The 134,915-nt window shown below is 51.3% G+C and overlaps 9 protein-coding genes, 2 long non-coding RNA genes and 2 other non-coding genes across 65 annotated transcripts; 6 read left to right on the top strand and 7 right to left on the bottom strand.

Moving 5' to 3' along the window:
* The first annotated feature begins 6,815 nt into the window (after positions 1-6,815).
* Positions 6,816-14,493, top strand: CD27 (CD27 molecule). Of its 4 annotated transcripts, none has more exons than XM_086402337.1 (6): positions 6,816-7,453; positions 7,616-7,747; positions 10,328-10,480; positions 10,672-10,761; positions 11,399-11,512; positions 11,749-14,493. In XM_086402337.1, the coding sequence occupies exons 1-6, from the start codon at positions 7,318-7,320 to the stop codon at positions 11,871-11,873; spliced, it is 750 nt and encodes a 249-aa protein (XP_086258463.1). In that variant the 5' UTR covers positions 6,816-7,317; the 3' UTR covers positions 11,874-14,493. The 4 variants fall into 4 exon arrangements, with proteins under 4 accessions (XP_086258463.1, XP_086258462.1, XP_086258464.1 ...); XM_086402336.1 differs by having other exon boundaries at positions 6,882-7,453; positions 11,399-11,524; XM_086402338.1 differs by lacking the exon at positions 11,399-11,512 and having other exon boundaries at positions 6,900-7,453.
* Positions 14,494-14,653: 160 nt separating this feature from the next.
* On the top strand, positions 14,654-22,253 carry TAPBPL (TAP binding protein like). 7 transcript variants are annotated; one of them, XR_015164373.1, is made up of 8 exons: positions 14,654-15,176; positions 15,728-15,943; positions 16,094-16,366; positions 17,531-17,869; positions 19,053-19,355; positions 19,879-19,998; positions 20,865-20,954; positions 21,120-22,253. XR_015164373.1 is itself a non-coding variant. In XM_086402330.1 (7 exons), exons 1-7 carry the CDS (start codon positions 15,116-15,118, stop codon positions 21,161-21,163), a joined length of 1,326 nt encoding a protein of 441 aa, XP_086258456.1. In that variant the 5' UTR covers positions 14,654-15,115; the 3' UTR covers positions 21,164-22,253. The 7 variants fall into 7 exon arrangements, 4 of the variants coding, with proteins under 4 accessions (XP_086258456.1, XP_086258455.1, XP_086258458.1 ...); XR_015164372.1 differs by having other exon boundaries at positions 15,725-15,943; XR_015164374.1 differs by lacking the exon at positions 17,531-17,869 and having other exon boundaries at positions 15,725-15,943.
* Positions 22,192-29,349, bottom strand: VAMP1 (vesicle associated membrane protein 1). Of its 2 annotated transcripts, none has more exons than XM_086402341.1 (5): positions 28,993-29,349; positions 25,829-25,955; positions 25,484-25,642; positions 24,718-24,769; positions 22,192-24,315 (listed from the first exon to the last, which is right to left on the bottom strand). In XM_086402341.1, coding segments are annotated over exons 1-5 (357 nt in total). In that variant the 5' UTR covers positions 28,995-29,349; the 3' UTR covers positions 22,192-24,298. The 2 variants fall into 2 exon arrangements, with proteins under 2 accessions (XP_086258467.1, XP_086258466.1); XM_086402340.1 differs by having other exon boundaries at positions 22,192-22,776.
* Positions 29,350-40,224: 10,875 nt separating this feature from the next.
* MRPL51 (mitochondrial ribosomal protein L51) lies at positions 40,225-42,067 on the bottom strand. 2 transcript variants are annotated; one of them, XM_086402343.1, is made up of 3 exons: positions 41,703-42,067; positions 41,133-41,243; positions 40,225-40,712 (listed from the first exon to the last, which is right to left on the bottom strand). In XM_086402343.1, exons 2-3 carry the CDS (start codon positions 41,164-41,166, stop codon positions 40,516-40,518), a joined length of 231 nt encoding a protein of 76 aa, XP_086258469.1. In that variant the 5' UTR covers positions 41,167-41,243; positions 41,703-42,067; the 3' UTR covers positions 40,225-40,515. The 2 variants fall into 2 exon arrangements, with proteins under 2 accessions (XP_086258469.1, XP_086258468.1); XM_086402342.1 differs by lacking the exon at positions 41,703-42,067 and adding an exon at positions 41,324-41,547.
* A 102-nt stretch (positions 42,068-42,169) lies between these two features.
* On the top strand, positions 42,170-67,155 carry NCAPD2 (non-SMC condensin I complex subunit D2). Of its 8 annotated transcripts, XM_086402292.1 has the most exons (33): positions 42,170-42,406; positions 43,139-43,288; positions 48,666-48,935; positions 50,172-50,247; positions 50,528-50,586; positions 51,045-51,226; positions 51,612-51,754; positions 53,421-53,548; positions 53,620-53,743; positions 54,783-54,930; positions 55,903-56,100; positions 56,425-56,559; positions 56,654-56,741; positions 56,834-57,014; positions 57,467-57,591; positions 58,092-58,325; positions 58,622-58,796; positions 59,335-59,419; positions 61,019-61,152; positions 61,463-61,595; positions 61,688-61,772; positions 61,848-62,015; positions 62,612-62,781; positions 63,501-63,612; positions 63,686-63,809; positions 63,892-64,047; positions 64,375-64,552; positions 64,639-64,733; positions 65,220-65,300; positions 65,392-65,575; positions 66,223-66,349; positions 66,446-66,598; positions 66,813-67,155. In XM_086402292.1, the coding sequence occupies exons 6-33, from the start codon at positions 51,137-51,139 to the stop codon at positions 66,896-66,898; spliced, it is 3,840 nt and encodes a 1,279-aa protein (XP_086258418.1). In that variant the 5' UTR covers positions 42,170-42,406; positions 43,139-43,288; positions 48,666-48,935; positions 50,172-50,247; positions 50,528-50,586; positions 51,045-51,136; the 3' UTR covers positions 66,899-67,155. The 8 variants fall into 8 exon arrangements, 7 of the variants coding, with proteins under 7 accessions (XP_086258418.1, XP_086258414.1, XP_086258420.1 ...); XR_015164350.1 differs by lacking the exon at positions 48,666-48,935 and having other exon boundaries at positions 63,939-64,047; XM_086402288.1 differs by lacking the exon at positions 48,666-48,935.
* LOC147372903 (small nucleolar RNA U85) lies at positions 50,648-50,969 on the top strand. The gene has a single exon (XR_015164991.1). It is a non-coding gene; the product is annotated as a small nucleolar RNA U85 (small nucleolar RNA).
* Positions 58,976-69,367, bottom strand: LOC147372901 (uncharacterized). Its single transcript, XR_015164383.1, has 4 exons — positions 69,185-69,367; positions 62,634-62,932; positions 61,661-61,972; positions 58,976-60,087 (listed from the first exon to the last, which is right to left on the bottom strand). It is a non-coding gene; the product is annotated as an uncharacterized LOC147372901 (long non-coding RNA).
* Positions 69,368-69,717: 350 nt separating this feature from the next.
* Positions 69,718-73,989, top strand: GAPDH (glyceraldehyde-3-phosphate dehydrogenase). The gene is made up of 12 exons (XM_086402335.1): positions 69,718-69,770; positions 70,050-70,090; positions 71,876-71,975; positions 72,062-72,168; positions 72,287-72,377; positions 72,483-72,598; positions 72,691-72,772; positions 72,952-73,103; positions 73,190-73,268; positions 73,367-73,450; positions 73,536-73,633; positions 73,729-73,989. Exons 2-12 carry the CDS (start codon positions 70,068-70,070, stop codon positions 73,796-73,798), a joined length of 1,002 nt encoding a protein of 333 aa, XP_086258461.1. The 5' UTR covers positions 69,718-69,770; positions 70,050-70,067; the 3' UTR covers positions 73,799-73,989.
* Positions 73,990-74,758: 769 nt separating this feature from the next.
* IFFO1 (intermediate filament family orphan 1) lies at positions 74,759-86,911 on the bottom strand. 13 transcript variants are annotated; one of them, XR_015164370.1, is made up of 10 exons: positions 86,116-86,911; positions 82,820-82,911; positions 82,453-82,513; positions 82,264-82,359; positions 81,254-81,394; positions 79,880-80,034; positions 79,656-79,776; positions 79,275-79,370; positions 76,287-76,417; positions 74,759-75,831 (listed from the first exon to the last, which is right to left on the bottom strand). XR_015164370.1 is itself a non-coding variant. In XM_086402315.1 (9 exons), the coding sequence occupies exons 1-9, from the start codon at positions 86,886-86,888 to the stop codon at positions 75,727-75,729; spliced, it is 1,683 nt and encodes a 560-aa protein (XP_086258441.1). In that variant the 5' UTR covers positions 86,889-86,911; the 3' UTR covers positions 74,759-75,726. The 13 variants fall into 13 exon arrangements, 8 of the variants coding, with proteins under 8 accessions (XP_086258441.1, XP_086258444.1, XP_086258442.1 ...); XR_015164367.1 differs by lacking the exon at positions 82,820-82,911 and having other exon boundaries at positions 74,759-75,835; positions 79,880-81,033; XR_015164368.1 differs by lacking the exon at positions 82,820-82,911 and having other exon boundaries at positions 74,759-75,835; positions 79,275-79,367; positions 79,880-81,033.
* A 504-nt stretch (positions 86,912-87,415) lies between these two features.
* On the bottom strand, positions 87,416-96,242 carry NOP2 (NOP2 nucleolar protein). 5 transcript variants are annotated; one of them, XM_086402307.1, is made up of 16 exons: positions 96,123-96,242; positions 95,787-95,896; positions 94,333-94,378; positions 94,068-94,156; positions 93,647-93,879; positions 92,670-92,725; positions 92,386-92,546; positions 92,072-92,271; positions 91,836-91,925; positions 90,944-91,031; positions 90,726-90,866; positions 90,102-90,241; positions 89,887-89,976; positions 89,631-89,753; positions 89,298-89,526; positions 87,416-88,183 (listed from the first exon to the last, which is right to left on the bottom strand). In XM_086402307.1, the coding sequence occupies exons 2-16, from the start codon at positions 95,890-95,892 to the stop codon at positions 87,513-87,515; spliced, it is 2,463 nt and encodes an 820-aa protein (XP_086258433.1). In that variant the 5' UTR covers positions 95,893-95,896; positions 96,123-96,242; the 3' UTR covers positions 87,416-87,512. The 5 variants fall into 5 exon arrangements, with proteins under 5 accessions (XP_086258433.1, XP_086258431.1, XP_086258430.1 ...); XM_086402305.1 differs by having other exon boundaries at positions 95,787-95,930; positions 96,160-96,242; XM_086402304.1 differs by having other exon boundaries at positions 96,160-96,242.
* LOC147372897 (uncharacterized) lies at positions 96,171-100,993 on the top strand. Its single transcript, XR_015164382.1, has 2 exons — positions 96,171-96,608; positions 98,573-100,993. It is a non-coding gene; the product is annotated as an uncharacterized LOC147372897 (long non-coding RNA).
* CHD4 (chromodomain helicase DNA binding protein 4) lies at positions 97,089-131,587 on the bottom strand. Of its 19 annotated transcripts, none has more exons than XM_086402277.1 (40): positions 131,321-131,587; positions 125,518-125,695; positions 122,015-122,136; positions 121,602-121,796; positions 121,295-121,413; positions 120,929-121,170; positions 119,378-119,505; positions 118,977-119,112; positions 118,655-118,833; positions 118,256-118,495; positions 116,069-116,272; positions 115,761-115,966; positions 115,289-115,420; positions 115,113-115,209; positions 114,285-114,476; positions 113,600-113,800; positions 113,301-113,438; positions 112,735-112,856; positions 112,448-112,621; positions 111,973-112,114; positions 111,750-111,881; positions 111,543-111,660; positions 110,070-110,194; positions 109,494-109,731; positions 109,157-109,332; positions 105,800-105,980; positions 105,629-105,715; positions 105,449-105,537; positions 105,215-105,348; positions 104,744-104,888; positions 104,466-104,631; positions 104,110-104,207; positions 103,877-104,006; positions 103,552-103,623; positions 102,905-103,042; positions 102,559-102,667; positions 102,312-102,444; positions 98,784-98,982; positions 97,907-98,070; positions 97,089-97,723 (listed from the first exon to the last, which is right to left on the bottom strand). In XM_086402277.1, exons 2-40 carry the CDS (start codon positions 125,615-125,617, stop codon positions 97,706-97,708), a joined length of 5,721 nt encoding a protein of 1,906 aa, XP_086258403.1. In that variant the 5' UTR covers positions 125,618-125,695; positions 131,321-131,587; the 3' UTR covers positions 97,089-97,705. The 19 variants fall into 19 exon arrangements, with proteins under 19 accessions (XP_086258403.1, XP_086258399.1, XP_086258397.1 ...); XM_086402273.1 differs by having other exon boundaries at positions 98,787-98,982; positions 121,602-121,817; positions 131,321-131,580; XM_086402271.1 differs by lacking the exon at positions 131,321-131,587 and adding an exon at positions 126,533-126,589 and having other exon boundaries at positions 121,602-121,817.
* On the bottom strand, positions 104,289-104,426 carry LOC147372896 (small Cajal body-specific RNA 11). The gene has a single exon (XR_015164988.1).
* Positions 131,588-134,915: the final 3,328 nt, after the last annotated feature.

The raw sequence follows: 134,915 nt of genomic DNA, 5'->3' as shown, positions 1-134,915 counted from the left end.
GAAAGTATTCCATTGGGTGAATATTCTGTTAGGGGAATCTATCATTTATTAATCATTTATTATTCAAGTAAAACTCATTCATTATTCAATCACTTATAGACCGATGGGTTCTTTTCTTTTGCTTTTGCTATTACCCTTAGTAGTGCTTGAAAATTCTGGCATGTATCTGCTGGAGCATATGTACAAGAATCTTTAGTGCATTTAATTTCTGGTGGAATTGACAGATTTTACTGGTTTAATTTTCTATAAAGAGATACTATGAATATGTTCATATATGAATGCATATGAATATGAATACCTATGAATTTTCTGTAAAGAGATGCCATGAATACATTCACATGGCAGGCTACAATCCACAGGGTCGCAAAGAGTCGGACACGACTGAAGTGACTTAGCACACAGCACACATAAATATATTACTCTTATAATTAAATTTCAATTTAGAGAAAGAAAAGTAAAGAAAGAAACTGAGGTGCTTTCAAAGAGCAAAAAGGCAGAGAACAGTGTCTGTGAAATGGCCAGCAAAAAGGTTCAGGAAAAGTAGCTGGGCAGGTCTGCAGGCTGAGAGTACCTGCCTATGAGAATTCAGTCCAGCATGTGCACAGAGCAGTACGTGCCGGCTCTGTAAGTGCTACGGTCAGCAGTGGGCCGGGGTTCAGGACACCTGTATGACCTCCTGTCTCTGCCACAAAGAACTAGTCATCCTGCCTCTTTGGGCCCATGGTTCTGAGGTCTGTAACATAAGGGGATGGACACACAGGATTAGAAACCTCCTTCAACTTCCCTGGTGATCCAGCAATTGAGAGTCCAAACTTCCTTCCACTGCAGGGGGTGTGGGTTGGATCCTTGGTGGGGGAATTAAGATCCCACATCCCATGCAGCCAAAAAAGGAAAAGAAAAAGAAACCTCCCTTCCAGCTATGCTAGTCTGGGAGCCTGAGCAGGTTGGAACATTAAGGTAGCTCTCTTGTGCTCACGCTTAGTCGTATCCAATTCTTTGCGACCCCATGGACTGTGGCCCCCCATGCTCTGTCCATAGGATTTCCCAGGCAAGAATACTGGAGTGGGTTGCCATTTCCTACCCTAAGGGATCGAACCCACATCTCCTGTGTCTCCTGCATTGGCAGGCAGACTTTTTACCACTGAGCCATCGGAGAAGGTTGGAGTAGTAAGACAGGGGCTCATCTCTAGTGGTTCTAAGTAGAAGTTAGAAGGAATGGGCCTGGGGTCCTGATGAAAGGACTCTGCCTCCCCAGGATCTAAAACAGGATAAAGACAAGGCTTGAGCCCAGCCTTAGTGGGGTTAGGAAGATCCCCGGGAGAAGGGAACGGCTACCCACTCCAGTATTCTGGCCCAGAGAATTCCATAGACTGTATAGTCCTGCTGCTAAGTCACTTCAGTCGTGTCCGACTCTGTGCGACCCCATAGACGGCAGCCCACTAGGCTCCTCTGTCCCTGGGATTCTCCAGGCAAGAATACTGGAGTGGGTTGCCATTTCCTTCTCCAATGCATGAAAGTGAAAAGTGAAAATGAAGTCTCTCAGTCGTCCCCGACTCTTAGTGACACCTAGGACTGGAACCTAACAGGCTCCTCGGTCCATGGGATTTTCCAGGCAAGAGTACTGGAGTGGGGTGCCATTGCCTTCTCCGCTGTATAGTCCATGGGGGTGGCAAAGAGTTGGACATAACTGAGCCAGTTTCACTTTTAGAAGCCATGTGGTGGTAACCGTTTAACAGTAGCTCTCGATTTGTAGCATTTTCTGACTTATGTGGTTGTGAGTACTCCCACTGCAGCCAATTTCAAGCTACTAACGCGTAACCAGCTCACAAGATTCTTGACAATTTAACAATCAGGCTTTGACTGGACAGTGCTGGCTGGCTGCAGCACATCACTGAGAGGTGAACTGGCCGTGAGAGGTAAAGGCTCAGATGACACACCGCAGGCCAGGAGTGGGAAATGAAGGCAAGCTACTGACAAGACTCACCGTGCTACTAGACTCAGTGAAAGTTTGGGGAAGTCACAGAGCTGCCTAGACTGGTGTGTATACAGTCATCACTCATTTGGGTGGGCAAGAGAAATCAGGAAACGCCAGGGTGCAGGAGCCCACAGGGAGGGGAAGTGGCCCCTACCTCCTTGTAACATCACTTTTTTGCATAACAAGAGCCATCTGAGTGTACCACGTGGAGCACATATACCACTCCGAGTAGCTGGCTCATCCACTGAGTCCTCGTCTATTTCATGCTTCTTCAGTTCATTCCCAGGTCAAAGGGCTGTTCTCTCAATCCCGTGTCTTGAGACTCGCAGCCTCAAACACCAAGAAAGGAAGGGAAGGAATGAACACTTCTTGAGTGCACAAAGTGCGCAAGGCATTTCATTCATATGCTGCTGTCCTCAGTCACTCAGTTGTGTCCAGCTCTTTGGGACCCCATGGACTATAGCCCACCAGGCTCTGTCATGTAATTTTCCTGGCAAGAATACTGGAGCAGGTTGCCATTTCCTACTCCAGGAGATCTTCCCAACTCAGGGATTGAACCCACATCTCCTGAACCTCCTGCATTGCAGGTGGATTCTTTATCACTGCACCACCTGGGAAGGCCCTTTCATTCACGTTGTTAAGATTAATTCTCCCAACATGACATTATCACCAAGCAGATGCAGACTCAGTTCAGAGAGGTTCTGGGACTCGCCTGAGATGATCCAAGTAGTAATGACAGAGATGCTTTTAGACCACAAGTCTGAGATTCTAAAAGACATACTTGCTCCACTTATCCTGGGATCCTCCTGTCAAGGTGGGTATGGAGGGTCCCAGACAGTGACACATTTTCTTTTCTTGGGCTCCAGAATCACTGCAGATGTTGACTGTAGCCAAGAAATTAAAAGACGCTTGCTCCTTGGAAGGAAAGCTATGACAAGCCTAGACAGCGTGTTAAAAAGCAGAGACACCACCTTGTCAACAAAGGTTCGTATAGTCAAAGCTATGGTTTTTCCAGTAGCCATGTATGGCTTTGAGAGTTGGACTATAAGGAAAGCTGAGCACCGAAGAATTGAAGCTTTTGAACTGTGGTGTTGGAGAAGACTCTTGAGAGTCCCTTGGACTGCAAGGAGATCAAACCAGTCAATCCTAAAGGAAATCAACCCTGAATATACATTGGAAGGACTGATGCTAAAGCTGAACCTCCAATACTTTGGCCACCTGATGAGAAGAGCCGACTCATTGGAAAAGATCCTGATGCTGGGAAAGATTGAAGGCACAAGGAGAAGTGGGTGGCAGAGGATGAGATGGTTAGATAGTATCACCGACTCAATGGACCTGAATCTGAGCAAACTCTGGAGATGGTAGAGGACAGAGGAGCCTGGTGTGCTACAGTCCATTGGGTCGAAAAGAGTCAGACATGACTCAGCCACTGAACAACAACAACTAGTCCACCTGCTGCTGCTAAGTCGCTTCAGTCGTGTCCGACTCTGTACGACCCCATAGACGGCAGCCCACCAGGCTCCCCTGTCCCTGGGATTCTCCAGGCAAGAACACTGGAGTGGGTTGCCATTTCCTTCTCCAATGCATGAAAGTGAAAAGTGAAAGTGAAGTCGCTCAGTCGTGTCCGACTCTTAGCGACCCCATGGACTGCAGCCCACCAGGCTCCTCTGTCCATGGGATTTTCCAGGCGAGAGTACTGGAGTGGGGTGCCATTGCTTTCTCCATCTAGTAAATCTCAAACAAATGCCAGAGGATCTGTATGCTGTTGTTTTCTGTGGCTGCTGGAACATATTACCTCAAACTCAGCAGCTGAAAAGAATGCAAGTTTTACTATCAGAGTTCTGAAGGTCGAAAGCCAGAAATGGATATCACTTGGCTAAAACCGAAGTGTCACAGGCTGTTTCTTTCTGGAGGCTCCGGGGGAGACTCTGTTCCCTTGTTTTTTTGTTTTGTTTTTCCTTTCCTTTTTTATTATTTATTTATTTGGCTGAGTCAGGTCTTTGTTGTGGCACTAGGGCTCAGTAGTTGCCCTACGCAGTCTTAGTCGTCCCCAGCCATGTGGGATACGGGATCTTAGTTCCCAGACCAGGGATCAAACCTGCATCCCCTGAATGATAAGGCAGATTTTTAACCACTGGGCCACCAGGGAAGTCCCACCTTTCTCTTTCTAGTTTCTAGAGGCTTCTCACATTCAAAAGCCAGAATATCCAAATGCAATTTTAATTGTACCCTCACGAGATCTAAAGATTCAGAAAAGCTTTAGACCTAACAGCCTTCTGCTTTTAAGTGGTTTGGAGGAAAATCCAAGATGGGCCTGTGTCCCCCATCCAGGGCCTGTGGCAGGGCAAGGTACGGGAACACCCAGGAGCAGAGAGGCAGGAACAAGGCTTCAGCTGAAAGAGGAAGCAGAAGCAGAGGTGACCTTCCCATCCAACCCACAGGAATCCTTGCAAGTCCATGGCACTGTTCTTCCCTCTCTAAGCGGGACCTGTCCTCACCAGAAGACACCAGAAGACACGAGGTGTCCTGTCTAGGGATATGGAGCAAGGGGAACCTCAGTTGATGCCAGGCCTCTGCCCCTGCTCCAGATTACCTTCCCCAGAGTGATGAGAGTCATCAGAGGTGAAGGACTTCTGTCTCTGGAGATCCAAGAACAGGAAGGACCTTTCTGGGAAAAGATCACGCGTCTCGGTGCCAGCTGAGGAATGGGGAGAAGCTGAATCCCCAAAGAGAAAGTGGTGGTGGAGGACTCGATGGGGAGAAGTCAGCAGGCTGCACCCACAGGTGAGTGGAGAACAGGAAAGACTGTCCGGTCCAGAGCAAGATCCAGGACAGGCGAGGCCCACTGGAAGTTGGTGCAAATAGCACAAAAGGCAGACGAAGTCATTCCATTCGTCCAGAGGAGCCAGGGCCAGAAATCTGACTCCTGGCCAGGAGTTCTCCAGCAGAGCCGGGCAGACTCTGCTCCTGCCTCCCCGTCGCTCCATGCCACACCCAGAGAGTGAAGAGTAGAGGAAGAGACAGGCCTTGGCTCAGAGAAAAGAGGCCTCCTGTGGGGGAGCCCAGGGTCTAGTGGAGACGGGTAGTTCTCAGCATCCTCAATTCCCTCTTTGGAAAGTTTCTCCTTAAAGGTCCCCGGCTCCTCCTCATTCTTCTCCTCGTTCTCCATCCCTACATCTCTCTCTGAGGCTGCCTTAAAGTTTAAGACCAACAGGGGGGCTTCCATGGTGGCTCAGTGGTAAGGAATCCGCCTGCCAAGGCAGAAGACCAGGGTTCAATCCCAGGCCCGGGAAGATCCCACATGCTGGGAAGCAGCTAAGCCCGGGCATTACAACTACTGAAGCCTCAATGGCCCAGAGTCCGTGCTCTGCAACGGGAGAAACCCTCTCAATGAGAAACCCTCGCCCCACAACTAGAGAGCGGCCCCCTCTCGCCACAACCAGAGAAAAGCCAGAGCAGCAATGAAAACCCAGCACAGCCAAAAATAAATAACAAATAAATAAATATTAAAAAAAAAAAAGACCAACGGGGAAGGGAATTCCCTAGTAGTCCAGTAGTTAGGGGGCTTCCCAGGTGGCACTAGTGGTAAAGAACAGTAAGATATGCGGGTTCGACCCCTGGGTCAGGAGGATCCCCTAGAGGAGAGCATGGCAACCCACTCCAGTATCCTTGCCTGGAGAATCCCCGTAGACAGAGGAGCCTGGCTGGCTACAGTCCACTTGACATAACTGAAGAGTTGGATATGACTGAGGCAATTAGCAGGCACGCCAGTGGTTAGGACTCCTTATTTTCAGTGCTGAGGCCCCAGGTTTCAATCCCTGATCTCAGAACTAAGATCTGGCAAGCCATGCAGGAAAAAAAAACCACCAACAGTGAAGATACAGACCATCATCTGGGAATGCAGGTACTGGTGGCAGCAGAATCCTCAGATCCCCAGGGCTCTCTGAGGGGGGGGATTTCAGGCACTTGGTTGGATATAGCCAACGGGATGGTTTTGCACAAGCAACTCTTCAGATCACACCCCTGTGTGGCTTCCCACTCGAGAGGACCCTCCTGAAGAGTAGAGGAGGTTGGGGAAAGGCAGGAGGATGGAAAAAATGAAGAGAAAGGAAACCGAAGAGTGAGACAGAGAACAGATCTGACAGAGGAGCCCACAGGGGTGTGAGGTTTCATGAGCAGAATGGAAACAATGCAAAGACCCTGAGTGAAAAAAATAGCCTGGAGAAACAAGGCTATGACCAATGTGCTCCTGGGACTCAAAGAGAGGAAAGTTCCACTGTTTCTGACATCCCCAAATCAGTCTTCCCAGGAGAGCCACAGATACAGGGGAAACAGGGAACAGCCTTTAATCCCAAGTGCCCTAAGCTGGGCGAGCAGACACTCAGGTGCTCCAGGACCAAGGGCAGACACAGCCGGTGGTGGGAGGAGAGGATGCAGATGGTAGAAGGGGTGGGAGGCCTGGCAGGAAGGTTAAGTGACCATGCGTGAGCTCCTGGCACACAGCCCAACACGGCCCAGACACAGGTTCAAGTCTCTTGTGTGCAATTCTGAACAATCCCAAAGCAAACTCTTTTGGCTGTAAAACCAGACGTCAGTTGACTCGAGGCTGGTTATAGTCGTTATTCATCCACCGAAACAGTGCATAGTCTGGGGACAGGAACGTTGTGCTGGGTGGTGAGTGATGCCCCAGCCACGTGAATTTATCTGTCGTATGGGGCTGGTTTCTTCCCCAAATCTGAAAAATTCTGAGCGTTATCTGACCTCCCTGCCCCCCAAGAGTTTCAGAGGACAGCGTGCACACCTGTACTCAGTTCTGGTTTCCCTTCTCTATAAACTGATGACATCTGTGTAGGAAGCAACATTGGGGAGGCGTGGGGACACGCAGCTGTGAACAGGGGGCAAAGGTGGGCATTTCTGTGTATAGATGTGTGAATACGGGAAGCAGATCCCTGTGAACATCCAACACCTGGTAACAGTGGCAAGCAGAGACAATTCAGTTCGGAAGAGAGACAGAGACCACGAGAGGCTGGGCATCGGGGCATCTTCGAAGAGAGCAGGTCTTCTGACAGAGCCGGCCCCACACCCAGCACCCAGCACAGGAAAGGGGGAGGGGTGGCAGTGACTGCCTGAGCGAAAAACAGCTACGAGAGAGCTTCAACTGCATCAAAGGTCAGCCTGCCACCAACTCGGGACGACTCTGAGAAGACCTGCCCTGGAGGTGCTAAGAAGAGACACCAGCACCCAGCTGGGAAGGTGCCAGCTGCCCCCAACCCTGCCGCCCCACCCCGAGGCTCGCAGTCAGCAGCTGGGGTGCAGGAAGAGCTACACCCAGGGCAGGAGTCATGGCCCGGCTACCTCCCTGCTGGCTGTGGGTTCTGGGGACCCTGGCGGGGCTCTCGGCAACCCCAGGCCCCAAGAGTTGTCCGGAGAAGCACTACTGGGCTCAGGGAGGATGGTGTTGTCAGATGTGTGAACCAGGTAAGAGGGGGCCTTGCCAGGGGCCAGCTGCTTGGGGAGAGACAAGACCAGGCCTGGGACCGGAGGGAAGCGGGGAGGAATGCTGCAGAGGCCAAGAGGCAGCCCTTGGAGAGGGCGGGGGAGTGGTTTTCTGGGGCCTTGACCCTGGCACTCTGCTCACAGGAACGTTCTTGGTGAAGGACTGCGAGCAGCACGGAGAGGCAGCTCAATGCAATCCGTGTACACCGGGGGTCTCCTTCATGCCGGACCACCACAGCCGGCCCCACTGTGAGAGCTGCCGGCACTGTAACTCTGGTGAGGGGGGCAGCGTTTGGGGGAGCAGGGCAGAGAGCTGGTGTGGAGAAGCAAGAAGGTTGGGGCGGGGGGAGTCTGAGCTTCTGTGGCTTCAGTGGAGCCCATGGTGGGAACTGGGGTGCCCTGGGCAAGGCATGTTGATGTACAGGGAGCGCTGAGAAGAAGTGGTTCAGGGCAGGAGTGAGCAGAGTTTGACGGACTGATGAGGAGGGGTCTGTGACTACAATCAATGCAAAACAGGAAGCGGCTCTGGGACCCTAGATTTCAGATGAGCAACTCACCCCCGTTCCTACCCCCTCCCCAGCTGATGAATTGGTGGTGTTCTCAGAGGGCACATTTGTTCTGGAACTTGGAATACATCTTCCTAAGGACGTGACAATACAAGCTAGTGAACCACAACCTTTTTTTTTTTTCCCCTCCAAAAGCCAATGTAGGAAAGAGAATGTGTATGTGGCTTGACTTTTATTTTGTGATTTCATCATTTTTACAATTAAGAAATGAAATAGCAGCTGCGTTGTGAACACTGTCATGCTTTCCATTTTAGCTAGAATTTTTGAAATGACGTATGTGCCAGTGTACATAGATCGGGAGCTTGAAAGTGGTTCCTTTGAACAGACATTCTCCAGCAAGATACGCTTGCGGGCTATTTAACTCAAGTACGATATTACTTACCTGTAAATGCATTGAGTCCAGTTAGCTTTTTCAATACTGTATTCTTTAAAATAAATACAAGGTTTTGCCACTGCAAAACAGTCAAATGGCAACATCTGTAACACACAAGAGGTATTCCTCAGTCTACTTACACATAGGACTGTACATGGGTGTGTCTCTCTTCTGGGCCAAAACCCCCAGCAATATTGGGTTTTTGGTTTTTTTAGCCAAAGCCCCCCAACTCACTCGGCAGGCCCCACTGGAAGGCCTCTTCCCAGTACTGAGCCAGTCCAGCCCCCTTCACTACTCTCCAGCCCAGTGCAACCCACGATCTTCCTCTGTGAGGTTCAGCCCATAGAGCCCCAAAGCACCCAGGCAGGACTGGCTGCAGGACTCGGGAGCACTGGAAAGAAGTTGACTGGGTTTGGTCCTCTTGAACCTCAGTATTTCCATCTGTAAGATGGACGAGTGCCTGCAATCAGCATGGGATTCTGTGCACAGGTTATATACGGCGAAAAGAACTCCCAGGCTCCTGAAGGCTCCACTGAAAACAGTGGCACTTCACTGGCTTTTGACCAATCCCAGAGCCCTTTCTTTAACCCTTCCCATCCCTTTTGGCAGGTACCCTCCTGGATCTCCTTCACCTTTCGTACCCTTTCCCATATTTACCACCACCGTCCCCCCTTCCCCATCAATGCTCTCCCCTTGCAGATCCTTGTCCCGGCTGGCTCACAATTCCTAGTAAGCCACAAGGAAAGCAAGTTCTAGTAGCGACTACAAGTCAGAATTCAGAAAGGAGATGCCACAGGGCATAAAGATGAGAAGGAATAAGGATAAGAAGAAATTCACACCCTTTCCTGACCAAAGGCATGTGCTAAGGAAACTGTCAGGGTTGATGGAAGCCTTCAGCATCCTCAGACGTCCCTTTCTGTAGCCCTCTCTCGCCTGTGAGGGCTGCTTTCCCTGGGTTCCCATGAGTGCACTGCCCTAAGCAATGGCCCCCAGAGACTCCCACTCAGGCCTGGCCCACATCCGGGCTCCACCTTCCCCAGAATCACCCTTCTCTTCTTGCCCCCAACCACCTGGGAGCCCAGCCCACACAGCGCCCTTCCTACCCTCCTGCCCCAGGATCACTGATTGGCAGCCACTCAGCACCTGACCTCTATACGCGACCACAATCTCTATTTTAAAGGCAAAGGATGTCAGTACAGGTGAAAAACCTATCCGAGATCACAGCAGTTCCCACTTGCTAACAATTAACTACCCAAATGCCCGTTAACAGTAGAGGGATGGCTAGGTGTAGCCACACTATGGAAAACTATGCAACAGTGAGAATGAATGATTTGCAGTCACACTCAACACTGTGGATCAGTCTCACTAAGAGCTGAGTAAAAGCAGGCACAGACAAGCACAGGCACAGGGTTCCTTCCATGTACAGAGTTCAGAAACTGGCAAGACCAGCTCGTGGTGTTAACAGGTCCGGAAGTCAGTGGCTATTCTTGGTGGGAAGGATGTTAGCGACTAGAACCGCACGAGACTGGTCATCTTGTTTCTTAATCTGGTGCTAGTTACACCTGAGTCTGATTTGTCCCAGTTCTCATATGAGATGTTTGTGACCTGTATACCTCTCGGTAAGTATACTTCAGTAAGGAGTTACAAAAGCATCGGTGAGCGAGAGGGAAAATCATGCAAGCTGTTTCAACTTCTGAACCATGAAGCTTCTAGAAGGTTCGAGGTATTCTTGAATAACGATAACACTACTGGCAAAGACACTGGGTGACGGTGGAGGAGGGGCAGGCCTGGGTGGAATGGGGCAGGGAGGCAGGGATGGGAAGGGTAGCACATCCCTAGAGGTGGGCCTGGGATGGGGCTGGAGCGGGGATTAAGCCAGTGGATCCTGTGTGTTCCCTCCCCCTCTTCCGTCACCAGGTCTTCTCATTCAAAACTGCACCCTCACGGCTAACTCAGAGTGTGCCTGCCCCGAGGGCCAGCAGTGCAGGGACAAGGACTGTATGGAGTGTGATGGTCCAGCCCAGGCCCCAGGCCCACACCCACAACCCTCCCACTTACCTTATGCTGAAGGTAAATTCCAGGAAACCCATGGTCTGATCACACCCCAACCAGCATCCCCTCTCCTATACCCAGCCCCACATAAGCTGCCTCCTGTCACCCTGTGTCCACCTTCCCATCTCCCCCAGGGCCTCTCAGGCCTTCAGTCTTGCCTTGTGCCCTCCGGGGCCCGTGGCTGCTACCCAACTCGTCTGCTTTTCCAGAGATTGCAGAGTCCAGGACAGACCGGCACACTCAAACTCTGGCCAACTCCAGGTGGCTGCCGGCCCCAACCCTCTCAACCCACTGGTCACGTGAGTTTTCTCCCTACTCCCCACCCCAAGAGAGGAGGAGAATGCATGCAGGAGGGTTCACAAGGGAAATGGAAAGTTGCTCAGTCCCGTCCAACTCTTTGTGGCCCCATGGACTGTAGCCCACCAGGCTCCTCTGTCCACGGAATTCTCCAGGCAAGAATACTGGAGTGGGGAGCCGTTCCTTTCTCCAGGGGATCTTCCCAACCCAGGGATCAAACCTAGGTCTCCCACACTGCAGACAGATTCTTTATCATCTGAGCCCGCAGGGAAGCCCCCCAAAGGGAAGCCAGCCACAAAGCTCCTAGGAGCAGGGGTAAGAAGAGGAAGAAAAGACTTCCCTGGAAGTTGAGTGGTAAAGAATCCTCACTTCCAATACAGGGGACTCGGGCCCGATCCCTAGTGGGGGAACTAAAATTCCACATGCCACGGAGCAACAAAGACCCAACATAGCCAAAAATAAATGAAAAGAAGAAACAGAAGCAGAGTCCAGAGATTAGGAAAGGACATGGTCCAATGGTGGGGGTAGGGGAAGAAGGCGGGGAAGGCGAGAGAAGCGGGCAGGAGGGCTTGGCTGAGGGCGATCAAGGGCTAGGCCCTCCCCCAAGCCCCCTTGTGACCCCTGCCCACCCCATCACAGCCCAAAGGTCCCTGTGCAGCGCGAACTGCATCCGCATCTTTGTGCTCCTCTCTGGAATGTTTCTTGCTTTCACCATAGTCGGAGCCCTGTTCCTCCATCAACAAAGAAAATTAAGTAAGAGATTAAGTAAGAGACAAAATACAGGTCCTGCACCCCACCCCACCTCACCATCTTGGCTTTGCCACCCAATCTGGAACCTCTGGGCCTCTCCAGCTCCATCTTTACCAGCCTGTCGCCTCTCTTCCCCTCTACTATGCTGGGGCCCTCCTGACAGCCCGCCTTCACTCACCCCTTCTCCCTTCACCCCTCCTCTACCACGGGCCAACAACTCCTCTGATTCTCCTCTGCAGACGCAGGAGAAAGTCCAGTGGCACCCGCTGAGCCTTGTCCTTACACCTGTCCCAGCGAGGAAGAGGGCAGTGCCATCCCCATTCAGGAGGATTACCGAAAACCAGAGCCTACTTCCTACTTCTGAGCCAGTGCTCCTCGGAGAAGGCCATCACTGCAATCAAGTCCTAGCCTCCACCTCACCCCACTGGCCATCCAAGGAGATCAAGAGAGGGCACCTTGAATTTCAGCACCACCCTCTCATTGGGACCCTTTCCCGTGTGCAGACTTGAGAAACTATTTTTGCTCAGTCGCTAAGTCATGTCCGATTCCTTGTGACCCCACCGACTGCAGCACATCAGGCTCTCCTGTCCTTCACTATCTCCTGGAGTTTGCTCAATTCATGTCCATTGAGTCGGTGATGCTATCTAACCATCTCATCCTCTGTCACCCCCTTCTCCTCCTACCCTCAATTTTTCCCAGCATCAGGATCTTTTCCAGTGAGTCGGCTCTTCACATCAAGAGGCCAAAATATTGGAGCTTCTGCATCAGTCCTTCCAATGAATATTCAGGGTTGATTTCCTTTAGGACTGACTGGTTTGATCTCCTTGCTGTCCAAGGGACTCTCAAGAGTCTTCTCTAGCATCACAATTCAAAAGCATCAATTCTTCAGTGCTCAACCTTCTTTATAGTCCAACTCTCAAAACTGTACATGACTATTGGAAAAACCATAGCTCTGACTATACAGAATTTTGTTGACAAAGTGATATCTCTGCTTTTTAATACGATGTCTAGATTTGTCACTGTTTGCTGTTGTCCCTAATGGCTCAGATGGTAAAGAGTCTGCCTGCAGTGTGAGAGACTCAGGTTTGATCGCTGGGTCAGGAAGATCCCCTGGAGAAGGGAATGGCAACCCACTCCTGTATTCTTGCCTGGAGAATTCCATGGACAGAGGAGCCTGGTGAGGTACAGTCCATGGGGTCACAAACAGTGGGACACAACAGAGTGACTAACACTTTCACAATTTCACTTTCACTTTTCTTCTGAGAAGCAAGCATCTTTTAATTTCATGGCTGCAGTCACCGTTCACAAAGATTTTGGAGCCCAAGAAAATAAAATCTGCTACTGTTTCCATTTTTTCTCCCATCTATTTGCCATGAAGTGATAGGACCAGATGCCATGATCTTTGTTTTTTGAATGCTGAGTTTTAAGCCAGCTTTTTCACTCTCCTTTGTCACCTTCATCAAGAGGCTCTTTAGTTCCTCTTCATTTTCTGCCATTAGGGTGTTATCATGTGCATATCTGTGGTTGTTGATATTTCTCTTGGTGATCTTGATTCCAGCTTGTGATTCATCCAGCCTGGCACTTCACATGATGTACTCTGCATAGAAGTTAAATAAGCAGGGTGACAATATACAGCCTTGATGTACTCCTTTCCCAACTTTGAACCAGCCCATTGTTCTATGTTCAATTCCAACTGCTACTGTTGTCTAACTTCCTGACCTGCATACATATTTCTCAGGAGACAGGTAAGGCATTCCATCTCTTTAAGAATTTTCCACAGCTTGTTGTAATCCACAAAGTCAAAGGCTTTAGCATAGTCAATGAAGCAGAAGTAGATGCTTTTCTGGAATTCCCTTGCTTTTTTTCTATGATCCAACAGATGTTGGCAATTTGTTATTTGGTTCCTCTGCCTTTTCTAAATCCAGCTTATATATCTGGAAGTTCTTGGTTCACATACTGCTGAAACCTTGCTTGAAGGATTTTGAGCATTGCCTTGCTAGCATGTGAAATGAGTACAATTGTACAGTAGTATGAACATTCTTTGGCATTGTCTTTCTTTGAGACTGGAGTTAAACTGACATTTTCTAGTCCTGTGGCCATTGCTAAGTTTTTCAAATCTTCTGGCATATTGAGTGCAGCACTTTAACAGCATCATCTTTTTAGGCATTTAAACTGCTCAGCTGGAGTTCCATCGCCTCCCCCCTAGTTTTTGCTCGTACTAATGCTTACTAAGGCCCACTTGACTTCACACTCCAGGATGTGTGGCTCTAGGTGAGTGACCACATCATTGTGGTTATCCAGGTCCTTAAGACCTTTTCAGTACAGTTCTTTTGTGTATTCTTGCCACCTCTTCTTAATCACTTCTGCTTCTATTAGGCCTATACCATTTCTGTCCTTTATTTTGCCCATCTTTGCATGAAATGTTCCCTTGTTATCTCCAATTTTCTTGAACAGATCTCTAGTCTTTCCCATTCTATAGTTTTCCTCTATTTTTTCGCATTGTTCACTTACGGCTTTCTTATCTCTCCTTGCTATTCTCTGGAACTCTGCATTCAAGAGGGACAAGTCGTGGGTCCAGACAGGGGAGGTCAGCTGCAGCCCTGAGCTGCAAGAGGGCTGGGGCTCCAGGCAGAAAGCATTCCACCTCCCTAAGGCCCACGTGCTGTATCTTTGGTCCAGCTGCTGCTGCTGCTGCTGCTAAGGCGCTTCAGTCGCGTCCGACTCTGTGCGACCCCAAAGATAGAAGCCCAGCATATTCCCCTGTCCCTGGGATCCTCCAGGCAAGAACACTGGAGTGGGTTGCCATTTCCTTCTCCAGTGCATGAAAGTGGAAAGTGAAAGGGAAGTCGCTCAGTCGTGTCCGACTCTTCGCGACCCCATGGACTGCAGCCTACCAGGCTCCTCTGTCCATGGAATTTTCCAGGCAAGAGTACTGGAGTGGGGTGCCATTGCAGAAACCTGGCGAAATAAAGCTACAAAACACAGTGTGCATAGCTCTCCGGCTCTGAACTCAGGCTCCCGACACAGGCCACGCCCACTTCCCGCGCAGACCCGCCCAACCTGCGAGCGGACCCGCCCACCCTGAGCGCAGGCCACGCCCACCCCACGATCTGAGGGCGGAGCTTTCTTCGGCGCAGACGCGCTGGGGCCCCCGGGGGTAGTGGCGGGGCTGGCAGGTGAAGGGAAGTGGGAGAAGGTCCCAGCTACTGGGGAGCCTTCGTCTGTCATCAGTCCCTTCCTTCCTCCAATCTGCCTCCGTTCCCGTACTCTGTCTACACTTTCTTGGGGCTGATCGGAAACAAAAGGGCAAAGGGGCGCACGCAGCAGAGTCAGGTCCTGAAATCACCAGGGGATTTCTTTTGCGGGCGAGAAGGTGAAAAGGAAGAATAGTGACCAGACTCTGGCTCCAACGGCTTCAGCCAGCGGCTAAGGCAGCCGTGATAACGCTTTCTCAAAGTGAAAGCGAAAGCCAAGTAGACGGAGAAGACTGACGGCGCCAGGCGGCCGACCAGGCAGGGGTGTTTGAAGCCCCTTCTCCAGCCGACCCCTGGCCAGCGGGAGGACTGAAGAAGGGCGGCGGGGGAGGAGGGCCCGAGAGCAGCCCCCATGGGCGCCGAGGGGTGGTGCCTACTGCTCTGCTTGGCTTTCTCCGGGGCGGCGAACGTCGGTGAGTCGGGTGGACAGGCTGGTAGGGTGCGTTGGGCTCAAGAAGCATCAGGTAGTCACCCTCACCGAGGTCCCAGAGAGAGTAAGGGGCCGGGGATGGCTTCCAAGCGCCCTCTAAGCCCAACAGGTGGAAGGTTCCGCGGCTAGTAACGGTGAGAACCAATTTTGCTCGGAGGGAGGCTGAGAACTCAGTGGAAAGGGCCAAACCAAGGAACTAGGGGCCTTCTCGGTTATACCGCAAAAGCAACAGACCCTGGGGACTAACTGGGAAGTTGAGAGGCTGTTAACGTCCAACAACCAGGCTCGTCTTCTCTCCCAATGCAGCTTTGCTCATTCATTTCCTTTTGCTGAGAATTCCTTTAACGGAAGAGAGAGCTTTTCATGGATTGTTGGAAATAAGAGTTTCATAAATCTGGTTCAGGGTAAAACAGGAAAGGAGTTAGGGATCAAGAAGATTAACCCTTGATGACTTGGCAGTTTCGGGCAGGGAGTAAATATAGGAGTAACTTTCTGGGCAACAGGGTGCTCACACCAGCCTGTTCCCTGCAGCAGAAAGGCAATGGCAGGCGGTGGACGTGGTCCTGGACTGCTTCCTGATGGAAGAAGGTGGGCACCATGGAGGGTTCGCCAGCAGTGAGAACATGGTGAAGGCCGTGCTGGTGCTGAGGCAGGTACCAGTGCCGGACGATGGCTCCCTGGAAGGCCTCACGGACTTCCAAGTGGATACACTGACCAAGGACAACTCACTCATTACTTTCGAGGCCTCAGGTACAAGCCCTCCACCCTGTGCCCCAGTCCTTCTGGGCTCCCTCCAGTTCCTGAGTCTGGTTCCCAAGTAGGCTCACCCACACCGGCTTCCCATCAGCCCAGGTATTCTCTACCCAGCTCCATATCTGTGCTGCCCTCTTCTCTCCACAGTGAACCTGGTACAGATTCCCCAGGCCGAGGCCCTGCTCCACGCTGACTGCAGTGGGAAGGAGGTGACCTGTGAGATCTCCCGCTATTTCCTCCAGGCCAGGCCAGAGGCCACTGTGGAGATGGCAGCCTGGTTCATCACCAACGTGCAGGTATCTGGAGAGGGACCAGGTGTCTCCATGGTGATGAAGACTCTTGAGGATGCTGAGAATGAGACTGTCTTGCATCCCACGCTGAAACTGCCCCTGAGCCCCCAGGGGACTGTGCGGACTGCAGGTGAGAAAACGAAAAGCAGCAGAAAGTTTTGATTTTTTTTAAAGGGGTAGAGATAGGGGAATAGTAGGAGAAAGGAGGGGACAAGACCACCTCCATGCACATTGGTCATCTCAGGGGGTTCCCAAGGCCTCAGTCTGTTCTTCCCAAAGACCCCAAAGGGGGATGATTTTCACCTAGTCGGGTGACCTGAGGACATAAGACATGTGATGCTCTATCCACTTGTGCTGTCCACAGCTGCCTTAGTGAGCTGAGTACTAGTTTCTCCCAGGGAGCAGCTAGCCTGATCTAGTGCTTCAAGATGAGAGTGGAACACAGGCCCACAGAATTTGTTCATTATCTCTCTCTTTTAATTTATTTATTTGGCTGTGCCAGGTCTTAGTTGCAGCATGTAGGATCTAGTTCCCTAACCAGGGATCGAACCCAGACCTCCTGCATTGGGAGTGTGGAGTCTTACCCACTGGACCACCAGGGAAGTCCCCCTGGATGTTTCTGAATCCTGGCTGCTATCTTGTAGATGTCCCACCACTTGGATTTGTCTTTTTTTTCATTAGACTGAAGTTCAGCATGTTTGGCTCAGATTTCACCACTGTGTGCTTTTTTAAACTCTGACTTCTTTAGTCTTCTCGTCAGCCTTGCCCTAAGCACATGAACATGGCAACACTGAGTGGCTTGCCCTAGGTCACAGAGCCAGTAAGTGGAAGAACCAGGCTTCCCAAAGCTTTGCTGGCTGTTCCAGGAGTTCCTTCATACCTGAGGGTCCGCGGTAACCCATACTTTCGTATGTGTAATTTGTCTGGTCCATAACTTTCATCAGATTGTGCAGGGGGTACAAAATGGTGAAGAGTACCATGTGTGTGTGGTGTCTCTCAACACGCCCCAGGCGTGCTACAGCTCAGGGGTCAGGTGGCCTCAAGGAGGGAGCAGCCCACAATCACCCCTCTTTCTCCCCGGTGGCTCAGATGGTAAAGAATCCACCTGCAATGCAGGAGACCAGGGTTTGATTCCTGGGTCAGGAAGATCCCCCGGAGAAGGGAATGGCAACCTACTCCAGTATTCTTGCCTGGAGAATCCCATGGACAGAGGAGTCTGGCAGGCTCATAGTCCATGGGGTTGCAAAGAGTCGGACACGACTAAGTGACTAACACTTTTCACTTTCTCCCACAGTGGAGTTCCAGGTGACCACACAGACACCATCCCTGAATTTCCTGCTGGGGTCCACAGCCTCCCTACACTGTGGTTACTCCGTGGCACCTGGCTTAGACGTTACCAGCGTGGAGTGGCGGCTGCAGCATAAGGGCAGTGGCCGGCTGGTATACCACTGGACCATGGGGCAGGGGCAGGTCAAGCGGGAGGGTGCCACCCTGGAGCCTGAGCAGCTGCTCACAGCTGGAGATGCCTCCCTCACGCTACCCAGCCTCACTCTACAGGATGAGGGGGTCTACATCTGCCAGATCACCACCTCCCTGTTCCGAGCTCAACAGGTCATCCAGCTCTACATCCAAGGTGAGGCCAGGGTCAGTGACCCTGCAGAGAGGAAAAGGAATATGCCTATGAGAGTGTTTTCCGGAATGGGATCAAACACAAAGGCACTTTGCTGAGAGGCAGACTGCAGTCCCACAACCTGACTGCCTTCTCTGTCCTAGAAGCACGGATGGCATCAGATTGAGTTTCCCATCAGGCTCTCAGAGAATTCCATTCAGTTTCCCATCAGGCTCTAGGATAATTCCACTGACAAATGTCCTGGCCAAGACCCTGCTGCCCTGCCCCAGCTGGCTATCTCCGGTCACCCCAGTCCTTCTGGACCACGTTCTAAGGAGGAGCAGCAGCAAACCAAGGAGGGGCTGTGGGAACGGTCCTGATGGGAAGAATTGTTTTTTTTTAATTTATTTTTTAAATTTTGTTTCTTTTATTTATCACTGATGGCTGTGCTGGGTCCCTGGACTTCCCTCTAGTTGCCCTCCACAGGTCTGTCTTTGTGGTGGCTTCTCTTGTTGCAGAGCCCAGGCTCCAGGGCATGCGAGTCCAGTAGTAGCAGCTTGTGGCTCAGAAGTTGTGGTTCCCAGGCTCTAGAGCACAAGCTCACTAGTTGTGGCTCATGGGCTTAGTTGCTTCGTGGCACGGGGGATCTTTCCAAACTAGAAATCGAACCCGTGTCTCCTGCATTGGCAGGTGGATTCTTTACCACTGACCCACCAGAGAGGGCCCCCGCCCCGCACCGGGAGGACTGTTTCAAAGCTTCCCTTTGTAGCTCAGCTGGTAAAGAATCCACCTTCAACACAAGAGCCCCCAGCTCGATTCCTGGTTCGGGAAGATCTGCTAGAGAAGGGATAGGCTATTCACTTCAATATTCTGGCCTGGAGAATTCCATGGACTGTATAGTCCATGGAGTTGCAAAGAGTCGGACACGACTGAGCAACTTTCTTACGTCACCTTACACGAGTGTTTAAAATCACTGGCTGATGGTGATGTTAAGAAGCAAGCCAACCTCTAGTTGGTTTTGCTGTTGTTTTTCAGTGACCTGTGGGAATCATGCCCCTTTATGTCCTGCCTCCAGGATGCACCCCACACCTCACTGAGTAGAAACCCTCCACCCCCACAACCTGCTATCATGCTCAGCAGAAGGCTCCAGGCTCCTCTGCTGTCCTGGTGATCCCTGTGGGATTTGATCGCTCCTCCTTTCTTCCAGCTTCCCCCAAAGTACGACTGAGCTTGCTGAACACAGCCCCACCAGCCACCCTCATCTGCAATGTTGCTGGCTACTACCCCCTGGATGTGTCTGTGACCTGGACCCGGGAGGAACAGGGTGGCTCCCCAGCCCCTGTCTCTGGCGCCTCCCTCTCCAGCCTCCGGCAGAGCCCAGCTGGCACCTACAGTATCTCTTCCTCCCTGACGGCGGAGCCTGGCTCTGCGGGAGCCACTTACACCTGCCAGGTCACCCACGTCTCCCTGGAGGAACCCCTGGGGGTCCATGCCTGGGTTGCCCCACCAGGTATGGGAGTGCCCTACTTTCCCCACCTCTACACCTGGGCTCAGGGCTCCTGTCCTCCGACCTAGTTCTGCTTCCTACGGTCTCAGCTGCTGCTTTCCCAAGGTGGGGGCCTTCAGAGGTCCGACTACATGTTCCCCGAATCTTTTATTATCCCCTGGGTCCTGGGGTACCAGGCACTGCTGAGAGCTGGAGACCAGGGCTGAGCAGTTCCTCATCCTGCCCTCAAGGAGCTGGAGGGACAGACTAGGCCATCAGGGCAGATGACCCACCCAGGGGGTAGGGGGAGGCCTGCGAGGCTCAGAGGGCCAGGAACACCAGGACAGAAGGAACGCACGTGTGACAGCCTCATTATAGAATAGCCTGAAAGAACCGGGGGAGCCGCATGGCTAGGGGCAAGGGTGTGGGGGGAAGGGGGCTGTGGTCACGAAGCTTGAGCGGTGCTTGTATTTATTCAGGACTGAGCCAGCCCTGCACTGAGCACTCAGATGTGGGCCAGCACACATTCTCACACCTTCCATTTTAGAGATGAGTAACGGACTACAGTCCAGAGGATCGCAAAGAGTCGGACACAACTAAAGCGACATAGCGCACAGACGCAACGGCACTTACAGATGTCCAGTCAAGGTTGTCTGCCTAGAAAATGGTAAAACGGAAAACGTGAACAATAGGTCGCCTGATTTCTCTACAGCTTTAACCCCCCTGCTGCTATTGGTGGGCAAATAACAGGCCTCCAGCTGAACTTTATCCTGAGGCCACAGAATGTCATCAAAAGGTCTTTTTTGTTTTTAATGTTTGGGGGATATTGAAAAGTTTATTTTTTGAACATTGATACTTTTATTTTTTAACTAGAGGAAAATTGCTTTACAATGTTGCATGGAAAAGTCTTATGCCATGCAGAGTTTGCAACTTGAAATGCATTACTTGGTGGCTTGCGAGGCCATAAGCTTCCCTAAAGTTTATGGGATTTTGCCTCAGCTTACATCACTCCCCAGTTATTTACAAAATTGCAGTTTAACTGTCAGCAACTTTGTTTAGTTGCTCAGTCCTGTCCGACTCTTTTGCGACCCCACGGAGTACAGCACACCAGGCTTCCCTGTCCATCACCAACTCCCGGAGCTTGCTCAAACTCAATGTCCATTGAGTCGGTGATGCCATCCAGCCATCTCATCCTCGGTCGCCCCCCTTCTCCTCCTGCCCTCAATCTTTCCCAGCATCAGGGTCAACTGCTAATCTAAACTAAATCTCTCTTGTAAGACAGTTTGGAAAACTGTTGTCACAAAGTGGGAAGAGGTGGAGGATTGTGTGGAGTAACAGGCGGACAACCACCCCCAGCAGGTCCCAGCACCCCATGTGCCTGGTCCCTGGCTGAGGGCAGAGGAGCAGCTGATTGGAGCTCCTCGGCCAGGCACATACACACACACACAGCGCGCTCTCCTTCCTGCGTGCACACGCTGTGGGCGAGGGTTCAGGAGGATTCTTGCCACTGATTTCCCTCCACGCCTCTGTCAGTTGCAGAGCAGAAGTCAGCCCTGGGAGTCCTTCTGGCCAGCATCCTCTTCGTCCTGACCTTGCTGTTCCTGGGGCTGCAGAGACGCCAAGGTAAGAAAGCGCCTGGACACCATGGGTTCTATCCCTGACCGCCCTCACTTAGAGATCAGATGCTCTGAACACCGCCACGCCCAGACCAGGAATAAAGCCAGCCCAGTCCCAGCTCTTGGGGTTACCCCATTGACAGCAACCTTGTTCCCTCCTGTTTCCTCCTAGCTACCTCACCAAGGTCTCCCAAAACCTCAAGGCACTCTGGGTAGCCGCTCTCCTGCCTTAAATGTAAGAGATTCACATTCTCCCAGAAGGACTCTGAGCCGAATCCCAGACTCCAAAAGGCCCCAAGAAAGCTAAAAAGAAGGCATGGATCACTGACTCTGGATTTCTACAGGCCCCTGCCCTCCTTCATTGCACGCCCTGGGCCGATATACCAAGGGAGAGAGCGTGGAGAGGTGGCAGGGTGGCAAGAAGGCAGAGGTCTGGGTGCAGCTTGAGACCTGAGCCAGCTTGGAGGTGGAGGTGTGGGGCTGGAAAAGATGCCAGAAAAAAAAATTCAGAAAGGAGCAGGGGAAGGACAGTGGGACAGGGTGGGAACTGGACGAACACACAGTCACCGAACTATGTCCAAATAAAAGCGCCGAGTGTCCTCGGAAGCAAAGCTTCTCCACTTCCCTCTTTCCCCACTCGGGGCCCCGCCTCCCAGCCTTGCTACTCTACCTGCCAAGTGTCCGAGATGTGAAACAGAGACCCTCAGAGGTGGCCCCCAGGGCCCCGTCTCAGCTGCTCTGTGTAACCCTGAGCTGTGGTTAAGCTCCTGCCCCTTTGGATGGCTGCTGGACATTTTAGGACTCTACATGCCCCTCACCCCCTCAGCTGCAGGGGAGAGATTGCTCCTTTTAGTCATTTCTCAAACGGGTCTGGTCAGTACACTGGACTTGACAGCAGACGGCTGTGCGTGAGGGTCGTGGGGAGCAGAGCGTCTGGCCCAGGACCTAGGGGGAGATGGCGGCAGCTGTCTGAGAAGACCTGCAGGTGTCTGTCGGTGAGACACCACTCAGCTTCCTGCCACGGGTTCCTGTCACTCACACCTGGAAGAGCCGCCGGGTGGCATCAGGCATGAAGGCTGAGAGCGGAGACCACGTCCCCTGCCAACACCCAGACCTTTCATCTCGAGGGTGATGGCACATGTCAGCCATCCTTCTGGCCCAAAGCACCGTGGGAAGGGAACCAAAGAGAAACACCACCCTCCACCCCGCCGAGGTCACTCCAGCCCAAACAACAGCCGACTCGCTTTAGTGGTAGGAAGCTGTATTTTTTGGCCTTTGTTCAGAATACAGGAAATTGGTGAATACATGCCTTTGGTGGAAGTACATCTGTTATTATTCCGTACATGGAGGAGTGGGGTTAGGAAAAAAGACAGAGAGGCGATGACAGACACACAGCGGAGACCCCACACCGACTCATTGCAAACCGAGGAGGGGCTTTGGGGCCTCAGCTTCATGTGGCCGCCGAGCCCTGGGCTCAGTTGCATATGTGCTTATGCACATGGGTGTGGGGTGCGGGGGTGAGGACAGCGAAGACACAAAAGAGGGGACAGGCGGGGTGAGAAGGAGCATAGAAGGGCTGCGTCCCCAGAAGCACTGAGCCAACTACCTCTGGGACAGACGGGGCAGAACCCAGAAGTGATTTCCTGTGATGGGGCGGCCCAGGAGGGCGGGTTTGCTCCAGGCTTGGGACACATCGAGGCCAGTGGTGGTTCTTCTCCAGCGGTGACCCCCTGCATCAGGCAAGGGGAGCCCAGGGGAGAGTGGAGGCCTTCGAGGGGGGCCGTGAGGAGGGCACATTGACTGCCTTCGTCCAGCTCTTCCGTCCCACCCTGGGGCAGGACGAGGGGAAGGGGGGTCGGGGCGGAGGGAGAGGCAGGAGGGTTGTGCGTCGTGAAATGCTACTGCATGGAGGGCCAGCCAGCCCAGCCTGGCCCCCTGCCGCCTCCCGCTGGCTGGACGGGACGCATGAGGGGACCAGGTGGGCCCTCCGCCCCTCACACCCGGTCTGGCCCACTCGATGCCCTTTCCTGAGCCCAGCCCCAGCCCCTGAGACAGGCCGAGCAACCCCGTCCTCGGGTCCCACTGTCTGTGCCACAAACCACACAGAGAAGTGGGGAGCGGAGGAGGCAGCGCGGAGTCCAGGTGCACAGGGTGCTCTGGGATGGGAACGAACTGCAGCAAGAACAGAGGCCACTCTGGGTGGGGAGGCCCCGAGGCGGCACAGGACCCACAAGCAGGCCTGTCTGTTGACATCCACCTCAACCCCGGGGCTGGGTCGCTGCAGGCACTGGGCTCCCTCAGCACTCAGAGCACGGCCGGGCCCCCCTTTTCTTTAGCAAGTTCACTGGGGGAGTATAGGGGGGTAAGGACTCCCCAAGGGTCCAGGGCTTCTCACCTCCAGCCCCTCATCCTCCTCCATCAACAGGAAGGAGCAACAGGAACCTCAGAACGAGAGGGTGAGAAGTGACTTCCTCCAGGCTTGTTATTTTTCGAGTTAGGCCCTGGACTTGCTGTGTCTCTATAACCCACAGGCATCCTCTCTTTATCTATGCCAGTAAAATTCAGTGAGTCTCAAACTCTGGCTAAATGAAATTATTTGATGCCCTCATGAACAACACAGAATGGTGTAGAAAACATGGACGAGCGCCCCATCCAGATATGAGCTGGCGGAACTGCTTCTAGGATGGGAACGGGAGTCCTGGCATTTTTTCGCTATGAATATGTGTCCTCCAGGTCGCTGGAGGACAAAGTAAAAGGTGGTAAGATCCCTGAAGACAGAAAATCTTAAGACTAACGGATGGGACATCCCTCTGCAAAACAGGCTTGACTTTCTTAAGGCATCCTGCACCAGGCCCAGGCTGGACTGCAGACCCGGTCCAGGCTCCCCTGCAAGGCCTGGCCCAGGAGAAGGACTCCAGGTGAGGGACATTCTCCCAGCTGTCCCCAGCCTGCTCCTGCCAGCGGCCTGGCCTGGCTTTTCCAGGCAACACCACGAGCATAAGCCTCTTCTCCTCCCCCTAGTCCTGGCCCTTTCTTGGGCAGGTCACCTCAGCTCCACCCCTTCCTAGGCCCTCTGCCTCCAACCCTTTGGGGGAACTTGAGAGAGCGTGAGAGGGGAGGAAGGAGATGCCCGCTGTTGTTTACCAGGCAGTTACCTCAAGACTGCACCATGAGCAGCATTTCCGGTGTCACGGGACCAAGTGCAAATGAAAGCAACAAAGGAGGAGTGGGCGATGGCGAAGCGGGGCTGGGATGGAGGAAGGCAGATGGGGGAGTGCCAGGGAGAGACGGAGGGAGAGAGGGACATGAGTTCAGACGGCCGGGGGGAACAGGGACGGGGGTGGCATGTTCTCAAGCAAAAAAGTAGACTGGACACAGGAATCGGGAGGTCCCAGATGGCAAAGAGAGAGACGGGAGACAAGAGGGCACATGACATCAGGTTACTAGACACCAGGGGTGGCCGCAGGTGTCCCACCCCCACGGGCACCCTCCACCCATGCCTGTGACAAAAGAGCACAGCCCCACCTCCTCAGAACCAGGAGGGACCACCGTCCCCCACAGTCCTGCAGAGGGAAGGCGTGTCCATCCAGGAAGCCCCTCCTGCCCTCCCGCACCCAATGATGACCCTCCCCGCCGCCCTGGCAGCGATCTGATCTCCGTACCTCAGTCAGAGCAGCCCCACTCCCCAGGCAGGCAGGCAGGCAGGGCTGGGAGGAGACTCCGGGACCTTCCCACCTCTTCACCCCACCAGCAACCTCAGCGATACTTACTTACAATAACTACCACGATGATGGCGCAGATGGCTCCCAGCATGATCATCATCTGGGGGAACATGGACAAAGAGTGAGCCCTTGGGTTTGGGGAAGGAGGGAAGGAGGCCCGGGCTGGGGACATGAGCGCAGCACTGCCCCAGTCCTGGGGAACAGTGGGAGAAGCCACACAGCCCCCAGGATAGCTGGAAGCCTTCCAACCCCACCCTGTGCACCACCCCACTACCCCATCAGATAGTAACCCCTCCACCACAGCTGGAACTTCTCGAAAACATCAGAGCATCTGCAGCCTTCTCCTTTTCCCCTCTTCCTGTAGCCTGGAGGCTTTCAAAGGAACACCAGAGGAGACGCCAACTTTGAACCTTTAGTCATCAGGCTCATTGTTCATCATAAAGTGTTCAGCTCATTCCCCAAGAGCTGCAGGTGTTTAAATATGTATCTACCCCAGCCATTGTGTCGACATTGGTGTGTCTTCGGAAGGGTTTGCAGGGGTCCTCCAGGAAAAAGCAGCTTGACTAACCCCTCCAAACTCCTTAAGGTCTCCAGGGCCCCCAGTGAGTGGTTCTGAGTGCTCTAGCGTACCCTGGTGGCTAGCTTGGGTAATGCAGCTTAAGAAAGCGGCGATCCAGATTTCCTCTCAAGAGAGGTGCCAGCAGAGGATGTGGAACCATTCCACATTCCACAGAGAATGTGGAACCTAAGGGTTTTCCTGCCTCCTGTGCGTTGAGACCCAGGAAAATAACAGGGAGGGGACAGGAACACTCACCTTGCAGTTTTTCCACCAGTACTTCCTCTTTAGCTTGGCAGCGCTGCTCTCAAATTGTGATGCACCCGCCTGCAGAGCGTCGGCTCGGTCATCCAGCTCTGACAGCTTCTGGTCCCTCTCCAGGACCTTGTCCACGTTTACACGCATGATGTCCACCACCTGAGCAGGGCATGGGAACACAGAGCGGCTAAGCTCCCCCAGAGCTGGGGAGAGCACCCCGAGGCTGCCCTGCCTAACTCTACAGGGTGCCCTGCCTCCCAGAGCCGTTAGCTGCCCCTCTACATAAAGAGAAGTTTCCAGACTCCCATGATTTGGAAACCCTCGGAGAAAAAGCTATCCACCTACCTCCTCCACTTGTGCCTGGGTCTGCTGTAGTCGTCTGTTACTGGTCATATTAGGAGGAGGGCCAGGGGGACCCCCACCTGGGGCAGCCCCTTCTGCCCCTTCAGTGGGTGGCTGAGCTGGAGCAGACCTTTGGGGAGAAGGGCACAGAGTGCGTGAGACAAGAAAGGAATCCCGTGCATTCTCGCCCCGCAGCACCAAGGTGGTGGCAATAATAAGGTTATTCGCAAACAGCAGGGGTCTAGCTCCTTGGCAATGCCAAGTGGGGAGATACAATACAGACGCAAGGCAAAAAAACAAAAGATCTTGCAACTGATGGGGCCCAGCGACACCCTGGGTGGAGGGTGGAGTCAAGAGCTCTCGTCTGGGCTGTCCTCTGACCCAAACTCAAACGCATACTCTGGCACGACGGCTACAGGGACAAATGGGCCAGCCGTATCCTGACTGTCATTTCTCTGCCTCCCAGAAGTCAACCTGGAAAACTCCAATCCAGGTTAGGAGAATTATACGCAAAAAAACTAAACCTTCAGGACAAGCTTTGGAGAAGGAAATGGCAACCCACTCCAGTAGCCTTGCCTGGAAAATTCCATGGACAGAGGAGCCTGGTGGGCTACAGTCCATGGGGTCGCAAAGAGTCAGACATGACTGAGTGACGGAGCAAGCACTCAGGACAAGCGTACAGATTAACAGCTCTTTTTTTTTTTTTTTTGCAAAGGCTGAATATAAAAATAAAGGCCAAGCAGACAGTCTCTGCTGAAGGGGAGTCAGTTATTGGTATTTTTCACGTAGTGATTATAGTGTGTCGTGGCCACTGTAGGACGACTTGGAGAATCACCAAAGGCCTCTGAAGTTGGAGTGAGTCAGAACTGTTTGCTTGCTTCATTTTTTGGCAGAGAAGGTTGGGGGTTCACTTAGATAGAAGCGGGGCCCAAACCAATTGTGTTAATTGTGAGACTGTTCCAAGAGCCTAGGCAGAAAACAAAAATACTGGACACAGTCTTCAATATATAGGCATCAGGGACATTCTGTCCCTTCTTGTTCTAGATTTGGCATCAAGTCTAGGAGACTCTCCTAGTTCTTTATGTCCCAAAGAGAAATCTTGGTTTACACTGAATATATACAGACCATTCTCTTTCTCCCTTAGCCTTAGGGTGGGGGAATAATCTAGCATGAAAAAAGTGTTAGTCACTCAGTTGTGTCCAACTCTTTGCAACCCCATGGATTGTAGCCCTCCAGGCTTCTCTCTCCATGGGATTTCCCAGGCAAGAATACTGGAATGGGTTGCCATTCCTTTCTCCAGGGAATCTTCCCAAATCAGGGATCGAACCCAGGTCCCCTGCATTGCAGGCAGATTCTTTACCATCTGAGCCACCAAGGAAGCCCCATCAAGCATGGAGTCCTCCAAATAAATCCCTCTCCATGTCTCCCAACACATGGAAGCTAAATTCATGCCCTAAAGAATTTTCAGAAGTCTAACCTGAGGCGTGAGCTATTCTCTGCCAAGGAAGAACTCACAGGTAGGAGAGAAATTGCTCAAATTTGATGGAGAAGAGAAATTATAAGAACTCCTCAAACAGAAGCAGAATCTCACAAAGCACACCTCATCAGAGCAGTCCAAGAGTAAATGTACTACGGATAAAACATCACAAAGTCGCCAAAAAGGAAAAGCTTCGACTATTCACAGTAGAACTAATACCCAGAAGTTCCTCCTCTCTACGTAAATTTCAGTCTAAAGAGACAGAGAATAACCCCTCAGAAAGGCTATTCTAGCAGATGACACCTGACTTATCCCAGTTAAAAGAATTGTTTTCCCATTTCCCTTTAAGGCACAAAAGAGGCAAAGTAAAGATACAGAGCTCTGGAAGCCACTAGACTCCTCTGCTACTACTGAGCTAAGCAATCTAATTCTCTGATGAAAGTGGAAAATTCAGTGAGTAGGAAGCAGCCGGTGTTTGGTCTTGGAAGTGGTCCAGGCTGGTGGCACCAATGACAAGATTAAGGTCAGAGACCTCGTGACACCCTTCTAGTCACCATGCTTTCCTCACCTCCTTCCTTCATCCCACATGGATGCTACTGGGAACCAGTCAGCGGAGAAGGCTCCCCCTGCCCAAAATGAAAACACAGAGCATCCTAGGGCTTGGCCAAAACACGTAAACTACCATATACAGCTAAAACTGTAGAAATCAAATACAAATAGTTAGAAAGCTTTGGAAGGGACCATTTCACTTACTACTTGTTGGGAGTTGGGAACACGCAGGAGTAACATATCCAAGGCTAGTTATAAGCCTTATGTAACATAAGTACATCTCCCCCCCCCCTTTTTTTTTGTCACCAAGAGAAGCAATATGAATACGTCTTGGACCAGGCCAGGACTCTGGGCAAGAACGGGAAGTTCCTCCACTTGTCTAGCTATAGTTCTCCCTTAGGATCTTGAGACAGGGATGACCATGACTAGATGACTAAATTGATTATTAGAGACTAAACCTAATGTGTTAAGGGAAGGTGGAGGTGCGGGAGTGGTCCTCAGCTCTATTTCTCTTCCAAATACTTGGCTAAGACTCACTGACAGGAAAGCACCTCCTCTATGGGTGGCCTTGGGATGAATGGCTGCTCGGAATTGCCTACCACTGCCCCTGGAGTCCTTGTGAGCTGCTCACCAGAGAACTGGCAGACAAGTTTCTGAAGCTTTGCTCACTACCAAGAGGGGGCTGCTCATCGCGATCGGGTTGAGGGGTGTACACAAGTGCAGACGCTGCAGAGCAACCCAAGCAGCTAACTGGCAGGTGCACCCATGACTGTCCTTCCAGAAGCCCTAAGTACCGCCTTGATCAGTGACAAGAAAGAGCCTGGAGCCCCTCTAGGGTGTCTCCACGCCCCACCTTCGCCGGAGACCCGACTGAGGAGTCCCGCAGGCGAGAGGAGAGGGGGCAGGGAATGTGGGACCCCCGCGCCCCGGCCGCGCCCGTGCGGTGCCGGCTGCGGCTGGTGCAGGAATGGGGTGCTGTCTCCCCTCCCGGGGGGGTGGCCCGGCCCGGGGGCGGCGCGCGGCGGTGGTTCCCCGCGCCGCCGCAGCTGCTGCAATGCGCCATTTTCGGTCCCGCAGAGTCCGGCGCTGGGGTGAGAGCTGGCAACAACGTGTCGCGCCCCCCACATCAGAGTCAACTCACATGTCACCGAGAGAAGAATGAGAGGACCGTTTCCTCTCTGGAGTCTGCGGCTAGACACCCGATCGGGAAACGCTGCGGTGAAGCCGCCCGCACCTCCGAGCTCCGCCTCTGGCTGCCCACCGGAGCTCTAACTGCGGTGGAACTTACTGCAGTTGCCGCGCCGGCCCCAGTCTTTATCAGTGCTGGCCACGCCCCCCAGATCAAGCTGACAACCCTGCAGCCCAATCCATGCCCAGAACGGGCGCTAGTCCCCGAAGCGAAGGCCGGACAAGGCCTAGAGTGCCCGCCCCTGAAAATTGGCCAATCACAGCTCTCTTCTCATTCTGACTCTGGAAAGGCGCTGCACCGAGACGATCTGACCAACTACAACTCTGGCTTGCTTATCTGTCTAACTAAGCGAAGGGGTTGGGTGGAACTCGGCGCCAACCCTCTGGAAAGGCGGCTCCAGTAGTTTGAATTGGACCTTTTTTTGGTGCCTCCCAGCCAATCGCTGAGCAGTTCCCCGCGTCTGGGCCCGCCCACGGCCCGTCTCCAGCCAATCACGCAGCTTTCTCCAACAGCAATGGGCGGGCCCCCGGCTCTCCCAAACCAGGACACCCGAGCCCTGGGAGCTGCGGGTGTTCGGCGATCTAGGCAGGGCCCAGGTACCCGCACCCTGCCGATCTCCACCTCATCTCCCTGCTTTTGACAGACAGCTCTGAGGAGGCTGAATCCATCAAGGCAAAGCCGCAGGCTCCCGGGGCCAAAGTAAATATCAGAGCTCCTGTCATCCGATTTACACAACCAACAAGCCCCTTCACGCAACGTAAATTTGACTCCCCCTTCCCTCTGCGCCTCCTATCCATCCCAGGTAGTTTACCACGTCGACTCAGTTACCCAAACCAGAGACCTGAAAACTATCTTAGATTTCCTTCCCGTTCATTTTCACCTGTCCTCTAACAATTCACCAAGTTCTCCTTCCTAGTATTTCAAGTATTCTCTTCCCTCGTCTCCCTGTCCCACTTCAGATTATTCTCTCATACCTGGATGCCATCAGTTGTAAAACTATTACTTTATGTCCCGATGAGTAAAAAGGTAACAAATAAACTGTGACATAATGCTTTCTTATCACTTCGATTTTTTATTTTATATTTATTGAAAGTGTAGGTTTCTATAGGTATAGGTTTTTATCATACTTCATTCCCATGGAAAAACATAAAAAGGAAAACAGAAAAGAGTAACACAGTAACAGTGTTCCTGAAATCTCACAGACAGCAAATTTTATGATTCATTTTTTTGACTCAGATGTGTATGATTTCCACACAATGTAGTCCTCTGTGCATGCCATCAAGGGCTTTGGTGATGCAGCATTTCTTAAAGGAATGTTCCTTTTCTGTCTCTGGAATTTTCTTCCAAGCCTCAGACACCTATTTGGCAAATTTTGATTCTTATGAGCCAGTATGACAAATACAGTATGACTGTTCTGGCTAATAGTTATAGTCAAACATCCCAATTTATATGTTCAAATGAAAAAAAAGTGCCAAGTGGCCTCTTAAAATTAATGAAATATAGTATCTTCCTGTTTCATCTTGCCCCTCAGTTATAACCATCCTCTAAGAAACCACCAGGGTGATCTACCCAAATGTCACAACCCTACTTAAAAACGTTAAACAATTAGAAACATAATGCATTGATCATATGTGTTTATTCCATCCCCCTTCTGAAACTACATCGAAATGAGAATTTGTAAAAATTGAAAACAAATTATAAACCCTTCAAGACAAATAGAATGGAAGGAATTGGTCCTGACAGCACGAATGGCTAAATATGCCCACCAGATTCATATGAGGTTGAACAACAACAAAAAAAAATACAGAGAGGTTCCAGTTTAGGCTTATTACAGATAAAGCTGCCATGAACATTCATGTGCAGATTTGTGCCATGCATCGTGCCAAGTCACGCCAGTTGTATCCAACTCTGTGACCCTATGGACTGTAGCCCGACAAGCTCCTCTGTCCACAGGATTCTCCAAGCAAGAATACTGGAGTGGATTGCCATGCCCTCCTCCAGTGGATCTTCCCAACCTAGGGATCAAACCTGAGTTTCTAATGTCTCCTGCATTGGTAGGCAGGTTCTTTACCACTAGTGCTGCCCATGTGCAGGTGTGCATGAACATAAATTTTCATTGCTCTGAGATAAATGCCCAAGAGTGCAACTGCTGGGTGGTAAAGTAAATACATGTTTAGTTTTGTAAGAAACTGCCAAACTGTTTTTCAGAATGGCTGTACCATTTTAGAATCCCACCAGCAACATATGAAGAATCCAGTTTTTCCACATCCTCATCAGCATTTTGGAGAAGTACTGGAGAAGGCAACCCACTCCAGTACTCTTGCCTGGAAAATCCCATGGGCGGAGGAGCCTGGTAGACTGCGGTCCATGGAGTCGCTAAGAGTCGGACACGACTGAGTGACTTCACTTTCACTTTTCACTTTCATGCATTGGAGAAGGAAATGGCAACCCCCTCCAGTGTTCTTGCCTGGAGAATCCCAGGGACGGGGGAGCCTGGCCGGCTGCCGTCTATGGGATCGCAAAGAGTCGGACACGACTGAAGCAACTTAGTAGCAGTAGCAAAGGCTAATGATGTTGAATATATCTTAATGTGTTCATTTGCCATCTTATATATCCTCTTTGTTGAAAGATCTATTCATGTCTTTTGCCTATTTTTTAATTGGGTTGTTTATTTTTTTGCCTTCGAGTTTTAAGAATTCTTTAAATATTCCAGATAAAGTACTTTGTCAACTAAATAGTTTCTCCCAGTCTCTCTTTTGTCTTTAAATCCCCTTAACTGGAACTTTCATAGAGTAAACATTTTCAATTTTGTTAAGATCCAATTTATGAACTTGTCCTTTAATGCATCACTTTCTGTGTCACACTTTGCCTAGCCCTAGAGTCTCATACTTTTCTCCTATTTTATTTTCCAAGAGTTAGATAATTTTGTTTCATAATCCATTTCGAGTTAATTGCTGTATGAGGTATGACATTTAGGTCAGGGTTCCTTTTTTTTTTCAATGGATGTCCAATTGCTCCAGGACAGTTTGTTGAAAAAGAAACCCTTCCTCCATTAAACTGCTTTTGCATCTTTGGCAAAAATCAGTTGGGCTGGGAATTCCTTGGCTGCCCTGTGGTTGGGATTCAGCACTTTCACTGCTGCAAGCTCAGACTCAATCCCTGGCTGGGGAAGAGCCCACAAGCCACGCAGAGCCACCAAAAAAGACAAAGGAAAACCAGCTGGGCGTATTTGTGAAGGTCTGTTTCTGGGTTTTCTATCTGGTTCCATTGATCTATGTGTCTGTCCTTCTGCCGATGACACACTGTCTTAATTATTGTAGCAACAGTAAGCCTTAACATCAAGTAGAGTTATTTCTCCCATTTTATTGTGCTTCTCCAAAGTTGGTTTAGCTATTCTAGATCCTTTGCCTAAAAGATCATTTTAAAAAGGCATTTATGTAAACTGGCAAGAAAGTAGACTATTTAAGGACCAAAAGACTAAGTGAACACTGGTGCCTGGAGAGATAACTGGGCACTGAAGCCTGTTTTGCCTTGAGGGCCTTTGCTTAAACGTTTAATTTAGGCATGGTGGCCTCATAGGGTGCCACTGTGGCATAGGAGACAGAACCCAGGGCCTCCGTAGAGTTGGAGATCTAATGGAAGGCCCTACCATAAAGTCAGAACCCCAAAGGACTATATCCTCACCTGAGAGTGAATTTAAAATATGCTAATATCTGAACTGCCCTTATGGGACTACATAGAAAATCTGCTCATCTGAAACCTAGGTAGCTACTAGAGAACTATTCTTTTTTCTTTTAAATATATGCAGACAGGGCTTCCCCGGTGGCTCACCAGTAAAGAATATATCTTCCAGTGCAGGAGACATGGGTTCCATCCCTAATCTGGGAAGATCCCACATGACACGGAGCAGCTACTCTTGTGTGCCACAACTACTGAGCCTGTGCTCTAGAGCCCGGGAACCGCAACTACGGAGCCCACGTGCCACAGCTGCTAAAGCCCAAGCACCCTAGAGCCCGTGCTCTGCAACAAGAGAAGCCACCACAGTGAGAAGCCAACACGCCGCAACTAGAGAGTAGCCCCCGCTTCCCACAACTAGAGAAAAAGCCCGTGCAGCAACAAAGACCCAGCACAGCCAAAAATAAATGATAAATAAAATTATCAAAAAACACAGTTATAAATATATGCAGACACTTTATAATCAATGCTGTGGTTTTTCTGTCTGAATTCCTTATTGGTCCTAAAAACAAAATAGCAAGAACTTAAAATATTTCCAGGTCGACAGTGCCACCAAGCACCGGCTGTAGCAACGCAAGTCCTCTCTCTGGATGAGCTTATCTTCAATCTAGGCCTTGGGGAATTTCCACAGATACAGTTCCAAGAAAAATAAATCATGGTCAAAAATTGGAAACAAATAAGGAACAAAGAACCAGAAGCAAGAGCCAACAAAGATGGAGACAGGAAGTAAGAAAATTAGAAAATCAAGCCAAATAGTTCAACATCTGATTAATAGGCCTTCTGCAAAGAGAAAACAGGATATGAGGGAGAAATACTACAAAAGAAATACAAGGAAAAAAAACCTGAATTGAACAAGTCTTTCTGGATTAAATAGTACACCATGTGCCTAGCATGGTGAAAGGAAAAGAATCAGGTCAAGATATAGCTTTGTGAAATCTCAGAATATTAGGGGAAAAGAGAAGATCCTAAAAGATTTCAAGAAGACAGAGAGAGGGAGAGGGACTTCCCTGGAGGTCCAGCGCATAAGAACCCACCTGCCAATGCAGGAGATTCGAGTTTGATTCCTCATCCCTCAGAGCAGCTAAGCTGGTGTGTTACCATTACTGAGCCTGAGCTCTGGAGCCTGTGCTCTGGAACAAGAGATGCCACTGAAGTGAGAAGCTGGAGCACCGAAACTAGAGAGAAGCCTGCCCAGCAACAGAGACCCAGCACAGCCAAAAATAAACAAATAATAAAAATTATTTTTAAAAGAAAAGCATAAGAATGCCTTGGGGAGACTCAAGGCTAGAGTTATGTGTTGAATTGCATCCTCCCCAAAATTCTTATGTGGAAGTCCTAACACTCAGATCTTAGAATGTGACCTTATTTGGACCCAGATTGTTGCAGAGATAATTAATTGAGATGAGGTCATATTGGTGTAAAATGGGCCCCTACTCCACTATGACTGCTGTCATAGAGTGGGAAAGCTTGGAGAGATATGCATGGGGAGAATGCCTTGTTCACATTCAGATAGTTACCTGTGTGTTATGTCTATAAGCCAAAGAACACCAGATACAGCCAACAAACCACTAGAGGCCAGGAGAGAGGCAGGGAATAGATTAACCCACACAACCCTGGTGATGCCTAGTCTCAAGACTTCTAGCCTTAGGAACTGCAAGTGGATACATTTCTGTTGTTTAAGCTCCAGCCTAATGGTACTTTGTATACAGCAATCCCAGAACACTCATACACCTGTCTTGAACTAGTACATGTGTTGGATTCCCAAAACAATCAACAAATTTTGTACTGTATCACATACACGTGATAAAAATACCAGAAGGGATTGATTTGTTATGAATACTGGTAAGTTTAAAAACCAACGGGAGTAAACAAATCCAAGTGTTTCTTAGACCATGAACCACCCTGAAGACAAAAATAGAACATTGTTTTTTCTGCGGGACCTTTAGGTACAGAAGGCAGAGATAATCCTACTCTTCAGTTTATGACACATGATCTCTATGTATGCATAAAAAGATTTTGGTTTTTTGTTCTCTTTTTCCTTATTCCCCTTCCCAGCCATAGACAGCATTATAAATTATCTGATATTTATAATTTTGTGTTTTTGCAAAATGGGTACTGTCTTCCATGTGTATATTTTTAATTTACATAAATGATGTCATGTTTTAAATCTCATTGTGTTTTTCCACTCAGCTGGAAGTTTTAAAGAGGAAAATTGAAAAAAAAATAAAAGAAGATTGTACAAATTGTATATGAGCAGTTTGCTCTTTCGTTCCGATTCTCACATCCATTTAATTTGTTCCCTCCTCTGTTCTTTCCTCCTTTCCTCCCTCCCTTTTTTTTTTTTGTATAACACTAACTAGGACCTTTAGTACTAAGTTAAAGTACAGCAGCAATAGAGGGCATTCTAGTCTTGTTGCTGATCATAAGGGAATTGTTTAGTCACTAAGTCATGTCTGACTCTTTGCAATTCCATTGATTGTAGCCTGCCAGGCTCCTCTGTCCATGGGATTCTCTAGGCAAGAACACTGGAGTGGGTTGCCATTTCCTCCTCCAGGGGGTCTTTCCAATCCAGGGAGGGAACCCTTGTCTCCTGCATTGCAGATGGGTTCGTTACCACTGAGCTACCTGGGAAGCCCACTCTTAAGGGAGTATATATCCACTCAATATCTGGCATGGATCTCCAGGATGTCACCTTTACCAAATTAAGGAAATGTCCATCCTTCTGTTCTTAGGGTTTTTAAAATTATAAATAGGAGCTGTATTACTTAACTTCCCTTTTCTATATCGACTAAGATCATCACAGAGAATTAAACCTTCATCTTTCAAAACAGGAAGCTAATAGACATCTAAAGCTGCTAAACCATGAAGAGCAGGAAGGCATTTTATTTCAAATTATGATGACAAATACCAGAATAGTTCAAAAAAGTAAAAGCATCTCATTCTGGGAAGCTAGTCTGGAAGATGGGTAAGGCAGGAGATTGCTGTTTTTGTCATATAACTTTCCTTTTTGATTAACAATATATGCATGTATTACTCTGGTATTTTTTTAAAGAAAGCTTAATTTAGCCAAAAAATGAAATAAGATTCATGTACCATATGAACCTACACATTTAGTATACAATCATACGATTTTTAGTATATTCATAAAGTTGTGCAGTTATCACTACTAATTCCGGAACACTTACATCAACCCAAAAAGAACCCGCATACCTGTTGGTAGTCATCTCCCATCCCTCACTCCTTACCTCATCCCCTGGCAACAACTCATCTACCTTTTGTCTCTTGTGATCTGCCTATTCTGAACACTTCACATAAATGGAACCATATAATATGTAGCCTTTATGACGTGCTTCTTTCATCTTTCAAGGTTCCTCCATGTTATAGCAGTACCTCATTTTTTTTTTAATAATTGTATCTATTTTCAGCTGTGCTGGGTCTTCACCCCTGCTTAGGCTTTTCTCTAATTGCAGTGATCAGGGGCTGCACTCTAGTTGCACACGGGCTTCTCACTGTGGAGCACGAGTTCCAGGCATGCAGGCTTCCGTAGCTGCAGCACATGGGCTCTAGAGCACCAGCACAGGAGTTGTGGTACCCAGGCTTAGTTGCTCCGCAGCAAGTGGGATCTTTTTGGCCCAGGGATCAAACCCATGTCCCCTACATTGGCAAGTGGATTCTTTACTAATGAGGGAAGCCCCCTCATTCATTTTTATAGCTGAGTAATATTTCATTATATGCATAGACCACACTTTGTTTATCCATTTGTCAGTTGATGGAGATTTGGGTTGTTTCCTTTCTGGCTATTCTGAATAATGTTGCTGTGAACATTTGTCAACAAGTTTTTGTGTGACTATGTTATCAGTTCTCCTGGGTGTATACCTAGGGGAAGAATTGCTGGGTCATATGGTAACTCTCTATGTAACTTTTTGTGGAAGTGCCAGTTTTCCTAAATGGTTGCACCATTTTACTAAAGGTTAAGTCTTAATGGTTCTTTTTTTTAAAATATATTTTATTTTTAAAAAGTATTCTTATTCATTTGACTGTGCCAGATCTTAGTTGCAGCACATGGGATCTAGTTTCCTGACCAGGGATTGAACCCCAGACCCCTGCATTGGGACTGTGGAGCTGCATTGGGAGCTAGTGGATCACCAGGGAAGTCCCCTTAATAGTTCTTTAGTCTTCATCATAATCTGACTCTGGCCTCCACCTCCTGCCCAATTTCTCCTTAGCTCTGCCAACAAATGCCGGTCACAGCTTTCCCGTATGTGCCAGGTTGTTTCTCACCTCTGACCTTTGTTTCAGTTTCATCTGCCTGGAAAGCAGGCTAACCTCCATACCGTATCTGTTAACTGCCTCCTCCAGAAAGCCTTCCCTGCCTTCATTCCTGCTCCCCTAGGATGAGGTAAGGGGCCCTCTTCTCTGTACCTATACAGTAGGTAATTAACATGCTTTAAATGCCATAACAGATTTTACAATTTTGCTTTTTCCCCCTCTGTTTTATTGAAGTCTAGTTGCTGTACATCAAAGTGATTCAGTTATACACATTCTTTTTTTTATATTCTTTTTCATTATGATTTATCCCAGGTTAGATATAGTTCCGTGTGCTATACAATAGGACCTTGTTGTTTATCCATCCTAAATGTGCTGAAGTGTAATAGTTTGCATCTACCATCCCCAAACTCCCAGTCATCCCTTTCCCTCCCTGTCTCCACCTGTAACTATGCTTCTTTGTCTACCTCCTGCACTAGGAGGAATTCTTTAAATGCAGTTGTTGTTTTTTTTTCCTTTGTATCCCTCGAACCTACTGGTCCCCTTCAATAAATGGCTGTTGAATGTGTGACTTCCAGATATTTACCAAGGGTCTACTAAGAGCCAGTATACAAAGAGACCAGATATGAGACTAGTACAGTGAACAAATGTGTGCAAGACAGTCCCTGCCCTGAATGGGGATGAGCCCTAGTCAGTGGGGAAGATGGACACTGCTGCTGCTGCTATGTTGCTTCAGTCGTGTCCGACTCTGTGCGACCCCATAGACGGCAGCCCACTAGGCTCCCCCGTCCCTGGGATTCTCCAGGCAAGAACACTGGAGTGGGTTGCCATTTCCTTCTCCAATGCATGAAAGTGAAAAGTGAAAGCGAAGTCACTCAGTCCTGTCCGACTCTTAGCGACCCCATGGACTGCAGCCCACCAGGCTCCTCCATCCATGGGATTTTCCAGGCAAGAGTACTGGAGTGGGGTGCCATTGCCTTCTCCAAAGATGGACACAGAGACATATAAAACAAGCAAGATCAAAAAGCAAACACGGGACTTCAGGGGCTTGGACACCTTAAAGTCTTCCCTTGTCTTCTCCCATTTTTCCAAAGCCCTACACAGGCTCCAGAGGACTCTCGTAGCATTTACACTTGCCAAACTGTGTTAAATATTTTATGTGCATAATTTCATTTATTCCTCACACAACCCTATGAGAAAAGTATTGCACTGCTCCTAATAGACAGACTAAAAAAAACTAAGTCTCATAGAAGTTAATTCCTTTGCCCAGGGCCACAGAGTGTTACAGCTTGAGTTTAAGCCCAGATCTGTCCAACCCCAAAGGCCATGTTCTTAATCAATAGTTTCTATACTATTTGCCCCTCCCCAAACTATACTATACTATACTATACTACTCATATCAACCTAAAACATCCTTCCAAGAAACATAAATAGCGCTTATAACCCACATAAAATATTTCTTTAAAAACAATACATCAAATACTTCCCTTATTTTATTTTGCAAATATTTACTGAGAGCCTCACACACTGGGCTTCCCTGGTGGCTCAGACAGTAAAGAATCTGCCTCTACTGCAGGAGACCCAGGTTTGATCCCTGGGATGGGAAGACTCCCCTGGAGAAGGTAATGGTTACCCACTCGTCTTCTTGCCTGGAAAATCCCATGGACAGAAGAACCTGGTGGGCTATGGTCCATGTGGTCAGAAAAATTTGAACACGACTGAGTGACTAACACTTTCACAATTTCTTTCACTTCACATACACTAGGCACAGATGACACTCAATTTAACCCTGATCAATACACAATTCTAGGAACTGTAGCATATTTTTCTCCTCTCAATTGAGTAATGTCAAACATTTAAGTTGATTTATAGCCGAGCAAGTTACCTAAAATACAAAAAAGCAGCTAGCGTCGTACTACGGTTCATTATAGCTAGACCTACCCAGCCATCTCCCAACAAATTGTGTTCCCTCATCACGTACCACCGACCACTCTTCCTCACTGGCAATGTTCTACTTCTTTCTCTGCTTACTAAAATCCATCCTTTTGTATGGGGCCACTCCTGATTAGGCCAAAAGCATTCTCTTATCTAGATTATTTATCACCCACGTCAGTGGTTTCCAAACACAGCTCATTAAAATAAACTGGCTGTTAAAATGAGAATGCCCTAAAATCAGCGGAGACATACTTTGACAAAGCAAAGGCCTAGAAACTATTGTGCATACAGGCTCAGTCACATCCAACTCTTTGAGACCCTGTGGACTAGAGCCCGCCAGGCTCCTTTATCTGTGGGACTTTTTAGGCAAGAATACTGAAGTGGGTTGCCATTTCCTATTCCAGGGATCTTCCTGACCCAGGGATCGAACTCCCATCTTCTGCGTCTCCTGCATTGGCAGGCAGATTCTTTATCACGGCACCAGCTGAGAAACAATCTAAACGTCCATCAAAACGGATGTGGTTAAATCATTACGGCATATAACATGAGGACAAAAAACTAAGTTACATTAAATGAAAACGTAACTTAATGTGCATGGAATCCAGCTTTTCAGAAAGAAGACAGGTAGGTAGATTGATAAGCCTGTATACGCACAGTATATATTAATATCCGGAAGGACTAAAAAGAACGTCATGCATGATTGCCTTGAAACAGAGCACACCAAAAAAACCCAGCTGTGAGAAAACTTTTCACCTTACTCTTCTGTAATTTTACAATTTTGAACTATCTCCCTATATAGATGGATATTTTAATTATTAAAAAAAAAACCCACAAAACCCAAAAAGACTCTTAAGACTCAGCTCAGTTCTAAAGATCACAATCTTTGGGGGCAGGGACTAGACTTTTTAAACTGTTAAACTATGCAGAGATTCTGATGATCAATAAGGCTTAGGAACCACTCATATGGTATTTAAGGCCTCATATATTAAAGTGTACATATGAGACTATAACTTTATACCCATAACTAGAAAAGCATGGAGGGAGAATATTTTATACTGTTTTTCCTAGAGTTCTTATCTCAGAAAAGGTACTCGATAAGTATTTTGACGACAATGGTGTAAAAGTATAATTATTTTTCTATGATATTCCATTCCAGTGCAGAAAGGTTTTTAAAAATATATTTAACATGGCATTATGGGACAATTTAAAATGACCACTTTCAATATATGAAGGGCCAAACATCAAAAGTGCCAACAATGATTTTTTTATTTTTCTAAACACCACAGGTATGGCTACACTGCAAGGGCAAGTGGTGAAGTCCAAAGGTAAAACTGTAAGACTTAGGGATGAGTTCCACTTCCTCCTTGCATGAATGAGTAAAACTAGCATCTAGAGGAAACTAAAGTTGTGGATAATGGATTACAAATGAGTCCTGCATTATCACTGAGAGCATTCAAATCCCCTTCCTCATAAGGAAAAGTACTTCTCCCTTCTCTCTGGTGATAGACATGCCTCTTCCACAGTTGCCAGCTTTTTCTTCTACCGGTGCTTCCCATGTCGATTAAAGCGTTTGTAGAGAAAGCTGATGCGTTTGTTCAGGTTGTGCAGGTCATCAATGAACATCCGATTTCCTACCATTCTCTTCTTTCGAATACAACGCTGCAGTTCATTCCCCTTCCAGCCTCGAAGCCACACGGGGCCCTTGATCAATTCTTTGGGGTGTTTTTCAAAGTTTCCTGTGTAATGTGACAGAAGGCATTAGTCCCAGTCGGAGAGAACCCAACCTCCACCAGCTAAGCCCTCACCAACAGCTGCATTTCCCCCAGCAGCACCTACAGACATGACAGTCAGGCTACAGTATAAAGAGCACAGATTCTGGAGCAAGACTGCTTGGGGTACAAATTCTGGCACTGCCACGTATTAGCTTTGTAAAAACTACCTAACCTCCCTGTGCCTGAAGTTCCTCACCTGCAAAGGAGAAAGGTTATGAGGATTAAATGTGTTAAATGCATGCAGGGGACACAGAAGAGTGCCAGGTAAACTGCCAGATAAGTGTTCTTACTATTCAACAAGGTACCATTCCCACACAGGTGAAAAAACAGTCGTTACAGCGTAACTGCCATTCTGAAATTCTGCACCATGGAGTCAAGTCTTACCCAGGATCCCGATATTGTCATATACCCCGAACATCGCCCTCTTCTGGTTCCAACGATCAATCACTTTGGGGGGCGGGAGGGTGACCCTTACATGGAACAATCTGGGAACACCTATGGATGGGAAAGAAAGAGAATGAATCTGAGCCGCTTACGAGAAGCAGCTCTCGGGGTGTCCTACATCAGCCACTTACCCAGAAAGAAACTTCTGCAGGCCAGCGGCACCATGCCCCATAAGCGCCTGCCTGCCACCCAAGAGAGGCTCCCTGCCATTGCTCTCGTCTCTCCCCTGCAAGACTGCACGAGCACTAGAGGGAGGGTTAGACGTGACCTTCCAGGAGATAACAGAACCTTCTCCGCTGGGGTCACGCGGGTACTAACTTCATGCAGCCATCTTGGATTTTACCCAGGTAGCGCTGGGCTCAAGGCCCGCCCCAACCCCACCTTTCCCAACCACAAGCCCCGCCCCGCCGCTTCCGTTCTGACCGCCGGAAGTTTTTAATGCGCTAGAAGAGCAGAAGGTGTCGTCTGCTTTAGGGAGTCCCAAAATGAACTTCAAGCAAGAAAATTCACCCGTTCTTATTTCCTTGGGCGTCCCTCAACTGAGGGAGATGAAGGTCCAGAACCTGGAGCCCAGAGCTTCCTTTTTCCGTGCCCCACAGAAGTTTTGCGCTATAGCTGTTTTTATTCCCCCTATTTGACCGGGGAGGAAATCTGAGGCTGACGGAGTAAAGTGAACTTCTGGACGTCACATAGCAGACGAGATGGCGGAAGCTGGACTAGAGCCTAAGCCTTCTAACTGTCGGCTTCTGTCCTCGGGGGTGACTGAATGGGTCACTGTCCCAGGGGCACGGCCACTGCTCAGCTAGGAACTCGACTCCTCCAGCAGGCACCGCGGAAAAAGAGGACTTTGTAGGGAAGAAGGCGGCCGCGAGTGCGGCGTGGGTGGGGGAGGGAGCTGGAATCTAAGTCCCGCCCTCCTTGGGCAGTCGGCTCCTGCGCTCTGATTGGTCGGTCTCTGCAGCGAGCGTCGCGATTGGGTCCCTTGCGGCCGTTGAGATTTGAACTCCACTTTTGTGGCTTTGCCCGCGCCGCGCGGGGCTCGGTGACGGGTGTTTTCCTCTGCCTGGCGTGTATTGCCCAGTTTCTCTCCCCGCGGGAGTGCTGCCTCGCATATTGGTGCATATTGTGCCCTCCGTGGGTTTTTTTTGTTTTTGTTTTTAATTCCAGCCCCACGACGCGAGTTGGAGGAACGGCGGGTGAAGCTCTCTTGTAAGGTGTGGTGGTCTGGGGGAGCGGGGAAGAGAGGCCGGGAAAATCTGGCATCCGGCAGTGAAATGCGGTATTAAGCTGTAGTAGATGTGTCCTTGTAGTACAACGTGGTGGAAACAGTCAGATCCGCAGTGGAATTTGAGCAAATCGCTTAACGTGCCTTAGTTTCAATTTCCTCATCTGTAAATGGAGCCAAATTACTATGGACTCCATGAAATGGGCATTTTGGAGACTTAGATCAGGTATGACGTTCGCGTAGCCTAATAGAACCTGGCACAGAGTAAACAGTAAATATTAATGATATGTCATTCTGGAGACAGGAAAGCCATCAGCTCACACTGGGTCACTCTGGTCTTAGATGAGACCTCTCTATATACTTAAGTTTTCTCATAAAAACAGAAATAAGAGTGCTAACTTAATGCATTGATATGCCACTTTACAGTTCTTTAAATATTTTAATATTCCTTGACTCCTTGTTTCCTGAGAGCAACTTTGTAATCAGAGATCAGTAATCCTGTTTTACAGATGAGGCCCAGGGGGTTAAGTGATGTGACCAAGTGTCAGAGTCACAATTAGAGTTCAGTTCTAGTCCAGGGTTAATCACATCCTTTAAGATAATGTTATTAGCTTGTTGCAAAACTAAAAAGCATGTATATTCAAGGAGAAGAGTAAAAGAAGCAGATTAAAAAGACAGCCTTTAGATGTAGACCCTGACTTATTTGCTGTTTGGCTTCCAGCCCTGTGAGCCATTGGGAGAAAGATGTCTCCCCAGGTATGGGAATTCCATCTGCCCTTATCCCCAGAGGAGTTGTTGAAAAGTGGAGGGGTGAATCAGTATGTCGTGCAAGAGGTACTGTCCATCAGACATCTTCCATCGTACCTTAAAGGTAAGACTCCATAGCTGCCACTGTGACTAGCCCTTCAGAACAACTGCCGGCATCTGATTCTATTTTCTGTCTGTTCCACTACACCACTAAGCTCCATGGGGGTGAGGGACATGTCTTTTCTGTTACTTTCTGTTTTCTGTGTAGTGTTGTGTTAAATGAAGAATATATTCATTAACCACTTTCTCTAAGGTACACAATAAACAGTTCTGGTGTATATGATTAGTCTTTGGGGAGATTTTAATTTTTGATGTTTACCTCTTACCATATGCCAGAATAGAGTCGTGGTGGTTTTAAGAATTATAGGAGAAGATGTCTTCTAAAATGTCTGAGACTTGACCTGACCTGTTTCAGGTAATAGTTTTTTAGAGTTTAGATCACATTTCCAGGAATGTCCAATGATGGAAAAAAGCATATGTGCACAGTAGCAATACTGTACAATATATGTATCGTTCAGTTACACACTGAAACCTATAGATGACCGCAGACAATTCCTGCAATTATCAACAAGACTCCATGCATAATGTCACTGTACTGCTTGGAAGTGTCTTGTATCAGTTAGATTGCTTTGGAGAGTTACAGAGAGTAGAGATTAAGTCTGTTATTGCCCACAGCAAGTAGGGTTCATTCATTATCAAGCAGCTTGATGATATAACTGCAGCTTGTCTCTTCTTGGCCTCCCCGTTACTGTTACCAGATCACGGCTCCTTGTTCTGATGAGCAGAGGTAGGGAAAGGGATTTTTCTATCTTTTATAACAATTGCATTGCTTTTGGCATTTAGAACCCTAAATATAAGTTCTTTAAATAACTCATGATCAGATCATTTAATTTATTCAAGCATTTACTGGTGATAATGCTGTTTGCCAGTAAGTGTTCTCTTCAACTGGGGATACAGTAGTAAACAGACAAGATGACAAAATTGTTTCTCTCACAGCTTTCAACAAGTAATAAATAAATTGTAAATGCCAAGGAGAAGAATTTTTAAATATAGAAAAAGAATACAGTGTGCATTATAGATTGGCATTTTATGTTGGATGATCAGAAAAGACTTGCTGATAGGAGACATTTAAGCAGAGACCTTACAAGTGAGGGCATTAACTATGCAGATTCCAAAGGAAGGGCAGACAGGAAAAGTCAGTCCTGAGGTGGAAAAATGACAGTGTGGTTGGAGGGGAATATGCTAGGAAAAAAGAGGTCAGGTGGAAAGTAATACAGATCATTCTAGAGTCTTGAACCTCAAAATGTGGTCTTCAGGAGCATTAGTATCATTAGTTAGGAGCTTATCATGATTTACGAGCTTATTAGAAATGCAGGAAAAAAACCCATCCCCAAACTGCTGAATCAGAAAATCCATTTCTTAAGAAGATCCTCAGATGGACATTTGGTGGCTCAGACATTAGGAATCTGCCTGCAATGCAAGAGACCCAGGTTCAATCCCTAGGTCAAGAAGATTGCCCTGGAGAAAAGAATGGCTACCCACTCCAATATTCTTGCCTGGAGAATTCCATGGACAAAGGAGCCTGGTGGACTGCAGTCCATAGCGTCACAAAGAGTGTCTACTATGTTGAGCAGAGACTGTAAGGGGCAAGGGAAGAAGCAGGGGCTAATTCAAAGGCTAATGAAATAATACCAGGGAGCTTGCTTGGGGTGATGGCAGCAGAGGTGATCATAAAAGGTTAGATTCTGAGTAAATTTTGAAAGTAGAGTCAACAGGATTGTTGATGGACTGGATTAGATTTACAGGGTTAGAAAAAGAAGAATCAAGGATGATTATAAGGCTGTTTGACTTGAGCACCTAGAAGAATGGAGTTGTCATCTACTGAGGTGGGGCAGTGTAGGAAAGGAGAAGGTTTAGACTGTTGGTTATATGATTATGGAGTTGAGGGGAGAGGTGCCAACTAATGATACATATTTGGGATTTAACATTTAACATATAGAGGGTGTTTAAAGCCATGAGATTCAGTTGAAGAAGAAAAGCATTTTCAGACATAAGACCTAAGACAGTCCAACATTTGAAGGCTGGAAAGATGAGAAGGAACCAATAAAAGAAATTAAGGGCCAGTCACTGAGGCAGAAAGTGAGCAAAGATGCTAAATGGAAGCTAAATTAAGAGACGTTTGAAAAGGGAAAGGAGAAATCAGCTGCACATTTAATCCTGGACTTAGCAACGTGGCACTTGCTGGTAACCTTGATGAACACTATTTCAGAATGGTAGGCTCAAAAGCCTGATTGGAATACATTTGTGAGAAAGTGGGATGAGAGAGGTAATTAGAGATGGTAGGTTTAGATAAGCCTTTCTGTTTGTGGGTTGTTTTTTTTTTTTTTTTTTTTTTTTGCTTTAAGGAGTAGCAGAGAAATAGGGTGTAGCTAGAGGGGCAAACAGAGTCAAGGGAGGATTTAGTATTTTTTTTTTTCAAGATGAGCAACATTACATGTGTTTATGCTGAATGTGGGGCCTCCTATGTGGTGCTAGTGGTAAAGAACCAACCTGCCTACACAGGAGGTATAAGAGACTTGGCTTCCATCCCTGGGCCAAGGAAGATCCCCTGGAGGAGGAAATGACAACCCACTCCAATATTCTTGCCTGGGAAATCGCATGGACAGAGAAGCCCAACAGGGTACAGTTCATGGGGTTGCAAAGAGTCGAACATGACTGGAGTGACTGAGCACACATGCGTGCCTGCCGAATGGGAATAATCCGAGAGGGGAGAGTTGATGATGCAGGAGGGAGAGGGAAGAAGGATTGTTGGAGAAGTATCCTTTAGGGGGTCAGAGAGTATGTGATGGGGGTGGGCGGGAGGAGATGGTTTTATTAGAGCAAGGACGGTTTATCCACGGCAGTGCAAGAGAAAGGAGAGCATGTGGACCAAGATGCAGATAGTGCCTGCTGATAAATACAGAGTTTGGCGAAGCTGGAGGCTCTCTTCTGTCTGATTCTATTTTGTTATGGGTGGAGAAAAGGTGTGAAATAATGCCTAGAAGAAAGCAGATAGGCCTGGGAACGTGTAAAAGGCTTACTAAGGGCCTACTTGAAGTCCTGAGATGAGAATAGTTGGCATGGTTGTATGTTTTTTCAAGCCACGTTTATAATTTTAAAAAAGCAGAACAGAGAAATGAATATGTGATATGACCTTGACAGTTGAAATAGTATGCATAGAAGATAAACTGAAAAAATTAGCCAGATGTTAGCAGTGTTTGTTTCTTTCTCATTTTCACTTTACTGTATTTTCAAGATTACAGAAGGAGGTTTGTAAGAATGGGAGATGGCTTACAAGTACTGAGTTAGATTGTGTGCCAAGTATTACCCTGACTGCTTCACATGGATTATCTCACTTAATCTTTACCAAAAAATTCTGAAAAGCCCTATGAGATACGATCTGTTATTATTCCCAATTTACAAAAGAAGAAACTGAGACTTGGTAAGCTAAGTAACTTAGTCTAGTAAATGTTCAAGCTGAATATAAATGTAAGCAGTGTGACTAGACTAGATCAGTGGGAGGTGTGAATGGAGAGAATCATTGAATGTAATAAAAAGTAGGTTAACAGGTAATCTTTGAAAGAATAGCTGTTAGATTCATCAATCTCAGAAACTAGGTTTCAGGGAATTGAGAAAGATTAGACAGATTTTAATGGGACATGAGAGCAAACTCAAATGAAAGGCATTGATTGTTTTTGTATTGTTTGTTTTAAAGAAGTGGGGGCCTGAGCATGTTGTCAGAGAGTGTTCCCTGGAAAGGATGAAATCAGAGGTGAGAGAAAGGAGATAAGACTTTGGCAAGGCAGTGAGAACAGCTTAGCGCTGGAACAGAAAATCTTTTCACTTGAGACTGAAACAAAGTGGGAAGGTGTTGGAGGAATGATTTGTTGACTGAGAGGCAGGATTACTTTGGGTCTCGTTCTTTGGGTAAAGTAGAAAACGGTCATCTACTGAAGGAAGAGAGGCAAAGGGTCAGAGAACGTATAAAGGGGAGGCTGTGCTGTGAGTATAGTGTACGGAGTCAGTAGGAGTTGGGGAAATAAAATAGTTTGTTAAACGTTGCAAAGGACCAGGTCATAGTTGGACAACATAACACTGTAATGTGATGAATCAGGTCAGCGAGCCAGCAGTGATAATGGAGTACAGGTTCAAGCTTTACTTTCCAGGCAGACCAACTTGGTGCCACAGAAAAGATTTTGACAGAATTCTTTCCCTCCCCACCCACAGAAAGAGCTGGATCTACAACTTGTTTCAAAAACTGACTCCATACAGGGGTAGCAAGGCTACCGGGTTTCCCCGGTGGCTGAGCAGTGAAGAATCCTTCTGCCAGTGCAGGAGACTCAGGTTCGATCCTTGGGTGGGGAAGACTCCCTGGAGAAGGAAATGGCAACCCATTCCAGTTTTCTTGCCTGGGAAATCCCATGAACAGGAACCTTGCGCGCTACAGTCCATGGGGTTGCAAAAGAGTCGGACACGATTGAGTAATTAAACAGCAACAGCAGCACTCTCATTACACGGGGCAGCAGCAGCAGTTGCAGTTCCCGGACAGCCACATAATCACAAGGGTAGACAGCCTGTACACTTGAAGCCGTCCTCTACCCAGATAGCCATTCTGCTTTTCACTTTGAGGAAGTATGCTGCTGCTGCTGCTGCTAAGTCGCTTCAGTCGTGTCCGACTCTGTCCGACCCCATGGATGGCAGCCTACCAGGCTCCCCCGTCCCTGGGATCCTCCAGGCAAGAACACTGGAGTGGGCTGCCATTTCCTTCCCCAATGCATGAAAGTGAAAGCAAAGTCGCTCAGTCGTCTACAACTCTTAGCGACCCCATGGACTGCAGCCCACCAGGCTCCTCCGTCCATGGGATTTTCCAGGCAAGAGTACTGGAGTAGGGTGCCATCGCCTTCTCCATTGAGGAAGTATAGCATTCAATAAATTACAAGAAATATTCACCACTTTATTGTAAAACAGGCTTTGTACTAGGTGGTTTTTGCCCCCAACTGTAGGCTGTTATAAGTGTTCTGAGCATGTTTAAGGTAGACTAGGCTAAGCTGTAGTATTCAGTAGGTTAGGTAGTATTAGATTTTTGACTTAACAATGTTTTCAATTTATAGCAGATTATTCCAAATGTAGGCCCATGGTAAATCAAAGCAGGTCTATGGAGGCAAATGAACCTAAGTGTATTGCAAATGTTTGAACACACTAAAGGACTAGAGAACTAAGTAACTAGGAAAGCCAGCATTTTGACTGTGAGCTGTATATGAAAGAGCTTTACACAATTAGCGTCAGGTAGTTAGTAAATTTTTTTTAAAGGGGTGTGGGTTAGCAGTTCTGAAACTGTTACATGTGTATACTAGGATTAAGCAAGTACATAAATGAACTTATGTTTTTAATATACACTACAGGTAAAAATGGCACCCCACTCCAGTCCTCTTGCCTGGAAAACCCCACGGATGGAGGAGCCTGGTGGGCTACAGTCCATGGGGGTCGCTAAGAGTCGGACACGACTGAGCAACTTCACTTTCACTTTTCACTTTCATGCATTGGAGAAGGAAATGGCAACCCACTCCAGTGTTCTTGCTTGGAGAATCCCAGGGATGGGGGAGCCTGGTGGGCTGCCGTCTTTGGGGTCGCACAGAGTTGGACACGACTGAAGCGACTTAGCAGCAGCAGAGGTAAAAATAGATACAGGAGTATGTCCATTTATACCTACACACATGTATGTCCTGCATTTTGCAGTCTGGGTGGAAGGAGCTCCTAGTGGTCAAGTACGGGACTGTCTGAACAACAAAAGAAAAAGTAATAGGAATGGATTAAAACAATAAACAAAACATTCATGAGCCCATTCTGACATACATAACTGAATACATAAATTATGTATCGAAGGGAAAGAAAAGCTCATACTTACAGTGGCATTCCCATTAGTGACTATATAAAAGGAATGATAGAGATAGGCAAACCACCATTTAATAAAAGTAATCTTTGTGTCAGGTAAGAGTCATCCCTTGTTGCTTAAATTAGGGGCAGAATGTAGTGAGAAACAGTATGTCTGCCTAGTTGCAAAGTATCTCCCTCCACAAGATACTTACTAGTTGCAAAGGGGAAAATAGTAACTTTGCAGTGGAGACACCTGGTGAACCCTACCGACTGATCAGTTAACATTGCCAGTAATAAGGCATCATGTCCTTCTGGGTATAATGGTTGAAGGACGCAGCCTTCCTTTCTCAGTGATCTAGCCAAAAGCACATGATCTCAACCTAATCATGAGAAACTAGCAGACAAACCCAGAGTGAGGAACATTCTATAGAATAACTGGCAAACAACACTTCAAGTGTCAAAGACAAAGATCAGAGGAAAGTAAGGAGGTGTGATGGCTAAATGCAATGTGGTGTCCTAGGTTGACTCCTGGCCTGGGAAAAGGATAGGATTAGAACAGCTGGCAAAACTCAAGCTCTACAGGTTAGTCATTAGCGTGCAGTTACTGTTCATTTTCTGGTTTAGAATAGATCCTTATAGTAATACAAGATGTTACCATTGTCTGGGTGAAGAATACAGGAACTCTACTGTTTTTACTACTTTTATCATTTCAGACTCTTAAAAAGATTCTGGGTTTGTATTCATTAGTAAGTTGGACAAGTCACAAAACTACTCTGACATTTAATTTCTTTTGCCACAAAATAGACACAGTACTATTTGCTTCATCTCGCTCAGAGATGGAGTAATAAAACTCAATTGTTTTGATAAAACAGGACAAAATGTCAGGTGTTACTTTAATAGATTACATTGAAATGAACTGTGTCCTTTAGTGATTCTACCAAGAAAATCAGTTAATTCCATTTTTTTCTGTCTTGAACAGAATTAACCAGAAATGCCTCTTCTTCTGTACTGATCAGTTTCTTTCACCTTTACAGCTTTTCAGACTGCCTTTCGAGCTCAGGGGCCTTTGGCCGTGCTGAAGCATTTTGATACCATCTACAGCATCCTGCAGTAAGTAACGTAGCTCCTCTGGTACTTTAAAAAGAATTGGTGGCTGCTTGCCCTAACTTTGCATGTTAGTCCGGAAATTCCATATTACAGTTCACTGATACTTGGTTCTGGGTGCTGATATTTCTTCTCATGAGCATTTACCCTAGCTCGCCACCGTATTTATTCAGACGAGTGATTGCACATGTTTTTATAAGCATTAGACTCCTTGGGTTTGATCTGATCTGTTAGAATGGGCTCTGCAGGTTCCTGGCTCACCCCCGGCACTTTCTTTCCCTCATAGTCACTTTCGAAGTATAGACCCTGGCCTCAAGGAAGACACACTGGAATTCCTCATAAAAGGTGTTTATGGGAAGGGGGTAGGGGATGGAAGGTGTATGTTGCTGTTTGCTGCATTTTATCAGCCATGTGATGATATCAAGGCTGTGGTGAATCAGTTGGTTTGGCTAAGCCCGGGACCTCTGACCTACTAGGTCTGTAATCTTGGTGGGCGATACAGAGCAATGTGTGTTCACTGTAAGGGCAGACCGACAATATTCTTCCTACTTGTGGGCTGCCTCTCTTCAATGGAGGCTGTTCTTCCCGTTGCCAGAGAGAACATGGGGTAACGAGTAAGAGAGTAGGGATAGGGCATGCTCGGGACATCAGGGTCAGGTGTCCAGAGGACTTAGCCTGTGCTGTGGCCACTGAGAGATGAAACACAGATCTTTGGTAATCTGATGGCTGCAAGTGCTGGGGCTTTGAAGTTGGGTGGTGTGAGGAGCGTGAGTGAAACTGACCCCAGATCCTGCCCTTTGCAGTGGTGTCCCGCCACTCCCAGGAACTCCCTGCCATCTTGGATGATGCAGCTTTGAGTGTGTCAGACAGAAGCGCCCACCTGAATGCCCTCAAGATGAACTGCTATGCTCTGATACGCCTCTTGGAGTCCTTTGAGACCACGAGCAGCCAGACGGGTCTCATGGACGTGGAGCTAGGCGGGAAGGTAATTTGGTGTTCCTGGCTCACTTAATAAGGGGTCTGGGGAGATGGGGGAGTTGGTGGGAAAGATGGAAGTCAGTGATTCTGAGAATCCTTTCCCTTTCTGCCCTTGGTCCTTGTTTAAAGTTTATGAGAAGGTACTCAGAAGTATCACAGGGTAACTTTTGCTGAGAAGCAGCTCTTTCATATTTTGAAACTTGTAATCCTTCTGTCTTACCTTCTACCTTGTCTTGACACTGGATAGCTTGGGCACTCAGACTAACAGATTGTGATCCTCTTTTCTTCCTCATTTTTTCCTGCTGCTGCTACTGCTAAGTCACTTCAGTCGTGTCCGATTCTGTGCGACCCCACAGACGGCAGCCCACCAGGCTCAATATATCCTTTTTTAGGGTAGGAAATCCCGGGCCAAGGCAACCCATGGCTTTGACTGGGAGGAAGAGAGGCAACCAATTCTTCAGCTTTTAACACAGCTGCTCCAGTTGGACATCCGTCACTTGTGGAACCACTCGATAATCGAAGAGGAGTTTGTCAGGTGGGTGGTGACTGCGCCAGGGGATGCTGGCCGTGAGGAATGAGGGCTCTGGTGTTAGAGATGCTTTTGAAACGCTTCATTTCATGCTGCAGTTCTGTCTAATACATAGACGTGTGCCAGTTACGTTGAATTGTTCAGAAGTAGACAACAAAGGTTAGAAACAGCTTATTCAGTCACGTAACAGCATTTACAGAGAATCTCCTAGGTACGTGGCTGGTATCATTAAAGATATTGAAAACCAGCATTTCTGCTCTCTTAAGAGTTTGTATTTTAGAGCAGAAGACAGTTTTTTATAAATAAGCAAAATATATAGTATGCTTTCAGGTTTATTACTGTGGAGAAAAACAGAAGGGGTGGGAAGTGTAATGGGAAAGGGCTGTAATTTGTATCAGTGACTCTAGCAAGACTTTTTGAGGTGGTGACATTTGAGCAAAGCCTTCAAGGAGGTAATGAGAGCCACGAGGAGAACGGGAGGCAGAGCAAGGGCAGGAAATAGGTACCAAGGAGGGAGTGTGCTGAGCAGGTCCAGGTAACAGCACTGAGGCCAGAGCGACAGCTGAGACAAGGTGAGGGCTGAGTTGTGAGGTCGGGGCAGGGGGAGCCAACTGCAGGGCCCCTAGGCCATCACAGTGACTTCACCATCAGCATGAGGTGGGTCCCCTCGGGGTTCCAAGCAGGGCAGTGAGGTGGTCTGGCTGCCCTAACAAGGTCACTCTGGCTGTTGTGTCAAAACAGACTGGCAGGAAAGGAGGAAAGCGGGAGACCAGCTAGGAGGCTGTGGCGGTGACTTGGGCAGGAGATGGCCGTAGCTTAGACCCAAGAGGGAGTGGAGATGGGGAGCCGTGGGTGCAGTCTGTATTTGTTCCTTAAGGAGAGTCTACAGGATGAGCTGGCAGATGCATTAGAGGTTGGAGGAAGGGTGTGGTCGAGGATGACTCACCTTGGGTTCTGGGTTGAGCATTTGAGAAAATGGAGCTGCCAGTAACTGAGATAACAAAGCCTGTGGGAGTGTGTTTAAGGGGAAAGCAGAAGTTCTGCTTTGGGTGTAGAAAGTTGGAGGTGCCTGTTAAGACATCCAAGTAATGTCACTTTTGGGTGTGAAATGTACAAAGTGAAGTAGTAAGGGAGAGAGATCTGAGCTCGAGCACACATTTGGGAATGTAACGTGTTTATATAAATGGTTTTTGTAGCCATGAGACTGAATGAGATCAGTAAATCAGTAAGCATAGCTAGAAGAGAGCAGAAATCTGAGGACTACCTCGGGGTGCTCCAGCATCAGGAGAGTGATTTGAGGAGGAACCAGCTAAGAAACAGAGCGGAGCCTGGGCTCCTGCTGCCAGATGAGGCATGTTTCAAGGGAAAGGGAGTGACCAGTTGTGTCAGATGCAGCTGAAAGTTCAGCCAAGATGAGGACTGAGTTGGCCATTCAACATTGAGAAGTCATCAGTGATTTTGTCTGACTTTTATCATATATTCAGCTTCTGTGCAGACATCATAACTTGTGGGAAGGAGGGAGTACCTACATGGCGGTCAGCAAAGCAACTAGATGCAGAAGGTGATAGAGTATAGGACCCTGACTGCAGCAGCAGAGATAGAACGAATGAGGCAAGGGCAGTATAATTGAGTCCAGACCACTGATGTCATCATCTCAATCTTCTTTTCTCAGCTTGGTTACTGGCTGCTGCTACCGCCTCCTGGAGAACCCCACCATTAGTCACCAGAAGAACCGCCCTACCCGAGAAGCCATAACGCACCTGCTGGGTGTAGCTTTGACACGTTATAACCACATGCTGAGTGAGTCGGCCCTTCCTTTTCCCCACCCCTCCCGAGGCCCAGGGTCGTGGCTCATGTGCAGGACTCCGCAGGTGCCACTGTGAAGATCATCCAGATGCTGCAGCACTTTGAGCACCTGGCATCCATCCTGGTGGCGGCTGTGAGTCTTTGGGCAACTGATTACGGAATGAAGAGCATTGTAGGAGAGATCGTAAGGTGACCTGCCTTCTCTACGTTTCTAATTCTCATTTTCCTCAGGTAGAAGAGGAATATTGGAGACAAATTCTCTGTGTAACACTACATTCCTTCAGATGTTGTTGTTAGTTGCTAAGTCATGTCCAACTCCTTATGACCCTATGGACTATAGCCAGCCAGGCTCATCTGTCCATAGGATTTCCCTGTCAAGAATACTGGAGTGGGTTGCTATTTCCTCCTCCAGGGGTTCTTCCCAGCCCAGGAATTGAACTCCTGCATTGGCAGGCAGATTCTGAAAGCTTGCTGCTGCAAGCTATGTGTTACACCAGAATTCGTGACCTCTGGAGGAGAGGATTTCTATCCGGGCTCAGAGATGAGGCTTGACTACTTAGAGCTTTTTGTGTAGCGAAGTTCTATTAAAGTATAATAGAGAGAGAGAAAGCTTCTGACACAGACATCAGAAGAGGACAGAAAGAGTGCCCTGTTGCTGGTTTTTAGCAAGGCATTTTGTGTCTGTTAGCAAGCTGCTAATCAGATAAGAGAGATTCCTCAAGGCTGAGGGAGTTTCACTAGGCCCCTCTCCCACAATATGCATTTTTGAGATAGGGCGGCACAAAGTGTGTCATCCCTGGCCGTAAAACAATTAACATGAATACTGGTTTGTTGAGCCATTGTCACCCCAAGGTTTGAGAAGAGAAAAAAAAGGTTAGTCTTAGGTGAAACTATTTTGAAGAAAGGCAGATTCCAAAGCAAATACATCATTTCACTAACATAGCTTAAAAAAATATTTCCATAAGAAAAATTGGTTAGCTCAAGGCAGAACCAGGTGCTATTAGAAGCCCCTTCAATTTTGTTGTAGAGAAGGGCAAAAAGGCTGCCACTTGCAGCTTATTTCCTCCTGCCGCTTGGGCACCTCTGGCCTTCCTCTGTTACCCTTTCAATTCTTTACCATCTGACCCACCAGGGAAGCCCCCTGCAGATGTTAGATGTCAACTTAATTCTTGCCGGGACCTAAGTGATTAGGTTACGCTGCTCTGGCTGTGTTTATTCCCCTGTGTAGAGAGATTGGACAGAAGTGTCCCCAGGAGCTGAGTCGGGACCCTACGGGGGCAAAGGGTTTTGCGGCCTTCCTGACGGAACTAGCAGAGCGCATCCCAGCCATCCTGATGTCCAGCATGTGCATTCTGCTAGACCATCTGGATGGAGAGGTAGGTGGTTGCTTGGTCAGTGGGTTGTGAGTCCATTTTTGAAAGGCTGTTTCTTAACATGAAGGTAGTAACTTTCACATGAAGTCAAATTGTCTTGGCTTATCACTGTGGCAATTCCTTCCTGTAGAGAAGCAGATGAAGTTTATTGAATTAAAGGGCCATGTCAGTCTCACACTGGTTTCATCTCAACCTGGTAGAGAGATGACAGTTCCACAGCTTAAGTCAGTGAGAGACTCAGCTGTGGTTCTGGGTCCATCCATTCTGCAGGATGAAGCCCCTTTCTGCCACCCGGCTCTCAGATGCTCCCATATCACCTCTCTCAGTTCTCTTGTCCTCAGTGTTAACCTGGCTCCTTCCCAAACCTGATATTAGCTCTCCTCAGTGAATGTTAAGAACCACGATAATCTACTCATTCACCTAATGTATTGATACCATGACTTTAGATTGCAAGATCCCATTCTCTGGCTCTCGGCGTGGCAAAAACCCTAAACTGTTCTCCCATCAGATTCTGCAGTGCACACGGTCAGGCCTAGGGCTGATTGCTGTTTCTCTGTCAGTGAATTGTGGGAAGGGGATTGTGAGGGAAGGCAGTGTTATTAGTAAGGATCAAAGGCTTTGAGGCCTCAGAAGCAAGGTGGTAATTAATGCTTCTGAAACATGTATTGGTGGGTGGATATGATTTCACATTCAGCTGCCACCATGGCTACCTCCTTGCATGGAGGGGAGGGGAAGGGGTACTGCTCTGGGCTCTTACTTGTTTTGTCCCTACATTCTCTTCTGAGCAGTCAAGGCCCTTTTGGCATTCAGCTTTTTCCAGTGACCTCAGGGTGAATGCCAAGCTTCCAATGCAGGGGGATGCGGGTTCTATCCCTGGCCAGGGAACTGAGGTCCCGATGCTGAGCACCATAAGAGTTTAGGGCAAGGACAGTCAGGGTGGGGTGCAGAGCCCCCACCAGCCTCGCTCTCCCTCAGAATTACATGATGCGCAATGCTGTGCTGGCGGCCATGGCAGAGATGGTGCTGCAGGTCCTGAGTGGGGATCAGCTGGAGGCGGCATCCCGGGACACCCGGGACCAGTTCCTAGACACTTTGCAGGCCCATTGCCACGACGTCAACTCCTTTGTGCGCAGCCGAGTTTTGCAGCTCTTCACCCGAATCGTCCAGCAGAAGGTGAGTGGCCATTGACGTGATAGAGACCCACAGAACCCCTCTGTGCAGGCCGGAGAAAAAAGAAAAGTAGCTGTGTCAAAGAAGAGTCTAGAATTCAGGATTTCACTGCCAATAGTAAAGGTCCTCCTCTATCAGGGACAAGGATTCTGGCTCCATTCAAGAACTACACTGTCTTAATACACACAGTATTCCAAAACTCTTCACATCCCGTAGAAAAGTTTCCTCAGCTGAGTGGCTCGCACGTGTAGAGTGCACTTCACCATCATCTTGACATTATGGCCAGTGTGGGCTGGGATCTGATCCTCTCCTCCTGCCTCCCCACAGGCTCTGCCCCTGACGCGTTTCCAGGCAGTGGTGGCCTTAGCTGTGGGGCGTCTGGCAGACAAGTCGGTGCTGGTCTGTAAAAGCGCCATCCAACTGCTCGCCAGCTTTCTTGCCAATAATCCCTTTTCCTGCAAGGTACGTAGCCCTTGGCCCACCCAGAAGAGGGATTAAATGGAAACAGGTGAAATTCCACGAGTCAATGATCCTGATACTCATTGTTTCTTGGTAGCTTAGTGACACTGACCTTGCTGGACCACTGCAGAAGGAGACCCAGAAATTACAAGAGATGAGGGCCCAGAGGCGAGCCACAGCGCCTTGTGAGTAGGGGCTCTGGGGGAGCTTTCAACCTTGACACCCTTTTCCCCACAGTGGGGAGCTCAAGGCAAGAGTCTGAAACCTTCTCCTTCAGCCGCAGAGCTAGACCCCGCTGAGGAGTGGGAGGCCATGCTGCCAGAGTTGAAAGCTACCCTGCAGCAGCTGCTGATGCTTCCCCAGGAAGGAGAGGGGATGTCTGAGGGCGTTGCCGAGACAGAGACCCCCGAAGAGGTGGAAGGACGCATCCGTCAGTTGCTAGCCAAAGCTAGTTACAAGTATGAGAAAGAATGCAGTATTCTCTCGTGACCCATTAGGTTTAGAGTTCACCTTTGGGAAACTCTATATATATATATGTTTTTAATTGAAATACAGTTGATTGGCAATGTTGCACTAATTTCTGCTGTACAGCAGAGTAACTGTTATACACATGTATACATTCTTTAATGATACGCTTTTGAAAAATGAGAAATCTCTTCCAAGCCTGCTTTCTAGCCACGTAGTTCCCTTCCCATGGAGCAGCAACAGTAGTGGTAAAGCGCCTCCTTCTAGAGACAATGTTTAGTCACACAGCCAAACCTAGCTTCATTCCCCGCCCCTTTCACACAAGTGACAGAGCTCCCCACCGGAAGGCCTGGGTTCTGGGTGGATTTGTGAGCTAGGCCGCCTGACACAGGCTGCGGTGACGCTCTCAAGGGGGCAGGATTGGTGACAGGCCGTGTTCTGTCAGGCAGGCCGTCATCCTCACTCAGGAAGCCATGGGCCGCTTCCAGGAGTCTGAACCCTTCTGTCATGTGGACCCCGAAGAGTCAGAGGAGACCAGGTTCCTCAGTCTCTTAGGAACCATCTTCAAAGGTAAATTCCTTTTCCTTCTTCAGTCAGCAAACAAGACACTTCAGCTAGTATTTATGGCCCATTGACTTTATGTCAGACACTGACCTGACTCACAGCCTGGCACTGAAAGAGGCCAGAGCGGGGTCTGCAATGTGTCTGCTTGGGAACGGAAGCAACCCACAGGCCTGAGATCCATAGTCACAGGGAGTAGAAGGGTATTTCAAGCCATAGATGACTCAAGAAATCTTTTCTGAGAAATGAACCAAGATATTTTAGACTAAATTCTAAATTTATACTTTCCTGTTGGGAGTTCCCTGGAAATCCAGTGGTCAGGACTCCACATTTCCATTGCAGGGGGCATGGGTTTGATCCCTGGTTAGGGAACTGAGATCCTGCAAGCCACATAGCATGGCAAAACAAAACTTTCCTATGGTAGAAACACATACTCATGGATGTTTAGAACTGTTGGGTTTCCCCATATACCCTTGAACAAAAACTATCCTGTAATTCTCTAACTCTAGGCCCAGCAGCTCCCACCCAGGAGGAGAATCCCCAGGCGGCTGCAGGGAACTTGGGCCCAGGAGAGACTGGCTGTAAGGACAAGCCCAGTGGGTCAGAGCCTGAGGAATGCAGTGATGAGCTGGTGAAGCAGGAGTTGCTGGTGCAATACCTGCAGGATGCCCACAGCTTCTCCCTGCAGATCACCAAGGCCATTGGCATCATCAGCAAGATGATGTATGAACACACGACGACAGGTGTGCCGGCATCCCCACCACAGAGGCCAGGGCTTGTGGTTGGAAGGACCCATCCCGTCCGTACTTGATTGATGTCCGTCCTCCTTTGAAGGGCCCAGATTCTCTACTTCCATTTGGCTGCTGTAGTCCTGTGGAGTGTGCATATAGCATTTGACAGGGCACTGGAGAGAGGTGGGGTCCTCAGGAAAAACAGGGAGGGTGTCCCCTCACATGTTGCTACATTAAGAGAGGTTCTGTCTTTAAGTGTTGGGGCGTTTCGCTGCGCTGATAGGTGACGTTTGTGTCTGTCCTCTCAGTGGTGCAGGAGGTGATTGAATTCTTTGTGATGGTGTTCCAATTTGGGGTACCTCAGGCCCTGTTTGGGGTACGCCGCATGCTGCCTCTCATCTGGTCGAAGGAGCCTGGTGTCCGGGATGCTGTGCTTAATGCCTACCGCCAACTTTATCTCAAACCCAAGGGGGACTCCGCCAGGTACACGGGCTGCATTGCCTTTGCTAACTTCCTGAAGTCAGCCTCTCCCAGGAGGTGTCTAGTCTCCTGAGGGGAGGCAGGGGAGTGGGCTCCTCCTAGGGGACTTGTAGACCCAGAGGCAGTAGGTCTGTGATGGACTGGGGGAGGGAACTCCCAGTGAAACCCAACCTAAGCAGTTATTTGGTTTATTTTTGTTTCTTTTTATTGAAATATAATACAACATTATGTAAGTTACAAGTGTAGATTGTAGTGATTCATAATCCTTAAAGGTTATATTGTTTTTAGTTATAAAATATTCCCCATGTTGCACAGTGCATCCTTGTAGCTTCTTTTACACAGGATAGTTTGTCCTGTTAGTCCCCTACCCCGTATATTGCCGCTCCCCACCCCTCTCCCCACTGGCAACTACTAGTTTGTTCTCTTTGTGTATCTGGAATAGTTGTGTATTGTTTGACACTGGCGGGATTGCCTAATAACCTATTTGCCAGGTTTAGCTTCTCCGTCTTTTAATGACCCCTGATCTCTGCTGTTCCCATAGAGCCAAGGCCCAGACTTTGATTCACAATCTCTCTCTGCTGCTGGTGGACGCCTCAGTTGGGACCATTCAGTGTCTTGAGGAAATCGTAAGTATGCTCACTTCCACTTACTCACTCAGCAAATATTAGTAAGATTATGGTGTGCTCAGCAACTTACTTAGCCCCTCAAAGAAATATAAGATTATCTGCTTTCAACTCTAGTTGGCAGCCAAAAAACATAAAACATTTTAGAGCAATGCAGCAGATAGTTAAGTGGTATAGGTAACAGTTATTGTAGCGACAGTAATATAACACATTATGCCAGGCACTAATTTAATCACTTTGCTCGTATTAACATGTTTCATCCTCACAATGGCTCTAGGAGGCAGTATTATTATCTACATTTTCCAATAAGAAACTTGAGGTAGAGAGAGCTTAAAGAACTTGGCTAACTTCAGCCAGTTAGCGACAAAGTTTAAGATTCAATCTCAGGCTTCAGAGTTCCGGAAACCATACTCCTGCCTGGTACGTTATGTTGACGAGTAGAGAAGAGAGCAGTGTCAGGTCGAAGAGTTGAGGGCAGAGCTTCCGAGTTGAGGGCAGAGCTTCCGAGTCGAGGGCAGAGCTTCCTGAAGGTGGCAGGACTTGATTTGGATCTTGATGCATCAGATTTAGAGAATTCAAGAGAGGAGGGGAAACATTTCAGACAGACCTGAGCAAGAGCACTGCCTGTGTTGTACAAGGAAGACCGTTGCGTTCTGGCCCAAGATTGTTACCTGGAAAAGATAGTGAAGCTGGAAACGGGTTGGAGCTGAACTGGGAAGATCTGTGGGATCTAGGACTTGAACCTTAGCGGCCAGGGGCCCCAGCATTTCAGTGTGACAGAGCTACTTTGAAGGGTTTGGGTGGTAGGGCTCCAGGGAGAGACGGTGCTGACCACGAGCCTCCACTGGGAGGAGCAGCACCACCAGCCTCATTTTCTCCTCACTGCGGAAAAGAAAAGCCTGCCAGAGGCGCCTGGCCTGAGATGGCGCAGGGCAGCAACTGGCCAGGAGCCCATACAGCAGGCCACAGAGAGCTGTTTCCATCAGTACTTGGTGAGCAATGCTGTGGCCTGATGAAGCAGACGTCTGGGAGAGCACAGCACACAGGCTGGTGGGAGCCAAAGCAGGGAATGTTCCTGGAGGCTGCTGCCGGTGTGCAGTGACAGGGATCTGGACTTCCGGGGTGGGAGGAACAGCTATAGAGTGGCACTTCATGGAAGACAAATTTTAAAAGGGAGAAAAGGTGGAATGAGCGACCGATGCATTAAAAATCAGGTGACAGAGGTTTGAAGCATATGAGACTATTCGTGGTGTTGTCACTGGCAAAATGAAAAGGCAAAGATGATGGTATCCATTTGGGACACATTGAGTTGATGTTAGCAGTGAGAAAACCTACTAGAAATCTCCACAAAGTGTTGTCCAGACTATAGATGTGCACACCCTGCAAGGTCAGTTTCAGCACGTCATCTAAAGAAACGTTTGCAGGCAGGAGATTGGAAAGTAGCAGAGGTGGAGGTATCTCCCAGACCCCAGCTTTACATCTTAAGCTGCCTAAGGAGCTTCCTCTCCACTTCGGGTTCTCAGTGTTCTCTTCAGAGGAGGTAGACCAGGTGTCAGGGGATTTGTTACTCTGGGGCCTGAGCCCTTTTTCTTTTCTCTCCAGATCTGTGAGTTTGTGCAGAAGGATGAATTGAGCCCAGCAGTGACCCAGGTGCTGTGGGAGCGGGCAACCGAGAAGGTGCCCTGCTCCCCTCTGGAGCGCTGCTCCTCCGTCATGCTGCTTGGGATGATGGCACGGTGAGGCTCAGATCAGACAGGCCGAGGGGTGAGAGAGAAGAGAAAGGTTCCCTGAGGACCGTTACTACTGCTCCAGTGAGAGCACTCGGGCCGGCTGCGCTCTGCGTGTGCGTCGCTGCCTAAATGGAGGCAGTTCCAACCCGCTCAGCAGAGTGGTCAGCGGCGCGCGAGGGATGCTGAGGGCCGGCCCCACACGTAGTGCCCCAGGGCTCACGAAGCCCTGGGTTGGGACCTGGCTCCTACGCTCCTTGGTGGTGTTCCCCACACAGAGGTGTCTGAGTGGCTTTAACTCTACGGCTTCTTCTCCTAGAGGAAAGCCAGAGATTGTGGGAAGCAACTTGGACACCCTGGTGAATATAGGGCTGGATGAGAAGCTCCCACCGGACTACAGGTTGGCCCAGCAGGTGTGCCACGCCATCGCCAACATCTTGGACAGGAGGAAGGCACGTGGGGTGGTGACGTCCAGCCTAGGGAGAGTGGGTGCCCCTTGTCCACCCTCGACACTCACCCGCGTTGTCTTCCCTGCCCTTAACAGCCTTCTATGGGCGAACGTCACCCTCCGTTCCGGCTGCCCCAGGAGCACCGCCTGTTTGAGCGACTGCGTGAGATGGTCACGAAAGGTGAGCTGCCGCACAGAGCCTGGGGCAGAAGGGCTCCTCTGTCTGTGGTGGCAGCTTCCCCCTCTTCCTGTGCAGGCAGCGTCCACCCAGACCCGCTCTGGGTCCCGTTCAAGGAGGCGGCTGTGGCCCTCATCTACCAGCTGGCTGAGGGCCCCGAGGTGATCTGCGCCCGGATATTGCAAGACTGTGCGAAGCAGGCCCTGGAGAAGTTGGAGGAGAAGAGTGACCACCAGGAGGCCCCGAGTAAGTGGGCAGGGGGGTGGTGGGCCCATGGCAGCAGCCCCTGACACCACCACCTCCTGCAACCACTCTGACCCCCTCAGCCCTCCCTGTCCCTTTCTGTCACTCAGGCTGCACAGTCACTGCTACCATGCCCTCCACCCTCATGTCTTGCTTCTTTTTTTAAATAATTGTATTTCTTTTTGGCTGTGCCCAGTCTTAACTGCGCAGGCATTTCTCTAGTTGCAGTGAGTGGGGATGACGCTGTAGTTGTGGTGCATGGGCTTCTCCTGGTAGTGGCGTCTCTTAGTGTGGAGCGTGGGCTCTAGGGCACAAGGGCTTCAGTGGCTGTGGCTGCCAGGCTCTAGAGCACAGGCTCAGTAACTGCGGTACCTGGGCCCAGTTGCTCCAAGGCATGTGGGATCTTCCCGGGCCAGGGATGGAAACCCGCGTCTGCTGCATTGGCAGGTGGATTGTTTACCATTCTTTACCAGGGAAGCCCTCCTGCTCCTTGCTTGGGTATAGAGCACGTGAGCCAGGGGACCATCAGAGAAAACAGTGCAGGGGCCTGTGAGACTTGATGGCCTTTCTCTCCCTGCTTTCCTGCCCCCGTCCTGCAGAGGAGACGCCCGTGCTCCCCACCTTCCTGTTGATGAACCTGCTGTCCCTGGCCGGGGACGTGGCTCTGCAGCAGCTGGTGCACCTGGAGCAGGCTGTGAGCGGAGAGCTCTGTCGGCGCCGAGTCCTGCGGGAAGAACAGGAACACAAGAGGAAGGAGCCCAAGGAGAAGGTGAGTGGCGCGCCTGCGCTTTGGAGTTCCTGCCCCAAGTCTTGCCCAGACTCGCTTCTGGCCCTCAGGTCCTTTACGTTCCTTCTGGGGAGCTCTGCTTCTCTCCTATTCATTGAGCTCATGGGGGCTCTGCCTCCTTGCTCCTGATAACCTGGAAACGATTAGTGAGAACATAAATGGATCACCCACGAGGTGTTTTAGGTAAATCCAGAACATCGAGGTAGGGGCCTCAGCATAAAATCCAGGCTGTGCCCGAGGCAGTGTTTGCTAGACCCTGCACACTCCCACCGCCTTGCTGGCAGCCTTGGAGACTGGGCCTGGCCCCTGATGGGACCTTGTGTTCTCTCCACTAGAGGCAGTGATGTCTGGCAGACAAATGAGATACAGCCCTGCAGCAGTGGGGTAAAGTCTGACCTTCTCTGTGACCTTGAGCCGTTGTCTGGCAGGTTCCATCGATTTATTTTGTTCAGGAAGTTATATGCTGCTATGAGGATGAATCGGAAGAGATGTGGGATGCTTTGGCCACTTTAGACACAAATGGAGGGGATTTAGTACTTTTCCTATTTAATTCATGAGGCTTTGCTCTTCAGATACACGTGACAAGCCTGTGAAGAGCTTTGCAGAATTTGCCCTTCCCCAGATCCATTCATGTGAAATGAAGGGTAGGCTGGAATCAAAACTGTTTGCTCACCCATGATCCCTGGCTGCTTTCCCATCAGAATTCAAAGTCTGAGTCCACCTTGGAGGAGGAGATGGGGCTGGGTGGGGCCACAGCTGATGATACTGAGGCAGAACTCATCCGCGGCATCTGTGAGCTGGAGCTGCTGGAAGGTGAGAAGGGCTGCTGGGTGAGCCTTCCCCAGCCAGGTAGCCCGTCCCACACCTTGACTTGTTCTTTAACCAGGCAAACAGACACTGGCTGCCTTTGTTCCACTTCTGCTTAAAGTCTGCAACAACCCTGGTCTCTATAGCAACCCAGAGCTCTCCACAGCTGCTTCACTCGCGCTGGGCAAGTTCTGCATGATCAGGTGGGCCCCAGGGTGGACACTGCCTTCCCGAGGAGGGTGGGGGCTTGTGCGGTTTCCCTGACGATCCTCTCTTTGCCTCTAGTGCAACTTTCTGTGACTCCCAGCTTCGTCTTCTGTTCACCATGTTAGAAAAGTCCTCATTCCCCATCGTTCGCTCTAACCTCATGATTGCTACTGGGGATCTGGCCATCCGCTTTCCCAACCTGGTGGACCCCTGGACACCCCATCTATATGCTCGGTGAGAGACCCCTCCCAGCGCCGTCTCGGTCCCTGCCAGCCCTGGAGGCCGTGGGGAAGTCGGTGTGGGAATCCCCAGAACTGTGTCCCCCCGGTCTTTAGGGCTCCCTCCCACATCTGGGCACGCCCTGGCTGGGTGTGACCCAAAGGGATTGATGCCTCTCGTCTAAAGCCTTGGCACCAGGCTTGGCCTCTTTCCCCAAACTCAACTCTAGACATCCTCGACCGGTACTGTCAGAAGAGGCCGCGGCTCCCTACTGAGGGCCTCCCTGCCACCATCGGGTGCGCCCACGGTCCCTGTCCTAATGCCGTGAGATTTCATCCCTAGCCTCCGGGACTCCTCTCAGCATGTGCGGAAAACAGCCGCCTTGGTGATGACCCACCTGATCCTGAAGGACATGGTGAAGGTGAAGGGGCAGGTGAGCGAGATGGCCGTGCTACTCATCGACCCTGCCCCTCAGATCGCTGCCCTGGCCAAGAACTTCTTCAACGAGCTCTCCAACAAGGTGAGAAGTGGGGTGGCTTAGGACTTGCTGCTGAGGGACGGGGCAGTCATGTGCTGGTCTCTGTGACCTGGCTCGCTCTTTTACAGGCGAACGCCATCTATAACCTCCTTCCAGATATCATCAGCCGCCTGTCAGCCCCCGAGGGAGGCGTGGAGGAAGAGCCTTTCCACACCATCATGAAGTAGAGTCCCTGGGCCTTGGGGCATTTGTTCCTTTGTAGAGCAGGCTCGGGAATCACACAGACCTGTTCGTGATGTGTGATGTCCAGTCTGATGCTCTGAGCCGTGTGGACTTCAGCATCAACCCGCCTCTGTAGTATTCCTCCTGTGTAAAACGAGGCCCCCAAATACTTGTTCCTTAGTTCTTGAGAAGATTCAGTAAGATAAAAGTCCTAACACATGCTTACATGATAAGCATGTAAACAGGACTCATTGGATGGCAGCTGCTTTTGTTCTAAGTTTCCAGTCACACTGTAAATTCCTCAGGAGGGTGGGGTGGATCCTTCCCTGAGGTGAGGGAGCGGGCAGGAGGGACAGGCCAGGGCAGAGAAGGGTCTGCCCCTGAGGCAGGAGGGCGACAGAAGGCGAGTGCCGGGGAGGGCCTGCGTGGGTGTCAGTGGTGGGCTCGGGGCCGCCCCCAAGGTGGTCCATCCGTTTCCCGTCCGCAGGCAGTTGCTCTCCTACATCACGAAGGACAAGCAGACCGAGAGCCTGGTGGAGAAGCTGTGTCAGCGCTTTCGCACGGCCCAGTATGCTGCCTTCCTGGAGGGTTCTCGGGGCTAGAGGAGACCCTTCCCTCGGGGGTCCCGCTGAGCCTCACCACACCTTCCCTGCTTGCAGGACTGAGCGGCAGTACCGGGACCTGGCGTACTGCGTGTCTCAGCTGCCCCTCACAGAGCGGGGTCTCCGAAAGATGCTCGACAATTTCGACTGCTTTGGCGATAAATTGTCAGACGAGTCCATCTTCAGCGCCTTTTTGTCCATCTTGGGCAAGTTGCGGCGTGGGGCCAAGCCCGAGGGCAAGGTGCGCGGTGCCTGCTGCTTTCAGGCTGCAGCTCACACGGGTGTTCTGAGGCTCCAGGTTTCTGACTTAATCCCCAGCTGATTGCAACCAAGTAACCGGGTGACCTGAGACCAGATCTTTCTGTCTCCAATTCTATTCTTTCTTTTTTTCTTTTCTTCAGGAGACTTTCTTAAGGGCCATTTCAGGTTCAAAGCAAAATTATAGTAATTCTCATGTATCCCCAGTTACCCACATCCCCTGCCACAGGCTGCGCGGGACATCTGTGAACCTGCCTTGACACATCCCCGTTGCCCAGAGAGCGTGATTTGCAGGAGGGTTCACTCCTGGTGATGTGTGTGCTGATGAATGTATCGTGACTGTGCCCACCACTGTGTGTACTTCACAGTCGACGCCCCGCCCTGAGCGTCCTCTGCTCCCCTGCTCACCCCCCTAGTCCTGCCACCACTGATCGTTCTACTGTCACGGCAGCTTCGCCTTTCGCAGGGTGTCATGTAGTTGGAACCACAGAGCGTGTGCTCTTCTCATTTGGGTTCTTCCCTTTAGTGATCCACATTTAAGATTCCTCCGTCTCTATTCATGGACTTGTTTCTTTTTGGTCATAGAAATAACGATTTCCAGGCCTGTTTCTAATCTGTTTTTCCCTCCAGGCTGTAATAGATGAATTTGAGCAGAAGCTTCGGACCTGTCACACCAGAGGTTTGGACACAGTAGAGGAACTTGAGGTTGGCCAAGGCAGTAACCAGAGAGCCCCGTCAGCCAGAAAACAGCCAGCTGGTACGTGGGGCCGCCCTTTGGGAGATTCTGGGCGGGGCCCTCCTCTCAGATAGAGGTTCCTTTTTCCTTCTGGACCCACACCTCTGCTTCTGGTAGCCACTCGGCACAGGCATGTGGCTTCTACAGCCTCAGACGACTTTGTCACACCGAAGCCCCGCCGTACCACCCGCCAGCATCCAAACACCCAGCAGCGAGCTTCAAGAAAGAAACTCAGGATTGTCTTCTCGAGTGATGAATCCAGCGATGAAGGTGCCATGCTCCCTTCCAGACCCAGCCCGGCAGGGGTGGGGTGGGGCGGGGCGGGGGCCAGGCTGACTTTTGACAGGGTCCTACTGTGTAGGCCCCACCCCCAGGTCATCTTCCTGTGCAGTGTGGTCCAGGACGGTCCCATTTGTTCTCTGAGACCTATTTTTCACCATCTTTGTGACTCAGCTTTTTCTTATTCCCCCAATTCTTTGTACAGAACTGTCAGCAGAGATGACAGAAGATGAGACACCCAAGAAAACCACCCCCATCCGCCGGGCATCTGCTCACAGGCACAGGTCCTAGGGGCAGCCTTGCCTATCCCAACCCTGCTGTGCACGTGTCTTATAAAGAGTGACCCTGAATTCATTCCTTTTGTAAAATGCTTGTTTGCCTGTCTCCTTGGTTTTTTAATGCATAAATGGTCATTATAACATAAGGCTTTGCTCTTAAACCAGCCCAACTGAACCGAGTTGAGCTGCTTTCCTTGGAATGTATATATATATATATGTGTTTGTCAGTTTTCTTGTTTTCTAATGAATAAATATTTTTATATAGTTTTAGAGGTTTTTCCTAAGCTTGTCTTTGTCTTGTCTTTCTCGCTAGCCCGGAGGCAGGCAGCAGCAGAGGGTTATTGATCTGGAGGGAGACGCTGAGCCCAGGGGTCTGATGTGTGTCCAGCCCCTCAGTGCCTAATCTCTCTCCAGCCTCCCCCCTGCACGTGGCAGGACGCTCGGCTGTGTAGAATTAGGCAGCGCCTAGACTCCAGAGCTGCACTTCTCAATCTAGGGGCAGTTTTACCCTCTGGGAGACATTTGGCAACCTCTAGAGACTATTTCTTTGTCACAACCTAGCAGAGAGGGGTGCTACCAGCAGCCAGTGGGTGGAGAGAGGCCAGGGATGTTGCTAAATATCTGACAACGCACAGGACGGTTCCCACCACAAAAAAAGGATGCGTCAGCCAGTGAAGCTGGGGTTGAGAAACCCTCCTCTGACCAACGGCTCGCTTTGTCCTGCCCCTACCCCCACTTGTGCCCCTCTAAAGACAGCTGACTGAGCTGGCCAGGCTGATGGGAGACCAGGTCATGAGTCCCCTCCAGCTCTAGACAGTGTCTCTGGAGACGGTCCCCCAGGGGTTCCTCACAATGTTACAGGGTCTACAGGAAGTCAGCCCCTAGACGCAGGCCCTGTCCACCCCCTTCTGCTCCCCAGGTCCTCTCTGCTGAGTCACCTGAACCGCAGGCAGTGTGGCTGCTGTCATGACTACACTGGTGTCTCTGCTGTCATGACAACAGCAGACTGCGTCAGTCCATGGTCCCTGGGCACTGAACTCCCTCTTTTCAGCAAAGGACAATAATGAGAAATGACAGGCGTGCAGCAAAGGGGAACATGCTTCCGGCAGTGTGGGAGGGCGGGGGTAGGGGGTCCTGCTAAGGCCCTCTTCAGGCAAAGTACTGTGTCCTTGGCGCTGGGGAGGAAGCCCCATCCACTTCCCAGCAGGCTCCTCAGTGTGGCTCCTTCCCTTGCCATTAAGTGCCTACTGGCCCTGCTCTTGCAAAGTCCGGGGCGTGGACCATGCAGATGGCCGCCCGCCACAGCAAACATTGGAGGAGGACAGTCCCAGAAAGGGAAGGAACCGCTGGAGTCGGGGTGCAGGACTGCATGCTCTCTGCCTTTTAAGCAAAGGTTATCACCAGCCGGGCTAAACTTAGCCACAGGCTTTTCAGCTGGAGAAGGGGGCTGGTCTCATGTTACGCTGGGCCAGCAAAGAGGCCCCAGTTCTGTCCCCCAGCACCTGCTGATGGGCAATGTCCATTCTACCCCACCCCACCCCCCTCCCCTCCACTACAAACCCTCAACCCTTGAGTCCTCAGATCCAGCCCTTCCAACATCCTCAGTTCACAGCCCCGGCACGGTCCCTGGCTTCTGACTGGAATGGATTCCTTCCTCCACATCACCTGTGGAGAGGAGCCGGGGCCTGGTCCCACCAAGTGCCCAAGACTCCTGATTTTTTTTCCCCTATTCTGGACTCTTCACCCTGCCCCCAACATCTCCTGGAGGCAGCCACGGGAAGGGGAGGCCCTCACTCCAGGGCTGGCCTGCACGTCCCGGGATGGGGAGGGACTTCCGCCCTCACGTCCAGCTCTCAGCCCCGGGGGTGGACCGAGCTGGACAGGGTGAAAGGGGCATTGTCTCCCAGGCCAGGCCTCACAGCCCTCAGGTTTCCCAGGAGCGCCTGTGTGGGAGGCCTCTGGCCTCTACCCGCCCAGCCCCTAGCAGTGATGCTATCGCCCCCGGGCCCCCCGGCCGAGCCTGGGGGAGAGCAGCTGGTGCACCGAGGGCCGGGTTTCTCAGGTCTCCTGCTGCCTGCACGGCAGGACATTGTGACCTTCAATGCTGAAACCTCCACGCCTCAGGCGTCCTCCGGAACCTCCTTCCGCTCCAGGCCCCCAGAGCCTAGTGCCCAAATCGCCCCCCGGCCCAGAGAGGCCCGAAGCCAAGTTATGGGGGGTGGGGGAAAGTGGGGGAGCGGGGAAGTAGCCGGCAGGAGGCCCCTCCCGTGCTTTTCCTTTGCAATGCGGGTGTCATTACCGAAGAGCCTCGAGAAGTTCCTCAGCCTTCCGGCTTCTCAGCCTTTGAAAGCAGGGGAAGCGGGGGAACCTGCAGCCGCAAGCTGTTCCTGCCTCCGGCTCCAGTACCCCATCCAGCCGACTCCCCAGGTCCTCCTGTTATATCCTTGCGGCAGCTTTAACGTCCCTGGCTCCCGGGTGTCCTCATTTCTCACCAGGGCCTCCGGCCCCGAGTTTACTACTCTCCCGCAGTGCTCCCCCCTCCCCACCAGTCACCATCGTCGGTCCCCCCCCCTCCTTCCGGCCAGTCTCAGTCCCCTCCCCCACGTCGTCCTCAGCCCACACGCGCGGTGCGTGCACATCTCAAGAATCTGGCGGACCACCCACCCCTCCCCCCCAAAAAAAGCGGTAGGCCGACTACTCGCGAGTTTACGGGCGCACGTAGCTCAGGCCTCCGCACCCCGGGGGCTGGGACTGGGCGAGGCGGGCCCGCGTCACCACGCCCCTCCCCGCCTCCCCCCTCCCTTATAAATTCGGGCTGCAGCCTCCTCCTGCGCTCTCTGCTCCTGCCCGTTCGACAGATAGCCGTAACTTCTGTGCTGTGCCAGGTAAATGCCTGGCCGAGAGGAGCCACAAAGGGCTGGGGATAGGCCCACCCAAAAGGGACGAGGGGGACGCGCGCCGGGTGTGCGGCTGCGGGGGCTGGGGTCGACAGATCGCGCCCAGCTCCCCGCATTGCAGGGGCGGGAGGAAGGACGTGCGGAAGCGCAGGTCGGGGATGGAGGCTTGGGGGGAGGGGTGGGGAGGGGCTGGTGGGGAGAGGTGGTCAGCGCGGGATTCCATCCTCTTAGCCCCGCGCTCTAATGTTCACCTTCCTCTGCCCATAGCCGCATCCCTGAGACAAGATGGTGAAGGTCGGAGTGAACGGGTGAGTTACGGGCAGGGTGGAGTGGAGTGGAGTGGGGTGGGGCAGGGTAGTCTTGCGGTCCTCACCGCATTGCGCTAGCGGGTCTCTGCAAGCGCGAGGAGAACCTGAATAGGGTGGTCGTACCCACCGCCCCCCGCAAGGAGAACTCAAGGTCAGCGCTCAGACCTGGAGGAGGCCCTCGAAGGCCTCGTGTGCCCCCCACCTCCGGCTCTTGCGCCTCCTGTAACTGCGCCCCTGCGGAACCTTCCACCACCTTGCGGCAGATACACAGGAGGTTCCAATTTTTGCTTGGGCCGCATCCCCTAATCCCGCACCTGGGGCTCTTTTCTTTCCTTTCGCGCTCTGCGGGGTCACGTGCCTGGGAGGAGCCCGTCCCCCACCACCCCCCTAGCCCGTGCCCCCAGCAGGCGCGGCCCCGAGGGTGCAGGAGGCACAGCTGCGCACAGAACCAGCTGGGAGGGGTCATCTGCGGTAACCCAGCCGCCATGTTGCAACTTGCTAGGAAGGAAATGAATGAACTGCCCGTTAGGAATCCTTCCTTAGCCTTGCCGTCTTTTCGCCTTCCTTGCCCATGACTAACGCTTCTACCCCTGCCTCGTGGCATGGAGTCACGTTTAGCCCATAGGCTAGGTGAGGCCAGGCTTTCCCGTTCTTGCAGCTAGACCTCAACTCTGACCCTAGTAACCCCAGACCATCACTTAAACCGCCAGCCAAATTCCGCGGCCCCTCCTCCACTCCCAGGAATGAGAGGATGCTTTTCCTAGATGGTTCTCTGAGGAATTCAAAACGTGGGCTTATGGGAGTGGTCTTGTAGTTTGGGGGTGTTTCTCCTTTCCTTTTCCGGAGAGGTGTGGTGGCCCTGGCTGGGTGCCATGCTTGGGGGAGCTGAGTCATGGATGGGTACTTAGAAAATTTCCACCACAAAATGGCTCCCAGAGCTGCAGCCCCTGTGGTCTTGCCGGCTCTCCTCGAAGCTCCTTTCCCCCATCTTCGCCTGGAGCTGACCCCACCCTAAAGGCCAGGCTTTAAAGGTCACCAGGAGGATTAAGTGTCTGTGAGCCCCGGGAATCCTGCCCTTCTCCCCATCCCATCCTTCAGAAACCAGATCCCCGTTCCACCTAAGCTGGGGTTAAATATAGCTGCCTGACCTTTCTGCAGCTGGGGGCCTGGGCTTTTGCTCTCCGCCCCCCACCTTTCCCCCCCTACTCCCTAATACCTGTTGCTCCCAATCCTGGTTTTTGGAAAAGAGCTTGGAAGGACAGGTGCTGAGCAAGTCAGAAAGAACCCCAGGATGAGGGGATTGAGAAACCAGTTTTCCCTCTCTCCTCTTGTGGGGGAGAGGGTAGGTTTTCCCGTCCAGTTCATGCTGACCTTTGCTCTTGCCCTTTGAGCTTGGTGATGCTGAGTGGACTAGTGTTTGCAGTTCCGAGGGTGTAGCCCGAAGTTAGGCCAAACAGGAGCAAGCGTTTGCAGAGAGTAGGTGTGATGAATGCCATGTGCCTGCCACGTGCCCAGCCTGTAGGTGGCAGTAGCTGCGCACCATCCCATCAACTCAACAGACTGCCAATTACTAGAGGGTGGGCAAGCCTTTGTGCCTGATTACCTATGAGCCTTTCACTCTGTGGGCTGACAGGGTTGCTTAAGAAAAATAAAGTGAGTTCTCGCGAGACTTCGTGGGGGTAACAGAGTGGCCTCTTTGAAAGAGGGTGAATGGGCCGGGGGCTGCTTCCATGCCTAGGAGGAATCCCCTCCCCCTCACCCCTTCTCGTCTCTTGTCCCCCTCAGATTCGGCCGCATCGGGCGCCTGGTCACCAGGGCTGCTTTTAATTCTGGCAAAGTGGACATCGTCGCCATCAATGACCCCTTCATTGACCTTCACTACATGGTGAGTGCTACCCCACAGCAGGTGGGGTCAGAGCCTGGCTGAGGTGTGGCCCCTTGACGCCCCGCTCCTTTGTGCCCCCCCCCCAGGTCTACATGTTCCAGTATGATTCCACCCACGGCAAGTTCAACGGCACAGTCAAGGCAGAGAACGGGAAGCTCGTCATCAATGGAAAGGCCATCACCATCTTCCAGGAGTAAGTGTGAGAGACGGAACAGGAAGAACTTGGCCTTGGAGGAGGCACTGGGACGGGGTGATCACCTGGGGTCTGTGGTACCCTGTGTCCCTGAGCTTTGTCCTGTCTTCCCTCATAGGCGAGATCCTGCCAACATCAAGTGGGGTGATGCTGGTGCTGAGTATGTGGTGGAGTCCACTGGGGTCTTCACTACCATGGAGAAGGCTGGGGTGAGCAGCGAGGGGCTGGAGAGGAGGGTGTAACAGGAGGATGGGGGGGAAAGCGGACTTAGGAATGTGAGAGCCCGAGTGCAATTAACTTGCTCCTTGCTGCAGGCTCACTTGAAGGGTGGCGCCAAGAGGGTCATCATCTCTGCACCTTCTGCCGATGCCCCCATGTTTGTGATGGGTGTGAACCACGAGAAGTATAACAACACCCTCAAGATTGTCAGGTGAGCGCAGCAGAGAGGAGGTGGGGAAGCGGGCTGATAGTGCCCCCTGGTGCCCAGTGGACGTGCCCCTGACTTGCCTCCCTCTTTTCCAGCAATGCCTCCTGCACCACCAACTGCTTGGCCCCCCTGGCCAAGGTCATCCATGACCACTTTGGCATCGTGGAGGGACTTATGGTAGGAGTGGTGGGAAACTTGAACACACTCAGTTCTCAGCTAGTATGGGACCCTTCTGCCTCCTGCAGAGCAGAGCCCTTCAGAGCGATCTGTGTCCCTTAATTCTTCCCCAGGGGAGGGGGAGGTGAAGGAGGGCATGGCCTGGTGAGCACCCAGTGGGTGGTCTCCTCCTCCCGCAGACCACCGTCCACGCCATCACTGCCACCCAGAAGACTGTGGATGGCCCCTCCGGGAAGCTGTGGCGTGACGGCCGAGGGGCTGCCCAGAATATCATCCCTGCTTCTACTGGCGCTGCCAAGGCCGTGGGCAAGGTCATCCCTGAGCTCAACGGGTAAGACCCTTGACTGTTTTCTGCCATGTGGACCCAGGGAGCTGGGAGGAGCAGTGCAGACTGACCCTGCTTCCTTGTGTCCACAGGAAGCTCACTGGCATGGCCTTCCGCGTCCCCACTCCCAACGTGTCTGTTGTGGATCTGACCTGCCGCCTGGAGAAACCTGTGAGTTTGGGTTGGAGCAGCTTCGATGGCCTGCGGGGCCAGTGCAGGGGAGTTGCAAGACTGGAACTCCTGTGACCATCTGTTTTTTACCTTGTCAGGCCAAGTATGATGAGATCAAGAAGGTGGTGAAGCAGGCGTCAGAGGGCCCTCTCAAGGGCATTCTAGGCTACACTGAGGACCAGGTACAGTCAGTGGGTCAGGGGACTGGTGTCTGCATGGCTCCCGGGAGCCAGGCGGGATTCCATATGAGGCCCTCTCCTCCCCCAGGTTGTCTCCTGCGACTTCAACAGCGACACTCACTCTTCTACCTTCGATGCTGGGGCTGGCATTGCCCTCAACGACCACTTTGTCAAGCTCATTTCCTGGTATGTGGGGGTGGGGGTGGGATGATGCTTCAGCATGTGGTCTGGTGCCCCCTGGTGGCTGGCTCGGTAAACAGCCCTTCACACTCTCCTTCCAGGTACGACAATGAATTCGGCTACAGCAACAGGGTGGTGGACCTCATGGTCCACATGGCCTCCAAGGAGTAAGGTCCCTGGACCCCCAGCCCCAGCAGGAGCACGAGAGGAAGACTTCCTCAGCTGCTGGGGAGTCCTGCCCCATCTCCGCCACACTGAGAATCTCCTGACTTCCACATGTTTCCATCTCTAAGGCCCTGAGGAAGGGGAGGGGCTTAGGGAGCCCTGCCTTGTGTACCATCAATAAAAGTACCCTATACCCAGCCTGCTGATGCGTTTCTTGCTGTGAGGGAGGCTGGGCTGAGGCCAAGTTGAACTAGTTGAGCACCCAAGCTGCCAGAAACCCTGCCCTGGTCTAGTGGTCACGCCTCATATCCTGGGTTCCTCCCTGAGCCCTTTGGGTGCTCTGGGCCCCAATGTGTGCCAGATTGCCATGGCTGAACCCAGGAACGGCCTGGTGGTGTGTATCCAGAAGCCATACTGTCTGCAGCCCTGCCCCCTGAGGGTGACACTGGCACAGGAAGTCAGGTTGGACAGAGTCCACCTGGCTTCCAGCCAGTTAGCTGACCTCTGCAACAGTGTGGAGCATGGCCAGCCTGGGAGAACTAGGTCCCAGTTCTGTCTCAGTGTCTGTGCCCTAGTGACCACCTGCAGTATGAGCAGGCAGGTGCCCAGCTCCTAGGATCTGCAGAAGGGGAGGGCTGGGATGGCTTTGCTTCCGGGTTGTCTGTCACCGGTGGAGGTGTGTAGTCTTACTGGGAAGCAGGACAGACTTGGTGCTGATAACCTGGGCTGAGGCACCATTATTTTCAAGTTCCAATCTCCGCATCTGCCTTGCACCTGCGTGTTGGAAAATGCTGGGAACTAGCACACACTGCTGCTTGCCTGGAGAATCCCAGGGATGGGGGAGCCTGGTGAGCTGCCATCTATGGGGTCGCACAGAGTCGGACACAACTGAAGCGACGCAGCAGCATACACTGCAGAGGACTGTGTAGCCACCACCAGAAAGTGCTGGAAACAGTGACACAGACGTTCAATAAATACTCGCCAGTTTCATTAGATTCCACTCAAACATCAGCTCCGCCCAGTCTGCCTCAGGCAGTGACGCGGAGGGACCCTCGGTGTCGTTGCCCCAGTTCTCCAAGCTTTTTTGAGTCTGGGACGTCTTCTCACTCAGCCTGTTGGGTCTCCGTGTGTGAGACACGGAGGACACCTGCAGCTGATGCTTGAAGAAACCGAGACCCTGAGCACACGTGTGCACGCACACATCCATGCCTGCCCACCCACTCCCACACAACGCAGTTTCAACTTTTCTGCCACCCGGTGGTGACGGAGACAAACAGGAGCTTCTGTCTCTCTCTCCACAACACTGCACCCAGTCAACCTAAAAGCTGCCTTGCCCAGACGCACTAAGGTCCTTATAACGTGTGGCACTTCCCACGAGGGAAGGGGCAGAGCCACGTCACTGCTGTCGACGGGCAGCCAGCCATGAGCACTCGAACAGGGAGGAAGGCGCACCCTGCCCAGACCCACTCAGTCCGCCTGTGATATGGAGGGCTTCCTTCTTTGCTGCACAAGCCACGGAAGGTCTGGCCTCCTCCCCTTCATACCGGTGCCTGGGCCAGTTAGCACCAGTATGGAATCAAGACGGCCAGCTGGCCCCAGGCCACAGGGAAGGAAGGAAGGACAATCACACTGCTTACTCGGTGGAGAGGGCGAGGGGCCACAAGCGCTCCTGCAGCATTACAGGTGGGAAAGCAGCAGACACCCGCGTGGAGGCAGGAGGGCCGGCTGTGCAGGGAGTGGCCCGGAAAGGGCAGCCAAGCCTTGCTCCAGACGCCCGGAGCCCTGGAGGGGCCGAGGACTGAGGGAGGAAGCCGGGGAGCAGCACCCAGTCCCCGGGGCCAGGCTGGTGCCGCAGGACATGGGCTTCCCTTCTGTGAGCCCCCAGCCCTCTGCTGCGGCGGGTCCCGGCAGGCAGGCCGAGCACGAGGAGGTCCCTATCTCATGGCGCCGTCGGAGGAGACATCGCGATCGGAGTCCTCAGCCTCGCTTGGCGGCGGTGGCGGCGGGTCGCTAAGCGGGACCGCAGTGAAAGCAGGAGACTTTCTAGAAAAAAACACTGGTTGTAACCTTGGGGCAGGGCAGGCAGGAGTCCCGTCAGGACTGGCACCCCTGCCCATCCCAGCCTGATGATGCCCAGGTGGGCAGGAGAGTAACGTCTCAGGCAGAGGAGGACCACAGGGCGAGGGAGTGGGGAGGGGAGGACACCACCTCCCCCGGTCCACCTTGAGGGGGGAGACAGTCCCCACCTCAACCTGGGGACCCCGAGACGCTCTGCAGCCCCAGTTTTGCGTCTATGGAGCAGTTTTGTGACTGTTGGGTTTTCAGCTGCCTTTCTAAGCAGGGGAACCAGCAGAGGCAGGGCATGGGGAGGTTTCAGCCAGGCAACCATGATGGACTCCTGTATCCTCCATCTGCTGAGAGGGTGGGTCTCAGGGCTCACCCTTGAGGGGCGCCAGGCACTGCCCCTCCCCACCTGCACCCGGGGGGCCCTCACCGGTCCCCGGACTGGGTGATGAGCCGGCGGCAGGTCTCCATCTGCACATCCAGGCCCCGCTTCATGCTGCACATCTCCATGTACTCGTGCAGGTGGCGGTTCATGTCGTTCTTGGCTGTGGCCAGCTCCAGCTGCGGGGGGCGGGCCATCAGGTCAGCAACCGCCCCTGCCCGCGCTCCCAGAAGGCTAACCCGCCAAGCCGTGAAGGAGGTGAAGGGCTCAGGTTCAAAACTAAACCAGCTCGAGGCAGAAGGCACTGGATACGCCATCGTTCCATGTTCCCTGGGGAAACTCGCCCACAAAGGCTTTTGCTAAGGAGTCTGATGCAGGAGACCAGAGTTCTCTGAAGAGACTCACAGCAAGAGCAGTGAGGAGGGGGCGGAGGCCCTAGAGAGGCAGAATGTTCCTGAGGCACTCGGCCTCCTCCTGGGGTTCCCCACAGGGGCCTATTCTGCCCATACAGCACTGTCCCCCACAGACAGGCCCCGCTCCAGGCTGGGGCCTACCCACCCCTGCGTGCACCCTCAAGTTGAGCCATTACTCAACTTCGAGAAGCGTCTACAAGACTGTCGGCACAAGGGCCAGCTGGGCCCTGTGGAAAGGGGCTCTGCTCTCACCACCGATTTCCTCTCATTACTTCGTTCACATGTAAGCTCTTTTCAGAGACGGGTGGAAGGACTGCCTGCCTCGCTGAATGTCTGACTGGCTACAAGCTGCGGCCTGAGTCAAGGACTGTTACGTGTGAAAAGACGGGGCTCAGAGTCAAGGAAACACAGTCTCCTTCCCAGAGCCTGACTCTGCCCACAGGCTCCGTGGTGGAACTGAGAGGCAGGCACGGAGACCACGAACAATCTGGGACACAGACACTCTTGCTGCCTCCCTTTGTTCTGGGGACAAAGAATAGGGGCCGGAAGCGGGTGGGGGCAAAACAAAACTGCCCAGGGTGATGTGCTTGACTGCCCGAGAGCAAAGACAAAGGGCAAGAAACCACCCGTGAATGATCCGAACTGGGCCACAAGGATGGGAACTCAGACAGAAAAGCAAACCGTCACAGGACCGGACAAAGAGACAGTTAGGAAAGTGACATGGGGCGAGATGGTGGCCTGGGTGGGTCAGAAGCCCCAGTGAGCACAACTTGGACCGCGGCCCTGGTTCCAGAGCTGGGGTCTCAGGCGCGCCCCCGGCAGCAGCACATCCAGGGGCAGGAGGAGCTGACCATTCATTCAGTCCAGGAAAGAAGCAGGGTGCTGCCAGCGCTTGTCCAGACTGGCTCCCTCCTTCACCCCAACCCAGGCCCCTCGGGAGAGCTGGTGTTAGAGGGGAGTGCTGGGGGCTGTGCTTGGGAGCCCAGCACTCAGTGGGGTAGCAGGAAGAAATGAACCCAACATGTCCCAGCAGAACACGAGGCTACAATGGCCATCAGCCTCTACGTTTATAGAGGGCTGCGGGAAGGAGACGACCCCAAAGGCCACACTGAAAAGCCGGCGAGTGCGGTGGGGCAGGGTGGAGGGGTGAGGCTGGGAGCAGATCGAGAGCGGAGACCTGGGCCTGGGTCTCTCTCGTCATCCAGTAATGGAAATGGTCCCTGCCTCCATCCCAGGGTCCCTGCAGGCCCAAGGTCACTGAGATAAAGGACCTCCGGAGCCCCGGGTGGACAGCCAGCAGCAACAGCCTCCCGACCCCTCAGGACCTCCTAGGTGCAGTGAGGAGGGGGAGAGCAAGATGCGTGTTGACAGAGGAGTGGGGGCCCCCTCCCAGCTCTTCAGCTGGTGGCACATATCCAGCTGTACCTTTTTTTTTTCCTTTTTCTTGGCTGTGCAGCACATGCGATCTTAGTTCCCTGACCAGGGATCCAACCCATGCCCCCTGCAGAGGAAGCATGGAGTCTTAACCACATGACCACCGGAAAGGTCCCCCCAGCTGTGTCTTTAAAACTGAGTGTCAGTCTGCCTGGGAGTAAACAATGGGAGCAGGTTTTGCTTAAAGAAACAGGGCAGCTGCTGTGTGCTGGAAGAATGAGGATACAGGAAGATAATTCCTCAGGAGCCACCGCCTCGGTGAGGGCAGTGGGTGGGCCTGGAGAGAGGCAGAGCGTTCTAGAAGCCCCCAGCCTCAACTACAGAGTGCATGAAAAGGACCCCTCAGGCTCTGGCCTCGGGGTCACCGGAATCACGTGGCATCTTGGCCGCAGCACCCTCATCCCAGGTGTCACAAATTCTTCCTGTCAGCCCCTCCAGCCTAGAGTTTACATTAAAGCACCGGCTCCACTCGCCAGCTCGGTGAAGTTCCTCCAGGTGAGGGAATGAGCATGGAGACTCCTCCATGGCTCGAAGGCTGAGCTGAGGCTGCGGTGAAGGTCAAGTTCAGCGGCGTGGACCCCGATGCAGCGCTGACTGTAGTAACAACCGTGATCACAGTGGCTGCGATGGTGCTGACTGCCAGGCAGATGCCCCACACTCCACCTGCACTGGAGTTCGCCTGACCTTCAATCGCCCCTGAAGGCGGTACTGCTAAGACCCCACTTTACCAACCAAGAAGTGCGCTCGGGACTTCCCTGCTGTCCAGTGGTGAAGAGTCTGCCTTGCAACGCAGGGGACTCGGGTATGATCCCTGGTCAGGGAACTCAGCTCCCACGTGCTGCAGAGCAACTAAGCCCACACACCACAACTAGAGCATCCGTAGGTCGCAATCAAAGATCCCACGTGCTGCAACTAAGGCCTGACACAGCTGAAGAAAAAAATATTAAAAAAAAAAAGCAGGCTCAGAGAGAAGAGGCCTGATAAAAGTCAGAGCGGCAGTAAGTCACAGAGCTGAGACTGGAACCTACATCTGTCTGCCTCGCTCCCCTCCCCAGCCTGAGGTCTTCAGGACCCAGTGGGGAGATCGCCCTTCTCCTGCCAGGAGGAAACGGAGAGGCCCTGGTGTCCTGCAGTACCATTCAGGACCCCCCGAGAACCGGGGCCCCTCGGCTTCAGCTCTCAGCCTTACCTCGATCTGGTCAATGGTTTCCTGATATTCTTTCTCCCGGGTTTTGAAGAGGGACTCAGTGTCTTTAATCACCTTCTCCAAACTGTCTTCTGGCTGCTGGAGTGGAAAGGGAAGGTGGGGGAAGCAGAGGGGAGGGATGGATGGGACACGGTGAGCCACAGGGCAAGGCCAGGGAGGGAGAGAGAGAGACAGAGAATGAGGTTAAAGGAAGCTGGAGAGACCGAGGACGAAGACTGGGGACAAGGACTGAGGACGAGGAGGAAGCAGGTGACGGATGGCGGCCACAGAGGGAAGACAGAGCTCGGAGGGGCCGGCGGGTGGAAAGATGGGCCTGGCGCCCAGGGAGGAGGAGCCGGGGCCCAAGGCCGGGAGGTTGGTTACCTCTCCCGGGGCCTCTGCGGCGGCCAAGGCATAGCCCGAGAAATCCTCCCAGAGCAGCAGGGTCTCCTCCGTCTCCTCCCAAGTCAGGCTGTCACAGTCGTCCTCAAAATCATACTCCCTCCTAGAGACAGGGAGCCTGGGCGTCAGGGCAGCCAGTGGGGCGGGTGCTGTGGGGCTGTGGGGCTCCGGCCTCGGGCAGGTGCGGGGCGGCCGGGCAGACTCACAGCTGGTTCAGCATGCGCTGCATCTCCTCGTTGATGCTGAGGGCCGTGCTCTCCTCCTCATCCCCGTCGGGGCGGCGCGGCCCATCACTCTCCGCTAGGGAGGTGTCCTCCTCCACGGCCTTGCGCTCCCGCTTCCGCCCCCCCATGGACGGGACCTTAATGGGAGACAAGTGCAGAGACTACAGAGACGAGGCCGGGTGCGTGAGGAGAAGGGCAGGGGGGGCGCCGGCTGGGAGGGAGGGAAGCGGGGACCAGCGGGGAGGGCGGGCGGACAGAGAGAAGACACAGTTACAAGACGGAACAGAAACACCAGCATCACCGAGACAGGCAGACAGACGCGGGTGGGGCCGGGGCTGCAGACTAGGAGGAGACAGACGAGAGACAGAGAAAACAGAGCAGTAAGATCGGGGGAAATGGCTGGCCGGGACCAGAGTGAGATGTGCGGAATGGCCCAGAGGAGTTCTTTTCTAAAAAAAGTCTTCTAGTGAAATGACTGAACTGAGAGGGAAGTTTCAGGCCGCAAGGAGGAAGGGGGTATGAAGTTGATAAAGCAGAACCTGAGTCACATCCAGATCTGGAAGCCAGAGGGGGAAGGGAGGGAGAGAGATGGAGCCAGAGAATGAGAGAAGTGGGGGAGAAATGGGGAGCGAGATGTAGCCAGAGATTGAGAAAGGGGGAGAGAGGGAGGAGAGAGGGGAGGAGGAGGAGGGGAAGGGAGGGGAAGGGGAGGGGAAGGGGGAGAGGGAGGGAGGTGGGGAGAGAGAGAGAGCCAGAGAGTGAGAGAAGTGGGGGAGGGGGAGGGAGGGGGGAGGGGAGAAGGAGGAGAAGTGGAGAGAGGGGGAGGGGGAGAGGAGGGGGAGAGATAAGAGCCAGAGAATGAGAGAAGGGGGGGGAGGGGGGGAGAAAGATGGAGCCAGAGAATGAGAGAAAGGGGAATAGAGGGAGGGGAGAGGGAGGGGAGGGGGGAGAGAAATGGAGCCAGAGAATGAGGGTGGGGGGAGGGGGGGAGGGGAGAAGGGAGAGAGGAGGGGGAGAGAAGGAGAGAGAAGTAGGGAGAGCAGGAGGATGGAGGGGGCGCTGCACTGAGAGCCCAGCGGGTCAGGAGGCCCAGGGAGCTGAGAAGCTTGTGTGAGAGCAAAACTAACCAGCTTCTTCTGTGGAGGAAGCAAGAGAAGATGAAAGGCAGAGAGGAGAGGAGGCAGACAGGAGAGAGGGGAGGGGGAGACGGCGTTAGAGACAGCTCCGGACCCCTCCAGAGGCCGTCCCTCGCCCCCCAGCCTCGACCCCAGGGCCCGGCTCTGGCCTCCCCTGTGGGGCTCGGGCACCAGTGAGGTGGGGCCGCCGGGGCCGGGGCGAGGCGCCGGCAACCCTCACCTGGAACATCTTGATCATGTCCTCGCAGTTGCGCTGCTGAGCCAAGTCGCAGAGCTTGGCAGTGATGTCAATGCGGCGGCAGATGTCCATGTCCACCTTCATGGCCTTCTCCTGGATCTTCGTGTCCAGCTCGGTCAGGTTCTGTGTGGGGAGCGCAGGGAGCGGTGAGGGGGTCCCACCGCATCATGAGCGATATCCCCTCATCATCCCAGTCACATGGCTCCTGCTGGCAGAAGGCACCCCTTGACCTGGTTATCTCCCAGTGGTCTGCCCAGGATGACTGGCTCCTTGGCCACATGGCGCCCCTAGAGGATATGGGCCAGCGCCTGGTGCATATGCAGGGGGCTCCTCCTGGAACTCAGACTCCCAGAGAGAGAAAGAGAGAGACTAGTCCTCGGTGGCTCAAACGATGAAGAATCCGCCTGCAATAAGTGAGACCTGGGCTTGATCCCTGGGTTGGGAAGATCCCCTGGAGAAGGCAATGGCTACCCACTCCAGTATTCTTGCCTGGAGAATCCCCATGGACAGAGGAGCCTGGCAGGCTACAGTCCATGGGGTCATTAAGAGTCAGACACAACCGAGTGACTAAGCACACAGCCAGAGCTCTGAGCGTTGGAGAAAAAATCATAAGGACAATGTTAGCTGACCCTCAGCTGCTGCTGTCCTGCCTCTACAAACATCGTGACCTTGGAACCATCCTGCAAAGCACTTGCTTTCAATCCTATCCCATTCCACAGACCCAGAGACAAGGCAGAGCAGGTCAGGATGTCACCCAGGGCCACACTGCGAGCAAACAGGCCCGAGTCGCCATGGAGGCCAAGAGGACTTTCATTCCTCTTGAGTTAGGGGGCAGGCAAGGGGGAGAAAAGGGAAGCACATCAACTGGGACGCCGGGTGGTGAACGGGCGAAACTAGAAAGGCCTGCTCCCAGGCCTCAGGCAGCCTCGGGGCTGAGCCCAGGCTGGTGCGGGGCTGGCACGAGAGGCAAGCGATGACCAGGCCACACTCACATTGCTCATGAGCCCCTTGAAGACCACCAGCTCTGCCTTCAGCTGTTCCACCTTCATGGCCAGCTCCTCCTGGCAGGCATCAGCCTCCTGGGCTTCCTACGGTCAGGAGAAACCAACGGAGGTGAGCGGCAGGCGGGCAGTAAGCAGCAGGCAAAGGATGGTGAGGAGGGCGGGCGGGGCGGCCCTCACCTCCTGGAGCTCATTCACGCGCTCCTGCAGCTGTAACCGCACCGTGTACTCCTCTTCCCACCTGCGGACAGTGAAGGGTGAGCACCTGGGTGCGGGGGCCGTCTTCCCTCCGCCCTCACCCCCCACCTATTTGGCTCAGGCAGGGCCCTGGGTCGGCTTCCCCAACAGGAGGAATGTGTGGCTCCAGGCTGCTGGCCAGCGCCCACCGCCCAGCTCACAGCTGCCTTCCCAGAACCTCTGGCCCTGCACCCAACTGTGGCTGCGCTGTGCCCTCACAGGGCCCGTCCCGCTCAGGCCCCGGCCCGACCGGCTGTCCTGCCAGCCTTGACCCCTCCTCCTGCCCACACTACCCAGCCCGGTCTCCCACCTTCAGTCCACAGATCCAGGCTCCTGCTCTCCTGCCTGCACCAGAACAGAGCTGCCCTGCCTCCCGTGGGACCATTAACCCTGCAAAAGCAGCTGCAGGACACACAGGGCATCAATGGCATTGGTCAAGAGCCTGGTAGGAGGTGCTCGAAGTCCACCCCCACGAGCTCTGGAAACTGCCCACCCGGAGGCCCTCGGTGGGCTGCATAGAGGTGCCCGGGCACAAGCTGGGATCACTAGGCGTCCACACCCAGGGGGAGAGGGAAACTGGAGCATAGAAAAGTCCCCTGTTAAGAGTGGGAGATGAGAACCACAGGTGGCACCTCCGGAGCTGCAGAAGGCAGAGCCTAAGACCAGGAGTAGGCTAACAAACACTCCTGGCCGAGGCGGGGGCCTTGCCCAGGGCCGGGAGCAAGCCAGCATGTCCCCCTCCACATCACGGAGGCAGAAGGGCAGTGGCAGGGCAGCACCCGGACTTAGTGTTGATGTTGGCTGGACCAGCAGACTCCTCAGACCCCACTGACATAATAGCCCAGCACTTCTTCCCCATCCTGGAAAGACTTCTTCCAGACTGAGAAAGGAAGGGGAACTGCACCGGGAGAGAAGCTTTAACGCCCAGAAAGGTGGTTAGAAAGCGGCCTAACATACACAGAGAACACACACTCAGGCCTGGGGTCTGGTCCTCTCCTCCCCGCCTCCATCTCTCTTCCCGGGGCTCCTCCTCCGGGCCCATCTCTCCTTGCTCTCCTGTTCCTCACTCACATCCGCACTGCAGTATTCCTAATAATAACTCCTCAACATCACCGCGGCTGCCCCTCCTGGGTGGCTGGGTGGGGAGGAGGCAGGCAGCCTGGTTCCACCCGCCAGCTCAGAGCAGGCCCGCTCCCGCCTTCCTGGCTCCGGGCCCAGCCTTCCCTGGCGGCCCCCAGTCCTCCTCCCCCTGCATTCTGGCATTCCCATTCAGGTTATGTGTTTTCTTAGATAAGACCTGCAGCTTTTCTGGGCCTTGGTTTCTCCATCTACAACACGAGGGCATGGGATGTGATACCCTGAGGACCCTGGGGTCCTTGTGTCCCTAGAGGAAGCAAGCAAGACTGACCAGGGGACAGTAACCCTGGAGAACACGCACCAGGAAGGGTGGGACTGTGAACTCAACTGTTTCAGGGAGAAACTCAAGGAAGTTAGGTAAGGATGAAGATTAATAAAATCTTACAGGGTTTAAAAAAAAAATCTGAAAATAAACCATCTGGAACCTCACTAGAATTCTGTTCGTACTCCAGCCAGATTTTCCCGTGAGTGGGTTTATTTTGACCTCTGTTCAAAGCTGGGCTCACTTATAAGGTTCTCTAAGCATGGGTAGAATCTGAGCAATGTCGTATTCGACATTGAGTGAACACCTTTCTTCCAAATATACATAGCATCCTCGAGTTTTCGCTGTAGTTGGCCCAGGGAGATGTTGGAAAAACTGAGACCAAAAGAGACACACCCAAGGTCACTCTTGGCAGGGGAGCTGAACATAGAACTAGGAGGCCTCAGCTCTTTTCCAGTTCAGTGCTCAGACTATGCCCATGTCTTCCAGACTACAGACCGGAGTCTGAGCCGCTGGAAAGAGACAGAACGAGGGCAAGGGGATCTGGGGTGGAAGAATGAGTGACTGCCGGTGTCACGTACCAGCCAAGCCTGGCCGTGGGGCCCTCTGCACAGCAGTGTGCTGCAGAGCCATGAGCTCATCAGTCCCGGAGGAATAACTCTTTGCTGCCCTGGACAGCTGGACCAAGGACGGATACTCTGCCAGTGAAAAAAACAAAACGCCCCAACAACAGCAGTTGTTCCTGTGGTTATGGATGTATTCCAGAACTGTCCATGTTCCACTGCTGACTGTGTCAATTAACTCCTGCAGGGGCAGGGGGTGGGGCAGGAGCAGAATGGTTCTGGGTGGATCTAAACGATGGTTTGGGGATAGCTGAGAGTCCCAAGGACACTTAAATCACAAACTGCCACTAAAGAAGCCAGCCAGCATGAGGGCAGAACTCAACCTCAGAAAGTCTGCTGGTCTGTGGTCTGCTAGACTCTGGCCGGTTACAGATCCCTGAAGGTCGCCGCCAGACCCAGCAGTCCTTCCCCAAAACATTCAGCCAGTCCCCACCAGACACAAATCTCTGCTTTACCAGGCTGGAAGGGTAATTCCCAGGGTTGTCCACAAGGGGTCAGAGTAGATCATTAAGAGGTTAAACCTGAAGGCAGAGCCTCCCCCTGAGCCTTCATCTCCTTGGTCTTCAGTCATGGTACCTTGGGCACAAAGTCTACAAAGTGCTGGCTGTACTCAAGCTTCTGTCCTCACAGGCTGGTTATTAGGGGATCCCCTGGATGCAGCCAGCGCTCCTGCATCGCATCCCCTCCTCGGGCCCCTTGGGCTACCCTGCAGGATTTCCTGCGGAGAGCCAGTGCTTCATTTTCAGGGCGACAGGGCTTGCCCCAGCTGCGCTGTGTGAGGCAGTCCATCACTGGTGTGTCCACGTTTCCAGCCTCCTCCTACTCAGGTCCTTGCTACCCTCTTCACACCTCCTTCTGCACTTTCAGATCCCCCCCAGCTTTCACTCACCCTGGGTCAACTACAGGCCTTTCACCTTTCCCTAGGGAATTCCCTCTTCCCCACACCCTCTTTTTTGATCAACTTCCAAAAATGCCCTGAGGGCCCCAGAGCCTCTCGGCAGCGGTGGAACTAGAGCTGGCAGGGGCTGCTACCATGGACACTGTTTTGGAAACCCTGGGCAGTGTCAGGATCACCTCCTCCAAGGTTCAACCCAACCAGCACCCCCCTCCCCCACCCCCAGCTTCTCATGGCATTTAGACTCCCAAATTAAAGGTACACCTTTTGCTTCTAACTTTTGCTCAGTATTCGGAGCTTATATCACAAAATCGCTCTGAGGGCTGAGGCTGGCAGGGGGATATAAGTGGTAGCCCAGATGCGACTTCTCAGAACAACGTCCCTTTCACACATCATAAAACCCCACAGTTAACACAGCCGTGCAAACGCTGCAGCCTATATGAAAAGCAAGGTTTCCCGGCAGGATTCTGCTCCTAGACTCCTCCTTCCTGTCACGAGCCTGACTTCTGCATTCTCTGTGGATTCCAGTCTCATCTGCGGACTTCCTAGCTCCTCCTTAAACAGCAGGAACTTTACTCATACTTACCCCTCCCTTATTCTGGGGCCCCAGCGGCTCTGTGCTTCTGGACAGGTGGCCGCGGCTGAGTGTGGCCTGAGCTGAGCCCCGTCCCCACCTTCCCGGTCCCTACCTCCGCTTGTACTCATCCCGCTCGCGCTTCACTTTGGCCAGCACGTTGTAGAGCGCGCGGATCTCGGGCGTGATGGTGTCGATCTGGACGCCTACCCCGTCGGGGTGCACCCACGACAGGCCAGGCCCTTGCACCAGAGTGGGCTCCAGTCCCGGCCCGAGCCGGCGGGCGTGAGAGAAGGACCAGATGGTGCCGGGCATGAAGCGGGCCGACGAGGAGTAGGCGGTGGAGGCGGAGGTGGAGAGCGCTGGCTGGCAGGCCGCGGACGGCGCGAGAGGGCCGGCCGGTGAGCGCGCGGGCGAGCCCAGGACCCGCGCCGACTGGGAGCAGACGGCGGCCGGCCGGGAGCCCAGGGGCAGCCCCAGGGGTCGGACGGGGCTGACGAAGCCGGTCTGCACGGCCTGGTCGCGGCGAGGCAGGCCCCGCCGGCCCTGCTTACCCTCCTCCAGCGCCTGCTGCAGCTGCTTCTCCAGCAGTCGGTTGCGGCGCTCCAGCTCGTGCACCTTGGCCAGGAAGCAGCGGAAGCGGAGGTTGAGGGTCTTGAGCACGTTGATGTTGGAGCCCAGGTCGTTGCGGAGCGCCATGGCGGCGGGGGGCGCCGGGCCCGGCCCCGGCGGCGAGTAGGGAGCAGGGCCGGCCGGGGCGAGCGGCGCCGGGGGCACGTCCCCGCCGCCGGCCAAGTGGTCGCCTCCTAAGGGGTCCCCCAGCGGTCCGGCCAGGCCCTGCTGCTCCTGCTGGAGGAGGAAGAGGTTGGGGCCGAATAACGGATTCATGGCTGCGCTTTCTGCTGGGAGACAGAAACCCGTGCGGGAGCAGGGATGTTGGGCGAGGGAGGAGAGCCAATGAGACGCCAGGGGGACGCGGAACAGCCAATCAGACGGCTCGGCGGGAGGGGTAGAGGTCATAGGGGCGGGGGAGGGCAGGGGGTAAGCCAATGAAAGGCTCGTTCGAAGGCTGGCACCTGGACAGACCTTTCCGGGTCTGAGGCTTAGCCGTGAGCCCAGCGGACCCCGGCCGGTGCCCGGAATCCAGACAGCGGCTGAGTGACTGAAACCCAGGTCCTCCAGTACTGCGTGGTTCTGGTGGCACCAAATCCATCTACATCCCTATTGCCCTCCTCCCTCCCAAGTCCAAACACCCAGCTCTGACTCCATGAACCACCTTCCCTGGGTTCCCGGGAACTGACCTGATTTCTCAGTGCATTGCACTGTCCCCTCTTCTGAGGATCCCTGTCTCAGCCTCCCTCCTCTGCTCTTTAAGCAGCAAAGCCAGTACCCACCCCCAAAAAACACACAGTGGCCAGAGATTGTAAAACATGTATTAAATTTCACATCCATGGTTGGGAAGCCATCCTCACAGAGGAAAGAGTTCCAACCCTGTAACAATGGCAGTCTAGTTCAACCATCCACTGAAGTCAGCGCAGGCTGGCGGCCGCCTCTGGACTGAGATTTTCTCCTCTTTGCTGGCGGGGGCTGGCTGGAACTGCGGGAGGACATGGTGGGAGTCTTAGGTCCCTTGGGGGTACCATTCTGTTTCTGGAAGGCAGCTTTCTTGAAAGGTTGCTCTGCCACCTGCTGCTTAACCTTCTCAGCCCCTGTGGTGTTTCCAAAGGGCTGGTCACGGTCCTCAGGCTTGGGTGTGGCCTGGGTCTTGGAAAGGGATGGTGCTGCGGGCAAGTCTGTGTCCATGGCCTTGGGAGGAGCATGCTGCTTCCGGAAGGCAGCTTTCCTGGAGGACTGCAGTTTGGGTGAATGTTGCTTTAGCTTCCCAGCCTCCTTTGGTTCCCTGACCACTGCTGCTGTTTCAGGCGGCTGACTACTGTCCTGGAGCTTGGAGGACGCCTGGGCCTTTGTGACAGCAGACACAGTAGACAATTCTGTGTCCGTCCCTTTGGAGATGCCATTCTGCTTCTGGAAGGAAGACTTCTTGGGATGCTGCTGTTTCTGCAGCCGTTGCTTTGCCTGACCAGCCTTCTTGGTAGATGGGCTGCCACTCTCAGACATGGGGATCACCTGCCCATTCATGTTGGGCAAGTCTGGGTTTGTGGGGGTGGATGTCACAGAATTTCCTGCGGTTAAAATTAAACAGTTTGAGAAATAAGGCCTCATCACTGGGTCATGATCATCAGTGGAGCAGGAAAAGCAGAGATATTAAAGTAAGGAGACTTCCTGGGTGCTACCTCCTGGCCAAGTGTCCCACACAAGAGGGGCAGCACCTAAGAGCAGATCACCCAGATTCAGATTACTTAGTTTCACCTAGCCTCTACTCAAGTCGTATTCGAATCTTTAATAAAGAGAAGATACCATTACCCATCCATGGGCCAGAAGGTTTGCAGAGGAAGCTGTGCCCCTTGGGGGCCAGCAGGAGGTGAATCCTGAACAAACTTGAAGCACTGGGCTTCTCCTTTAATCAGAAAAGACATTTTCTTCCATGCAGCTTTTGATGAGATACAGAAAAATAAAAAGGCACACAGAGTAACTAAAAACAAGCTAGTCTTCATGAATGAAGACTGACATATTGAATATGTATCTTTAAAGTTACAGCAAAAAAAAAAATATATATATAGGGTACTTTGCTACTTCTTGAAGAAATGTGTTAACATTCAAGTGTGACTCATGTTAAGAGGCACTGTTTATAGAGAAAAGTCACCAAGTTGGTGTGCAAAGACATCCGCCTCTCCCTCGTCCAACTAAGCCTAGGGTGACATCCCAGGAGGCAGAGCCCTCAGGTTTGTTTCAGAAAACCCCACCCTGGCCTTTATGGCCCAGCCCAAACTCCCCAAGACAGCCAAGAAAACCAGCTGCAATTATTGAGATTGCAGAGAACTGACAGTTCTGAGGAGTCCTGCACCAGCCCAGTGCTGATGAGGCTGAGATCTGTTACCAGGAAGGCTGCCCTGGGCCAAGAAACCACACCCCCGCTGGAGAGCATTCACTGCTGACAACTGCAGCCACCTGGCACAACTGAGGAAAGGGCTCGATCCACGCGAACCCTTTAACATACCCAACTGGGGTTCAGGCCTGGGACCAATTCTAGCTGGAATGAAAAGGATCGCTCACCCCAGCATTCAAGGCTAAGCTAGGGGGGCAAGGACCCGCCCTTCCCTGCAGCCACACTCCAAGGCCTCTGGAGGGGGAGAGAGCAAAGGTGGAGACGAAGAGAGCAAAAAACAAATCGCTTACCCGTTTGGGACTGGGGGATAGAATTGGAGAATTTCTTGAACTTGGCAATAAAGAAGCCATCCATGTTGTGGGTGTGAGGGTAGAAGCGGCGGGTGGAGCGCAGCGTGGGGTGGAAGCGCCTTTCCCGGAAGCGGGTGAAGCCCTCCTGGCCGAAGTCCAGGCCGGTGGGCACCAGGCGCACGTTTCTCTTTTTCAGGGCATAGTCCACCACCCACTCGTTCTCCTCCACCTGACGTGTGGGGGAGACGGAAGGAAAGCAGAGCTGGAGTTGAAGGGGTGCTGAGGGCATGGCAGCCCCAGGCTAGCTCCCTCCCGCACCCCAACAGGCCTCACCATGATGGAGCAGGTGCAGTAGACAAGGTAGCCCCCTGTCTTGGAGGTGGCGTTGACAGAGTCGATAGCACTCAGGAGCAGCTCCTTTTGCAGGTGGGCACAGCGTAGGATGTCCTTCTCGTCCTGCCCCAAGACAAAGAGATCCAGGCACTGGAATCCCAACAGGATGCTTTGGGAGGAGAGCGCTGCTGCCCGGGGCGCGCCCTCCCCCAGCTACCCCCCCAAGGCTTCTCAGCTGGTCCCCCACCCTCTGCACCTTGTTCGTCTTCACGGCAGGGTCCTTGGAGATGACCCCGGTGCCACTGCAGGGAGCGTCCAGCAGGACTCGGTCAAAGCCGCCCACCACCTGGGGAAAGGGGAGGTGAAGAGGGTATTTTGGGCAATGGAACCATACCATGAGCTTCCCAGGGGCAAGTCTCAACATCCTGAGGTCAGAAGTGGGGGAGGAGAGACACCCAGTGGGAGCCCCACCTTGGGGAACTGGCGCCCGTCGTAGTGGCTGATGATGGCATTGGTGACCCCCAGCCGGTGCAGGTTGCCCACCACGCTCTTGAGCCGCTCGGCATTGGCGTCGTTGGCGAGGATCACCCCTGTGTTCTTCATGAGCTGGGCTGAAGGGAGAAGGGCATGGGGCTCAGCTGCAGCTTTTCTGCCTCCACACCTGCTGGGCTTCCCCTCCCCCTGCTGGCAAAGCCTCAGCCCTTCCCCAGAAAGCCATGTTCCCCGCTGTCCACCCAGTCTGTGCTGGGCCCTGTGATGAGCAAACCTGCCAGGGTGGTTTTTCCATTGTTACTCAGCAGCCTCAGTTATTCTTCCAAGCTTAATTAAATGGTTACAACTAACTGTATGTAACGGTTACTTGTGCACACACATGTAACTCTCAAGATCCAAGCAAGACATAAAGGCCAACCCGTGCACCATCACCTCACCATTCTACAGAGGACCAGGGCCTTGCCCAAGGTCACATGGGCAGGAAAAGGCAACCGTGGGGCTAGAGCTGGGCCGCCTGGGGCTGTTTCTTGAGTGCCCTCGAGTCACTGACCCCACCCCTGCTTCCTAAGGATGGGTCCTCGCCCTGCAGGCCCCTCCTCTTACCTATGTAGCTGGTCTTTCCTCCAGGGGCACAGCACATGTCCAGGATCCGCTCGTGTTCCTGGGGTGCCAAGGCCATGACAGGCAACATGCTGGAGGCCCCCTGCAGCATATAGTGCCCGGCCAGGTACTCAGGCGTGGCCCCTGTGGAGGACAGCCTGCAGGTGACGCGCTGGGACGAGGGCAGGGGTGGAAGGGCTCTGGGGCGGGGGCGCACTCACCAATGGGCACCGAAGAGTCATACACCACAAGTCCTGTCTTGGACCACTTGCCCAGGGGGTCCAGATTAACTCCACGATTGATGAGTGCCTAGAGGTTAAGACGGATGAAGGTTTTAGAACCTTGAAGTCAACTCTGAGAGAGGCTGGAGACGTGAAGACGTGGCCATGTCAGAAGCCTGTGGCACCACAGCCCTAAAGCTCAGTCAGGATGCAGTCGGCACAGATGGGAGAAACACTTGTTTCTCCCATCTCTCCCCGTGTCTCCCCTTCCTGGGCCTCAGGGGAGGTCTGAACTCCATTCCCATGGAGCAGACTGCCAGCTGCTCGAGGTCTGAACTCCATTCCCGTGGAGCAGACTGCCAGCTCCTGCTCGAAAATTTCATCTCCTGGAAGCAGAACCGAATTTTCCAAGAGCCTCAGCCCCCTTGCCATCAGTTGAACATTACTGGTGAAAGAGCTTTAAAGACAGCTGTCGGATTACCTAGCACCAGAAGACACGCCGCACATAGGGCCACACCACTACCTTGAGACCCCAGGTTATCAACCTGGAACCCTTGGAAATGATGAGCTTCCAATACTGCTTGGGCCTGTGTGTCCTGTCTTTTCCTGCAGGCAGGAATCACGGTCTCACCAGCTTCCCCATGACTGATGAGACAGACAACTCCACCCATCTCTCTGTGAGGCAGCACTTCCATCACCGCCCAGTCACAGGGAGCAGAGGCTGAGGGGACGAACTTCCCACTCCACAGGGGTCCTCGGCCCTGAGCCGGCAGGTTGACCCAGCTTGGCACCAGGCCTGTCAAAGTTCGCCCCCTGGATTGTGGCTGTAAATGCTAAGGGTGGTATGCAGGAGTCTCTGGGTGCACAGAAGTCACTGCCTCCCACCCCTCACCTGAGCAAGGTCCCGGCGCCGGGTCTTCAAGGTGTTGGTTCTGAGGGTGATGGGCCGAGGCACCTCGTTGGCTTCCAGGAACTCCACCAGCTGGGACAGAGGATGGCGGGAGGAGGGGGTCAGGCTGGCCAAGGGGCTCCACCAGGAGAGCAGAGGGCCAGGAGGCCAGCTACCTCCTTACACGGGGGAACAGGAAGGAAACGCAGGAACAGCATCAGAGACGAATGAGTGGGTACCTCGGACAGAGGGAAGAGGTCCATGAGCTTGCCCAGCAGGAAGTCGCCGTACGAGTAGTAAGTGGCCAGGTCCTTTCGAAGCCGCTGCAGGTATTCCGAGCGAGACCGACCCTCCTCCCGCTGAGTCCCGAAGTCACGCAGCACACCCACTATATCCTGGATGCGTTTGTGAACACGCTGCAAGTCTGGAGCCTGGGTATGTGGGCCCATTAAGGAACTGTTTCCCGGTGTGATTGTAATGGGGAGGGGGGATGGCAGGCCTGGAAACCCCTTCTCACAAACACATCCCCCCACACCCTGCTCTGGAAGGATATCCTGCTCCACCTCCCCAGCAGGGGGCAGCAGAAAAGGCTCCTCCTCATCCACATTGATCTGCAGGCCCCCTTCAGACTCCTCATCCTCTCTGGGGCCTGACTCTGCAGACACCTGCTCCTCTTCCTCCTCTTCATCAGTCTCTGCCTCGCTCCACTGGTCCCTGCACACAGGTCCAGGAGCAGGGTGGCTCACAGATCAAAGCCAACACCTCCTCGTTCCTTGAGCTTTCCTCCTCCCCAGCTGCTGCCCACACTCCACATGAAGAAGAGTTTCCACAACTCACCCAGCAACCGCTTCCTGGGCCTTCTGCTTTCGAGCAGCCCTTTCAATGGGCAACAACTGAAAAGAGAGACAAGTCGCTGGAGGTACAAAGCCGGCCCATCCAGCAGCCCATAGAACACTTCCCACCTGTTTCTTTCCTAAATACAAACCTAACTCTTGCTCCCACAAAGAAATACAGATCCTACAAAACTGACTGTATGCTTGGCACAATATTTACCATTGTTGAAATTAAAACGAGGGATTCAAAGCGTTTATTATATTGGTCTTCCCACACCATATGTACACGGGGTGGGGACAAAAACTGCCGAGGGTGCCCGTTTCGCTGTATTTCCCTCCACACTTACTCTACGTCATTTTTCACAGTTAAAAATCACGATGCATTTTCAAGTTTGCCTCTTGCCTTTCTCATTCACAGTTAGAACACAAGCATTTTCACAGACATATTGGCCAAATGTTGATTTCACATATGAATGAACTTTAATTCACTTAAGTAAATTGGACATTTTGGAAGCTTCCAGAGTTTTGGCATTATGGTCCACATGGACGGTGCCTGGAAACTTCAAAATGGTAGCTCTGTAGAGAGGAGGGGGGTTGTGGGTAAGGGGTACAAGTGGACACTTTACTGGATTTTGCTTGAACTTTTCTAATGACACAAATATATGAGCTGTATAATACGTAATAACTTCTTATACTTTAACAAGTAAACCTTTGTCTACATTCTGGATCACGATCCTAAGGTAGAATTGCTGTATCAAAAGGAAAATCTCATGTTTCAAAGTACTCTATCCCTATGGCTCTTCTAAACTTGCACATGTGCTGAGAGGAGGTAATCGGTGCTCTGAAACAGTGATGGCACACCAAAGTCCCTTTTCTCTACTCAGGCTTACCCTCATCACTGAGAGACAGTCAAAGTGATCTGGAAAGACTCTAATAAAAGGCAAGGATCACTTCTGGGAGATCCAGAGGGATGGAGCTCACCTCTTCACCGTCATCCTCATCTTCATCCTCTGAGTTGGAGCCAGCTCCATAGTCATCTATCATACCGGCATCACTGTCCTCGGAGCCCCAGAGGTCCTCCTGGTTCACCACACCGTCCCCTTCAGAGTCTTCCTCCTCCTCTGCACTGCTATGGGTTGGTGCTGGGCGCTTCTTGCCTCGAGCAATGTTAAATAAGGACAAGGCTTCCTTCTTACCAGGTGTCTGGACAGCTCCTGCAGAGACCCCAAAGGGTTTGCAGAATCCTAGACCGGTGGCAGCCACACACTGATGGAACCTGCCCTCTCTACCCCCGAGAATATCCTCTGGCTGTTTCTTTCATGTCAGAAATGCTCAGCAAGTCCCTACTTCCCTAGGACCCAGAGGACTCCTAACGTAGCACCCAGCTCTTATTTTCACTGACCTTTTGGTAGCTTTCCAGGCAACGGTTTGGCCCCAGGGGACTTATTCGTCTCAGGGGCTTCAGCAGAGCCCAACCTTCTCTTGGCTGCCCTAAAAACACATAAGAAGTGGAAAACGGTACACACCTCCAGGCTCTGCCACCTCCCAGAGTAGGGAAATGTGACAGTCCCCAACAGCCCTCCCATCAGCTTGATCACACGGGATCACATGCTGAAAGACGAGCAGGACCGATTTAATCCATGTAATGTAGGTCTGGACACACTCACCTCTTTCGAGCACGACTTGACAGCCTTTTAGAATTTTCATCACCACCTGTTTAAAAAACAAACAATCAAAATAGGAGATTACAGGAGAAACAACTAGGATCTAGTTAAAGGGAGTAAACAGTAACCCACTCCACTGTGCTCTGGGGGTTCCCTGGTGGCTCAGACCATAAAGAATCCGTCGGCAATGCAGGAGACTCAGGTTCAATCCCTGAGTTGGGATGGGGAAGGGAATGGCAACCCACTCCAGTATTCTTCCCTGAAGAATCCCATGGACAGAGGTGCCTTGCAGGCTACAGTCCATAGCGTGACGAAGGGTGACAGAGCACACACACCATTATGCTCTCCCAGGAGCCGGCTAACAGATGCCAAGGAGACGATCTCCATCTGGTTGTTCACCAACCAAATCCAAACTGGGCCTCCCTCCAGACTGATTTCAATGGTATCATCACCATTCTGGTAACACAGATTCTTCTGCTCTTTCTTTTACTCTCAACTAATCAGTTACCAGGGCTTCCCTGGTGGCTCAGTGGCAAAGAATCCACCTGCCAATGCAACAGACACAAGTTCAATCCCTGGCTCGGTCCCCTAGCAAAGGATATGGCAACCCACTCCAGTATTCTTCCCTGGGAAATCCCATGGACAAAGGAGCCTGGCGGGCTACAGTCGATGCAGTCCAAAAGAGTCAGACACGACTGAGGCGACTAAACAACAATACAGTCAGTTACCAACCACAGATTCCACAACTGCTGCTGTTCATATATTCTCTAAATAACTTAACATTTAAATCCCAGCTCTTTGATAATTATCAATTATGGACAATTGATAACTGTCTGCAAGTTAAACTCTCAGATCCACTTTCTAAGCAGCACCTCTCTCACAGGACACTGTGGTGATATGAGCTCCAAGAGTTCAGCACAGTGTGGAGCACTTGCCAACACCTCAATTAATCACATCTTTTATACAAGGATGGACATGAACTACCTGCCCCTTCTCTCCTCCCACTCTGTCTTCCATGCAGTAGACAACCAAGTATTATGCAGGAACCAGATTTGTGGTTATCATCTCCATCCCCTCCACAACGCAGTTCACAGTGACTGGACTGCCCCCTTCCCAACCTCCACTTGCTACAGTGCCACCCATTTTTTCCAAAACCCAACTTCTTTACAGAATCTTTTTAAGCTCTTTTAAGTCTATGGCTTGCCCCTTCCTGGCAACTCCCTCAACGCTGAATCACACCTGTCCTTGCATAGCTTCTTTTGTCCCTGCTGCATCTTCCCTAAGTTCTAAACGCTAATAAGAGTATTTCATTCATACTAGTCTTCTGGTAAATCATTACAAAGTTCTGTTTGAACAGAAAATGAACACATAGACCAAAAAAGCGAAGGAGTTAAGCTATAAAGGAAGAATAACGCAAAAGCGGGAGTATCAGGAGGGGAAGCACGCCTGACCCTTACCTGCAGGCAAGAACTTGGCGAGTTCGGTCTCTGCACCTTTCTGTTTCCGGGCCTTTCGGCCCGGCCCGCGCTTCTCCTTCTTCGTAGGGTCCAATTTGCGCCCCATGGTCCTGGGGAACACAAAAACGGGAGATGGTAAACGTGCTGAAAGAGAAAGGCAGATCGCAGACGATCAGGAAAGGGCACTGACTCCATCAGAACCTCGACTCAGCAGCCCCCTAGCCCCTCGAGGCCTAGCCAAACCTCCACTCCACGCTGAGCCCCAGGCCCTGGGTCCCACGCCCCAGGTGCCCCTCCACACGTCCCAATTCAAGTCAGCGTCTCACTCTCCCTCACCTGACTTAGTTCAGACCCGCCCGAAGCCTCGGCTCACCTGGAAGAGACAGGCACGGAGATCCACGTGCGGCTCGGCCAGGAGATCAAACGCCACACCACGGAAACGTCTCGCGCAGCCGCACTGCGCGCCCCAAGATCCCACCTCTTCCGGCCTTCTGGTCAGATGAGGAAGCCGGAACTTTTGCTCGCCGGGCCGGCGCGAAGCCGAGCAGGATTCCGGAGTGGACCGCCCCGCTCCGCTCTCCCCGCAGGCGGAGAAGGCGGTGCCCACGAGGCGTCTTCGACTTCCCCGCCCTCCACTCCCGGCGTGGGCCTTTGGCCTCGTAAAGTTCATTTGGAAATACTGCACCCGGAAGCCGCCCCTTCCCCTCGAACACCAGCGCCAGAGCTGCGCCCTCCGCTTGAGGTTGCCCCAAGATCGGCGGCCCCCACGCCTGTGACGCGGGAACCCTCTTCCTTGACCGCAGGACCCGCGCTGCCTCTCAGGTAAGGGTCCTCCCTGCCCAGGTTCCCGTCTTGGAGGTCGGGAAGAAGGCATCTCGTGTCCGCATTTCACCCACGCAAGTTAACAGAAAAACCGACTTCAGCCTTCCTGCAAGTAAACACCAAGGTGGCGCTCGGCTGTTAAAATAGTGTTCCAGCCTCGTTCCACCTTCACAACACTGCGAGGAAGATCCTTTCATTTTATGCGTATTTCTACAGCTTGGAGAAGCCTGCTTCCGCACGCTCGCAGAGCCGGGAAGCCAAGGATCAGGTTGTGAACCGCGGGGGGCGGGGCGGAGGCGGGAGGCGGCGGGTGCGCTCAGGGGACGGCGTCCTGCCCGGAACACGTGCACAGATAGGAGCGTCGATTCTTCCGTGGACTCTGATGATGCAAGGAAACCCCTATTCTCCAATTACAGGTGTCCCAGGGCTCCCATCACTCACTCACCCACCTGCACCTACACCCACACTGAACCAGAGCACTAAAATACAAGGAAACTTTTATTTTCAGTTTTCATCAAGAAATCTGCTGTTTTTTGCTTTTTTTTTTTTTATGCTTTTGGTTCTTTTCCTTTTTTTTTTTTTTTCCACTTTATTTCATTCTAGCCACTCAGGGGCTGGAGCCGCTGGGTTCCTGGTATTAAAAAGATGCCAACAGAGGTAGCTGTGTCTCGCCCAGGGGCCCGGCCCACTGTGAATACCCCCCAAAAAGGAGAAAAGAAAACACAAAATCAACCAACAAAATAAAACGGAAGGAGGAAGAAACTCAGATCATTTTCTTCAAGCCTGGCGGGAACCCACAACAGTTCGTGTTGTAACAGACAGTGTTACAGTGGGGAGAAGCCAGGGCCCAGAAGGCCAGCCCGCCAGCTCCCTGCAGATGGCGCCGGCGCTACTGCTGCAGTCTCTCCAGCAGGAAGGGCACCACTGCCCCTCACTCCCTCCCCTCCCCTAGTGCTCGGGGGGCTGTTCCTCTACAACTTAGAAGATGGGGCAGAAGGAAGGAGAGGGTCTCTCGGGCGCCCAGGGGAGAATCTGGGCAAGGGAAAGTGAGGAAGGTCACTGCTCAGCGGTGGAGGTGGTATTTTCCATCTGGGTCTTCACTGCTGCTGGGCTACCTATAGGAAGACAAGGCCAAGGGAGTCAGAGTTCCAAGACCACAGCAACCCACCAGATCCCAAGAGAACTCACTGGTAAGCCCACCCTGCTGCCCAGCCTGTAAAGCTAGGGACAAACAGCAAAGTTTCCAACTTCTGGAATGGCTCTGTTCAACAGCTGGCCAGAGGAAAATGGTCCTATACCTGCTGTGGAGGTGGTTCAGGCGCCCGGTTTGCCAGGCGACTGAGAATATTACGCTCTGACATCTGTAGCCTCACAGCAACTGGGGGGATTCGGGCAATAGTGGCTGGGAGTCGAGTCACATCGGCTTTCATGTCACTCAGCAGTTCTTCTAGCTGTTTCAGAACTGCATGGGGAGAAAAAGATGCGGTGAGCCGTGGTGGTCAAGACCCAGGTCTGTCCTCCCATATGGGGACCATCCCTTCCCCCTAGAACTTCTCAGCTACCGAAACTGATGTGCTGGAATACTGTCATTTGTCACTGAGTCACCTGACCTGGCTCCACCACGTATTTCTTATTCCTCATGTTCCAGTTCCAGCTGCCCGTGAGTCTATGATTTTAAAGTCACCTGTTCCTTGATCCCTATTGTCTTATTTCCTCCACTTCTTGAATAGTTATTCCGTTTCCTTTTCTCATCTTTCCTCTATTCTTTTGGAGCTCTCCCTTCTTCCTACATACCAGCCTTCTTTCTGTCCTTTCACCCTCCACCCCCCTCACAGTGTCTTAACTTTAATCAGAAACTGAATGTTGAAAGGGGTCTAGAACTTGACAGGATATTAAATCACCTGAAATTACCTCTAAACTACCACAGATGAAACTATGTTATTCTGCTTTGTTTCCACCTCCAGGAACTATATTCAAGTTAAGAGGCAAAGAACTACTGTCCTTGATTGCCTTTAAGATGTCAGCTGCCTGAGGAGGAAGGCGAGGATACCACGCATACCCTAAGCTCCCAGACAAAGGGGCTGGATAAAGGCTGAGGCTGGAGGAGTAACTGTGTACTGGGGAGGGGCAGAGAAGGAAGAGGCCAGGTTGGCAGGAGGCAGGGGAGCCACTGGCTACCTTTGTGCAGGACTGCATTAGCTGGCTTGTTTCCTGCCATGGACTCCTTGGACAGGTGCTGATGACTCTCTGCCAGACACTCCACCTCAGCAAAGCGGGTGTTTAGGGCCATGGAAGGGTGAGAAGGGTCCTCTGACATGTTGAGGTAAGCTGCCCGACGCAGCTGCTCCTCAATCACCAGGGCTTGTTCTAAGAGCTGGACAAGAGACAAAGAGGAGACGGCAATCAGACTGATGCTCACTCCGCTTGCTTCTGACGGGCCTCTCAGAACCTGTAAAGAACCTCACAGATGGATGCTCCCTCCCCCTCATCTGGCAGTCCAACATTATACTACGGCCTTTTTTACCCCTCTTTGGAGGTCTGTGTTTTTAAAAGTTCTTCACCCTTTACTGATTCACCCTTATACAAAAATGATACTCAATTTAGAACATAATGTATAAAGAATTCAAATCACAATTCCACCTCCAAAAGATAACGTTAAAGGTTTTTCATTACATATGTTTTTTACAAAATTAGATTCTATATACGTATTTATATTGCTTTCACTCAAAGTTACATAGTTAAGTGAAGTCACTCAGTCGTGTCTGACTCTTTGTGACCCCATGGACTGTAGCCTACCAGGCTCCTCCGTCCATGGGATATTCCAGGCAAGGGTACTGGAGTGGGGTGCCATTTCCTTCTCCAGAGGATCTTCCCAACCCAGGGATCAAACCTGAGTCTCCCACATTGCAGGCAGACGCTTTACTGTCTAAGCTACCAGGGAAGACAAGTCTTACATGGTAAAACTCTATAAATAAAATATGACTTTAAACAGTTGCATGACAGTCATCCTTTGGATATAACTACCCTATCCCTTAAGTTGTTTTACTCTTTAAAAAATTATTCCTGTTGTTTCTTTTCTTTCACCTCCATATCTCACTCCCATTCCTTTCCTTCCTCAAATAGGCAATCCTTTTAATATACCTACTTTTTTGTGGGTTTTCTTGAGGATAGTATTGTTTCATGTGTGTTTTCTAATTTATAGAATGTTTTTCTGTAAACATTATAAAATTGTTTCCTCCTTTCCCCACTATGTATCTTTTTAAATGGTCCATTTATGTTATAGAAATGTATTTTGTTGCTTCTACCTGCTGCTGAATGATGTGATGTGAATCCACATTTTACCTACCCACACACCCAGTGTCGAATATCTTTGGTTGCCTCCAGACCCCACCACCAAAACTCATATTGCAACAAACACTTGACATGTCGCCTGCTGGAGCTGTGTAAAAGGTCCTTTGAAACACATTCCAAGGGAAAGAATGTTGATACTTGAGTTACGAGGCTTATTTTACTCAATGATCCTCTGGTTCTTAAAAAGAATGAATTCATTAGAGATCAGGAAAAAGGAGAGTATGAGAATAATGGACTGTTGTTTCTTCCACAAGACCTGCCTACATCAAGGTCTACTAATTTATGCTCAAACAGACCAGACATCTACCTTCAACTTATATACCCTGTCTCCTTCACCAGCTTCCTCCCTCTTGCCCCAAACTATAAGCTTTCTCCAGAATCAGCATTCTCTCTCACCTCCTAGCATCAGCCAGCCCCTCTATGCAAATGGGGTGGTGCTTCTCAAACCTGTACCTCAGGCACCGACTGTTCTGTTCCCACTTGTGCATGGCTGATCACTTTGATCCCACTTGTTGATGGTGCTGGGGTATTTACTTCTCAAAAACACCAAAGGACTTGTCTAGAATGGAACTCTTTTCTACAGACTGCTTGCTCTCCTCAGTTCTCTCATCTGCCGATTATAATGTAACTTTCTCAGCAACTCAGACTCAAAACCTCAGTTGAGTCTCACTCCTTTGTATCTCAAATCCAGTCAAGTAAGTCAGGGGTCAGCAAACTATGGCCTGTGGGCCGAATCTGGGCCACTACCCGTTTGTGGATGACCCAAGAACTAAGAATAGGTTTTTGGCTTTTAAATGGTTGGAAAAAAATCAAAGTAATAGTTTATAACACTTCATATAAATTATATGAAGTTCATATTTTAGCATCAGTAAATTAAACTTTTACTGGAACACATTCATACTTTCTGGTTTATCGCATACAGCTGCTTGCGTATCACTACAGAGTTTGTCTTACAAAGGAGCCTGAAATACTCTGGCCCCTTAACAGAAAAAACCTGCTGACCCCACAGTAAATCAATAAATCCTAAAAATTTGTCTAGTGTTTCATTTCCTTTATTTCATCCTTTTCCACAGCCAGTGTAAGAGTTGAGCCCTCACTACCTCAGGAGTATAGAGTAGTTCTGTAATCTCATGAAATGTTCTATTTCAGTTTCCCTTGGTTGTGTCAAAACCCTTCACAAACCCTCAATAGCTACCCATGAACTGTAAGGTTAAGCCAGGCCTCCAGCCTTACCTCTCTCTCCAGCCTACCTCCTACCACCACCATGAGTGTCTCCTACACCCGACCTGGACTATTTGCTGTTTCCAAACACCCTACCTAAAGCTCTACAGCCTGTATACCCAACCTAACCCTTTTGTTCATAAAGCCTCCTGTTTCTATCTATCCAACAAATCTCTATTCATTCCAAGGGGATTTCTTTGGTAGTCCAGTGGTTACAACTCTTGCTTCCCAAGGCAAGGGGTGCAGGTTATATTCCTGGTTATGGAACTAAGATCCCACAGGCTTCCTGGCCAAACAACCAAAACATAAAACAAGCAATATTGTAACAAATTCAGTAAGACTTTAAAAGTGGTCATTAAAAAAAATAAAAAATTGTAGGAAAAAAACTTCCATCTTCTCCGTGAAGCATTTGTGAGCGCTCCCCACCTTCCCCCTGGAGAACTTCTTTATGGATTTAGCAGTCTCCATCGCAACACTTAGACTGAAACACACTTGACCACACATTTGCTGCTACTTTAAACTGAAAGCTTGAGAACAGGCACCAGGCCTGTCCCTGTGCCACCTGCTACTTGGCACATGATGTTGGAAGGCTCACTGGTATGCATTCCTCCCTCCCCAATTATAATACTTAGCTTGAGATTCATGTGCCTTGTCTTCATTTTGATGTCTCCACAAGGTGCCCTCAGTACAATTTGCTGCATTCCTGACAAAGGTGTCCCTTCAGTCCTGGGCATATTAGCCCCAGCATTTCTAAAAATGGAGGTCTACGTCTCTGAATCTCCCCACCCCTCATCCGCACAGACTCAGGAACTGACAGCCCCGCCTCCTTACAGTCAATTCAATCACACTTGTGTCTTTCCTGAACACTCCAACCTGCAGAGGTCCCCTAGCACACCCATGGTGCTGGTCTCTGTCATTTGTCAGGCAGTCATCTTCAGCCATTAAGTAACTGCTTACTTTTCAAGTCTGTCTTGATCTCTAAGATACTTGGGAGCAAAGCCATTCACAGGATACACAGTTAAGTACCCAGGAAAACATACAGTATAGCTGAATGACCAGACTTCCTCTGCAGTCCCTTCTGCACTCTAAAGGCCATCCCATAAAGCCTGTATTCCTCCCATTCCTGCTCACCTTGAACCTTCGGGCTAGAAACTTATTCTTGATCTCTAAGAAATTGCCACGGTTCATTTCCCCCTTGAAAGGTTCATTGAGGATGGCATAGCGTGGATCATTCTGGATGTCCTGCCAACGGGCATAGCCATGGCTGTTGGAAAATTAATCGCTCAGGAAAAATGAAACAAGGGAAAGTAAGAACATCCAACTGTTAGACCGGCAGAAATCCCACCAGAACCTTGGATTGGACTCAGGCAAAGGATACTTTATGATGCCAGCCAGTAGCCAGTAGTCATGGCGTCGGTGCCAGATCTCGTAAGTCTTCTTGGTGACAGTGGCTGCCCGCTCCTCATTCTGCCACAGGGAGTGCAGCTCTGAAGAGAGGTATGGGGAACGGGGAGAAACACAAAGGCAGACACCACTGAGGATTCAGCTACTTAACTCCTGACCCGGTACCAACTTACTGTGCCTTTGGCTTTGTAACAGGGACCCCAGAGGAGTGTGCTGTAGGCCTGGCATTCCCTCTAGGAGAGCCAAAGTCTCCGTACCTTGGTTTCTGACAAGAACCCTAATTTCACCTTGAATCTTTCCAGTGGGCCCCTTTTTCATACCCGTAAAACCACCATCTGCAATGTTGAACATGAAACGCTGTTTAATATTTTTCTTCTGCTTCTCATCATTCAGGTCCTTGGGGGTCTCTCCATTCTGAAGCATCACCTCTTTTTTCTCCTCTTCTTCTTTCTTCTCTTCTACAGAACAGACAGAAGAGAAATGTCAGCTCTAGACAGAAGACAGCACCATGGCCCTTACCGGTACATACAGCACCGTGTGCTACGAGACCACCCATCTACTTCCACCCTTTCTCCACGTGTTTTATATATATATATATATATATATATATATATATATATATATATATATATGTATATATTTGGCTGCACTGTGTCGTAGTTGCAGCATGTGAGCTCTAGTTCTCTGACCAGGGATTGAACCTGGGCCCCCTGCGTTGGGAGAGCAGTCTTAACCACTGGACCATCAGGGAAGTCCCCACATGTAACTGTTTCTTAAACCCACAAAAAGGTGCCACCAGCCCACTGACCATCACAGGTGGGGAGAGGGGGAGTCTTTTAGCTTGGGATAAAATGATTCTATCAGTATGGATGGGGAGCCTGTGGGCGGAGAGGTGTCTGGGAGACAAAGTTCTTCCTTTCAGCAATAGAGTCCTTTTACAGTACAGTTGGCTTCTCCAAACACCCACCTTTGTCCTCCACCACGATGGGAGTCAGATCAACTGCTGCCTTCTCCTCCACCTTCTCCACATCAGCATTACCTGGGGGGAATAGATGGCACTGAGAACATACCTAAACAAGAGTGCTCCCCACCTCTGTTAGATCTGAAATAGTCCTAAACCTAAACCTTAATGATTAAAGTCATAAAAGATGTCCTGAGGGACAAAAAGCCCACAGTTAAACTCAGGGGTGAAAGAGTCTTCCGTGTGTCAGTTCCTCTGGACTGCCTCCAGCTGGGCTGCAAGTCGAAGTCCTTTGGTTCGCAGGGTCTGCAGGGCACGCAGATTGACATACCTTTCGGATCTGTCTCCATCGCTTCCTCTGTTCTCTCCTTGACCTCTGCCTTTTCCACTTTCTCCTCTCCCTCAGGAGGCTCCACTGGGACCTTCTCCTCCTCTGAGGCAGGAGCAGGGGGCTGTGTACACTTCAAAAGAGAGAAGACAGAGGTTGAAGCAGACGGGCCAGCCTCCCACAGGGAGAATGGGCCAATCCCACGGCCTCCAGTGTGGCGTCTGTCACCCTCTCACCTCAACGGCGGCCTCAGGGGGTACAGACTTCACCTCCTTCTCTGCCTCTGCACTCTCTTCTTCTTTGAGGTTATTTTCCTCTACTTTTATCCCATCCTCTGCAGACCAACAATAGACATTAATTAAGAAGGTCCCAGATCAAAGAGAAGGTCATGCCTTCTCAGTCTGTCTCATCTTAAACTGTCCTCTCGTGCCTTTAAGAGCCAGCCCTATTCTCAGGACGGCCCTCCTAAACTGAGAGGGAGCTTGCTGTGCGTCCTGCCGGAGTCCCCTGAGAACTCAGCACAGGGGAACAGAAAAACCACAGGCCAGGACAAAAAGAAGAGGACAGAGGACTAACACCCAGGAGCACTCACCGGCAGGCGGGGCAGGAGCTGGAGTATTGGGTTGTGTGTCCCCAGGAGTGGAGGGGGTAGGAGTCTTTGGGGACGGTGACCCTGGCTGGGACATTTTCTTATTTTCCTCTACTTCTGCGAGTTCAGGCATGCTCCAGCGCCCGTTAACATGTTCAAACTCCTGAACCTGCAGCAATGGGACAAGAGGTTGAAGACCCGAGTCCAACTAGGCTCCTTCCCTGCTGGCTCTCCAGCTCCCACTATAAGCCCTGGATCACCGAGGGAGGCTCAGGGCTCACCTTCTTGCGAATCAAGGACATAACCCCAATCCGAGTAAGGACATGCTGGCGAGAGAGGCCTTCTCGGGGGACGCCATCAGCAAAGGTCTCGGCCCCATCTGCTCCCGGCTCACATAAATGCCGCATAAAAAGTGAGACATAAGCCCTGTGGTAAAGAAACAGAAACAGGTTAAAGAGCAGCCAGCTCCCAGACCAGACTCCTTCCCACCCGCAGGGCAGTCAGGCCTCATGCTGGAAATGACTGTGGCTCCATGTGAGGTAAAGCCCGCCATGGTGCTGAGAGCTGGTCTCCAGACCCCACGCTGTGCCCCAGGTCCTCTGCTGGGGAAGCAGGGAACAGAGAGCCCTTCTCCTAGCAGCTGCACTTCCAGCTTCAGCAGAAGTGCCTCCTGGCACAGCAGGCTCCAGTGTGCAGAAAGACCCGGACTCAGAGGCCTTGCTTTACAGTGCTCAACCAAGCACTCGACTTACTTGAACTCCTTCTCAGATTTGCCTCGCAGATCCCGCACGAGCCACTGGGTGGTAAAAGCATCCTGAGGGGGCATCCCATAGCGCATAATTGCATTAAGAAAGGCTTTTCGCTGACGAGCATTAAAACCAAGAACCTGGGGGCAGAAGGAGCCAGGTGAGAGGGAGGCAACCCAACTCCCCCAAGACCCGACAGCCACTCGCACCCACCCTGCCCTAGGACCGAGTGGTACTCACTTCAATATTCCCACCAACACGGGCCAACAGAGGAGGCAATGGCTTATCTTTATCATTCCGCAGGCCCTTGCGACTGGGCCTGCGGGGAGCTACAAGAAGAAAAAGGACGTGTGAGCGACGCTGATCAGGATGTTAGACAAAGCAACAGGTAAAAATCCAACAGAAAGGCACGGGCCTCACCTTCTGAACGTTCGTCAAAGTCTTCATCACCTTCCTCTGAGGCCACCGAATAATCGGACTGGTTGTCGGACTGGTCGTCCTGCCAATCTGGAGGGAGAGAGGGCAGATGAGCGGGGCCCACTGCTCTAGTGGAACGGCCCATGGGTGGGGGGCGGGGCCGGCCACACACACCTCGGTCCTCCTGCGAGCCATCATTGTAGTTGACCTGTTTACGAATTCTTTTTCCTTTGCCCAGGTTTCGGGCCAGATCTTCTTGCTGCTGCTCATAATGGTGCCGCAGCAATTTCTCCCAGTAGTCGGGATCCACACTTTCTTCCTGTTTTATGATCTCCCGTTCCACCTCCTCTTCCTCCTGGGGCAGAGGGAGGGCCAGGACTCAGGGCTGCTGCACCCCCAGCTACCCCTGGTCCTCACAGTTCCCACTCTGTTAGCTGCTGTTCATGACTTGACTCTGAAATACATGGTGTACCTGCTTGAACCTAAGAACTTGAAAGAAATTTAATTGACAGGACAAGCTGTTATCACAAGATAGAAGGATGAAGAGACAATATGCATTCTTTTAACCCCTTTTACTGACACACAAACAGTTGGGAGATGGTAAAATGTAGGAAAGAGATTACAGCCTTAGCAAGGCAGAATGGAGAAGCTTCTGAAATACTGCAGAAGATTCTCCCAAGCAATAAAGTAGAAGGGCCATAAGCCCTTTCTGTTCTTCATAAACTTCATAAAAGTTTATCAACTGTGAAAAAAAAATTACATATCCTCTTATATCCCCATAATGTTTATGCTCCTCTGAAAGTCTTCACTTTTTTTTTTCCGATAGTTTAGGACCACCAGTTCCAAATCCTTTACATTAGAATTAAGCTGTTAACAGCATTGATATAAGAAACAACCTACATCTCCACCATTAGGGAACCTGAATAAATTATGGGGGGGTGAAATGGATGAAGAGAGTCAAAAGGTATAAATTTAAGTTATGATGATTTTATACACAGCATGGAAACTCTAGTTAATACCATACTGCACATCTGAAAGTTGCTATTATAGTAAAAGAACAGTTCTTAAAAGCTCTCATCACAAGAAAAAAAAGTTAATACTATATATATGGTAACAGAACTAAACTTACTGGGGTGACATCTTGCAATACATACAAACCATTATGATTTGATACGATATACCAAATCACATCATACACCTTTAATATAATAGTATTTTATATTGTATCTCATTTTTTTAAGTAAATAAATTATGGTACTTTCAAATGGTGACATATTACACAGGGGGGTGAGGCAGAAGTTCTTTCTGTACTGATTTGGATAAAATAAATCTTCTAAGATCAGGTAGACAAAAGTGAGGTACAGAACATCATGGAGAAGCCACTTTCCTTACATAGCAACAGGGATGCAACTAGAAATGATCATAGTCAGAAACAAATACCATATCACTTATACATGGAATCTGAAAGTATGACACAAACCTATCTATGGAACAGAATCATGGACCTAGAGAACAGACGGGTAGTTGCCAAGGGGAAGGGACTGCAGTGGGAGGTTGGGATTAGCAGATGTAAGCTTTCATATATAGAAGAGATAAACCACAAGGTCCTACTGTATAGCACAAGGAACTATATATAACATCCTATGATAACATAACAGATAAGAATATATATAAAGAAAATGTGTATATATACATATATATATTAAAAAGTATAACTGAATCACTTTGTTGCCCAGCAGAAATATACACAGCATTGTAAATCAACTATTCTTCCCATTTTTGTGTGGTGTGATTTAACACAACAGAAGTTTATTTCTTGTTCCTACAATGTCCATTACAGATCCGGGGGACTCTCCAGAACAGATACCTCTCTCCAGTGTGGGGGCCTCAGCGTTCCAGACTGCTCTGATCTCATACTCCTCTCTCTGGATGTGCTCACACGACAGAGGAGGAAGACAGCACTAGAGAGTCCTACACCAACAAATAAATGCTTCAGCCACGAACTGAGGATTCTGCAACAACCCACTGCTCAAAACTGTCTCAGGACCCTGTCTAACCACAAGGAGCAGAAAAGAATAACCACTCCCTTCTTTTTTTGGCTGTGCCATGTGGCTTACAGGATCCCAGTTCCCTGATCAAAGGCTGAACCTGGGCCCTCAGTAGTGAGAGCGTGGAGTCCTAACCACTGGATCACCAGGAAATTCCCTTCTTACTGTTCACTAGGATCCAAGCCCCATGTCTCCTTGTCTACTGCTATACCTCACTTAGAAGAGGACCTGGGGACTTCCCTGTGGAACAATACTTCAACTTTAGAAAAAACTACTTTCCTTAAAAGAAAAAGGGAAAAAGGTGTTTCTGTGTATATACACGTCTATATATATACATACACACATATGTGATTTACATGTATATAAAATAGTTTGTAAAATAAATATCACTTATCCCCAGCGAGGGTGCTAGGTAGCCAAAGGACTGGGGTGGGGAAGAGATACTTCTATAGCTTCTGAATTTTGAATCAGGAGACTTACAGCTGACCCCTGAACAACACAGGTTTGACCTACATGAGTCCACTCACACACAGATATTTCTCAACAGTAAATACTACAGTACCACACAGGGCACAACTGAATCTGTAGATGTAGGAGCTACACATATGGAGGGCTGTAATATTCAAAAAATAAAACTTTATGCAGCCACCTAGAGGGCCATCGTCAGGAAAGGTTAACAGTGGGAGGGAGAGTACCAGCCCTCTCTTGCAGCCACTCAGCACCTTCTGCCCTGGGTCCCTCCCAGGGTCCCTCCCAAATGTGGGCCACCCTGACAGGAGGGCAGTTTTGACTGAAGACTACTAGGCTGCAGACCAGTCAGACTTTTTAGCCATAAGCACACAACACTGAGGTTAAGATACATATCAGAAAAACAGCAAGAGGAATGATTCAGAGTTGGAAGGATGAGAATAGATGTCAAAGATCATCAGAAACTGATGTCAATTCAAAGAACCTTGACCTGGGTGGCTCAAAGGGGACCAGAAGGGAAAGAATTTTTTTTCTTTAATTCCATACTCTATTATTACATTGGGGGAAAAATATTAGAGTCCACACATTCGTAACTGAGTATTCTTTGTTTTCTGTTTTAAAAGACCCAGGAAACAGAAGGGAAAAAGGAAAAACAATTGTTTCCAAAAGTACAGGAAGACAGGCTAAGTACATATCACACCTCCTACCTTTTCTCTGGAGACAGTTGGGTTAGCAATCCAAAGTCTATTTATAGAGCTAATAAAATGCATAAGAGAAAATAAAGTAAGAGTCTAATAAAGCAGTTAATATAAATGCTTTGAGTGTGAAATGTGGCCAGTTACGTCCAAGAAGTGAATGTGATTTGCTCATACTTACAGAATTTCTTTTCAAAGAGGTGAAAAAATAATCACTGTACTAATTTGCCTACAGATGTTTTCCTCGTCTCAAATACCGTCGTGGTCTCAACTCCAACTTTTGGACGAATCACCAAGCACCGCATTGGACTCATACTCACCCCCATTTCTTCTTCTCGCACCACATACTGGGCCACTTTGAATGAGCTCAAATATTCATTCATGCCCTGTAGCTCCGTGTCTTCAGTCTCATCCTGGTTCCGGTCCAGCAGTCGTTCAATGGCTTTATCGTCATAGTGGATGACACTGCTATCTTCTCCCTCTTTGTTGTCTCCTCCTATAAAGAATCAGGGGTCCACACCCCCAGTTAGCATCAGCAGCTGCAGTGGAGAAAGCTAGCCCCACAGACCTGAGGTCTGAGTCCCAAGACCCTCAGGATCAAAGATGCCCTTTAGAGCAGCCACACCCCACACCAACACAAGTTCCTGACCAGCTCACCTCCATCTGTGGCCTCATCTTTGAACAGCTCCTCGGTGCCAAACTTGAGGATATCATCAAGCTCCTGTTTGGACATGGATCCAGTCTTGGAGCCCAGCCCAGGCCGAACAACGAGATGCGTCAGCATCATCTTTTTCTTGGCCACCTGCGTGATGCGCTCTTCCACAGACGCACGGGTCACAAACCGGTAAATCATCACCTTCTTATTTTGCCCAATACGGTGAGCTCTGCTAAAGGCCTGGAGTTGGATACAAAACGAAGACAAAAACTGAAGTAACCGTGTTTTTTTGCCCTGACTTTCACATAGTAAGCCAAACCCAGCATGAGGCTCGAGCTGCAGCTTGCCTCATGCAACTTCCTTTTGCACCCCTGCTCCCAGACACCATCCTCTACCGTGTTACCCAAAACAGGACCAGAGCGAACCCAAACTCTCCAGCTTACAATAAGGTAAAAGACATTTAAAAAGAATCTATTGTTTTCCCCTGAAACAACTAATTCCAGATGGTGGAGCCCTCACAGAGAACACTGTGCATTTCCAGTAAGTTACTATATGCCAAGGCTGCTGCCTCTGCTCACCTGGATGTCATTATGGGGGTTCCAATCAGAGTCGTAGATAATAACTGTGTCAGCAGTAGCCAGATTGATTCCAAGGCCCCCAGCTCGAGTGGAAAGCAGGAAGCAAAACTGCTGAGCACCTGGTGCTAAGAGAGGAACCACAATTCCAATGAACAAAAGTATAAGGAGCATCAGATATACAAAACCTCATTAGCAGATGCAAAACGCTACATATAGGATGGATAAACAACAGGTCCTACTGTGTACAGCACAAAGAACTGTGTTCAGTATCTTGTGATACACCACAGTGGAAAAGAATATGAAAAAGAAGATACATTTTTAAAAAAGACTTGTATATATGTATGACTCAATCACTCTGCTGTACAGCAGAAATTAACCCAACACTGTAAACCAACTATACTTGAATTAAAAAAATTAAAAAAAAAACAAAAAAAAAACACACCTCTTTAGGCAAACACCGAAGTATCAATAATGGTGTCGTAAGCAAAGAGCAACAACAGATACTGAGATGTGTGTGAAAGTTTAAGAAGAAATAGGATGTCACCATGGGCTCAAGTGTCCCCTAAAGGAATTTATCAATCACAATGAAGAAAACCTTACAGGGGAGAACTTAGGCAGACACCACCTGAACCAAGTAATCAAGGCCAACACCAGCAGTGGAACATTATCACTGTCACATAGTCCTTGGGAATGATGCACTGAAAAGGACACCGCATCACTCTTGCAGACTCCTGCCCGAAATGTCTAACATTGATCAAATCATGAGAAAACATCAACTAGACTGGTATTAGAAAAGCTAAACATTCTATAAAGAAGCTGACCAGTCACCATCAAAGATATCAACATCATGAGTAAAAAAGAATGAAGAAGTGGAAAAGACAACAACTATGAGTGATGTGGGATCTGTGAGTGGATCCTGACACATGGTCAGTGGTGACGTTCAAGTCTATGACCTGGTTAGTAGTATACTAGACACCAATGTTAATTTCCTGGATTTGAACATTGTACTGTGGTCATGTAAGTTATCAAGAAAAGCCCGGTGAAAGGTATACATGGACTCGCTATGTTATTTTTTTGAACTTTTGTGTTCAAAACTATCTCAAGTTATAAAGCTAAAAAAAAAAAAAAAGAGGAGGAGGTGGTAGCAGCTACTGAGACAAGCCTGCCACTAGCTTGCTATCTGGGCTTGGTAAATCTGGATAAATCTGGGTCCCTCCCAGGCCTCAGCAATGAAGATGATTAAATGAAGTGCCCTTCTTTTCAGCAGAGAGAACAAAGACTCCATAGGGAATTAACAATCTCCCAGAAATAATCTGATACATTCTTCCAGTCAAGAAATTCAAAAGTACTCTTCCATGTCGACAAAAGACCCTGAACCACTACCCAGAAAAACAGATGTGAGAGAACAAGTGATAGGTCGAGAGCTCTGAGTGAGTGAAGATGCCAGGATCAAAGCCATTCCTCCCCTCTTACCATTGAAGCGGTCAATGGCCTCCTGACGCATGTTCCCAGTGATTCCCCCATCAATACGTTCATATTTATAACCTTCGTGTTCCAGGAAGTCCTCTAGCAGGTCCAGCATCTTGGTCATCTGAAGAGGAGCAGAGTTAAATTACGGGATTAATTAGACGAAACTCCTCCCGTACGTCTCTGAGCTGTCCACTGCTACCCGGAAGTTACCTGGGAGAAGATGAGGACACGGTGCCCACCCTCCTTGAGGTTCTTGAGCATCTTCTGAAGCAGCAATAATTTCCCGGATGCTCTGATGAGGGCACTGCCGTCATACATGCCGTTAGGCATCTTAGGGGCTTCCTAGAGAGGAGCAAAAAAGAAAAAAAATAAAGAAAGAAACCCCACACGGAGCAGTCCCCACCCAGGGATGGACAAGGGGTGGCAGAGTTACCATGGCGGCCACGGGGAAGAGATATGGGTGGTTGCAGCACTTCTTAAGATCCATCACCACATTCAGCAGAGAGACCTGGTTGCCACCCCCTCGGGCATTGAGGGCTTCAAAATTCCGAGTGAGGATGTACTTGTAGTATTTCCTGTGTAGACGACAGGGTAAGAGATATCACCCTCGAGAGTCGTCACCTGGCTCACCATGTGGTTCCAGGGTCTGGGGCCTTCCTTCCAACACCTCTCACTTTGGGACTGAGGAAACCCAAGAAGCGCCATTGCCATCTTTTTAAACAAGGGAAGGAAGCGCTGAGTACTCTGGACCCAGCACCCCGGCCACAGGTTCCTTTGAGCCTCACTGGCTTGGTCACCACCCATCTCACATCAGAGTACGGGGAGGACTGGCAAACACCACACAGATGGGCCTGCGTGTCTAGCTGTGTCTGCCAAACGGAGCCAGCACCCCGTTTCTCCACACTCACTTCTGCATGGGGCTCAACTCCACACGCACGATCAGCTCTGTCTTGGACGGCATGTTCTTGAACACGTCAGCCTTGAGCCGCCGCAACATGTGAGGGCCCAGCATGTCATGCAGCTTTTTAATCTGGTCCTCCTTGGCAATGTCCGCAAACTCCTCCAGGAAGCCTTCCAAATTGCTTCAGAAGGAAAAGGAAAGAAGCTGTTGGAGAGGGGAAGGGAAGGGACATGACGCAGGAGGCAGAAGGAGCAGGAAGGATGAGGAGCTGACTGTGGACAAGCACACACTTACTGGAACCTCTCAGGGGTGAGGAAGTTGAGCAGGTGGAACAACTCTTCTAGATTGTTCTGCAGTGGAGTCCCTGTCAGCAACAGCTTGTGCTGGAGTGAGTAGCCATTTAGAACCCGGAAAAACTGGTGAAGCAGATGGAGAGAAGTGGAGTGCAATGAAAACAGGACTCCAGTACTTCTTTGTAAAGTCCCGTTTTACCGCCCAGCAGTTAAGCCCCTGCCCCTACCTCTATCTCTCTTAAAAAAATTTTTTTTTTATTATTCTTTATCTTCTTTCCACAGTGACTTTTTCTTTCAGCCACACTTTGCAATCTTAGCTCCCCAACTAGCTAATGAACCCGTGCCCCACACCCCCACCCCGGAGTAGAAGTGCAGAGTCCTAACCACTGGACCACCAGCAATGTCCTCCATCTCTCTTCTAAGGCCTGGCCTCCAAGCCTTATCTATCATGAGTGAGTAAGGAAGGCAGAGATCCTTTTTCCGTCTCCCGTGCTCCTAGGTCTCCTCTTCCTGAGTAGATGGTACCAGAACCCTAAAACTGGAGGCCACAGCTCCCCGGCCCCTCACCTTAGACTGATTGTTCTTGAGCCGATGGGCTTCATCCACAATGAGGCAGGCCCAGTCAATAGAGCCCAAGATGGCCATGTCAATGGTGATCAACTCATAGGATGTCAGCAGCACATGAAACTTCACAGATGCCTCTTTCTGCACAAGAAGGTGACTTGGTCACTCGTATCCAGGCCGAGTCAAGGGACTGGCCGGGGAGGGTGGGAGTGGGGGAATTCCCTCCTCTCACCTCACCCCAGGGACCAGACTCAAGGACGCCATAGCAACAACTCTACCCTACCCCTGCCTCTCTCAGGTACCTTCATGCGGGAAGCCTTCTTGCCACCACGAATGGCATTGTCTTCAAAGGAGAACTCATTCTCTCGGATGATAGCACGGCTGTCTTTGTCACCCACGTAGGTCACCACGTACATATCTGGAGCCCACATTTCAAACTCCCGCTCCCAATTGATGATGGTAGAAAGAGGGGCGCTCACTAGGAAGGGGCCTTTGGAATGACCCTGTGAGGAAGAAGAGCAGAGGGAGAGTGAGGACTCAGGACCCCACACAAAACCCCAGTGTCCACTGTCTGGTACCCGGCCCCTCCAGCAGGCAGAGGACTGGCCTGTGCACTGCTGCTGCCCCTCCTCCCTCCCCAGGATACAAACACACCCAGCCGCCTCCTTCCCACAGGTCCAGGCCTGCCTCCAGGGAGCTCACACACTGGTCTCTCCACACTGGCTTCACCCACTGTTCTGCTCATCTCAGCGCCCAGCCGACCCCCAGGACTGAGGCTCCGGGCACCCACCACTAACCTCCCCAAGGCTCCACTCCCTCCCATCTGTCTCTGGGTACTTAGGTCTCTCTTACTGTCAACTCAACACTGTTCTCCAGGTCAGAGACTAGTTTTTTTTTTTCCTTTCTCTGTCTCTTGGGAGTGCAAGAGAAGACCCTGAACACAGAACATTCCCCCAGACACAAAGCCAGTAGCCCCAGCTTTCGTACCTCCTTGTAGAGGGAGTACAGGAAGACTGCAGTCTGCACCGTCTTCCCAAGGCCCATCTCGTCGGCCAAGATGGTGTCGGTGCCCTGAGCCCAGGAGAAGCGTAGCCAGTTCAGGCCTTCCATCTGATAGGGGTGCAGGGTCCCACCCGTAGCATCCAGGTACTCTGGCTGGCGCTCATACTTCACTGTTGGCTGAAGGAGGAAAAGAGGAAGTCATGAGCTGGTGAGGAATTCCTTTCCTTCCCTAAGACAGTAGCTGCTCCTCCTCACACATGCTCACTAGAGCCTACTCAAGGACGCCACAAAAGACTGGCAGGGGAAAAGGTGCTTAACGGTTATTTTAAGTTTGTGTTTTACTTAGGGTCCTGCAAGAAGCAAGGCAAGATGGAGGTCTTGGTCCCACAGACATTAGAAGACTGACACGTCACAGTCTCCCTGGCAGCACAATAATTCTACCAGTCAAGATCTACCAGGTGAAAAGTTCTACGTTCTCCATAAATTTACTTTTAACCTTAACCTTACTCATATTTTACACAAAACCCCAAGGAACTGAGCCATGAATTAAGGCTCAAAAGACGCAAGTTCCAAAACAAGTTTCATAAAAGCTTGGTGTGTGACTCCTCCACGTTATGCCTATGTTTTTGCTTTTCTGACGAGGGAAAAGAAAATAAAAGTATTCCCAGTACTTTTCCTGGTTTCCAGAGACGTGGAGACACCAGGAAGCCATCTGTGTGAAGCATTTTAGCCACACTGACTTGAATGTCTTAGACCACCGTCAGAGGAGCACAGAAGACACATCGTCCTGCCCGCCCTTTTCTGCCAACTCACATCAACCGTTGGGGTTTCAGGGGGCCTCTCCAACTTCCTCAGCTTCACCTTCTTGAGCTTCTTGCCTGGTCGTCCCTCCTCACCCCTCATCAACTCCCTAAAGAGGACAGAGATGTCACAGCGCTGCCAGGGGTCCTTCTCAATAAGCAGCAGCTCTGATCACTGAGGTCGCTCACCTGTGATTCCAGTAGCTCTGCTTGAACAGGTCATAGTCCTGAATCTCCACATCCTCACTCTCCCAGGATGCCTGGTCATAGGGTAGGTCCCGCCACTTGATCAAGTAGTGGACGTGGCCCTTCTTGTCCACGCTGTAAGGTCAAGAGGAGAAAGCTCTGAGCCAGAAGGCCCCCTGCTCAGCTCCCCAGTCAGTCTTGCTCTCAGAAACCGCCAACAATAGATGTTCCAAACCAGGCCTCTGAGGAGGCCAGATGCCACATGGATTCGGAACCAATACATCTGGTCCACCAGTCTTTGCACCAAAAATGATCTCTAATCTACAGTCTATGGCTCAAAGGCCAGGATTCAGTCAGTTAATAAATAACACACTGAGTGTCTTGTCCGACTGTAAGTTACTGGTGAGGTCCATTTTCTGAATCCCCTGAGGATACGCAGCCCACCTCCAGGATGCCCGGCCGGCTCCATCGGTACCTGTGGTTGAGAATTCGGTGGATCATCATCCACTCGGGCTTTATCCCATAGCGATAGAAGCGCTCCTCCATCTCAGCGAATTTAGGGTCCTTGTTCTTCCGCTTCCGACTCTTCTCCTCGTCACCACCGAAGTCCCCAGAGGGTGGTTCATCCATGTCATTCTTGCGCTGATAGTTTCGGAACATCACTTGACAGTGTAGCTCCAACTGCAAGCAGGACGAGAAAGACATCAGCAAGAGTGATAGCCACCCTTCTCTCCACAGGCTGTACTCTCACTGCCGCCCCCATCCAGTCTCTCCCAGGCTCACCTGCAGCTCAGACACCCAGGAGCAGTGCCAGTATGACATCCCTTGCCACTTGACGAAGAACTGCCGCTCCGGCCGCCCCTCCAAGGGCTTGGGGGACGGAGTGTTGGGATCAGCATCTGGGGGCCGAGGCACTGGCGTGGGAGATGGTGGCTGACCCCACTTCCAGATTAGGATCTTCTGAACTTTGCCCTTGAGAGCTGGACACTAAGAGAGAAAAAGAGATGAGTCAATACCAAAGCACTACCATAGGGAGGAGATGTATACCTGAGAGCAGCTTCAACCTCATAGTTAGTAAAATCTCATTTCAATTACAGTCTTATCCCAAAACCCTTTGAGAGAGAGAATAGAATCTCCTGTTTCTGGACTTAGTCCAGGACTGGTGTGACATCACTCCTATCTGCCTAACAGAGCTAGCAGCTAGAGCAAGTAGGCACAGAGAAGTCACAGGCCTGGAGCCCAGGTTTCCTCGCTTAATCTATTAGATTGGTGCAAACATAATTGCAGTTTTGGACTGTGAAATTTAACATTTAATCATTATAACTAGGCTCAAACACAGTTTTATCAATCAAAACAGGGACTAATACAATAAACACATTTTTGCCAATGAGAAATACGTTTATTCCTGTGGTGTTAAAATCCAGGCTTCGTGATTCAATGAATTCTTGGAAAGGATTTTCCACATCATGCTGGTTGTGGAAGCATTTTCCCTGCAAAAAGTTTTTAAGCTGCTTGAAGTAGCAGTAGTTGGGAGAAACAGAGGTAGAGGTCAGGTGAATACGGCAGATGAGGCAAAATTTTGTAGCCCAATTTGTTCAACTTTTTGATTGAACATTGTGTGAACACCGCATGATGTTCAACATTGATTGAACATCAACTTTTTGATTGAAGCGTTGATTGTGTCATGTATGGTTGGGTGCTTTCATGGAGAAGAATCAAACCCTTTCATTGCTGTAGGTCTGGTAGCTCACACAATAAAGAATCTGCCTGCAATGCAGCAGACTGGGTTTCGATCTGTGCATCGGGAACATCCCCAGAAGGAAATGGCTACCCACTCCAGTATTCTTGCCTGGGAAATCCCACAGACAGATGAGCCTGGTGGGCTATAGTTCATGGGGTTGCAGAGTCGGACACTACTGAGCAGCTAACACACTTTCACTGACCAATGCTGGCTGCAGGCGCTGTGGCTTTCAGTGCATCTCATCGCTTTGCAGAGCATACTTCCAAAATGTAATGGTTTCACTGGGATACAGAAAGCCGTAGTGGATCAGACCGGCAGCAGACCACCAAACAGTGACCATGACCTTTTTTTGGTGCAAATTTGGCTTAGGAGATGCTTTGGAGCATTTTCTCAGTCCAACCACTGAGCTGGTTGTTACCAGTTATTGTATAAAATACACTTTTCATTGCGTATCAGTCTGATTGAGAAATGGTTCGTCATTGTTGCATAGAATAAGAGAAGATGACACTTCAAAACCTTTCCAATTTGCTTCAAATGCTGAAAAACCGTAGAATGGTTGATGTTGAGTTCTTCAGCAACTTCTTATGTGGTTTTAAGAGGATGAGCTTCAGTGATTACTCTCAGTTGGTCACTGTCAACGTCCCATGACCGGCCACTACACTCATCTTCAAAGTTCTCATCTCCTTTGCAAGACTTCTTAAACCACCACTGAACTGTACATTCGTTAGCAGTTCCTGGGCCAAATGTGCTGTTGATGTTGTGAGTTTTCTCCACTGCTTTATGACTCATTTTGAACTCAAATAAGAAAACTGATTGAATTTTCTTTTTGTCTAGCATCATTTCCATAGCTTAAAATCACATAAAATAACTGTTAGAAAAGACATAAACCAAGAAATATCCATTAAAATGATGTATAACACAACCACATTTAAGAATGTATTCCAATTATCAAATGGCAAAGTTCAACAGTGCTAAAACCTCATTTATATCCCACTTGGGAGAACAGGCAAAGCATCAGCTCTGTTGGAAGTCAGTCCTATAGCTTCCCAGGAGAAAGGCATCCCAGGACCACAAAGGAAGGAAAACCCCGGTTTCGGGGCTCAAAGGCCTCCAGCCCTCCAGTGGCCTCTCCTGCACCTCAGCCTGGAGATGCCCACATGGAAGAGGGGTGAACCCTTGGGCTGGTCCACGCCTCCCTCGTCTGAGCCCAGTTGGGGCCAGGCACTCACCGTGCAGCGGGGACACAGCCATTCGCCGTTGGGGATCTCTGGGAGGGGGGGGTTCAGGCAGTGGATGTGGTAGGAGGAGGGACAGGTGTCACAGCAGAGCAGCTCCCCGCCATCCTTGCAGACCCGACAGAACTCCATGTGGTGATCATCCTCTTCCTCAGGGTCTCCCCCAACCTCTTCCAGGATCTCCTCGCCCTCCGAATTGTCCTCCTTTGCCTCCCACTGGATGCCTTCCTTCTCCTGAAGTTGAAGACCACAGAGTCAGGTTACAACCACCCCCCACCCTCGCCCAGTTGGACCGCACCCTGTATTCCTCCAAGAGCATCCGAAAGCCCACAGCCAGCAGCACCAGCATGTCTCCCCCCGCCCAAGCCCCCGCCCTTGAGGCAAGGCACTCACGCAGTGTGGGCAGCTCCACTTGCCCTCGGGTGCCTTCTCCATGTCCGGGTCCAGGCAGACCATGTGGTATGCGCGGGGACACGTGTCACACAGGATGATCTCTCCGCCTTGCTGGCACACCTCACAGTAGTCCTGGTGGTCTGTCTCATAACCATCCACAGCAGTCACCTCCTCCTCGCCTGGGCAAGGAAGAGGGAAAGCCCAGTTATTAGAAAACGACCACCTCCCCCCACCCCTGAAGCCCAGGCCCCATCTCCTTAGGGAGATGCCTCCCAGTCATTCCCCTCAGCCCATCACATATTGATACAGAAAAGCAGCACACCTTTCTTCTTCTTTTTTGTGGTCCGCAGTTTCTTGCGACTGCGGCTACTGCGGCTGGTAGAACCATCAGAAACAGAATAGCTATTGATACTGGCGTCGTCGAAGTCAGACTCCACATCTAAGTCATCGTCCTCACTCTAATGGGGTGAGAGGAAATACGGCTCAAGGTTCAGGCCAAGGGGAAGGAGAGAGTGGTGGAGAAGGGAGGCAAGGGAATCGCTCTTCACTCGGGGCACTGCAAGCACGGCAAGGACTTACACAGTGAGCCTAGATCCCTGTTCTATGATCAACTCCCCACATACTTCAGCAACCATCATGAAAGGTGAATCCTGAACTAAGCCACCATCCTCTCCACGGGCTAAGGCACCATCACCAGGGGACAGGGACAGGCTGGGCTCTCACCGAGGATCTCTTTCGCTTAGAACCGAAACCTCCCAGCTTGATTTTCAGGGGAGCTACTTTCTTGGGTTTAGGCTTCTTGGCATCGGGGACACGAGGGCTGCCCTTGGGCTTCCTCCGAGCATTGGGACCTAAATCAGGAGAAAGCAAGTGAGATCATGCAGTCCAAACATCCATGACAGAGCAGAACATGGGGAAAAGGAAATATTCACCACCCAAAGTATTTCCACTGGGTTGGCCAAAAAGTGCCTTTTTAAGTAAAAGTAAGACACGTTTTTCACGTTGGAGGAACTTTATTGCACAATGTATCCATCATTTTGTTCCACTACTTTCTGCCACTTTTCTGGCAACTTCATAATTCTATCTTCCCAAAACTTATTATCTTTTTGAGCAAAGAACTGTCCCAGATGCCTTTTACAGTCTTGCAGGGAACCGAACTTTTTTCCATTAAGAGAATTTTATAAAGATAAAAATAAATGGAAATCTGAAGGTGCAATGTCTGATGAACAGGGTGGATAAATCAGAACTTCTCAGCCAGGTTATAACTATTTTTGCCTTGTCATCAAAGAAATGTGCAATCCTGCCTTACCCTGATGGAGCTCATAATAAAGGACTCCTTTCCAATCCTACCACAAACACATCACCTTTGTTAGGATGGAGACCAGTCTTTGATGTAGTTGGTGGTGGTTCAATTCACTTGCCTCAGGATCTCTTCTGTTCCACATTACTGTACAGCATCCACTTTTCATTGCCCATCACAATTTGTTTTAAAAATGGAATGTTTTTGTTACATTTAAGTAGAGAATTCCATATGGAAATACAGTTAAGATTTCATTCAACTTACATGGAACCCAAACATGAAAGCGATGAACATAACCAGGCCAGTGAAAATGATTTTCAACACTTGATTTGGATTTTTTGAGTATGTCAGCGATCTCCCATGTGGTATACAATATTGACTGTTCTCAATTAATGTCTTAATTTGATCGCTATCAACTTCAGTTGTTCTACCCAACCAGGGAGCATTGTCCAGCGAGAAACCTCCAGCCCAAACCTTTGCAAATGACTTTTGACACGTTCGATCAGTCACAGCACCTTCTCCACATATTGCACAAATCTTTTTTTGCATTTTAGTTGCTTTTTCACCTTTCTTGAAATAATAAAGCATAATATGCCAAAATACTGCCTTTCTTCTTTTATCTTCAATATAAAAATGACTACACAAAAATTCAATTTTGGTAGTTTTTTTTTAAATGCACACTGATATGACAACCATCACAATACGATCTAACAAAACTGTTTCAAATGAAAAAAAAAAAAAAGGACAACTAAGCGAGACTAGAGCCATCTTATGGAAAATAATCAAAGGAACTTTTTGGCCAACCCAACACAATACGCCCCACCTAAAACATTTCTACACTGAGCTTCCCAAATTTCCCTCCTGATCCAAGATTCATCCCTCCCTCCTAGCTTCTATCTTTGGGCTGACAGAACAGTGCATCCACACGTCTGCCAACCACACTAGCCCCCACTTTCACTGGGTCCCATTTTCACCTTTGCCCTCCTTGGTCTTGGCCTTGCGGATAGGCACCTCCACAGGGGGTGGAGGCGGTGCCACTTCAGTGGCCGTCACCATGCTCTCAACCACGGCCACTGCCGCCGCTGCAGCTGCTGCCACAGAAGCCCCAGAACTGCCTTTGAAGGGATTGTTGGTGCTGAATTCCCGCCACTTCGCACCCAAAACCATCATCATCTTGGAGACGGCGATCTTGGGGTTTTTGGCAGCAATGAGGGGTCTGGGGGAAAAAAGGCAGGAACAGAAGAGGAAAAGTTTAAAAATAAAAGATAAAAGATGGGGATGGAGGTAAGAAGAGATAACGGAAGTGCACTCCACCCCATCCCCAAGACCCTCCTGTTTACCTAACAAACTGGCTGAAGGCCTTGTAGTTGGTGAGGGTGCGATAATCCTCCTCAGAGAACACATGGTCGATGTCTTCCATGCCCCAGTCTTCCAAGAGCTGAGCTGATGACTTAGGCTCCTGCAGAGAGAGCAGGGTCAAGGCTTGATTCCGAGTGCCCACACTCACCAGAGGATATGAGCTGCAACTAAGGCTGGCAAGTCCAGGGTAAGACCAAATCATTAGAAACAGGAGGAGAGAACTCAATCTCAGGGGCAGCAGAATGTCTGGGAAGCAAAGGATAGAGAAGAAGGTGGAAATGCAGGCACCTTCGAGTCATCATCATCCTCGTCCTCCTCCTCCTCCTCTTTCCGCTTGGATTTACTCTTCTTCTCCTTCTTAGGGCCCAGCTTCTTCTTCTTCTTCTTACCAGGGGTATAGTCGCTGCCTTCGCTGTCTGAGCGCAGGGCCACCTCTTCCTCCTCCTCCACAAACTCCGGCCCCTCCCCAGAGCTGTCCCCCAGCTGCCGGCATAAGAGCAAACGCTGGAGCAGGGAAGGAAGGGAGAGGGAGACAGACACACACATGCTACACACATGCTGACCTCAGGACAGCCCCGAGGCGACGCATGGGACCTGGCAACCCACTCCAGAGCCAGCAAGCGAAGGCCCCAGCCCTCCAGCCCTTCTCAGGGCTCCTCCTGCGTTCCTCCTACTCCCCATGACATCAGTCACCCACTCACCTCCTTTTTTTGGCGCTTGCTCTTAGGGATTTTAGGGTCCCGAGGTTTCTTAGGCTTTTTCTTCTTCTTGAGCTTTGGAGTCTCTGCTTCTGACAAGTCCTCTTCTGGGTCTTCTTCGTTTTCTACATTTATTTAGCAAAGAATGGTATGCAGGGAAGAGATCAATAGCAAAAGGTTAGCACCTAATCCAGAGGCTTTAGACTTGATTCCCCCACCTCTTGTCCCAGATTCCACTGAAGAGAGCTGCTACACACGCCACCAATGGAAGCTGATACTCCAGACAGAAACAGACAGAGAGCTGGAGATCTTTGAAACAGGCCTGCAGGCCAAACTGGGCCCACCTCAGGCAGCTGCCCAGATCCTGAGCAGAAGTCCTCTATACGCTCACCAGGGCAGCCAAATCAAGCTGCACACAGTTAACCAAGGAAGAGAAATAGGTCCAGCCCTCCTGTATTCCAGAAACCAAGAATGAGAATGAAAAATCCTACCTAGAAAACAAAAACCAAAGACAACACCCTTGGCACATTCCCAGAACAGTACCTGCTCAGTGGTCCCGGAAACCACATCCTTCACTAACCCCCTTTGGCTCATCACTGCTCTAAACCACCAGAACCTCTAAGTCCCAGGTTCAGCTTGCCAGCCTAGTATCATGCCCACTCCCAAACCGGACTTCCCTTCCCCATCTCCAGCCCTACTGTTCCTTCCTGGCTTCTCCTGGGTCAGTAGCCTCTTCTCCCCAGGGGCCCAAATCAGCCCAGCTGTCACCATCTCCCCCTCTTCCTCCTCCCATCTGGCTCCGCCTCCTGCCGGCTGGGAGCACACACAAAGCCTGGGGTAATGCTGAGAGCTCCAGGGCAGGCATAGGTGGGAAGGGGCACCGAGGGTGGGGGAGAAGGCCAGGAGGCAGCTTCCTTTGTAACAGACATTCATACCAGCGCACCAGCTCCCTCCTCCCTCCTTCCCAAGCCACCCCCGCCCAAGGAGGGGGGAGTCGAGAAGGGAGTGGAGGAGGAGGGAATGCCTCACCCACTGAAGAGAGGGAAAATGGCTCCTGACCACAGAAGCCAGCCCAGGGCACCCAGCTGCCAACAGAGGACAGACAGGAAGTGGCAGGGGAGGGGGTGGGGTGGAGAGAGGTAGCCAGAGGGGAAAAGACTACCACCTCATAGATTTCCCAAATGATCACCTGGCCCCATGTCCAAACGCCACTTCTCCTAACACTACCTGGGATGACACAGTTCGCAAGACGCCATTCTAATGTCCTAGGCAAGGATACCCAAGACACCTTGAAGGGTGACCCCACAAGAGGGCCTGAGTTACTCCCTCAATCGTTAGGATTTCGATCATCAGAGCTAAGGTTTAACAAAAGTTCGGCGGTACTGTGTCAGAGTACACAACCTTCTTTCTGACACCCAAAAGGTTGGCCTTCCTTGCAGGATGGAAGCCCACAAGAAGTCTCTGAAACTCAGCTTCCTCATCACCTCTACCCAGAGTGCAGGCCACAGATCCTAAAGCACCTCTAACAAGGTTACAGGCTGCCACCTATCCAACCGGCTGAGAAAAAGGGAGCAGCACCTAGAATAGTGGACAACAGCCTCCGACACAGGTTCTTAGCTCCTGGCCCCCAGAACTGGCCCGAAAATGCCTCTGGCTCCACCCTTCCTGTGAGGGGCAGATACTGGGGAGCAAGATACACTGGACAAAGCGCCATCAGCCTCCCCCTTTCCCTCTCAGCCGGGGATCAGGCCAGGCACAAGACAGCCCCTCCCATTCCCCTGGGAATGGAACACCAGCTTGGATCTCAGCAGAAAGAACCATTTTCTTAGGCCCTTCTCCCAAGTCATCCCCGTACTGTCCCTGTCCCCAGTCAGCTACATCTCTAAGAGTCACCATCAAAGCTGGAAGTGGAGACCGGGACAATTCACATAAGCAAAGGGGACTCCCTTCCATCCACAGAAGACCCTCCAACTTCTCAGGCAGATGTGCTGACCTGGCAAAAGGCAAACTGGCTGATATAGAGGAAGATTTGGGATAGGGGCAGGAATGGGGTGTGGCAGGTGGAAAAACTGGGTCACACTACAGCTTGGGGCAGAGTTCACCCTGGGAGCCCACACAGTTCCCAGTCAACACAGGGGCAGCCCCAGCCCGAGGGGCCAATGGGAAACCCAGATGTGGAGCCAGCACAGGATCCTCTCGCCACTATCACTCTCCCCCGCATCCTGGGCCACAGCACAGAAATCTGCCACCGTGCCCTCCACGGTGACAGGATTCAAGCCTCAGTTTCTGATCCCAGCAGCTGAAGACTCAACAAGAACACTGACCCTCTCTTCTAAGTGGCCCTGGGCGGAAGGAGAGACTTCCAACTAAGAAAGCGCCAAACGTGGAACCATCTTTCCCAGACCACCTCAACCTGCAGCTGGAGCTAAGGAGAGAGAAAGCAAAAGGGAAAGATGTTTGCTGGGAAACAAAAACAGAGCCAGCAGGATCCCATCTTAATATACACAGGGAAGATGAAGAAATGGCAGGTAAACAAAAAGATGAAGAAACCAAGTAGGTGACTTAGCTAGGTGCTCTGAAGAAAGGACAGAGGAGACAGAGATCCACTTCACAAACATAACAACAATCATCATTTGAGGATAGACAAGAGTCATTCCAATCAGGCAGGGTGGTTAAAACAATTCGGGTTTGGCCAGTCCAAGGGAGCCACCCCAAATCACAGACAGCACAACCCCCAACACACCTACACAAACACTTCACACCACCAGCCCAAACCCTAGGCTACCTGAGCAGGGCAGAGCCTTCTGGGAAAAAAGCCAGGATTAAACCGACTTGCCAGAGAAAGAGGGGTGCCCAGGGTATCACCTCCGTTCTTTGTGCCCCTCCTAATGTATCCTGCAGGCTACGACATCCTACCCCAACCCCACTCTTAACATTCCAGCAATCTGCCTGACTAAAAGCGCTCTAGATCCCAGTTGAGGAGCGCAATTCAAACTTCACACAGTTGAAACTGCACAGAAAGCCGGTAACTGATCAGAAGCTAAAAATAATCAGAGAGTAACCCGCACTCCCTCTTTCTTTTCCACAGCAGCAACCACAAGATCCTGCTAACAGAGATGCTCTGACGGTCTCCTCCAAGAGCAATCCTCAACCCCCTCACCGCCGCTGCCGCCGCGCCCAGCCTCCAGGGGTCCCAGGCACCTGCAGTCCTTCGGGGACCCACACCAGGCAAAGCCTACCAGCCCCGAGAGCTCCCTCGACCGGGATCCGCAGAGCGTTCCCGAAGACAGTGCAGCAAGCTTGCACCGCGGTCCACGGAGCCCAGGAGGCACATGGCTTCCACCCCCCTCGCGCCGGAGCTCCGCAGAAGGGAACCACTCCCTGCGGATGCCCTCCACCTCAGGCTGCATGGTGGGAGCCCAGAAACTCAACCCTGCCTCTCCACAGCCACTAGGGAGGGCCCAGATGCCTCCTTCCTGCCCGGGGGCCCTGGGGGAAGGTGTTACCTGGGTGGGGTGGGGGCAGACTGTTGTTCAAAAGTGCATCCATGTCGTCCTCCTCGCTGCCCGCGGAGCAGGGGGACGGGGAGCCCAGGCCCGAAGCCATCCCCTTCCGCTCCCGGCCAGGGAATTGGCCCAGCTGCTCCTGCCTGCGGCCTGGGGCCCTCGACACTGGCCCGAGTCACTGTGCGGGGGAGGGGGGAGAGAAAGAGAACAGTCAGTGACGCGCACGGCCCCCTCCCCCACCCCGCCGCGCTTTCCGCCCACCCCGGCCCCCCCTCAGCCACCCGAGCAGGGCACCCGAACCACTCAGGCTGAACTTAGTTCCACACTCCCGGGGGCGGCCCGGAAGCCGGTTCCCCGACTGGAGCCCCCCGGAGAGAGCGGCGCCCCCGAGGGCAGGCCGGTGCCGGCGTGGGGAGGGGAGAGGCCGCTGGACGGAGCCGGGCGTGACGGGGGAGGGGGTCCGAGTGGCCGCGGTGCGGGGTGCGGGGTGGGGGCCGGGGAAGGCGGCCGGCGGCGAGGCGCTCGGGGACACAAGGTCACTTGGGGGTGGGGGGGGCGCCTCCCTGCGCCTGGGGAGGGGCCAGTCCCCAGACAGGGCAGCTCTCCAAAGGCTGTCCTCTGGGACAACTCGGGCTCTCCGGAGGAGCCGCGGGGACGAGGGGGCGTGGAGGCTCGGCGCTCCGGGGGGCTGGAGGCAGGGGCGTGGGGGGCCGGCACTCCCACCGGGCAGGGGGCCGAGCCACGTGTCCCGGGGGGCAAGTGAGCTGAGGGCGAGGGGGGCGCCGGGCATTGTGGGAGGCCGAGTACAAGGTGGGAGTCGCTGAGAGCGAGACTCGGGTCGGGCGAGGGCGGGAGCTGGGCGCACTGCCGGGCAAAGAGAGGCAGGGTCGGCTCCCGGGGCAGGGGGCGGTCCGCGGGTCCGGGGACGCCCGAGGAGCAGCTGGGTGAAGGAAAGACCCTCGGGGCTGGTCGGGCTGAGAGGGGCGTCTCTCTAGGAACCCTGAGCTCTCCTCACCCCGGAGCCGCCGCAGGTCGCGCTGGGTCCGGCCCGGTGTCACTCCCGCTCCGGCTCCTCCTCGCCGCGGCCGAAGGGGGGAAAATGGCTCCGGCTCCGGCGTCGCCTCTTAAAGGGCCCGAAACACCGGCCGGGAAATCCCACCGCACAGGCCCCGCCCCCCCACGGACAGCCCATAATAACCTCAACCAACTCCAACCCCCCCTCCACTACCGCCACCCTCCTCCCTAGGTCTCCCGGGCAACCCCCGCCCCCTCGTCGCTCCGGCAACCATTGGCCACGCCCCCTTCGAGAGCGCGCGCGCGTGTCACCCGGGCAACCACCCACCTCCTGGCCATCCCATAATACACACGGACACCACCACCCCCCACCACCACCACTACCACCCCACGCACACACAGACCATACACATACATGCCAGGGTTGTTGACATCTCATGATATTGCAGACCTTTTGCAACTAACCCTTTATCCCCACCCCCCCGACATCCCATAATAGCTATCCTTTGCCAACTTCTTCACTCTTGGCCCTAACGCTAACATCCCATAATAATTCGTCACCTCTCCCTTCCCATGGCCATCCCATAATAAGCATCCGTCCCAGCCCTTCAGCCTCACATCCCATAATACTCATCCCCATCCCCCACAGACATCCCATAATAACCACTCTTTATCCACCCCCAGTTTGATATCCCATAATAGTCAGAAACTCACCCCCCCCATCAACGGACACTTCGGCCTCCTCCCACACACATCCCGTAATAATCAGTCTCCCACTTTCAGTACTGACATCCCATAATAACCCACCCCCTGGCGCTGCCCTCAGCCCCTGCAGGCTAGATCCTCACAACACGACCCCCAGACTTCACACATTCATTCTAGTTCCACAGCCCTTAATAACCACTCCTCCCCATCAGAGAGATATCCCATAATGATCAACAGCCATACCGTCACCCCACAGATGGACAACTAATCTCCTTTCCTCTAACACTGGAAAGATATCCCATCATTTCACTCCCCCACCCACACACTGACAGCCCATAATAATTGCAAAGAACTCGTGGTCAACCAGACATACCATAATACTCCCAGCACAACCCAGAGTCACATCCCATAATGCTTCACCTCCACTCCACTACCCCTATACCTTTTCAGTCAGACATCCCATAATATTCATACTCATACCTCCCCCATCTCCAAGGCTGTCAGTCTATTCTAACACCCACACCAGAGAGGGTGAAGCGGGCTACCCACATTGCCCTGTCCCCGCCCCAACTTGTACACACCTTCATCCCTTAATGAGCCAAAGCAGTGTCCTGGCACAAAGCCTCTTGATGTATAAGACGGACCCTCGCTTTCCTCATCCATCATTTCCAGACACCCACGAACTGACAATCAACCTAGGACCCCACCCAGTCCCACCAAAACCCAGATGTTCTCCAGACATTTACCTTCAGGTGAGTTTTCAGTAAGACCAACCAAATACCATACTGACCAGATGAGCCATTCACATAAAGTTTAGCTCACCCCAAAGCATCCCATAACAATTACAAACCCCCACCTAAAGACTATTTCTCAACATTCCAGTAGTCCTTACCCCATACCACCTCCCCAGGTCAAGCAGTCCATTCTCCTTCCTATGAATGGACATCCCACCATGGTGTGAACTGAAGATCTTGATATCTGCTCACGAAGACCCAAGATTTGCTCTCCTTATACTCATGTTTATGCAACAGATGTTGAGGGAGTACCTAGCAAGGCACAGAGCTGGGCACCATAATGCCTCCCTTCAAGAAGCCTAAACAATCAAATGCTGAGGCTAGATAGAATGTCTGGTGTCAATGAAACACAGTGCTATTTCCTAATTTCCTGTCACAGGGAATAAAACAAATCCCAACTGGTCTCAGGAGACATCAGATCCCAGTAGAGATTCTCAGTGGTCCTTCTAGAGGTGGGAGGTACTTCTAGAGGATTTACAATGTAGACGGATGGGCAAGATAATCTCCTCTCTGCTCCCTATGTACTAAGGGATTTTGATTGGAAAGTACTGTCCATCCATCCAGCAAAGCGTTTCTAATACAGAAACCCTATAATGTCATTATGTGCTTCCTTCCTGAGAGACTCCTCAACATGCCAGAATTGTTATATTTGAACACCAAGGGCTTCCCTGGTGGCTCAGACAGTAAAGAATCCATGGGCAATGTGGGAGATCTGGGTTCAATCCCTGGGTTGGGAAGATCCCCTGGAGAAAAGCATGAAACCCACTCCAGTATTCTTGCCTGGAGAATCCCCAAGGACAGAGGAGCCTGGCGGGCTACAGTCCATGGGGTCTTAAAGAGTTGGACACACAACTGAGCAACTAAGCACAGCATGCTTGAACACCAAATCCTGCTGACCAATGACCCATGTTCTCATTTATATGTTCTCATTCTGTATCCTCAAGTCTCATAACATTTCCAACTGCCTCTATCTTCCTCTTGTTGAAGTCCCATTCTTGCCCCCCGCAAAAAAAAACCCTCATCACTGTATAATACTCACCATCTTCCCCTCCGTGTACAAGTCAACATCCCAGAATGCCTTTTTCATTTATAATGCCACAAGGAAGCCTCCAGAAATATACCATTCCCTTCCTTACCTGTACCTACCCTGCAGCTACCCTGGGGACCTAACCTAAGAAAGTCAGAGAACCCAATCTTAAAATCTTTTGACCCTTAGAGAACCTGAGCCTACAGCCTATCACTTTTTCCTCTTCCTGAGCCCCAGAGAACCTGGGTGAGAACCAGTATCTCAGCACCACTTCCTTGCTGCCCTCACTCCAGATCCCAGAATCAGGTAACATCTTCCTCTACTCTCCTGTGCCTTTTCCACACAAGTCCAAGGCCCTTGCGGGTACAACAGGTTGAAGAGCAACCGGAACTTCCTCCTAGGAGAGGCCCTTCCTGACCAGAAGTGAGTGTGTCGCCCTTCTAATCTCACTTCCCTAGAGAAAGGGCCTGGCTAGATGACCCTCCCTCCTCTGGGAAACTCAGGACTGGAGAGCTGGCAAGGAGAGATGAATTCAGGAGAGGCAGAAACTTGCTTAGGGAAATCAGCATCCCTATGCTTCCAAGCATCACTTTGCCGACAAAGGACAAAGGTCCATCTAGTCAAAACTATGGTTTTTCCAGTAGTCATGTATGGATATGAGAGCTGGAGCATAAAGAAAGCTGAGCACAGAAGAATTGATGCTTTCAAATTGTGATGCTGGAGAAGACTCTTGAAAATCTGTTGGACTGCAAGGAGATCAAACCAGTCAATCCTAAAGGAAATCAACCCTGAATATTCACTGGAAGGACTGATGCTGAAGCTGAAACTCCAATACTGTGGCCACCTGATGCAAAAAACTGACTAACAGGGAGAGACCCTGATTCTGGGAAAGACCGAAGGCAGGAGGAGAAAGGGGCAGCAGAGGATGAGATGGTTGGATAACATCACCAACTCAATGGACATGAATTTGAGCAAACTCCAGGAGACAGTGAAGGACAAGGAAGCCTGGTGCTGCCATCCACAGGGTCGTGAAGGGTCAGACACGACTAAGCGACTGAACAACAAAGGCTTCCAAGCAGAACACCAGTGATGGTGACTGGTCTCTCCCCCAGCTCCTGCCTGACTTCACTCCCCAGACCACCCTTTCAGCACATCCACTCTGGCACACAGGCTATTTCCCCATTCTGCAAGGCTGCCTGGTATTCCCATTCAATTCTCTTGTCTTCAAGGTTGGGCCCCATTCATTTGTGCAAATCCTCCCCCATGCTTATTCTGAGGACTAAGAGCAAACCCTGCCCTCCTCACTTGGGGGACAGGAGGCAGCTCTTTCATTAAGGTACCATATACCTCCTTTCAGGAGGTTCTCACTAACCTACAGAGCTGCCAGAGCATTATTATGCCCTCCTCTCTCTCCCCATTTCTTTAGGGGATCCAGCCTGCCTCTGGGCCTCAAATTTCATTCTGTAATGTCTACATCTGCCCCATACCCTCTTCTTCCCACATATACACCAAGTTACCACAGAGATTCATAAACCAGGAGAAGAGTTTTGTAACTGGGTAGTCACAGCTTCTTGTCTGTGGAGACACACATGGTCCCTTTTGTCCACCACAGCCCTTTACCCCATCCTGCCGGTTGTACCCACTTACCCCTTGGCTCCTCTTACGCCCCACCTCTCCCTGATAACCCACAAGGAGTAGGTCAAAGGCTCTTCTCTCCTTGAGTTACAGGGGGCTAGGATGTTCATGTCACTGTTGTGGTCTTTCCGCCTCTGTGCTCCCCCTCCCTACTCTGGCCCCAGGCTCCCCTCCCAGATAAATTATAAATAAACCACCAGCGAGATTGGCCCACAGAGACTAAGGGTGGGATAATCTCCTGATTAATGCACCCAGGGGGACAGCCTCTCTAGCCTGTTACTTTAGTGTTCTGCTTCCCTCCCTGTGGTACAGAAGAACCTAGAATAACAGAGTGGGTTGTCTATGGAGTTTTCAGCACATACTCTGTAGTTCCCTCTCCATCTCTGTTCTGAGTCCCAGAAACTCTGTTCGCTAGGCATCTAAGAGTGTTCCTGCTGTCAGAAAAGGGGGTTTAGGAAAGCAACATAGGACAGAAAAGCCACAGGGACAGTGCAAGCCGAAGGCTAGGCAGGAGGGAGGTGGTACAGGGCTGGGGGGCACCACCGCACATGTGTCCTGAAGAAGCCAACTCAGTCTTGCTCCTCCGGTGCGACTGCAAGGTGGCACAGCTCCCTGGTTGGACCCCTACCTGAGCTACAGTCCAGCCAGAACTCAGGCCTCCTCACCGCAGGCTTGGACTCAGCCACCCTTGTAGCTCACAAGCTGTTTAGGGACCCAGTTGTCCAGGGTTCAGATCCGGCTAGCTCCAGTCTGCCCCCGGGGCCTCTTCAAACAGCTGTCACGGACGAACCTCTCCAGCCAGTCACTCTTGCCAGGCCTCAGGTCTGACTCCAGGGCTCACCCCACCCTCCCCAGCTCCTTCCCTCCCTCTTCCTTCCTTTCCTTCCCCCTCCCCCCTCCCCAGAGCTTCACCTACTCAGGACAGCCCCACCCAGCTGCGCTGGGCACATCCCATAATAATCCTTCTCCTTGCTAGCCCCCACCCCCCCAAAAAAAAAGAGAGAGGCGGCCATCCCATAATAGCCACCCACAAGAGACATTCCGCGGTGACCGCCCCCTCCCTGCAGAGCTGCCGGGAGCAGCCATCCCATAATAGCTGGCCGCCTGTTTTACTGGTTACGGCTGTGGAGGGAGCTGGAGAGGAAATGGAGGGGAGGGGGAAGGAGAGGAGGATCAAGGGCCCCCACTTTGTGGAAGGGAGTGACAAGGGGAAGGAGAGTGACCCAAGGGGATGGGGAGCCAAGGGGACCTGGACAGGTGGGAGGTGTGGCCCACTGGCCACCACAACCCTGCTTTGGGACCTTCTCCGCATCCTCAGGGGGTTCGTTTCCCCTTCAGCACCCGGAGGTGGCTGCTAGTTAAGGAAGATGCCTAGGATGGGTTGAGGTGCTCAAACAGCCAGAGTGTGGGGGGTGGACTTCAGGTGTTCTCCTTGGGCCATGTACGGAAGAACGCAGACCTTAGAGACGATGGCTAGAGAGTAAAGGATGGGGGGGTCGGAGAAGCTCTCCTCAGGCCCTCCCCATTCTGCACCACCATCCCATAATAATCCCCCAGCCCCACTCCCCCTCCCACACACGACATCCCATAATATCTTCTGGAGAAGCAGTCCCCGCAGTAGGTACAAAGAGCTATCCCATAATATGCTCCCCCACCCCCACTCGCCACCCCCCCCAACGTGGCCCCCCCCAGTCACATGCAGCCGGTGCCATCCCCCGCTGCTCCCCCCTCTGGCCACCGAAGGCCTTGCCAGCCCATAATACTCTTGCCTCTGGTCGCAGGAGGCCTCCAGCCCATAATATTCCCTTCCACCACCACCCCCCCCTTCCCGCCCCGCACCCCTTCCTCCCGCCTCCAGTTGGAGCCGGGCCTCACCAGCCCATAATATTCCCCAGTCTCCTAAGGCTGCTCCAGCCCATAATACTCTCCCTGTCTCCTAAGGCCTCTCCATCCCATAATACTGCCAGACGCCTGACCTGTGGGCCAAACCCCAGCCCGTTCCACACATCGAGGCTGTGTCAGCGCCGCCGGTCTCCCTCCCTGTCCCTCCCTCCTCCCGCCTCGGCGCTCTCCCTCCCAGGCTGTCTCCTTTCCGCCCTCCTGCCCTGGGCCCCTCTCCCGGCCCCACCAGGGCCTGCCCGGGCCCTCACTTCCCCTCCAGCCTCCTCTTTTGCCCTTTCTCCTCTGCTTGGTTCTTCATCCCATGCCCCCTCTCCTCTCCATTCGGGCACTTTCCCACCCACTTCTCTGTCTGTGGAATGGACAAGGGGCCGGTGAGGAGAGAGTGCCCCCAGAGGGCGACAGGCCAGTCACTGCCGCGGCCTCCTCCTTGACCAAGCACCGTGAAAGCTGGCCCCGCCTGCCTTGCTCACCCATCCCTGGCCTTGGTTCTGATTGCTGGCAGAGCTCCATCTGGGCGAGGATTCACCTGGAACCCTTGCTGTCTTCCAGAAACTCTCCCCTTGGGCATCAAAAGCCGACTTCACCAACGGCCTGTCCTCCCCAGACCCTGGTTGGAAAGAGAGCTCCCCCTTATGGGATATCTCTCAGGTGCCTTTCAAGGGTGACCTCATTAACCCTCACTAGAACCCAATAAGTAGATGCTATGATCCCCATTTCATGGGGAAATAGAGGTTCAGAGAGGTTAAACAACTTCCAAGGTCACACTGCCAAGAAGTGACAGAGCCAAAATTAGTCCCCAGGTTTGTTTGATGGCAAAGTTCTGAGAGCCTTTGGGATTCTCCAAGCCCCTGGGAGAAACTTCACTCTTCAGGGTTTTCAGTGCTCCTCTGGAAGAGACAGCATGGTGACAGTTCCCCAGCCTCCCCGGTCTCCAGGGTCTCCTGAAAGAAGGGAGAAGGAAGGCTCCGTGGGAGGTTAACCTCCCCCTCCACTTTTCTTCAGGGGACTCCAGGTGGCAACCCCACAGGGATTTCCTTCATGCTCCAGGGCTAACAAGCATCTCTCCTTGTTCTCCTGAATTTATCTCAAGACCAGTGATTGTTCCTCTTCCCCCAGCTTCTCTCACCACATGGACGGACCATTCTACAGAGGATACGGACCTTGAGGAGAACCAAGGAGTGGTGTCCTCTTTGGTTTAGTTGGTGGACAATCAGGAGTGCTGTCTTGGAAATGTTGGGCACATCCCAGGTGGGGGAGGGGAGTGCATGAAGGCTGAGGTGTCCAGCTTTGGGTGCTATCCTTGAGCCACGCCCTTCCAAACCCTCGATGTGGTATGTTTTAGGGCCCAACACCATTGGAACCATGAATGAGCCCTGTTCTCAGCGCTCACTCAGCCACAGTGGGTTCTGCACTGGGGCGGAGGCAGGTGGAGAGGAAGGGCTGGTGTGTTGTAGGGTGAGTGAGTTAGGAGCCCACGGAGGAAGAACTCCACTGAGTGGAGGGACAGGTGACACAGTGGATTCAAGGTGAGAGAGTGGTGGCCTACATGAGGAGGGAAGGAGAGGAAAGGATGCCAAGGAGTGGTGGGTGGAAGGGAACCAGGGATGAGACAGTGGGCTGTAAAGGAAGGGGAGATACAGTAGGGTGTTCTGTGAAGAGTAGAGGACTTTGGGAGTCGCAGAGACGCCGTCCCACTTCCTGGTTGTGTGACCTTAGATCCTCAGCTCTTCCAGGATGTTTCATCTGTAAAGTGAGGGTAATCATTATTCCTAACTCAGAGGGTTATTGTAATAATTAAATAAAACAATGCATTTTGAGCACAAAAGTAAGGTCTTGGCATGAAGTGAACTGAAGTGAAAGGCACTCAGTTGTGTCTGACTTTTTGTGACCCCATGGACTATACTAGAGTCCATGGAATTCTCCAGGCCAGAATACTGGAGTGGGTAGCCTTTCCCTTCAGGGGATCTTCCCGACCCAGGGATCTAACCTAGGTCTCCCGCATTGCAGGTGAATTCTTACCAGCTGAGCCATGGGGAAGCCCAATTGCATAGAAAATATTTTTACAATGTGTTCACACACTTCTCCCTGTGTCTGAGATTTTCTCATTTTCCTCCTTTGGGTTTTCCTAACCCCCAAAAAGCCTGGTAGGCTGTAGTCCATGGGGTCGCTGAGGGTCGGACACGACTGAGCGACTTCACTTTCACTTTTCACTTTCATGCATTGGAGAAGGAAATGGCAACCCACTCCAGTGTTCTTGCCTGGAGAATCTCAGGGATGGGGGAGCCTGGTGGGCTGCCGTCTATGGGGTCACACAGAGTTGG

Source organism: Bos grunniens, chromosome 5 (assembly GCF_055505025.1).
Source record: "Bos grunniens cultivar Pamir isolate PY7600 chromosome 5, Bosgru_T2T1.0, whole genome shotgun sequence".
NCBI lineage: Eukaryota > Metazoa > Chordata > Mammalia > Artiodactyla > Bovidae > Bos > Bos grunniens.
Note: the sequence above shows the minus strand (reverse complement) of the source record. Positions and strands in the feature narration are given on the sequence as shown.

What these genes read in the sequence shown, in the direction of transcription:
- TAPBPL (XM_086402329.1), top strand. Translation starts at nt 15,116, where the DNA reads ATGGGCGCCGAGGGGTGGTGCCTACTGCTCTGCTTGGCTTTCTCCGGG. An exon ending in CATCCAGCTCTACATCCAAG is followed by an intron (nt 17,870 to 19,052) that starts GTGAGGCCAGGG and finishes CCTTTCTTCCAG; the next exon opens with CTTCCCCCAAAGTACGACTG. An exon ending in TGCCTGGGTTGCCCCACCAG is followed by an intron (nt 19,356 to 20,864) that starts GTATGGGAGTGC and finishes CGCCTCTGTCAG; the next exon opens with TTGCAGAGCAGAAGTCAGCC.
- CHD4 (XM_086402269.1), bottom strand. Translation starts at nt 125,617, where the DNA reads ATGGCTTCGGGCCTGGGCTCCCCGTCCCCCTGCTCCGCGGGCAGCGAG. An exon ending in CTAAGCGAAAGAGATCCTCG is followed by an intron (nt 119,113 to 119,377) that starts GTGAGAGCCCAG and finishes TCACCCCATTAG; the next exon opens with AGTGAGGACGATGACTTAGA. An exon ending in AGAAGGCTTCCCGCATGAAG is followed by an intron (nt 113,439 to 113,599) that starts GTACCTGAGAGA and finishes CTTCTTGTGCAG; the next exon opens with AAAGAGGCATCTGTGAAGTT.
- IFFO1 (XM_086402315.1), bottom strand. Translation starts at nt 86,888, where the DNA reads ATGAATCCGTTATTCGGCCCCAACCTCTTCCTCCTCCAGCAGGAGCAG. An exon ending in GCGTGAATGAGCTCCAGGAG is followed by an intron (nt 82,360 to 82,452) that starts GTGAGGGCCGCC and finishes TCCTGACCGTAG; the next exon opens with GAAGCCCAGGAGGCTGATGC. An exon ending in CAGCGCATGCTGAACCAGCT is followed by an intron (nt 79,777 to 79,879) that starts GTGAGTCTGCCC and finishes CCCTGTCTCTAG; the next exon opens with GAGGGAGTATGATTTTGAGG.
- CD27 (XM_086402336.1), top strand. Translation starts at nt 7,318, where the DNA reads ATGGCCCGGCTACCTCCCTGCTGGCTGTGGGTTCTGGGGACCCTGGCG. An exon ending in TTGTCAGATGTGTGAACCAG is followed by an intron (nt 7,454 to 7,615) that starts GTAAGAGGGGGC and finishes CTCTGCTCACAG; the next exon opens with GAACGTTCTTGGTGAAGGAC. An exon ending in CCACTTACCTTATGCTGAAG is followed by an intron (nt 10,481 to 10,671) that starts GTAAATTCCAGG and finishes CTGCTTTTCCAG; the next exon opens with AGATTGCAGAGTCCAGGACA.
- NOP2 (XM_086402307.1), bottom strand. Translation starts at nt 95,892, where the DNA reads ATGGGGCGCAAATTGGACCCTACGAAGAAGGAGAAGCGCGGGCCGGGC. An exon ending in GCCTGGAAAGCTACCAAAAG is followed by an intron (nt 93,880 to 94,067) that starts GTCAGTGAAAAT and finishes GGGTCTCTGCAG; the next exon opens with GAGCTGTCCAGACACCTGGT. An exon ending in ACCTCTTCCCTCTGTCCGAG is followed by an intron (nt 91,926 to 92,071) that starts GTACCCACTCAT and finishes CCTCTGTCCCAG; the next exon opens with CTGGTGGAGTTCCTGGAAGC.
- VAMP1 (XM_086402340.1), bottom strand. An exon ending in CCCAGGCACAAGTGGAGGAG is followed by an intron (nt 25,643 to 25,828) that starts GTAGGTGGATAG and finishes TGCCCTGCTCAG; the next exon opens with GTGGTGGACATCATGCGTGT. An exon ending in CATCGTGGTAGTTATTGTAA is followed by an intron (nt 22,777 to 24,717) that starts GTAAGTATCGCT and finishes GTCCTGCCCCAG; the next exon opens with GGTGGGACGGAAGAGCTGGA.
- NCAPD2 (XM_086402288.1), top strand. Translation starts at nt 43,162, where the DNA reads ATGTCTCCCCAGGTATGGGAATTCCATCTGCCCTTATCCCCAGAGGAG. An exon ending in ATCGAAGAGGAGTTTGTCAG is followed by an intron (nt 51,755 to 53,420) that starts GTGGGTGGTGAC and finishes TTCTTTTCTCAG; the next exon opens with CTTGGTTACTGGCTGCTGCT. An exon ending in CTAGCCAAAGCTAGTTACAA is followed by an intron (nt 57,015 to 57,466) that starts GTATGAGAAAGA and finishes GTGTTCTGTCAG; the next exon opens with GCAGGCCGTCATCCTCACTC.
- MRPL51 (XM_086402342.1), bottom strand. Translation starts at nt 41,402, where the DNA reads ATGGCAGGGAGCCTCTCTTGGGTGGCAGGCAGGCGCTTATGGGGCATG. An exon ending in CTGCAGAAGTTTCTTTCTGG is followed by an intron (nt 41,244 to 41,323) that starts GTAAGTGGCTGA and finishes TCCCATCCATAG; the next exon opens with GTGTTCCCAGATTGTTCCAT. An exon ending in TGACAATATCGGGATCCTGG is followed by an intron (nt 40,713 to 41,132) that starts GTAAGACTTGAC and finishes CACATTACACAG; the next exon opens with GAAACTTTGAAAAACACCCC.
- GAPDH (XM_086402335.1), top strand. Translation starts at nt 70,068, where the DNA reads ATGGTGAAGGTCGGAGTGAACGG. An exon ending in TCATTGACCTTCACTACATG is followed by an intron (nt 71,976 to 72,061) that starts GTGAGTGCTACC and finishes CCCCCCCCCCAG; the next exon opens with GTCTACATGTTCCAGTATGA. An exon ending in AACACCCTCAAGATTGTCAG is followed by an intron (nt 72,599 to 72,690) that starts GTGAGCGCAGCA and finishes CCTCTTTTCCAG; the next exon opens with CAATGCCTCCTGCACCACCA.